General features: G+C 40.6%; 4 protein-coding genes and 1 long non-coding RNA gene across 9 annotated transcripts; 2 read left to right on the top strand and 3 right to left on the bottom strand.

Annotated features, from left to right (window-relative positions):
* Positions 1–11,901: 11,901 nt before the first annotated feature.
* CPM (carboxypeptidase M) lies at positions 11,902–42,234 on the top strand. The gene is made up of 9 exons (XM_020786058.3): positions 11,902–12,027; positions 12,142–12,298; positions 24,326–24,423; positions 31,202–31,374; positions 32,579–32,763; positions 34,492–34,662; positions 38,239–38,391; positions 40,800–40,948; positions 41,245–42,234. Exons 2-9 carry the CDS (start codon positions 12,145–12,147, stop codon positions 41,485–41,487), a joined length of 1,326 nt encoding a protein of 441 aa, XP_020641717.3. The 5' UTR covers positions 11,902–12,027; positions 12,142–12,144; the 3' UTR covers positions 41,488–42,234.
* A 3,726-nt stretch (positions 42,235–45,960) lies between these two features.
* Positions 45,961–60,090, bottom strand: MDM2 (MDM2 proto-oncogene). The gene is made up of 11 exons (XM_020786020.3): positions 59,951–60,090; positions 59,604–59,688; positions 58,609–58,683; positions 57,344–57,477; positions 55,591–55,640; positions 54,421–54,488; positions 54,251–54,311; positions 51,724–51,887; positions 50,087–50,230; positions 49,070–49,147; positions 45,961–47,751 (listed from the first exon to the last, which is right to left on the bottom strand). Exons 2-11 carry the CDS (start codon positions 59,682–59,684, stop codon positions 47,179–47,181), a joined length of 1,428 nt encoding a protein of 475 aa, XP_020641679.3. The 5' UTR covers positions 59,685–59,688; positions 59,951–60,090; the 3' UTR covers positions 45,961–47,178.
* A 9,091-nt stretch (positions 60,091–69,181) lies between these two features.
* SLC35E3 (solute carrier family 35 member E3) lies at positions 69,182–80,530 on the bottom strand. Its single transcript, XM_020786055.3, has 5 exons — positions 79,979–80,530; positions 77,488–77,598; positions 74,426–74,584; positions 73,688–73,770; positions 69,182–72,290 (listed from the first exon to the last, which is right to left on the bottom strand). Exons 1-5 carry the CDS (start codon positions 80,366–80,368, stop codon positions 72,104–72,106), a joined length of 930 nt encoding a protein of 309 aa, XP_020641714.2. The 5' UTR covers positions 80,369–80,530; the 3' UTR covers positions 69,182–72,103.
* A 354-nt stretch (positions 80,531–80,884) lies between these two features.
* On the top strand, positions 80,885–86,978 carry LOC110075125 (uncharacterized). Its single transcript, XR_013537074.1, has 3 exons — positions 80,885–81,020; positions 83,296–83,377; positions 86,783–86,978. It is a non-coding gene; the product is annotated as an uncharacterized LOC110075125 (long non-coding RNA).
* Positions 83,959–117,506, bottom strand: NUP107 (nucleoporin 107). Of its 5 annotated transcripts, none has more exons than XM_020786039.3 (28): positions 117,389–117,506; positions 113,497–113,576; positions 112,981–113,067; positions 112,585–112,700; positions 109,919–110,051; positions 109,227–109,330; positions 108,800–108,927; positions 107,228–107,276; positions 106,253–106,324; positions 104,844–104,932; positions 103,737–103,815; positions 101,848–101,961; positions 101,476–101,566; positions 99,087–99,163; positions 97,979–98,038; positions 96,020–96,165; positions 95,869–95,917; positions 94,673–94,742; positions 91,309–91,427; positions 90,283–90,321; positions 89,334–89,484; positions 88,899–89,005; positions 87,785–87,887; positions 87,493–87,653; positions 86,987–87,112; positions 85,937–86,050; positions 85,342–85,509; positions 83,959–84,307 (listed from the first exon to the last, which is right to left on the bottom strand). In XM_020786039.3, exons 2-28 carry the CDS (start codon positions 113,558–113,560, stop codon positions 84,200–84,202), a joined length of 2,724 nt encoding a protein of 907 aa, XP_020641698.3. In that variant the 5' UTR covers positions 113,561–113,576; positions 117,389–117,506; the 3' UTR covers positions 83,959–84,199. The 5 variants fall into 5 exon arrangements, with proteins under 5 accessions (XP_020641698.3, XP_078233042.1, XP_020641699.3 ...); XM_078376916.1 differs by having other exon boundaries at positions 109,919–110,047; positions 117,389–117,490; XM_020786040.3 differs by lacking the exon at positions 117,389–117,506 and adding an exon at positions 117,048–117,386.
* Between the last annotated feature and the right edge of the window lie 5,194 nt (positions 117,507–122,700).

Raw genomic sequence — 122,700 nt, 5'->3', positions numbered from 1 at the left:
CAGTGCTCCATCTACAGAAAGGTAGATGTGAATGGAATTTTGGCTAAAACTGAAATTCTTATTTTAAAAAAAGGCTATAAGAACACAAGAGCACCCAGTGTGGTGTAGTGGACAGTGTGACAGACTGGGACACAGGAATCCTGGGTCTGAATCCTTGTTCAGATATAGAAACCCATTGAAGGGCATAAAGCATTGGTAAAACCACTCCTTAAATATCTTCCTTACTTTGAAAGCCCTATTAGCATCACTAAGAGTTAGTTGCAGCTTAATAGGACATGACATATATCTGCACACGCACAAAATGCCACAAAAGCATGCCCCCCACCTGAAAGAACACACCGACATATCCCAGATCCTTCCATATGTTCAGATATTGTTCAATATCTACTGGCAGTAATAACAGTATTTATTGTCATTGGTGTATTTACTGCCATTTGATACACCTTACGGAGTGCAGCAGAGGAAGTTGGCTACAAGCAAAGAGGAAAGAAGAGAACAGGAGGGTAAACATGGAAATAAAAGACAATTGCTTTCAAGAAAAGTAAATACATCTGGTGGAGCCTTGATACTAACTTTTAAGAAGCCCTTTGTTGCAGAGTGGTATAAGGTTCCATAGGTAGCAACTTACTTTGTTAATTATTACTGACCCTTGAAAAACTTCAAAATGTTTCACTTCACTCTATTCTTAACTGTTTTTAAGGCTTTAGCTGAACTGTGTTTACTGGATCCTGAATGTGTGGTAATTCCTACTCTGCTATTTTGCATTTCAGGTTTCCTGTAAGAGTTGTCAGCCTAACCATAAACTTTGATGGTAGAGCACTGTAATTGTACATGTCCTAACAACAAAATACTGTAGACAACATGAACATTGACTTTTCCACTTTGCTGTTGCTAATAACACCTCAGCCTCTGGTGAAATACATTGCTACTTCTGAAGGTCCCATCAATTTATTTATCTTTATTATTAAAAAAAACTTTTCCAGCTTTCATATTATGTAAAAATAGATTGTCCACATTATGTATCACTCTGTATTGGAGGCCTCCATAGCCCAGGGTAAAAGAAAGCAGTAATGGACCATTACAACCACAGGTTCTCTAGATCCCTCTTCAGAAAGCAAATAGAATTTTTTGGAAACTATAGTGCAGCAAAAAAAAATTTTTTTGTGGATAATAAAATTACAGTTTGAGACCTTCTGGGGAACAGGGACATTCCATGTGGCTGGGTGTACAACTTGTCCTGTAGGTGTTTTTGGAGCTACAGTCCAACAACACCTGGAGGGTCATATATTGCTTACCTTTGCTATATGCCAGCTGCACCAGAATTACAAAGATACACTACCACTAGACAGAAAGTATCCTCTATATATGGTCAGTCCAAGAAGGGAGGTGAAAACTTGTAAAATCAAAAATACAAAAAACGGGCATTAGAACTGTAGAACTGTGCCCTCTCCATTCTGATGATGGGGATACATTGTCAGGACATCTGTACCATAACACACCAAACAATATGCTGCTTCTTAGTCCTTCATCCTATGTATCTTTCCAGATAAGGGTTCAAATTCCCATATGCATCTTCCCATGCCTCTGGCTGCTGTTGTTTCATATCTTGTCTCTTGGGATGATCTAGTATTTCTACAAGCAGAGTGTAGTGGCCTTGTCCAGGAACTGAACATGTGACTATTAACCAAGAACAATTAATTTGGAGGTTGAATGTAGGCAAAAGAGGAATATCATGCTTTTTATTGTTTAAGGCAATCAGTGACTAGAGAGTGAAAATGGCAAGGAATCCCTACACTTGTTTATGGAAGATCCTAGGCTAGTTCTTATGTATGGAAGGTCTATAACAAGTTACGTATTATGGTAAGCTGGGTACTCTTGCCTGTCTCTAGCTAGGAGCATATAGAAACAGGAAGTGAACTCAGAGGAGGAAGGAATTTTGCTGAATAGTACCAATCTATATAGAGAGCTGGAAAAGACAAGATTCTTAATTCCTTCTAAAGTTCCATCTGTCCATTCCCCAACTACATACCCATTGGTTCAGATTATTTGTGACACCCATTGATAGTGTGTTTCAACCCTATTCGCTCCCTTTGCTGCATGGCAAAAACTGTCAACTGTTTGCCACCAGAGGGCTGCGATTACCTTCTGTAGAGAGTCTGCCCAGGGAACTACACAAACGCTGTTTCATGCAGCTTGTTTTCTCCTTTCCACCATGTGTTGTGACCAGAAGTGAGCAGTGTGTGGTGATAGGGAAACTGAACCTTTGCAGGAAGAGATGCCTGGTGGATGGGTGGTTCTTAGCTGGGTGGTGTCTCTTGCCTATATTAGACATAGGCAAAGATGATATGGAGTCATTGTGTCTGGAAGATTGTGGGAGGATACAATATGGGCAGTTCCCATGAGAGGACTGGCTTCTCCTGCGTTTTTTCTGATATGGGTTGATATTTCATTTCCATTGTTTTCACCAACATGACCACATTGGGGTTTGGCAGGCACTAGTAAAGGTATAGTGGATGCTGGCCCTTTCTCTCTGTTGTGGCAGACATTGCCATAATGTAGGTTTAGACAGACTCGAGTCTTGTGAGATGTAGCTTTTACCAGGACCTTGAGATTACCAACCACAGGCACATAGCAAGAAATATAGATAGCTAGGGTCAGGCAAAGAATTCCTCTCTCTGTTCTGCCTAATTTGTCTTTTCCCTAATTATAAGCAAAATATTCTGAAGGTCACTCTACTTGCCATCCTTCTCCGAGGCATGTAGCTAGTGTACTATCTCATCCTTATCTTTCTATCTCCAGATGCAGTTCCATATTCCCCCTTTTGCATATAATGGCATTTGCTGCTTATTATTGACTTCAAAGTGCTGGTGCTTACGTATAAAGCCCTATACGGTTTAGGGCCTTGATATTTGATGGAACACCTTCTCCCACCAAGAACTACCTGGGTCACTCGATTGAGTCAGGAGGTGAAGCTGAGGAGCCTTACACCGAGGGAGGCCCGAAAGGAAAAAACAAGAAATTGGGCCTTCTCGGCGGTGGCTCCTCGCCTCTGAAACAACTTGCCTCCAGAGATTCATGAGGCCCCGTCGCTGGGTATTTTCAAGACCAATCTAAAAACATGGATGTATAAACAGGCCTTCCCTCCAGATAACAATTAAATTTTTTCCCCTTCTTTACCTATTATGTGCTATTTTTCGCCATCTTCAAGAATTTGCTTATTGTTTTTCTTTATTGTTTATTGTTTAATTGTTTACTTTTGTATATTTTTATTTTTGTTATATGTATTTAAGTCAGCATTTTTATTTGTCTGGAAGCCGCCTAGAGTGGTCGTTTCGACCAGATAGGCGGGGTATGTATAAATAAATAAATAAATAAATAAATAAATAAATAAATAAATAAATAAATAAATAAATAAATAAATAAATAAATAAATACACACACACTCTAGCTTTCATGCATATCTAACAAATGGAAAAGAGATAAAAGTCAGGATTAAACAATTCTCAGCCCAGGAATTTGTTTTGAGTACCAGAATTAAATGGAGCTGAAGGTTCCCCCACATGGAATTTCATTCCAAACTCTCTTCATTTCAGCAGCATAATTCAACAGTTTGAGGTAAGCACTGAGTGGTTTTTATCACTGCTGTTGCTTGACAATTGTGAGTCAGAAATCCATGGTCATCTGCAGCAAATCATCCACCGATATCTCAATAGACTTAAGTCTCTCTCTTGCCCATCCCACTCTAATGTTATAGTTCTGTTCCTCTCTGCTGGGACAAAAGGCTGCAGAATTTACCTGGCATAGTTTGTGTTAGGTTGGCACTGCAGTACAAAATTAAAAAGGATTAAGTGGGCTTACATCTAGACAACTTAATCGGAGCGTGGTTGTGCAAAACCTATGTTTGTCTCAAAATACAAAGCAACGGAGCAAAACGCAGACCTCAGGCTGCAACACTATTCATATACATTTACCTAGAAATAACTCCCATAGATGTCTAAGTAAATGTCTGTAGAATTTGACTGTGCAAGACACACAACAAAATCTAGCTAAAGTAAAGCATTTTTTAAATCCTTTGTTTTATCTGTTCTGCAGAGGACACAGAAGGAGTGTCTCTGGAAAAGCATTTCAAGTACACTCAGGTGTCCCCTGGGGAATAGCATGCAGCCAAGCCAATCCTTCACTTCCAGAAGTGTTGCATTGTAAACTTACTAATGAGCAAAGGAACCAGTTGTCCTTTTTAGGAACACAAAGAACAATAATTTCTATTATAGAGGGCATATCTTCATCTTTGTTGAATTTCAAGGGAGTCATAGTCACTAGAGAAATCAAAGGAATGGGCTCTCACAGGGTAGTGTCCTGGCACCTTTACTAATCTAACATGATCAACCAACATTCACGTATTACAGGAGTTTCATCTCTGCTCATGATCCTCCTTTGACAATCCAGGGGAAAACCTTTGTGGCTACTGAGCAGCAGCTAACCTCTGAATTAGAAGATCTTTCCTTATATTATAAAAACAACCAGCCGAAACCAAACCCTTCAGAAACAGATCTGTGCCTCCCACTTAAAGAACAGAGAAGTAGAGGGGAAGCTCCAAGTTAGCTGGAAAGTTAGCAAGATTTTGAACACCGCCCTACCCAAAGTATTGGGGCATCACTCTGGATTGAATCCTGACCTACAAAACTCATTGTCTATATGCCAGACAGAAAGTTGTTGCCATAAATAACATACTTGGGAAACTGACTGGGTCAGACTGGGGTGCACACCCACAAACAATAAGAACAATAGCTTTGTCCCTGTGCTGCTCCACAGCAGAAAATGCTAGTGGTATAAATCAGTACATGCCAAAGAAGGGCAGGTAGCTCTTAATGAATCATGCAGGATTATTACTGGATTCCTGAAATCTACCCTCATTGAAAAAGTTTATTATTTGACTGGCATTGCCTCTCCAGAAGAACATTGAGAGGTGCAAGGAAATAATGAATTAAATAAGCTAATATAGCACCAAATCCATCCACTTAATGGACTCCAACTCCCTAGATGATGGGAGCGGGGGGGGGGGAGTTTTCTGCACACCTCTCAAACTCTAAATATCTAAACCAGAAGCGGCTAGGCTAAACCTATTCAGAACAAACACGCCTTGCTAAATGGATGAACATTGAAGGGTGTCTCTCACCAAGGCACAACTCTAGCTGGACCTTTTGGAAGTCACGTAATAGACTTCAAAGCAAGTTGGAAGATCTACTGGGACTACTTGGATACAGAACAAATTTTCTGTGACTGCAGAGAAAATCAATGCAGCACTTATGTAAATGCAAATTATACCCCACCGCATATACTAAATTGTTGTTGTTTAGTCATTGTGTCCATCTCTTTGTGACCCCATGACAAGAGCACGCCAGGCCCTCTTGTTTTCCTCTGCTTCCCAGAGTTTGGTCAAATTCACGTTGGTAGCTTCGGTAACACTGTCCATCCATCCCATCCTCTGTCGTCCCCTTCTCCTCTTCCCTTCACACTTTCCCAACATCAGGGTCTTTTCCAGGGAGTCTTCTCTTCTCATGAGATGGCCAAGGTATTGGAAGATTTAGCAAATGGTCATGATAACGAAGTAGCTCACTTCTGGCAAAAGACAGTCTAATGATCCTAACATTTTAATTTGTTTTTAAGTTTACTTATGTGTGTGTAGGCATCCTTCAGTCTCGAGAGACTATGGTATCGTGCTCTGTATGGAGGTCTTGGAACAGTGTCTCGTGTGGCTGAGAAGGCCAATTCAAGAGTGACAATCTCTTTCACATTGAAGACAAATACAATCTGTCCCCTGTCCAGCTCCCTGGTTTTGTTTGTTTCGGGACTGCCTCTTTGCCTCGGTCTGCTGTACAAGTGTCTCTTCAAATTGGGAGAGGCCATGATGCACCGCCTGCCTCCAGGCTGAACACTCAGACGTCAAGGTTTCCCATCTGTTCAGGTCCATTCCTAAGGCCTTCAGATCCCGTTTGCAGATGTCCTTGTAACGCAGCTGTGGTCTCCCTCGGGGTTGGCTTCCCTGCACTAATTCTCCATACAGGAGATCTTTTGGAATTCGACCATCAGCCATTCTCACGACGTGCCCAAGCCAACGTAGACAGCGCTGTTTCAATATTGAATACATGCTGAAAATTCCAGCTCGTTCTAGGACTACTCTATTTGGAACTTTGTCCTGCCAGGTGGTACCAAAAATGCGTCAGAGACAACGCATATGGAAGGTGTTCAGCTTCCTCTCCTGCCGTGCACAAAGGGTCCAGGACTCGCTGCAGTATAGGAGTGTGCTCAGGAAACAGGCTCTATAGACCTGGATTTTGGTGTATGCTGTCAACTTCTTATTAAGCCATACTCTCTTTGTGAGTCTAGAGAACATGGTAGCTGCTTTCCCAATGCGTTTATCCAGCTCGACATCTAGGGAGAGTGTGTCAGAGATCGTTGAGCCAAGGTACACAAATTCATGAACAACCTCCAGCTCTTGCATGGAGATAGTAATAGAGGGAGGTGAGTCTACGCCCTGGCACATGACTTGTGTTTTCTTCAGGCTGATAGTTAGTCCAAAGTCTTGGCAGGCCTTGCTAAAGAGATTTATGAGTTGTTGGAGGTCTTCAGCAGAGTGGGCAACAATGGCTGCATCATCAGCAAAGAGGAAGTCCCGCATGCATTTCAGTTGGACTCAATCCAGTGAGATTAAAGAGCTTTCCATCTGATCTAGTCCGGAGATAGACACCTTCTGTTGCAGTTACAAAGGCCTGCTTTAGCATGACAGCAAAGAAGATCCCAAACAGGGTCGGCGCAAGGACACAGCCTTGTTTTACTCCGCTTCGGATGTCAAAGGGATCTGATGTTGAGCCATCAAAAACTACAGTGCCCTTCATATCCTCATGAAAGGACCTGATGATATTAAGGAGTTGAGGTGGACATCCAATCTTGGGAAGTATTTTAAAGAGTCCGTCCCTGCTACCCAAGTCAAAGGCCTTTGTGAGATCTATGAAGGCCACAAAGAGTGGCTATTGTTGTTCCCTGCATTTCTCCTGCAACTGTCTGAGGGAAAATACCATGTCGGTGGTGGATCTATTAGCTCGGAATCCGCACTGTGATTCTGGATAGACTCTGTCTGCAAGCACCTGGAGTCTCTTCAGCACAAGTTTACTTATACGTACTTATACGTACTTCATATACATCCATAATTTTAAACTGTACATTGCTCTGACACGAATAAAGAAAGATCTGTTCTGTGAAAATCAGCAGAGCTTTTTCCCTGGATCATCAACTTTTTTTTATCAATTTACAGAGTACAAACATTAAATAATATATAAAAGAAAAATAATTGTGTGAATTTTTATTTAATTCATACATTAAAACATTTTCTGTCTTAATGTATGAATTACAAAAATCAGTACAAGAAAGTTGGCATTAGAAATATTTCTAAGGAACAGGAAACTCAGAAATGAATTGTACAACTATACAGCGGAGCCAATATAATCCCTTTCAATCCATTCATAATGTGTTTTAAAAATATATAGTGAAATAATGCTATTTTACTAGTTTAAAAAAAGCAAACCAATCAACTGCAAAAAACCCCGCCCACACACAAAAAAAGCAAGCCAATAATTAACAGAAACTGATAACGGGAATTAGAAATATGGGGCAATAAAAGCTGTTTCTGGAGCAGTTAGCAAGCTGTTCATTGCTAATCCCCCAGCAACTTTCAAAAGAAAAGGCTGAACCCATAAGCAGAAAATACTTTCCTATAAGTATAAAAAGGTAAAGGTTCCCCTTGACAATTTTTTGTCCAGTCGCGTTCGACTCTAGGGGGCAGTGCTCATCCCCGTTTCCAAGCCACAGAGCCAGCGTTTTGTCCGAAAACAATCTTCCGTGGTCACATGGCCAGTGCGACTTAGACATGGAACGCCGTTACCTTCCCACCGAGGTGGTCCCTATTTATCTACTTGCATTTGCATGCTTTCGAACCGCTAGGTTGGCGGGAGCTGGGACAAGCGACGGGAGCTCACTCCGTCGCGTGGATTCGATCTTGTGACTGCTGGTCTTCTGACCCTGCAGCACAGGCTTCTGCGGTTTAGCCCGCAGCGCCACCACGTCCCTATAAATACAGAAGCCCCCAAAAGCCTCAGCAACAATTATATTTGTATAATGGACATCCAGACATTATAATTGTGTTTTAAATGTTCAAAGTCACCATCTGAAAAATGTTCCAAGCCATCAGAAAATGCTGGGATACGGTCCTATAGTATATTGAAGGTATCACTGGATTATTTATACAAAGTGAACAAAGGGTGGCAAGGAAAAAAAGAACTTGGAATTATCCAAATGCATTTTTATATTACACAGCACCATCCCTCAGCTGTTCTGCATTACATTTTAACTGCAAATAGCCAGAATGTACAAACTGTGATCTATGACCATGTAATACCTTTTAAATTGGGAGAGTTGGCTTCTAAGGGCACAAGGCAGGCAGCTTCAGATAGAGATGGTAATAGTGTACAGAACATAGATCCACACCAGAATTAAAAGATATGGCAATTTCATACCCTTTTATCAGAATGTCATGCTGCTTTGCTAAGTGAGAGGGCCCTTTGTCCATTTACTCCACCTTTATCTCTTTCTTAAGCAGTTCTGAACTCTTCCTGCTCATAGCCTTGCACAACTGTCAATCCTTTCTGATCCCCCTCCTCTTTTTTATCAAAGACAACCCAATTTTAAAGGACAATAGGATGGCTTTCCTGAGAGGTGTTCTAGACACATTTTGTTTAAGAAGGGTTGAACACTCTGGGCTAATTGGGCTCCTTGACCTCCAGGAGACCTTGTGAGTAAAACAAAAGCAGGTGATTCGGTATATTATTGTCTGTATCATGCAAGATATTTGCAGCCAATACAGTAACTTGCATGGTTATTAAGGCCTATTGCCTGTATCTGGGGAGCAAATTCCTTGAATGGGATTATTTGGGGTTATATTCCCATATCATCTACACTCATTCAGTCATTTGATTGGCAGACCCTTAGTTTTCTCTTTTGCTGTTTTCTCCTTCCCATTCTGGGACTGTAGTGGTGTCCATAACAACCTTCCAGCTTAACCACTTTCTCTGTGCAATCTTTGCATGTAAGCACATATGGAAACACCTTCACTAGATATAAATTATTTGGTCTGTTGTACAAATCTAGTTCCTTTTGCTTAAGGGTTTCAGGAAAGACTTTTACCCCACCCCTAGCTACAGATGCTGTAGTTTGAACCTGGAACCACCTGCATGCAAAGCATGTGTTTTGCATCTCATTTATAGCCTTTTTCTTGGTGGTCTGCATCCAGTCATTAATCAGGACTAGCCCGGCTTGGTTTCCAAGATCAGACCAGATCAAACATGTATAGGGTGGAATGGCAGACCCCCAAAACGGCAGGCCTCTTCAAATAGTAACTACATCTCCAAATGTTAGAGGAGGTATGGACAGTGCCATTGGAGTAAGCAGCGGTAGCTATTCTTCACAGTTGTTGAAAGTGGAAGAGTGAGTCATGGCCAGGAGGCAGCAGACACCCCTTAACCAGCTAAATACATGTAACAGATTTCACTCATTCCTTATTCCCCACCCATTGTTGAATTAATTAGAGTATTAGCTTTATCTCTAGGAGATCATGCAGTTCTTCAGCTTCTGTCTACATTTAGCAATATTACATTATTTTCTTGGAATGAAATGACGCCATGCATGTGTTCTAGTGCTCTGCACATTCATGACCTTTTTGTCAGAGAATGATTTATCAAGCTATCATGAGTGTAACTCCAAGCATCTTTGCCTGCCTTAACTTGTCACTGTGTGGCATGATAGTGATCCATCCTTCTGAATGGTTTAAAAAATGTTAGTAGCAGACATTATTCAGTAACAAGTCATTTTTCCTTGCTATCTCAGTTGTAACAGCAGGTTTACACAATACCAAGGCTATTTTTTTTTTGCTGGGTTGAAATGTAAAGGTTCTCCTGCCTACAGTGTTCTTGGTATCATCTTCTCTGGTTTGCAGAGTATCGGTGAGAGAATAAGCTTTGTCACAGTTGTTTACTTTTCATTGTCCTGCATTAATCCAGTGTGTTTCTTATACATAGGTGCTGTGAAGGGATTTATGACAGTCTTTTCTGTCTTAGAAGGTCAGATTAATAAGTAGACAAGAATGAAGTAAGTTCTCCCGCACCTCACCCCACTCCAACTATGTCAAGTATGTTTCTTGGGTCAATCACCATAAAACTGAATCTACGTGCCTTGTTTTACATCATCTTCAGCCATTTTGCTGGTGTATTGGGAAGCCCAGTATATGCAAACTGTGAATTTGGCCTGGCCAAGCTGTTCCAAAAGCATGTTTGCTGGCAGAAGCATCAGTTCATTGCAAATAAATATTAATAACAGACAAACCTTGGAAATACTGGCAACAGTCAAAACTGGAAAGTTTGGGGAAAATACTTTCTTGAACTATATTTGCCCTGAGGCATTCTGGGAGTTGTAGTCTAAAAAGGCAACTCCTCCTAGCTCTGACCATAGTTAGTACTCCTTTGCAGTTAACTACTGGGTAGCTCTGCTTCCTTATCGTTATCCATGTGTGATTCTTATATGGGCTAATGCTTCTTCCCTCAGTGAAACATCATGAAACATATTTTATTCATTTTATTTGATTTATAGCCCTCCCACTAGCTGTGGGAGAATGGAATCTTAAGCACAACCTATTTAAGAAACAAACTGAAAAATCTGTACGACAATATAACAATGCACCCCAAAAATATATCCAACGGACTTGCTAAATTCCTGCATATTAAAGAAGGGCTGCAGAGCTAAATTGGATGTGTGTTTGTCTACCTGCAGCAATGTCGAGAAATCAAGTAGATCTTTACTGCAACTCTGGAATGTTCCTTTCTTCCAGTACCACCAAATCCTAGTGGTGTGGTCCATCAATACCTGTTGCAGCACTTTTTCTGGTGGAATGTTTCTTTTGTGGCTTTGAGGCATGCCTGTCTAGTCTCCACCATGGTGCCCACAGAGAAGAGATTGGGGAAGGTGCTACAGAGAATAGCATGAACAGAGGAGGGTTGAAATCAGAACAGATTTGGTTGTTATTTAGTCATTAGGTTGTGTCCGACTCTTTGTGACCCCATGAACCAGAGCACGCCAGGCCCTCCTGTCTTCCACTACCTCCCAGAGTTTGGTCAAATTTATGTTGGTCGCTTCGGTGACATCAGAACAGATAACATATAGAATTTTCTGACAACTCTGCCAAGGAGCATTGTCCCCACAGCTGACCTCAATCTTTTCTCTGTGGACTTTTCATCTCTCTGCATGTCTCCTACCAAATGGGGTAGTTGTCCTGATGATAATGGAATAGCAGTGTGACATCACAAGGGAATTCTGTAGTTGCCAGTTGTTGGTTGCTGAGCTTGCTTCACCGCAAAACATGGGCTCATTCAATATAGTGCCCTGATTTGTGAGTTATAATTAAGTTGTCATGTATATTGTGGGAATTTTTTTTTCTGGAATTGCTCTTTTTCTATGGGCGCGTTATCATGACACTGAAATACCTTATAAGGCTGGTCCAAGTGTGGTCGCCATTGGCACTGCAGGAGTAGAGGATTCCTCTGCCCCTTCTTCATGTTTCCTCGTTCTTAGCCTTTTGTTGAGCTTCCACGCGACCAGGTGTCGGGGCTCCAGGTGACCAGCCTCGGCTCCTTCCTCTCACGCCTTGGCTTTCCGAGAGGCGCGCGCTGGCGCGGGCGGGGGTGGGGTGGGGTGGGCAACGGGTCCCTTCTCACTCGACTGGATGCCTCTCGCGTCAATCACCGAGCCAGGGCACGGCTTGCGCCGAGGGGCTGGCCCAGGCTCCGGCTCTTGGCACTTCTCGCTCCGAGCCGGGCTGGTCGGCAAAAGGGGTGGCGGAGCAGGAGCGCCCAGAGGCAGCTGTGCGCGCCGCCAGAACGCTGCCCGCCCCAGCGCTCCCAGGGAGGTTTCTTGGCTACTCCTGAGGTAAAAGCCGGGCGCGTCTCCGGGCTTCCCTGCGCCCCGCTATCTCCCCGCCTTGCGCCTCTCGGCTCCTGTTCTCGTCTCCCCTCACCGGCTGCCTCTGCCGTCTCTCCCTAGGAGATGGGCAGACCGTGCCTCGTCCTCCTGCTCCCGTTGGTGGTCGGGCTGGACTTCGGTTACCATCACACGAAAGAGATGGAAGCTTTCCTGAAAGAGGTGCACAAGAACTACCCGTCCACCACTCACCTGTACAGCATTGGCAAGTCGGTGGAAGGTACGTCGTCTCCGTTCACACGAACTCCCGCGCGCTCGTTTTCCCGGCGAAACGTTTCTGGACCAAAGAGAGAGCTTTCCCTCCGCATAACCTTTGGGGGGCGGCGGAGGGAGGAGGTTGTGGGTTCAGTGTGGCCGGGTAGTAACATCGGCTCTAACCGTACCTTGCGGTTGCGCGGTATCCCACTGAAACCGCTAGCTAAGACTTCGGCCCCCTATTAATACGAAGCGAGCCATGCCTTCCTTCAAAAATCCAAAGGAAAACTAGCCGTGCTGTATTCAACGGGATCTATGTGAAGCCCGCTTTTTTTTTTGTGGATCAGCTAGTTATTTTCAGGACTGAGGTAATGCAGTGCAATCTCACCTATCCGAACAAGTCAGATGACATTTAAAAAAAAAAAAAGTTTGGAGTAGAAAGGTGATATTTTTATCACTTGCAAGTTTCTTGCTGTTCCTTTGGGTCAACAGCTGAGCTCACTTTAGCAGCATAAATTACTGACTTCAGTATGCATGTTTGTAAGTATAGAAGTCTCTTGTGAGGAAGGAATCTTCCAAAATAATGTTTGTATTACAATCAATATTCAAATTGCTACTTAGCTGTTTAGATTCAGATTGCTGTGTTGATCCAACAAAGCAATTCTACAGGTTTTCGTCCCTGTCACATGTCAGTCTTCCAGAAAAGGTAATGATGCTTAATTGCCCATTTAAGCCCAAGCCTGCACTGCAGCAAGAGTTACTGTTAGGTGCCATAAAAATGCTTCCAGCATGATCCAATGAATTAGTGACCTCCCAATGGCCCTCTTATCAAGAGCTCTGCTCGGGTCTTAAAAATTCAAGGCCATATTGATTCACCCCATCTCATATTTGGTTTTCTTCTTTTCTTGCTGCCTTCAACATTTCCCAGTATTACTGCCTTTTCCAGTGATCCTTGCCTTCTTATGATGTGTCCAGAATAGGAGAGCCTCTGTTCAATTATTTTTCCTTCTAAAGAGAGTTCAGGCTTTTTTTTTATTCAAGTCCCACTTATTTATTTATTTTATTTTATTTAACTTATATGCCGCCCACTCTACCCAAAGGTCTCTAGGCAGCTTACAACAAATAAAATACAATAAAAAAATAAAAACGATTAAAATTCAATTGAAATATATGCAGTACTCTAAAAGTTGCCATCAGGACTCACAGTAGATATTATTATAGATATTTTTGGTGGTCCAACAACATACTTTCAGATACATATTTTTTCATGTCAGTTTTCATAATTGTCTAGCTTTCACATCAATATATAGTAACCAGGAATGCAATAAAATGGATGATCATGGACTTGGCCTGCATTGCCAATTCCTTACATTTTGGGATCTTTTCTAGTTATTTCATAGTTGCCTGTACAACCCTGAGCCTTCTTATTTCTTGACTGCAGTCCCCTATCTGAATTGATGATTGAATCAAGATGTAACAGATCCTCAGTACCAGTACATGGCTCTCATGTACTGGTACTGGGAAAATCAATTTTTCTTCTTGTGAATTAAGCTCATGGGGAACAAGGGACCCTGAGAAGGGGTGGCAGATGATGGCATTATCCATGCTCATCAAAAAGTCTCAGCTCTGACTAGACCGCTCAGGTGAAAAAGACCACCTGTATGTTTAATTGTATATGCAAAGACAGAGTTTGTCTTAAAAGTTACAGCTGCTGAAACCCCCTCTTCTACACAACTATGAAAGGTAAAGCAGTCCTATTCTGTATCTCTTTTTTTAATGTGATTCCCCATCCCCACCCTGTGGTCCAAGCACAACTGACTTTACCTGCATCTGGTCAATGCTGGATAAAGATAATCACTGAATGGTGTTAACCTTTAGTTTGTATGTTAGTGTCTATAGCTAGCATATGGAAAAAGGACCACTTAAAACAGTTTTTATGTATACTCCATTCTAAGTGTGCAGTTGCATCTATATAAAAGGTGCATTCTGGTAGAGCAATCTCTCTTTGTACTGCTATAACTTAAACCTAATTTAGGATCACTTTCTTGATTTCTGCTGAAACTTATGTTGCAGTCTCTGAAGCAGGCTGGCAGAACTTCCAGACGTCTTCACATGCCCGTCTTCTGGCTTTTGGAATGCCACTCCTGTCCCCCACCTCCAAATACTCTTACAATCCTTGCCTTTTTTTTAACCAAAAAGGCATCATTCTGCCCTCTAGTGGCCCAATTCCAAAAAATGAAAGGAGAACTAGGGTGGGTCTCAAACATCACAAAATTTCCCCCATGCTGCTGAAGGTCACAAAATAATTTTTGAACCAATTTCGCCCCCTGAAAAATATTTGTTTTTAAATTAGATGCCCACCCCTGCTCTAAAGAGTCTTACTGATGCAAAGAGACATTTAAAAAAGCTTTTACTTAATTTCTTGCTTATTTACTGTTGTATTTATTTTAACAAGTATGGTATAAAGTTATCTCAAACACAAAGGCAACCATGTTAACAAATAAACAAACCCAAATCTAAAAGCCTGCGAACAGGTTTGCCTCTTGCAGGAGGCAAACCCTGAGTTTGCACGGGAAGAAGAGGCGGAGGCGGCTCTGAACGTTTAACATGAGTCTTTTTATAATCCAACAAACTTAGTTCAACAGCTTCAAATGGATCTAATAAACTTAACTCTGGTGAGATCCGGTAACTACACACTTTTACATCTGTAGTCCTCAAATCACTTCTTATCGAGGGGCCGGTCCAAACCGTTCCTGATCGGTCATAGGTCTCCGGGGGGTGAGGAGAAACAAAAAGTATTTTGGCAAGTTAAAGGCTAACAACTTGCATTCAGGGACTGCAGCCTGTTTCGTCAGATGTAGATATTATGCTGAATAACAGTTATGTCTTTAGGTTACTGCAAGGCCCTTTGTTGCAACTGACTGACAGGCTACAGAGAGAGAGAGAGAGGCAGGGAGGGAGGGAGGGAGGGAGGGGGAGAGATTTCCACTACAGTGGAGAAAACACACGAGAGGGGAAGAGAGTACTGGAAAAGGGCAAGGTCAGCAGGAAATCTGAATAGGAGCATTCCACACTACAACGTGCAGCATTTTCTCACAGGACACACTTGCTGTTAATTTAATGGAAATGAATAAATGAATTACTTTCTTCAATCATGTAGTAAAGAATAGGAAGAGGAAATGAAGTGGTAGACTTTTGTATTCATTAATAATGGCTACTGTCAACTGTAGTAAACTGTATGTGTGTGTGTGGGGGGGGGGAGCTGTCCAGCCAGCACCAAATAGGTAAGCCTTACCTAAACAGCTTGCAGAGTAGCCTTGATATAGAAGACAAATTATGTTGTTAGGTGTGATTGTGAAGAGGCTAAATTAGTTGTGCTTGAGCGTTCCAAAAGACTCAACTTGGAGAGGTATTGAACAGGTGCAGCTTCTATTTTGGATAACATCTACTTGTCTCTGTCACACCAATGTTAATTGAACTTAAAAAAATAAAACTGCTAGTGCAACTGGATGTTCAAATAAGAAGCTCAAAAGTATAAAATGGCAGTAAAGATAGGGTTGACTATATTTAAAGAGCTGACTGGCACATTACTCTGCATAATAGTAGGTCCGCTCCTACTAGCAGATCTTTGTTTGTGAGCAATGTCAAACCTCTAGTTATTCTTTGCGACTGTATTATGGAACATGATCCAGTTTATCAGTGAGCAGCCCTCTTTTCCAGCCTCCCAGATCTGATGCCTTTTGAGATGTGCCTGAGGGTAATAAGAGTTGTAGCCCGGCATATCTGGGGGGGCGGGCTCCAGAGTGAAGAAATATATGGAAATAAAAACCCTGGAAAGAGGATTTGATAGGCAAAAATAATTAACTGATCCTTGTCTAATCTAGACATGTGTTTATAAATGTTAGATAATCTTAGAACTGCAGATCAGAAATGAACCCTGCGAATCATCAATTCTAGCCCCTGTCAATGAGACACATTCGAGAACTGAACTCCCAACCTCTGGCTCCGCAGCAAGAGATATATTTCTCATATTAATTTAGAACTTTTGAGGATTAATTCTATAGCTCTCAGGTGTATAAATATTAGTTACATCTTCTTACATCAATTTATTCAAGCAACAAATATAATCAGACAAAGACAACTATATCTCATTCTCTCTGAGGGTGTTGCCTGGCTGGTAACTGTTCTTACCCTAGGATGTCTTTGAAGCATTTCATTGTTATCACCACATGTGCATGCATGATTCACGAATACTGGGCTGTATTTTATCACTTCTGTATGCTTGGCATAGCGGAAACAACATGCTTGAAAACATCACAGAAGTTCCTAATGTATCCTACCCAGATCACCTACCTACCTACCTACCTACCCACCTACCTACCCTCCTACCTACCTACCTACCTACCTACCTACCTACCTTCCTACCTACCTACCTACCTACCTACCTTCCTACCTACCTTCCTTCCTTCCATCCATCCATCCATCCATCCATCCATCCATCCATCCATCCATCCATCCATCCATCCATCCATCCATCCATCCATAAAATTGAAGTAAGCTAGATCTTAGTACAGTATATTCTCCTCTGTAATTCTGAGAGACAAAAGTTGTGATCCTGGAATTTGTTCTAATATGTTGGAGTCAAACTTACTGAGTCATGCTTTAAGTTTAAACTCCCTAAAGTCAAAAGGCCTTAAATTAATAATGACTAACTTATTTCTCATTCATATTCAAGTAGTTGAAGTAGTCAAATTTGACTTCACATAGTCCAAATCTTCTACCCTTTGGGTGTCACAGGAGTTGGAGTTGCCAACTCCTGCGACATTGCTGGAACCAGTTGTATTGGCACTTGCCTTTTCATTGGACCATTTCAGCAATGTGGAGAGGGGGGATCTGCTGCTTGGGTAACAGCCTATCCTCCATATTACCTTACCCGGGCTTCATGCTCTGGAGAGGACACTCCTCGATTCAGAGCATGTTACCATAGTCTCTCGAGACTGAAGGATGCCTATGTGGGTGTCACCAAGAGGAGCACAGGTTTTCCGGTTCTTCAGAGTTCTTTGTCAGGCCAGAGTTTTTGAAAAATGGCAGGAATTCACAGCAGGGTCTTGGGAAGTGTACTGAAGATGTCAAATTAGCTTCTGTTAATTAGGCAAAACTTTTCAGAGGCACTCTAGATTGTTATTTATTTGTAGACTTCATTTTTTAGCATGCACAGATTGGTGGATCTTAGCTAACAAATATTAAATATTGCCAGCACGTCTAAGGTGCATCTGGAAATGGAAAATCCTTCAGGTGGAGGATTTTCTCAGTGAAAAAACCTTCCCCAAGTACTTATGAATGATTTAGCAAGGAAGTAACAACTGGATGCAGCCAGAAGCACAGGGAGCTCTGGTGAGTAGTCTGCAATCTTGTGTGATGCCATCTCCTCTCTTGTAAGAAGGGGCAGGGATGCACCACTTCTGGAAGACTGGCAGTTCTACTGCCATCTCTGTTCCTTGCTGGTAGAAGCAGAAAGCTTTTCTTATTTATTTCCAGTAGGCATCAATTCAGCAAGCATGGTAATTAAATTTAGCAGCTCGGGAGATAAGGAGGGGAAAGTGGCACTCTGGGATTTGGTCAGAAAACCCACTTCAAACCTTTAATTTAAAGTAAGAAAATATGTTTATTCAAAGAACAAATCATGTTGTATTATGAATTGTGATGTGGAGCCAGTATGCTGGAAGGCTATATTTCTTGACTTCTGGGGTCAGGAAGTGAAGTCGGGAAGGTAATAATTACACAAAACATGCATTTACTGTATAAGATAATGATGTAGTTTACAGTATATAAAGTTAGCTTTGAAATGCTTTCTTTTTAGGAATTTGCCCATCTATAAATATTTGGATCGTGTACTATAAACCTCTTAAACCTCTTATGACAACCCCCTGCCCCCCGACAAATGAAATAATATGCCTGGCATCATACTGAATATAACCTTTCCAGCCTAAAACCAACACATGAAGACCTAGAAAAACATAAATAATTTTCAACTCATGAAACTTGAAGTAATTGTTAGGGTTAAGTTTGGCATTAGGGACAACAGGGTTCTTGTGAATTCAGCAGCTGTGTGGCAGGCAATAATTCAACTTGTTAACCCATTTCTAGGGTTTATGGGGAAATCTGCACCAGTTAACATTTTCTGTGTAACCTCAATTTATTTCCTCTATATGTCATTGGCATAGAAAGAAATGCCATCCCCCCCCCCAATAATATTTACCAAAGTAAAGGATGCAAATGGAATGAAAGATTGCTTGGCCTGTTATTGTGAGATATACTTCTGTTTAAATTATAGTAATACCCCCATATCAAACACAGAAGCCACAGTAATGTTGAATGCTCCCCAGCTGCAGTGTTGTGATCACTGGCACCATTGCCTCTGGTGAGGGTGACCAGGAGGGTCTCCTCAGCCATAGACTCTATGAACTTCAGACTCTTCTTATTGCTGGAACTTGTTTTTCTTAGGGTAGAGGAACAGGGTAGCACCATGTCCTCCCACCCTGACAATCCACAAGGGGGCTTAGTTATCTTCACTAGCCCCCTGCTGCTTCTTGTCCTCAGATGGGCCTCAGTTCTACTCAGTGGGCCCCCAGCATCTCCAGTCAAGGCCTTGGGTCTAGTTCACAGCACTGCTCCTAGCCAGCTAGTGCTATTTAGGGAGGACTATTAATGCTGGGCTAACGAAGGTCCCTGAGCCGCAGTAGTTTGTCCCCCTCCCAGTGGATCTGCTACAGTTGCTTGTTGTGCTGCTTATTCCACCAGTACTTCTCCTGAACTGGGCTTGGCCCAGTGGGTTAGGGCTTAGCTGGTCACCTGTGTTGTTGTTGATGGGGCCCAGATTGAGCAACAACCAGTAATCCTTCCTCATGTGCTGTACCCAAGGTGAAGTGGACTCATTCATCAATCCTTGGGTCCTGTAAACAGCAGCAGCTGATCATCATCAGGGCCACAGAACATGGAAGGGGGTCCTCAGAGGCCTCTGCCCAGTCCTCCAACTCCATTGAGGAGGAGGATTCATTTCTCTCCTCCTCTTCCTTTCCCTTCAGTCCTGGCTTCCACCATCCCGTCCTGGCTCCAGCCTCACCCTCTAGGTATGGCTTAGCTACCATTGGACTCCAACCTGCTCTGGGAAGCTGTACAGTGGTGCCTCGACTTACGAACTTAATCTGTCCCAGAAGTGGACATATTCTAAGTCGAATCAGCATTTCCCATTGAAATGCATTGAAACCCGATTAATTTGTTCTGGCTGGTTTTTTTTTGTTTGTATGTAGAGGCTCGGGTTGTAAGTAGAAGCACTCGTTCCCATAGGAACTAATACAAAACCAGTTAATCTGGCCTCTACCACTAGAGGGAGAGCTTTTTAACCTAAGATGACTTAGGTTAAAAAAGGGGCAGGAAAGGAGGGAGGGAACAATAGGGAAAAGAGGAAAGAAAGAAGGTCATCACTGGGGCACACAGACCCCTCAGACAAAGGTTTGTGCTGTTAAACACAAAAAGAGAGAAGATAGAGAGAGAGAAGACAATGGGGGGGGGGAAGAGAGTTTGGAGTCTAAAACACATTTAAAACCCATACATGCTAAACCCACACATTTTAAACCCACACATTTTACACCAACACATTTAAAACCAATCTAAGCAACCAAACTCCATTTTAGAGCACACCAGCCAGCACAGACCCTTGCAAAAAAATTCCTGATTTTAAAATAAAAAAAATTACATCCATTTTAGCACAAACCAGCCAGCACAGACCCTTGCAGAAAGGGTCTGCAAGACCCATCAGAGCACAGAAATATAACCCTCCCCTCCCACCTAGCCCAAATAAAAAATCAATTTTTTAAAAAAAGCCAAAAAATACAGTACATACAGTACAGTATCAGGCAGTACCAGGCAGTACCAGGCAGTCTGAAGTCTATTTCCCTATCCACACTCTCTAACCACTGGGGTGAGCAAGGTAGCAGACAAGTAGTCTCTTCACTGGCTAACGGTTAACTGAAAGTTCAAATTTCCTGCTTTCCCCACCTTCCCCCCATTTTTTTCTGTTCATAAGTCAAAGCTCTGCTCACAAGTTGGAGCAAAATTTTGCGACCAGAGCTGTTCATAAGTCGGAGTGTTCATAGGTATGACATTTGCACCTTTGTGGCCCCTGTTTGTCTCCCCAAACCAGAGGGCACAAGAAGGCAAACCAAACAAAACACCTTTTTACACGCTACCACCAGTTGATCACTAAATCAACATACTTTACTTAAGAAAGATGAAGGTCCATTCATCAATGTCTTTTGAATAAAACAGGTTTATTGATTACAACTGTTTCTACAATACTTCATAAGTATCTTCTTCAGTGTATTCGCAAAGGTTCATCAAGCATCAATAACAATCTTCTATATTCTCTTACAGGTTACTGTTCACTCCTCAGACTAACCACTACTCAGATCTCCCACTTATCTCTCTCTCCCTCTTCAAACACAGATCCAGACTATAAACTAACTCCTCCTCTCTGGCTCTGCCTTTTAACATCTCTAGTGGCCCCACCTCTCAACCACATCAGCATAAAACATGAATAATGCATGACTTACTTCACATAATAAGGATGAATGCCACAGTAGGTAGGGATGTTCGTAAGTCGAGGCACCATTGTACCTCTTTAAATAAATAAACATTGTCTAAAATCCTGTTGCATAGTTACACAAATGGTGTAACACTTGGAAGTGAATTGCTGTAAATTAAGATGCCTCTGTGAACATTAGGTGTTACATACCAAGTTACATGACTTGGCATGCAACACATGATGTCTATGGAGATTTCTCAACTTGTGGCTCTTCATGTCTAAAAGTTATGCTAGTTACATCACTGTGCAACAGGATTTCAGCCATTGGGTCATAGACATTTTGCAAATGTCAAAATTCTTTCCCATTCCAAAAATAGGGCTACCATAAATACTCAAAACTCAGAAGCGGTTTACCATTCCATTCTTCTTGGGGCATCTTGGGGCTGTGCAGCTTGCCCAAGACTACACAGGCTGGCTCTTCTCCTAGGAGGCACAGTGGGGAATCAAACCCCTAACCTCTAGCTCCACAGTCAGATACCTAAACCACTGAGTTATCCAGCCAGTAAGAGATGCTACTGACATCCTATGTACATCACTAATTCAGTGTACATTTACTAAACAGTATGCCCTACTGACCCCTTCATGGATTGCTGCCTTGTCATGGTGAAGGGGCTTGAGTAATTCAGAGAAGCTATGGGCTATGCTGTGCAGGGACACCCAAGATGGACAGGTCATAGTGGAGAGTTCTGACTAAATGCAATCCACCTGGAGCAGGAAATGGCAAGCTACTCCAGTATCTTTGCCAAGAAAACTCCATGGACAGAAACAAAAGACTAAAAGATATGACACTGGAAGATAAGCCCTTCAGGTTGGAAGGCGTCTAACACGCTACTGAGGAAGAGTGGAGGACAAGTACAAGTAGCTTCAGAGCTAACAAAGTGGTTGGGCCAAAGCTGAAAGGATGCTCAGCTGCAGACGCACCTGGAAGACAAAGAAAAGTCCGATGCTGCAAAGAAAAATAGTGCATAGGAACCTGGAATATAAGATCTATGAACCTTGGTCAGCTGGATGTGGTCAAACAGGAGATGGCAAGAATCAACATTGACATCCTAAGTGTCAGTGAACTAAAATGGACGGAAATTGGCGAATTCAATTCAGACAATTAGCATATCTACTATTGTGGGCAAGAATCCCTTAGAAGAAATGGAGTAGCCCTCATAGTCAACAAAAGAGTGGGAAAAGCTGTACTGGGATACAATCTCAAAAATGATAGAATGATTTCAATACGAATCCAAGGCAGACCTTTCAACATCACAGTAATCCAGGTTTATGCACCAACCACCAATTCTGAAGAGGCTGAAATTGACCAATTCTGTGAAGACTTACAACACCTTCTAGAACTGACAAGAAAGAAAGATGTTCTTCTCATTCTAGGGGATTGGAATGCTAAAGTAGGGAGTCAAGAGATAAAAGGAACAACAGGTAAATAGCGGTCTTATTACTGCCTCCTTTAAGCAAGCAGGGATCCTACGCTGCTGCAAGGAGGCATTTACTGCTCCCTGTACCCAAATGGCCATTCCTCCTCTGGCTGCTTTTATGAGCCAGGATGGGCAAGGGTCCAGCACATATGTGATGGCATTCACCTCTCCAAGTATCCTGTCCACATCATCAGGCTGCACCAACTGAAAAGTAACCAGGCTGCACCAACTGAAAAGTAACAGGACAAGCCGGGGCCAAAGTTACATCCACTGGGTTTGTATCAATTAGAGCATCAAATAGTTTTGGGTCTCAAATAGTTTTGCCAGAGAAAATTGATATGGAGACATCTGAAGGTTAATGTTTGCAGTAAACAATATCTTCAAGAGTAAATAGCAATTAGGGGTCAGAAGCAAAGGTCTTCAACAGCAAACTTTAAGTTTTTCTAATCTATATATATATAATTGTTTTAAAAATATGATATTTACATAGTGTTTTTAAATCTGTTGTATCTGTTGTGAGTTGCCTTGTTTTTCCTCTATGGGGAGAAAGGTGGCAAGCAAGCAAGCAAACAAACAAATTCTAATTCATTTATGGAATTCACTGCCATAAGATGTGTTGAATGCCATTTAGGGATTTTGAGATAGAGAAATTATTACTTATTTGTGCCCCATTGTTAAATTAGTGGGCAGAATGCTACCAGGCACCAAAATGCTTTGAACCATTACTGAATTAAAGTAGACAAATCAAAGACAATTAAAAATATGTTTTGGCAGTCTTTTAGGTAAATTTAGTTTTGTGTTCTCCAGTTATCTGATTTGGAATTCATTCCATGTTTTGCTTGTTAAGAAGGCAGTTGTTTCTGCCATAATAATAATCATGTTCCATCAAGTCAGTTCTGACTTCTGGTGACCCTTTTCAGGGTTTTCAAGGTAGAAAATACTCAGAAGTAGTTTACCATTCTCTTCTTCTGGGGGCGCCCTGGGACTGTGCAGCTTGCCCATGGTGACACAGGCTGGTTCTACTCACAGAAGACATGGTGGCTCTGCAGCCAGATACCTAACTGGCTGAGCTGTATCTTACATGGTACTAATCTCCATTCCCCTTCAATGAACTCCTGTTCACTTTTCTGTGTGTTTTAATTTGTTTATTTTGCAGCACATTTCCTGTTTCTTTGTTTTTCATTCTTGTCAATAAAAGTCTTTAGCCAATAGACACAGATATATGTTTAAGGTTCGGTAAGCATTTCTATGCCCCCCCCATTGTTTAAATGTTATTTTTGTTGAGATTTAAAGAAGAACGTTTAGGCTATGGTCCTGTGCATAATTGTACAGGTTTATAACCCAGTAGTTTATCTGGGATGTCATGTGTGTATGTGTATGATAGATTGAGGCCCAGCTGCTTAACTATAAAGCAGGGTTTACCCTGCTGTTCTTACCCTGTTTCCCCGAAAATAAGACCTAACTTGAAAATATGCCCGAGTATGATTTTTCAGGATGTTCATAATATAAGCCCTATCCCAAAAATAGGTCCTAGTTAAGTGAAAGCCTGCCCTCCACCACTGTGCAGCAACCAGAAGATGACATGACTGTATTTGAATAAATGTAGATGGTTGTACATGAAAAAATAAAACACCCCCTGAAAATAACCCCTAATGCTTTTTTTTTTTGAGCAAAAATTAATATAAGACCCTGTCTTATTTTCGGGGAAACACGGTAACAACAGAGCTTGAAAACATCAGCTTTTTAAAAGCTGAACTTCTACAAGTCCCAAGATAGCAGGGTCAATAGAAATTCTGCTCGGGGCATTCTGGGAGATGTAGTCCAAAAAAAGGGGTAATGTTTCCAATGCTCTGTTCAAAAGGGGGGGGGGCAAAATGTTGTGGGGAATCAATTAAGCCACATAAGACATCAAGTTTATTCCAACCCTCCATTGTTTTATTTTGTATTATATCATCACTGTATACATAAAAAATTTCTTTTCCACTTAAAGGTAGAGACCTGTGGGTTCTTGCTCTGGGAAGGTTTCCAACCCAACATAAGATTGGCATACCAGAGTTCAAGTATGTTGCTAATATGCATGGGGATGAGGTACGTCTACAACTTCAATTGTTGCAGTTTTCCTTTACAATCTTATTTGCTGAGTGTCTTGGAAGTAGCCCTGGTCTTTCCCTCAGGGGTTCTTTTTTTAAAAAGAAAAAAGAAAGAAAAAAAGAAAAAGAGGGTTGGATGTGGAGATTATGATCTTACTTAAGTCCTGCCCAGTTCTTAGAAATTAATATGTCCTAAAGGTCGTTAGAGGGAAGTCATTAGATTTGTGCTAAATACACTGAAATTATGCTCAAAGTTATTTTTACCCATAAATGTTTAGAGCAGGTGTTTTCTAGTACCATTTTCCAGTACTGAATAGTAGATCTTTTCTGACCTTATTTCATTAATGACGTGCTACTTAACTGACAAAGAAATATGTACATAAACAATAATGGACAAAATAATACATACCCCTTCTTAGTGAATTAAATTCCCTAAGGTGTCTGTCTTTAAACAAACCACAGGAGATGGCTCATTCTGGCACACTTCTCTCCCTTTCCGGCAGCCAGAAATAGTTATTCCACAGGCATTTACTGACTTACTCCAAGACCCATTATTCTTGTGACCAAAAGTGGATGTCAGTCATAGCTATGGCTGAGATAGCATTCATACTTACTTTCATTTTACTTTAGTTTGAAACTTCCTTTAAATGGTTATATCTTATAAAAATAATTAGATTCTAATTGTATTTACACACACAGAGAAGTGATATAGACAGGTGTTCAGACTGGCTGACATTACCCAAAACAAAATGAAGTGAAGAGAAATCCTATGAGCTTTAGTCACACATTATGTGTCACTGTGCTCAATGCATCTTACTCCCTCGTAAGTATGTATACCCAATTACCTGGGAGTAAATTTAATTAAAATCTGTGGGACATTATCTGTGAGTAAACATGCATAGGGGCATGCTGTAAGTGTCTGGGGAAATACTTCATTCCATGTATTATAATGGGATCCCTTTCTGATGGAAATAAACACACACAAAAATTTGTGAGCAAAACATGTTCTTGGGCAAGTACATAAATCTTTGTAAAGTGTTTTGACCAGTACTTAGTCATACCAATAAGGGCACATGTTACAGCACATAGATATAAAGCAATTACAGCAAAATTCACACATTCCACTAAAATAGTTTCTAAATATGTATGTGTGACCGACAGCAATTCAGTTTTTAAATATATTTAAAATCAGATGCAAAGGGGCCAGGAAACTCTCTTGAGCAGGGTTTTTTGCACCATGCAGGGCTGCAGCAGAAAGGGGAGGTGAAAGAAGTCCTTATTCTGTTGCCATTGTATATATCAAAATACACTATTTGATCTTGGCCTTTTGTGTTTAACTGTTTCATTGAAATAAGTGCAATGGCACAGATTCCATGCTAGAGCCTTCTTTTACTTAGAAACAGAAGGAAAAGTTCGGTACATAATATGCTAATACTGTAATTAACTAGCAATACCCTGTGGCCAAGATGCATCTATATGTCTAATGTCCATTCAGTGTCACACATTCTTTACCCCTACAATGAATAAAGATATTGAAAGCATTTTGGAATACCAGCAATATCAGAAAACGAATGTCAGGTTTACAGACGTGTGGTAGATGAGAGCTGTTTGGCTGCAGCTTCAGGAGTATCCCATCTCCCTGTTTACTAGTGTGCATGATATAACTGACGCTTAGCTGCACAGAATCCTCCCATCACTATTCCTGGGTAAACCATCTTATTAAAGGGACAGCATACTGGTTTCAATCTGTGGACTCCCTTCTAACACTGGAATTCTATCTTTGTGCTGCTTGTTGTGCCTTGCAAGGGATAGAATGTCTTGCAGTCCATTCCTACATAAAGGGATACATAAAGGGATACATAAAGGGATACATAAAGGGAGACAAAGTGATTCTCTGATTTCTATTTCCACCTCACAGGGTAGCAGGGAGAGAGTTACTAGCAAAGGCATCTGAGATGGGTGTGAACTTGTTAAATAGTATATCGATTTCTCCTCACCTCACTTTGTTCCAGTCTTTCCTCAAAAGTATCCTTAAATGTGATTGTGAATTGTCTTGAGATTTTGAAGAGGCAACACTAATTGGCTCCATATTGCACATTGACTTTGGCAGCAACAATAATTGTACAGAAACATTTAGTTATTATTGTTATTAATTTTATTTATAGTTGGATGAATACTCTTTCTTTCTCTCTAAGCCGTGGATTTCTTTTGCATTGATTGGTTTGCATAATTTTGTTTACAATATAAATTTAATATGCAAATGAATGCTTGCTGATGAAACCTCCACTATTCTTCCAGTGGAAAGCCCTCACTAATAATTAAGAATATGAGTAAAACTTATCATTTAGGCATTTTTCACATACTTTGTCTGATCCTCTGGGCTTTTGTTACATACTTTGTCTGAACTGCAATGTGTATATTTGGCTGGAATATTGTATATGTTTGGAGAAGGGTAAATACCCAGAAAAAAAGATATAACTTCAAAGTTAAGCAGAGGCATGTCTGCCTCTGTTCTAGATTCACTCTCAAGTTTCAGCCTAAATTCAAATTACCTGGCTGAAGTGATGTTTGCCTTTTCTTAGGCAGAAAAAGCATAATGATCACTCAGAGGCAGTGCTGGGAAAGAAGTCACCATGTTCGACACGTGTATCCAATGGACAGAAGCATAGCACCTGGAGTGGGCTCTTCTAGTGTTGTCAGCGGGGAGCGTAGCTGAAAGGGGACCAGGGTGAAATGGCCATTGAGAACTAGCCACTAGTATAATAAGAACTGAGCAGGCACTAATGGAAGCATCCATACAATCCTATACCTGCCTGCTCAGAAGTACGACAAGTGATTTCAGTGGATCCTGTTCTCAGATAAGTGTAAGTAGAATTTTAGCCTCAAATGATTATCAGGAGCCCTTTGCACCATTGTGTCTATGATTCAGCAAATAATGACAATTAGTGTTTTTCAGTGCGTCCCTAATATCACATGGAACAACCTTGCAGTTATAGTTTGTTATAGGCAGTGGTTAGCTTGCCGTTCCAACAGGGGATAGCACCATCCCATAGCATTTCAGGGTGGAGTGCTGCACCTGTTCCAGTCTTAAGCTGCCTTTGATTATAAGGGTGTTTTCAGATGAGGCTTTTATTGTGCAATTGTGCTGGTATTTTGCAAGAGGCCCAGACTGTGTTGCCTTCCACTTGTATCTCTCCTGCATTTTCCTATTGCTCTTTGTCTTTTTTATTTCTTATTAGAAAAAAATTGAGAAGAAAGGTTGAAAAGCTGCAGCTCCTTTTGATTTTCAGGGCTGGAAGACGGGGAGGATTCAAGTGGGTTGTGAGCTGTACCCCTGCTTTTCTCCCAGGAAAACCCTGAAGAGCTTTTCTCTTTCATTCAGTCCTGAAAAAGGAAGACCCAATATGTAAATGTGGGTACTTGGTTGTATACTCCAACCAGCAAACTGTAATCTGATTAAAAATGTTCCTTTAGTGCTCTGTGTCTCTTTCTCTCTACACCAGCAAAGCAATAGCTTTGTGTCACTTTGTTGAAAGGGAGGCCCCTACTTTGCTGACAAAGAAGCATTCTTTACACATAGCTATAACTGATAGTGCCAATGGGAGCAAAGTTCTTTAAAACTATGCATGACCCTTTCCAGAAGAAAACAACAACAACAAACCAATTGGGAAGCATTCTGCTGCTTCCCAGTGAAACTGTAATGGTAGTAGTTGTTACTACTGCTGCTACTACGACGACTAATTGTAACTCATATTTCTTTTCTGAATCCCAATTTTATCCCTAGTGATTAGGGATTTAAAAAAGCATTTTGCTACCTGAAGCAAAGCAATGCATGATGCTTCTTTCCATTAGGGTGCATAGTACCCAAAGCCACAGAAACTTTTCCTCCTCTCCAGCAGTAAAAATACAATGATATAGATTTAAAATAATGAATAACTTGCTGCCTTTTCACTATATGCAGAATCTGCTGCTTTAGGAAACTGTCTTACTCTGCTTAATGGTAAGGATGGTCCTGCTTATGAAATATTTGCCTTTACTTCTACTTTGCTTGGTGTGGTATTGTTGAAAACTATAATTTATTTCTAACCGAACTGAATAACACCCATGAGATGAGTCAATGGCAAAGCAGGAATAAAATGCTGGGTATTCCTAGTTCACAAGCACAAGCTAGCCTTCTTTTTCTGCATATTTGAAGTATGGAAAATGAAGAGGAAGAGAGCCTTGAGCTTTAGATTCTCAACCAAGGAAAATTAAACAGGCCCCTTTCCAAACACAGTAGTTTAGAAAATTTGGATTTCCTTGCTTAGAAACAGAGTTTTGGAAAGTCCAGGCTCCCCCTCTCAAAAGAAACAGCACCCCACACGGGGTACCTTTCCCCAACTGAGTGCCAGATACAATTCATGCTTGTAATGCAGAGTTAATAACTTCAGGTGGCTAAACAGTCTTTTTCATCACTTCTGTCAGACGGCATGCTCTACCTCCTCTTCAGATGTCATGTGAAATGTTAACAGGGACAATACTGTCTTCTGTCTCCACCCTTTTCGTAATATTCCTTGCGTTTCTTTCTGCATCAGATCTTTATGTCAAGGGTTAAGAATCATTATGGCAGACGTGCTGAAGATAGAACACATTGCTGCTGCCACCCTGTTATGCCAAACATACACTTTCACATTCTTTTCCAGCTGATTATAGCATTAGATTTTTCAAATCCTGAGTTAACTTTGATCCACTTTCCTAATACTTTTTTCTTCCCTATATTCATGTTAATATAAAAGTTTGGTAGCTGCTCTTTCTATGTCTTGAACAATATTGGGTTGGATCAGAAATTTCCCTTTCTTTGATGGTAGAAGCTTCCTCCACCAGAAAAACTTCTTCTCCTTGGATCCCATTACCATGATTCACAACTTTTCTGCTCATTTTTCTTTATGTGGTACAGTGGGGTCTCGACTTAAGAACTTAATCCGTATTGGAAGGCAGTTCTCAGGTCGAAAAGTTCTTAAGTCGAATCTGCATTTCCCATAGGAATGCATTGAAAACCATTTAATCCGTATCTGCTCTTTTCGTCCATAGAAACTAATGGGAAGCTGCTATTCCGCCTTCTGCCACTAGAGGGGGATATTTTTCTTTTTTCCTTTTAACCTAAGATGATTTAGCTTTTTAAAAAAGGAAAAAAAAAGAGTTCGTAACTCGAATCTAAGTTCGTAAGTCGAGTCCATATATTCCTATGAGAGTGGTTCGTAAGTCGAAACGTTCGTATGTCAAGCCGTTCGTAAGTCGAGACCCCACTGTATGTGTTTCTCTTAATCTGCTATTTTCTTGATATTTTTGTTTTTTCCTCCATTCATGAAGCACTAGTCTTCTTAGTTAAACCTCCACTCTGTTCTGCAGTTCCTCATTTCTGTTTGTTTGTTTTACTTTTATGGCCTCTTGTGACAAATTAGATTTATCCCTTGGTGCCTGTGTAGGCATTTCAGCATGCTAAATAGTTATTCTAATTGCTGTTTAATATTACAGCCTGGCTTAATTCTTTGTGCCTGCTATTCCTGCTATAGGTTGCTTCTGCTATACAGTTTTACTCTTTCAACTGTATTGTGCTCTGGCAGCTGATGCTCAAGGATGACGATTTCTAAAGAAATAGAAGCACACACACACACACACGCACACACACACCTTCATTCTCTAGGGCAGGATTAAATTAGTTACAATTAGAGATGAGGGTATTTGTATTCCTATACTAATATGAATATCCCAGCGCAGCTGGAGTTAATGAGGGTCTGGCCCCTGGGGCCAAACTGTCCACTCACACACCTGCCACCACTGTTGGCCCCACTCATCCTTTCAGCTGCTCCTGAGCGCCGTTCTCTTCCTGGTCATCTAGCCACTCCTGGCAGAGGGAGGGAGGACGAGTCTCCCTGCAAGGCTGCCAAGTGGCTAGCCGAGCAGTGCTCCAGAGCAATTGGAAGGAAGACAGGGGCCGTCGCGACCGGACGTGTGAGTGGACGGTCCAGTCCCAGGGGCTGGCCCCTCATTAACTTCAGCTGTGCAGGGATATTTGTATTTGTATACCACCATCTCTAGTTACAATTATCTTGTCCCATAATTTTCAATGTGTCTACACTAAGTACAAATAAAGTTGGATTGAACACAGTTCCTGGAATCCTGTTGCTTAGCATAGCATAGCAAATCACAACCAGAATAGAGGGGTAGTTGTGAAGATTTTGTTAGTGACCTCCTCCATAAGTTCTATTGATTCAGTGGGCTTATTCTAGCTGCTGCTGTTGGGAGTGGTAGTCCAACAACATCTGGAGGGCCACAAATTGTATGTGTCCATGGTGGTGTAAAAAAATATATCATGTGTGTGAAATATCACTGCTGTGGTTCTGGCAATCAGTAGTGCTTTCCTCCTGGTCCCTGCCAAAAAGATGTGCCTGTAAAATGGTTTACTTCCACATGAATGGAATTACTGGGAAAGTGGACCTCATGGGTGGACTCGTGTTTCAGTGTGAACAAGTTCCAGCAATGCTCATAAACAATGAATGGTATAGCTGTGTTGAAACTGGCAGAAACGTGCGCTCATCTTTCAGGACTGTTTGGATTGGGGTGAGGGGGAGATTATAAAACAAGCAATGTTGACTACCATATTTTGTTCACATGTTTTAGGTGCTTTGTCTTACATCTGTATCATGCATTACCTTTCCATCTGATGCCAGCTAATATCTGTGTTTCTGCTTATTGGCAGTTGCCTTTAAAAACAACCACTCTGCTTTTTAACACAGTCAGTTGGGCGAGAGTTGATGCTCCATTTGATAGAATTTTTGGTGACCAACGATCAACACGATCCAGTGATTACCAGGCTTATCGACAACACCCGAATACACATTCTGCCCTCCATGAACCCTGATGGATTCGAAGCAACCACACAGTTTGATTGTTTCCCACCATATGGCAGGTAAAAAAAAAAGATATAGCTGAGGATGGACTGGAACATTTGTGGGATGAAAAATCTTAGGATAAGTTTGCAGTGTGGTCCTGAAGCTCACATTTCACTTATCCTAATAAATTTTGTTAAGCATTTGTTTCTGCCTACTATGAATTTAAAACATAGCCTGCCTTGAATTAGGATCCCTTCAGATCCTAATCTGTAAGAGGCTTCTCCTTGGCAATTTGTGTTTTCTTTGCTCCAGTCAGTCTCATGTACCCTTGTCTTATCTCATCACCACCTTTCCATGGTTAGTCATGTCCCACCTTCTGTAACCATTCCCAAGGCACCAAAAATTCTTTCTAGGTGTTCTTCTGGCATTGCAGTTATCTCTTACCCCTTGAGCTTATGCTGATTGTTGCTTACTAGATTTCCTGGCCTGACACAGCCTTGCCACGTATGCAGCACCTACCTACCTATCTGTATGAATTTGCTTGGAACTTACGTCTGGTCATCTTCTTGACCACAAAGTATCTTAGTTGTTTATTGATCATGTTGTCTGGTGAAATCTATGCTTTTGTTGGCTTTCTGCTATCAATACTCCTCCAAGGAGCTGGACTACAAGGGCATTTACTGTAAGTTGGCACTAGATCATCAAAATACATTACCTTGTCAACCAAGAACCACCAAGAACTGTGCTGCTTGCATGATAAACCCAGAATTTTGTACAAGTTTTCTCAGTTCTTACTTTGCACTTTCTCCACTTTGCAATACTGTTTTAAAGCAGTATCATGGAAAATCACTTATGGACTTGCGACACATTAAATTCATTTTAGGGGAGGCTATAGTCGGTGGACAAGAACATGCGTCACAGGATAGAGATCCCAGATTCAATTCTACAGTCTGCAGATAGGGCTGGGAAAGTCCACATCATAAATCTTGGATAGCAGCCAGCAGTCCTTGTACACAATACTGAATAAGGTGGACCAACGGGCAGACCTGTTGTAACAAAGCTTCCTATGTTCTTTCTAGAACTCCAAGCATAGAACTATTTGTGCTGGATGGCTGAATTCTTTTAAGCTTCAGGGCAATTTTTGAACTGAAATAAATATGATAAAGAAGATACTTCTTCCTGAACAGTTAGGTTGCAGTCCAAAATTTCCATCCTAAACCTGTTTGCTTGAAAGTATGTTTCAGACTAAAGACTAAATAATATTAATTTTATCCTGCTAAGGTACAATGCGAATATGCAAGATCTGAACAGGAACTTCCCTGATGTCTTCGACAGTAATAATGCCACAGTTCAGCCAGAGACTCAAGCAGTGATGGACTGGATAAAAAATGAAATGTTTGTCCTTTCTGCCAATCTACATGGAGGATCACTGGTTGCAAGCTACCCTTTTGATAATGGCAATTCAGGTAAACTAAAGCTTATGTTTTTTATTAGGAATAGAGATGGGCATCAACCACCTATTTGCCTGTTCGTGCCTGTTTGTTTTCTATCTGAACAGGTGTTCGATGTTTGCCAGCCCCGCCTCCTCCAGCAGGCGCCCACTCAGAGGCAGCTCCCTGGCTTCCCTACCCTGCCTCCTCTGGTCTCTGCCTCTGATTTGGCGCCTACCAGAGGATGTGGGGTTGGGAAGCACTGCACACCTGTCCGGCTGCTAAACGAACTGGCATGATCCACTGTGCCCATCTCTAGTTGGGCACTAAATATACTATTAGACCATAGGTGATGTTGCATGAAATATGGTACAAAATAGTTCCTATACAGTACGTGATATAAAACAGCTATCCCCAACTTGGTGTCTTCCAGTTGTGTTGAACTGCAATACACATCACTCCCAGTTGCCATGTCCAATAAAAGTGTTAAGGAAGGTTGTTGTCCATACCAACTGGAATGCCCTTAGCAAAGGTGGATATGAAGAACTGAAAGACTTGAGTTTCATTACACAGGCACACTAATCCATGTACCCCTGTCTATCAACTTATCCACATACTTAGACTTCTGCTAATTCATTGTATCACTTATCTCAGAAGTATAAAATCAAAGAGGTGCTTCTGCATTCAGTAGAAAATTGGATGTTATGCAAACATATACATACATAAAGACATTGTTCTGAATATTAAAGAAATGTGGAAATGGGACATTCTGTGAGTCATCTAAAATTCACAACTTGATATCTAGCTTATGATAGCAGCCAACACTGCTGTGGACAACAAACCAAGCTATATGTCCAACATTTTAAAAAAATGATTTGAAATATTTTTACCCTGCCTTTCCCATAAAAAAGGACCCAACGTGGCTTACATTGTTAAAAAAAGCTAAAAATAGTCAATTATTAAAGAAGAATTAATAACATTATATTAAAAATGTTACATTTAGAATTCTAGTACTTTCCCTCTTATACTGTATGTCTCAACACTGTATATCCCAAAGTGGACCAGTAGATTAGTTCTAAGGAAAGCCTGGGGAAAAAATCAGGCTATCCATGAAGTTTTAATAGTCGATGTGGCTTGTGGAGAGATCTGAAGGCAGAGGAACCATGTTATTTAAAGCCATCCCCTTAGACATGTGTCAGCAGGGATGAAATGACAGTGTCTTCCATTCTGTGTACTGTCCCCCTGCCTTCCAATTCACAGGTCTTCCTCTCATTGATTACAATGGGTGCAAAAAGAACTGTGTCACGGTTGGCATCCAACTTTCCCATTCTTTGGGCATGTTGAGGGCATGGAAGGGATTGAGTTCCTCCAAACCCACAGTTTTTCGTGATACAGTTAAGGAATATTCTCAGAACATCTGCTTTTTATGCTTTTTTCAGAAGAACACTGGCTGTGGATCTTCTAGCAGCTTCCGTAGAGATAAATGTGTAATGTTTTATCTCCCACTGTAAGGCTGGATCTGTTTCTCTGCTTTTGTAGTGGAAGATCCTAAAAGCTTCTATGGTCTGCCCTTCCTGGGTTGTCTTCACAGGGACCATAGGACTGCAGCATTAAGAAGTCTTTCTAGTGGTATCTACAATCATCCCCAATAGTTGTATGGGCAAAAGTACTGGCATTAGATGCAATACTACATACACATTTGCACACAAATATATCCCTAAACATTGATCAATTTAGGATTGGGACTATCAATTTTTCTTATAGTTACCATTACTTCAGATGATATTAGCAGAACTCTGGATAACGACATCTTCATGCATCTTGCAAGGACGTACGCTAGCAATCATGCCATCATGTATGAAGGAACTCCGTGTCACAATGGAGATGACTTTCCAGAGGGCATCACAAATGGGTATGCTTGGTACAGGCTGAAAGGTAAGAATTTCGTGTCTATTTGTCTGCAGTGCCTATTTTTTCTGCTTACTTTGTATATTCTGAGGCCGAAGTTCCCACACTTGGATTCCTAAGTGTTTTTGGACTACAATGTCTAGAAGCCTAGACCATTTGCTTCATTGGCCTTTTAGTTGGCTAGAGTTGTAGGACAGCAATATTTAGGGAATGATTTTTTGTGTGAGGAAGGACTGTGGGCAGAACTCTGTTCTCATATTGGAAATAAGCCCCTGTGCTCAGGGAGTAGCTGCTCAGAGGCTCAATTCTATGTTTATTGGGTTTTTTGCTTTTGTTTTTGCACATGGCTCCAACTGATTAATGTCAGGGGTCTAGTAGAAGGCAAAATAGATCCTGCAAACAACAAGGTTGCATCCAGATGGATGTAGCTGACACTACTGTTCAAAAGTCAAATTATTCTGACTCTCATCACCCAGGGCCTTACCATTAGCCACACTGAGGCCAATGCCCCAGTTGCTATGCTGCTGTGGATATCAGATGTGCGCCTTTCTGTCACCACCATTGCCTGTACCTCAAGGATACACTGTTTGTAAAAGCTGCCCCATTGCATTATCCAAGTCTGGAGAGGGAGGCATCCAACCGCCCTCCATTGCAGGTGATAGCAACTTTATATATTTGCCTGCACACATGGAAGTGTTGCCACCTGTAGCAGGTGACGGCCCTTTCCTCTCCAGGGCCACGCAGGGTGATGGTGATGGAAGGCAGCATTTTCCTTCCATCCTAAAGCAATGAGAGAGGGAAGGCTGCCCCAGATAATTGCCCTAAGAAAAAGAAAACAGTAAGACATAGTGGGAAATCATCGTTACAACCGACAGATGAGGATGTATGGAGCCCTCCCATCCTCCCAGTTTGTATGATCAAGAAAGGGCAGTTGCATGATAAGAACCTTATTTAGAGGGCATCTCAGAATCTATTTGTCATTTTTCAAAGGATTTTTTAAAACAGATTTTTGTACTTTGAAGACCTTCTGGATTACAACTGTGTTTTGACTCCTCATAACTGTGGGCATAGGGGCCAATAGGGGATCCTTTTCTGGATCATATCCCAGTAAAAATGCGGAAATCAATGAACAAGGTTTTGATTGTGTCTGAGTTTAGCCTAAGAGAGATTGTGCAGGTGTAGTTACGAGGAAGTGAGATATGCAGTGATGCGTGACAAATTAATTTGCTTTCCAAAGCTTCAGTGAGCACATTACCACTGAACAAAAAGGTCTGTGACTTTGAAAAGATGATGTGTACAGCCTTTGAAATTTGGCAGACCACCGGTATTACTGACGTGCAGAGAGATAAAATAGAGCGCTTCATGGAATTTGATTATGGGTGTTTTCAAACATTGGCATTAATCAGCTTCTCTTGTTTCGGCCGGTCATAAGTCAGGAAAATAAGACTTGCATTGGGTAGAATGCACTTTCAATTTCTGCACTGTGTCCAACATGAACATTTTGTGCTTTTCATTATCACGTGAGGAGGCTGAAGTGTGCTTATTTTAGCATTGGTTATAAAAGAATAGAGAGAAGCAGTAGTTTTTTATATGCATAGTCTGCTATGATGGATGCTGGACAAGAAAAAGAATTGTACAGTATGGATGGAGGAGAAAAGTCAGCTTCTGTGGGTGCAGCCTGTCCTAGATAGCCTTGTTGTGCAGTAACAAATAGCGCAGATGTTGGCATCATTGATGTCATGGCCACTCATGAAGACAATACTTTGTAATGAGGGCGAGGCCATCATTCTTTTAAATAGTTAGTCCTAGTTTTAGCATGTTTAATAAAAATAATAAAAAAGAAGGCTTGTGGCAACTTAAATGCAAATGTGTGACCTTTCATGGATTGCAGTCCACTTCATCAGATGCATGAAGTACAAAGACTGTTTGTTTTTAAATGCACAGCTAGAATTCTCTCTTTTTGTTATTATTATTTATATATGCTGAAACATGCTAGAACCGCTCTCTGTATTATGTGCTCTAATTTACAATGTACAACAATTAATTTACAATAATCCTGGTAGAACTTTCAAGATAAATGAGATATTTAAGGAAATGTTTTAGCAATTCCACGTATCCCCATGAGTTTCTATGGTCAAGCAGGGAAATGAACTCAGGTGTCCTGAGTCATAGCTTATCATTCTGTCCACAACACCACACTAAAGCAAAAAGCAAAGCGTGCTGCTTATATACCGCCCCATAGTGCTTCAAGCACTCTCTGGGCGGTTTACAAGTTAATTATGCAGGCTACATACTGCCCCCCCAGCAAGCTGGGTACTCATTTTACCGACTTCAGAAGGATAGAAGGCTGGGTCAACCTTGAGTCGGCCCCCTGGGATTGAACCCCAGGTCGTGAGCACAGTTTTGGCTGCAGTACAGCGGTTTAACCACTGCGTCACAAGGCTCTAGATACCCACAACTACTTCTTGTGAAAATGCTTAGTGTGGTAGGTGACTTCACCTGTCTTATGAAGTGTGCATTAGTACACATTTCAACACCTTGTTTACATGTCTAAAAAGGAACAGGTTTGTGTCACCAATAAAATGGCAAATGTGGTGGTGAGGGCCTTGGCAGAAGCACCAAGAATAGCCAGCTGATAATTATTTCAATAGTGATACAGTATAAGTAGGTGATTTGGTGTCAGAATTGTTGCTCGGTAATGTGGTGCTGAATGAACAGCTGATCATAGGATCTAGCCATGATCTCCATTTGTGTGACCAAATTTTAAAAAGATGCTCCTCAAAGTGAATCTATTTAACACAATTTATCATTGTGTTTGGTACAGCCCCTCTATAAAGCCTCATCATGTGCACTTGAAAAGTTCCTGTTTATAATGATGGGAGATGGAGAGTGGGCAGTATTAATTATTTGCTGATTATATGTATTCAGGTCACTGTGGAAAATAATAATTAACTGTAGTCTGAAATGAGTCACTAAAAAGGTGAGGTGAAAAGCATCCCCTGCCTCATCCATGTATATGTGACTCTTCAGTGTTTAAAAAATGCAGTCTGAGTAATTTATGTTTAGGACTGCAAGTAGTTTCTGTGAGCCACATTTGTAATCAGATTGTGGCTCTCTCCCCCAAACTAACTCCAAGGCACAGCTTGGAAAAGTTATCTTTTTGTGCTATAACTACCAAAATCTAGGAACTGTAGTTCAAAAAGTAGCTTTTCTAAGCTCAAAAAACATGTGTGTATATCCACTGAAAAGTGGGATCAGTGTAGTAATAACACTGCCTTTATTTTAATTTATGCAACAGTGGAATATAGTGGAGAGCACATCCAGGGAGTAATGGCAAAACATGGTGATGCCAGCTGCAGATCTGGTCCAGTGATGACTTTTCAGCTGGTAGGCTGCTCGGGCATTATTTTTTTGTAACAGAAGTACAGTTTCTCCTTAGAGGCAGCCTAGGACAGAGAGGGACCTGGGGGCAAACGACTAAGGATGCTGGAGATGGAGTTCTGGAGAGCCCTTGATCCAGTCTCCCTCCCTCTCTCTTTCCCTCCACACCTACTCTTTTCTTAGTGGCATTACAGTAACATGTTTATACATTTACTTTTTAAGGTGGCATGCAGGATTATAACTACATCTGGGGACAGTGCTTTGAAATTACACTAGAACTATCATGTTGTCAATATCCACCAAAAGAAGAGCTTCCATCCTTCTGGAATGACAATAAAATTGCTCTGATCGAATACATTAAACAAGTTCATCTTGGTAAGTTGTACTGGCTGAATGCAATGTATCACACATCATACTCTGTCATAAATCTTGTAGAATATGACAATAGCAATAGGACTGAAAAACCAGTCCGGTGAGCAGCTAGAAGCAGCAGCAACTGCTACTATAGTCTTGCCATAGGCAGCTTGCCCATACAATGTGAAAAAACAATTAAATCATCTTTACTGTAGTGAACCGAAGCTTCTAGGAGCTCCTTGGAGATGTGGTGATTAATTAAAAAGGTTTGAAATGCAATAAGGTGAAAATAAGTATGTGAAAAATGGTACATCTCTGTTATACCTAACATCCACATTCAGTTTTGGTTGCAAGACATACGGGTGTTGTGGCAGGATAGCGCTTGCCCTGTTCTCTCTGTGAAATTGCTGTTGATGGCTAGTGATGAGAGAGGGCACTTTGCCAGAGCACGAGGCATGCATTATGGTTCATTTCCAGGACAGCAGAGGTCTTGGAGGCCACGATTATCATTGTTCAGATTGCAAGCGCAATGGACAATAGCGTGAGTGATCTGATGTTTCTGCCCTTCTTGCAAAAGGGCAAAAATAGCTAGTATCGCCATAGCAGAAATCCCGTATGCTCAGATAGTGATCCTGATACGTGCAGCAGGAAGCAGGAAGATGCTGTGGCTTAACCCAGACAGAGCATCCCAGGCAGTTTGATTCTTCTGGAAGGCGACATGTGTTTCTCCATTGTTGTGTTACATATATTTGCATGAGTTAGGTGTCAGCTAGAAAAGGTCTAGTATCCAGTCCTGAAAAACGATGGCTTCTCTAAATATTATGTGTGAAAAATCCTTCAAGCACAATGCATTTTACATACCTTTCTCTCTCTTTCATTGTTCCATATTTAGGGCTTAGATGTTGTGTTTGTTTGTAAATAAAAATCCCCAAATCTTCCAATTGGCATGGAATTTGACTACAGTTGCAGTTTAAGTGCCAGCATTGGAAGGTTTATATGGTTGTAACTATGTAACTATTACTTTAGTTTTTAAACTAGTTGAGCTCCTTTTACCAATAATGCACAAATGCAGAACTAAATGACATGTTAAGAACTTTATTGCAACTTTTCCTTGAATTAAAAAAAATTCATTAAAAAATCAAACATTTTAATAATTTTTTCAAAATTTTAATCAGTAAAAAAGGTGCAGTCCAGAGTAGAAGGCGGCACCGGGAAGTGGGATACATAGTATTTTATACTGGTTTTCATCTCTTAAAAAAAAAACACTATCCCTCACCCTCAATTTTTGAAATTTTGCTCTTGATTGGGTTCTCTAAACATTATATGTGAAAAATCCTTGAGATATTTTTATTTTATGAAATCAACAGCCCTCCAAGTCTACTGTTGTTCTGTGATGCTCAGTGTTACATACAGCACTGATGTTACCTGTCTGTCATGGGTTGGAGGGAAAGTTCCATCCTATGGGGAGTGGAAGGCGGGACATCAGGAGGAGGGGCTGTACTGTATATATATGTGGAGCTTGAGTGGAGAAGTTTAGAAGAAGCTGGGAGGAGAAGCTGGGAAGAAGAAGCTGGTGTGGGAGTCTGTGTGTCAGACAGGGTACTACTGTGTGTCAGTCAGTACCAACCTGATAGGTTCAGGTGTCGGTATGGGAAGCCAGAACTGATAGGTTCAGGGTCTGTGCTTTATTTAAAGGTGTTCTGTGTGAACCAAACTGGTGTATGTAGGATTGAGACTAAGCCACGTTACTGTATCTTATTCACTTGATCATTTTATTTTCCCTGTGTGTTATTTAAATAAACCTTATTCCTTTATTTGTTAAAAATCCATCCCTGGTCTGTGTGACTTCTTACAGGGAATGGTTGGTGGCAGCTTAGTGAAAGTGTGGCATCCTCCAGTAGGTCTGGGTTTGTCACACTCAGTTCCTATCAGAATAGCCCCATTTCCTTAGTGTAAGGTTACTGCAACTTATGCTGTGTATTGTCTGCTGAGAACAGTTTCCCTAAAGATCCCCCTACAGTGAGCAAAACTGGCCAAAGTTCCTGTGGCATGAAGCAGCACTGCCCTCCTGTGGTTTGCAAGGGGCAGGACTTTAAACCCAGGGACACGCTGATTTCACGAGCTAGCATAAACACTGGTAGACCAGTTATTCAGAATAAGTCTCCTTTCTGCCAGAAGAAAAACAAGGTTCCTCATTTAATTTAAAACTAGGCACTGTTTTATGGGATGGTTTTTTTGGCTCTACATATTTCCTGTTCCAGGTTCTTCTCAGATTACAAAGCAAACAGTCATTAATAAATTGTGATTTTTGAGAAGAGGTAGCCATGGAAGAAAGCAGCTGCATTCTAGTCATGAGCAAGCACTGAGAGCCACACAAAATATCCCTGCTTATCCTCCCTCACACACTTTTTTTTCCTTTTGCCTCATAGGTGTGAAAGGTCGTGTTTTGGATGCACATGGAAAACCTATTCCAGATGTGATTGTGGAAGCTACAGGAAGGCGGCACGTATGTCCTTATAAAACCCACAGAAATGGAGAATATTATCTTCTGCTGCTGCCTGGCTCCTATACACTTAATGTACGTTTTCTCGCCCAGCACGGTGAATGGTAGTGAGGGCCAAAATTGCTCATGTTTACAAAATACTTCTACACATAGACAGGGCTGGCCAGTTTTTCCTTCTTGTTCCAGACCATCAAGGTCCAGGGAGCTAGGGTGGAGGAGGAACTCTGTGGATATTATGGGGTTTGGTAGATGTTGTGATATAAAACTGGTGGAAGTCAGTATCAGGTAGCTTCTTAATTTCCACTGTGAAACTAAAAGGATTGTATCAGTATACTGACAAACTTTATGTTCCCCACTCTGTTTGTTTCTAGGCAACAATACCTGGATTTTTGTCACTGCTACATGATGTGTATATACCTAATGGGACAGCAAACTTCAGTGCCCTGCAGCATGACTTCATTTTTCCCAGTAAAAAACCTGCCAGAATAGAGCCTGCTTCATGTCCTACGAAGCCACTTTATTCTATGGCTTACCATAAAAGCACATCAGCCACACTGAAACCTCCAGTAAACACCTTGATTTTCATCTACATTTTATATGAAGTTTTCAGTTAAATTTTTTGTGTATATTTTTTGAAAGTAATTGAAAAACTGTTTCTGAACATGTAAGACTTAAAATTGGGCTACACAATCTGACAATAAATAGTGGACATTTCAATATAATATTACATACTCTAGGGGGATGTGAGTGCATTGTAGTTGTAGACTTCTAATTTTTTCCTAATTATGTTTATTTCTGAGGTTTTTCACTATGAACTAGGTGGCCTTCATATAAATCTTTCAAAATAAGATTACAGCTACCAGTAGAACCTGGACTAAGCAACACTTAGTTGTTTCTCCATCCATTATAGCATTCTAGCCTAGATTACAATAACAATAAGACTAACACTAGTTTTTACTGGTCAAAGTGAAACAACAGGACAGGTTAATGGAAACTATTTCAAAATACCCGTTTCATATTGTGTCTAAGTCATTTGTCACTGGTGAAAATTAAATACAGTACAAATAATCTTACAGGCTGTACCCAGGTTCAAAGCAATTGGACAGTTTCTGTTCACACTAGTTGTTTCAGCTTTCCATATTGCTTTCCATATTGATTTACATTTTGAAACACCTTTGCTATTTACCTTTGACAGCAAACTGAACGGAAGACACCACTTGCTCCTGTTAAAGTTACTAGCATTGCAAGAAACTAGTCTAGGGCAGTAATGGCAAACCTATGGCACGCGTGCCACAGCTGGCACACAGAGCCCTCTCTGCGAGCACATGAGCCATAAGTTGCCGGATCGCTACTCCCCCCCCCAAACCTGAGGAGGCAGCTGCAGCTGTGGCATTGGTGCTTCGACAGGTGGCGGGCCAGGATCCAAAGCAGCTGGTGACAGATCCGGAGTGGGGTCTTGGGTCACTTCCGTGGCCAGGATTTCCACTTCCGCCACCACTTCCAGTTCCGCCACCGCCGCAGCCCACTACCTGCTGGGTTTATATATATATATATATATATTCAGTTTGGGCACTTGGGTCCAAAGAGGTTTGCTGCCACTGGTCTAGGGTGACAAATTGTGACCCTCCAAATTCTGTTGGAGTAAAACTACCATTAGCCCTAGATTGCACAGCCACTGGTGAGGGAGGACGAAGGTTGCAGACACAAAAAAAGAGATAAAAAGCATGTTCCCTTTAAACCTAACGTAGTTAATACAAATGAGCACACATCAGGAAAGAACATTAAATACTCCTGACTACAGATAGATGGACCCACAGACTCTTTTTTTAAGTGATTCCCCATCTGCTCTACATTGTTATGCATTTTAACCTGGAATCTCTGTCTACATATGAAGATCATTACTTTTTAACTCTATAAATGGGTACCACTAAATCAGGGGAGGAAAGATTGTTGTTTCATTCCTGTCTGTATGGGAGAAAAGCCAATCCATGAAAATTGTAGCACTAAATCCAATTAAGTTCCAAAAAAATTTAAACCCACATAATCAATGACACTTAGTGTGTCCCATTCATATAATGTGTCTCCTCTAGTTAGGAGTACCACTTGGAATTGGCCCAGAGTTAGAGTATTGACTCATCAATAGATGACAAAGATGTTATCAGACAAATGACACTGATTTTTCACTTGGCATAAAGTATTAAATCTTGAGACATAGTAGTAGGCATTCTTCAGTCTCGAGAGACTATGGTAACGTGCTCTGTATGGAGGTCTTGGAACAGCGTCTAGTGTGGCTGAGAAGGCCAATTTGAGAGTGACAATCCCTTCCACACTGAAGACAAATACAATCTGTCCCCTGTCCAGCTCCTGATTTTGCTGGTTTCGGGACTGCCTCTTTGCCTCGGCCTGCTGTACAAGTGTCTCTTCAAATTGGGAGAGGCCATGATGCAACACCTGCCTCCAAGCTGAATGGTCAGACGTCAAGGTTTCCCATCTGTTGAGGTCCATTCCTAAGGCCTTCAGACCCCCTTGCAGATATCCTTGTATCACAGCTGTGGTCTCCCTCTGGGGGGATTTCCCTGCACTAATTCTGCATACAGGAGATCTTTTGGAATCCGACCATCAGCCATTCTCACGACATGCCCAAGCCAACGTAGACATCGCTGTTTCAGTAATGTATACATGCTATAACTTCCAGCTTGTTCTAGGACTACTGACAGAGGTGCTGCGTTACCAGACTACGCCAGGGGCGTAATGGTGAAGTGAACTGCCCAGAGATTAAACCAAACAGACACTGTTGTGGTGTTGAAAATATTATTTACATTAAAGTCCATATATACAGGGGTAAATACAGCTTCTCTTGGTCTTTATACAGTCCTGGTCATTCACAGTAGTTCTTCAGTTAGCAATGGTAAATTACAGTTTTCAGTAACCAAAGATTGTTACCAATGTAAATAGTCCAGCATCCACGAAGTCTTCTCCTCTCACCACGGAGATAGTCTTCTCCCAATGCAGCAAGTCTTCATCCAACGATGCAGAATATACAGCTCTCAGCAACACAATCACCAGCAACACAACAGTACAACCACCCAAACTATCCAACAGCCCAACTACCCAAACTACCCAAACTACCCAACAAGTTTGTCTCTGCAAGCTTGGCTAGTTTTATTCTTAGTTTCTCCAATCAAATTGGTTGTCCCACAGCTGCCTCAATTAACTCAGCTGTGCTCCTTTGTTATATGTTGCTTTACTAAATCCTGATCCTGTTACAACTTATACACTGAATTGCAATGAACAATTCCCTAGGTTGACTTTGAGACCTGTCAACTACTCTATTTGGAACTTTGTCCTGCCAGGTGATACCAAAAATGTGTCGGAGACAGCACATATGGAACATGTCCACCTTACTCTCCTGCCGTAAACAAAGGGTCCAGGGCTTACTGCAGAACAGGAGTGTGCTCAGGACACAGGCTCTATAGGCTCTATTGGATCTTGGTGTATGCCATCAGCTTCTTACTAAGCCACACTCTCTTTGTGAGTCTAGACTAGAGAACATGGTAGCTGCTTTGCCAATGCGTTTATCCAGCTCGACATCTAGGGAGAGAATGTCAGAGTTTGTTGAGCTAAGGTACACAAATTCATGAACAACCTCCAATTCTTGTGTGGAGATAGTAATAGAGGGAGGTGAGTCCACGCCCTGGCCCATGACTTGTGTTTTCTTCAGGCTAATTGTTAGTCCAAAGTCTTGGCAGGCCTTGTTAAAACGATTCATGTGTTGGAGGTCTTCAGCAGAGTGGGCAGCAATGGCTGCATCATCAGCCAAGAGGAAGTCCCACATGTATTTCAGTTGGACTTCACTCTCAATCTAGAGAGATTAAAGAGCTTTCCATCTGATCTAGTCCGGAGATAGACACCTTCTGTTGCAGTTCCAAAGGCGTGCTTCAGCATGACAGCAAAAAAGATCCCAAACAGGGTTGGCGCGAGGACACAGCCTTATTTTACTCCGCTTTGGATGTCAAAGGGATCTGATGTTGAGCCATCAAAAACTACAGTGCCTTTCATTTCCTCATGAAAGGACCTGATGATAAGGAGTCGAGGTGGACTTCCAATCTTGGGAAGTATTTTTAAAAAGCTATCCGTGCTAACCAAATCAAAGGCCTTTGTGAGATCTATGAAGGCCACAAAGAGTGGCTGTTGTTGTTCCCTACATTTCTCCTGCAACTGTCTGAAGGAAAATACCATGTCGGTGGTGGATCTATTAGCTCAAAATCCACACTGTGATTCTGGATAGACTCTGTTTGCAAGCACCTGGAGTCTCTTCAGCACAACACAGGCCAGTAGCTTCCGTACAATGCTGAGAAGAGATACCACGGTAGTTATTGGAGTCGTCTCTGTCTCCTTTGTACTTATACAATGTGACGATGTTTGCATCTTGAGACATACACTACAGGTATCTGTAGAGGTCCTGATGAATGTAAATGAAAAATTTAAATATATTCACGTGCCAGTTTTTTATAATAATAATTTAACCCATTTTTAGTCATTTCCCCACTATCTACTTCATGGCCCCAGAATTGTATGATGGCAAAGGGGTGGGTGTGCAAAGAGACAGAATATGGAAAACAAGCCTAAGGTTCTGGTCCAAGCTGGAGATTAAAAGCAAATGAAGATGCATGTATGTGAACCCCATCAGCACTTTCAACAGAAAAAAAGAAGAGATATTACAAGTTGCTAGTATCTGCTTTCAGAAGCATCTCCTTCCCCCTCAGTCTCCTTGGCTGCAGTCTGCACAGCAGTCTATTACATACATATTGGGAGAATACCTATTTTTAGCCCTGTCCCACCTTCTGAAATCAAGCAAAGCTTGCAGGAAGGTGATAAAAGAATTTACGACTTTTATATAAAGGATCTTTTGAGGCAGTGGTCCACCACTAGTCCTCTCCCTTTGCCTAGCATACAGTGGGGCAGGGAATTCTCCACGATCCAATACTTCTCCTCCTCCAAACAAGGAGCTGCTTTCCAGACTGCAAACTGAAACCTGGCTGCAGATTCTTGAGTAAAACACAAACTTTGAAGCTAGAGCCAGAAAATGAGAGCCATCAACTGATAAATTTATTGAAGAACTGATCATATATTTACTTATCAGTATATTTATAATTCAAATTTTGTACTGCTTTCATATAGGACAACACTGTTCATGTTTTCTCCACTCTGGATGTGCTAAATAAATACGTATTTTAATACTCCTTATTTGCTTGATGAATTGACTTATGAATCCTCCCTCATAGTGGAACTAAAAGTCCTTTTAAAAACAACTCTTAACAAAACAGCAAGTTCTTTAGATAAATTTTGAGGAAAAACCTAAACAAAAACTTAACATTTTATAGACCTTTAGAACTTAATCACAGAAATGCAGATAGAATATGATCCACAGCATCTTCAAGCAGAATTCAAGGGATTTTGATCATCACTCTGTCTCTCCCCTCAGTTTCACAGGCTATACTTAAACCATTCCTGGGTGCTATGGGCAGCAAATGCATATTTACCTCTACGAAGGGGGCAGTGCATATTTAACAAAGAGATTTCTTAAGAGACGATGGGCTGGTTGTTTACCCAGCCTCAAAGCACTATCTTCCCTAAACTGTGGTTAGAGGGTGCACTGAAACTGGTATTAAGAATATTCAATGACATGTTCATCAGCTTCCAACTCCGCTTCCGAGTATCCTGTTATCTCTTGTACAATGGCCAGGTGAAGTGCCATTCACCTGGCCATTGTACCCTGAGGAAAAAAATAATGGGAGGGAAGGAACACCCACAATCCCATAGCTAATGTCTATTTCCAAACCGTATGGTGGTCAAGAGAACCACCTGTACAAGTTTCCTGTTTAATAAAAATATGATGAACTCATTAACTGATGCAACCAAGATATACAAATACACACACAATTACAATACAGTCCCAATTCTTTTCTGATTAGACAATTTATAGAAGTAGAAGATCTGAAGTACAAATTCATTCTCATTTGAACCAAGGGAGAAGAACTGTTTAAAAAGATTGTCACCCATGAGCACTCTAATCACTACACACCACTCTTAAGTTAACATGGTCTTATGCATGAACATACTTGGCTGTTTAGGCTAATTGTATGTCTCTGGACAAGAAGGATTTTGAAAACATTATGATTAAACTAAAATTCCAGTGCAATGTTTAAGACTCATTTGAAAAATAAAAACACACGTCTGTAAACTTCCAAAATATTTTATCTTGTGTCACTCTATAATCCTTGAAAAGTCTGCTTGCATTCCAGCTAGGAAAAATAAGTTAGCACGATCATTTCAATTGGTTGTCGACAGACCGGACAGGGCTTGTTCCGTTTCTTTAGTTTTTTTGCACATGTGAAACATGACATGAGATGTCCTGTCCTTCCATGTACTATGCAACCATTTTTAGGTCTCGTTTGGCATATAACACAAGGTTCTATACTAGACAGAGGTAGACTGGATTCCGGGCTTTTTTCTTTGTCCTCAGTGTCTTCCTTCTCAGATTCTTTAGAGTCCCTCTGGCTGCTGCACAGCATACTGCTAGATGTAGATGGTTGAGAATATTCCTCACTTTCCTGAGACTCTGAGCTTTCTTTTGCATCTTCTGTTTCTTTACCTTCATCCATTTTCCCTTTTTTGCAGTCAGGCACATCAACACCTTCCTCCAGTTCCAGTGGTGTGGCTTTCTCAGGTTCCAGTGAAGTACCATTTTCAAGTTTGCTCTCTTTAGATTTCCCTGTCTTATCAGGGAGCCAGTCCTCCCGAAGAGCCCAGCACCTGGGGCAATGGCGTGGAAGAGGGGGGTTCATTTCATTGCAGTTTGAGCATTTCCAATAGTCCTTCAGTGAATTAGATACAAAACAGTTAATAGCAATGAAACCAAAATTTGAAGAAAAACCCAAGATAACTATTTTGCCTTAAACACCACACGGTACAGCAGACCTGAGTAAAGTGAGGCCTGCAGGCAGTTCTGAACATCAAAACCATTTATAGCTTTTTGTCTAAAATTGATCAGTTGCTTATCTTTAACATACCGCAAAAACCTCTTTAGTATTTGTGAAGATTAACAAGTTTAAAATAAAAACAATCATAACATCACTGTTTCATTTTATTTTTAAGTAAAGTTGGTTCGGCCCCTGAACACAGTTCAGTTCTTTTCATGTGGCCCCCCTATAGAAATTAATTGCCCACCCCTGCGGTACAGGGACATGACAAACACAGTACTATAAAGAATGTGTAATGACCCAAGCTATCTCCTTATCTATATATGTTCTGGCTATAGGGGCCTCATAAGCTAGCTCTCCAATTCTGTTCTCATTATCTTGTTACCCTCCAGGCAAAGCAGGAGTATTATACAGAAGCTTATGTCATGTTTTCTTCTTTGGTACTGAGACAACAGGATGTTATGGACTAATGTGGGAAGAGTTTGGAAGGCATGTGAAAAGGGGCGTATGTTTCAGGTATAAATGAATGTGACCGAATCAAGAGGGCAAAAACTATCTTTCAAATATTTCTCCTTCCATTCCTTTTCAGGAGAGATTTTCACCTTGTATACAACAACACATGCCAAGATGGAGGTTACTGGAGTTCCTGATAGATCCTCAGACCCTAGAATCAGTTAACAATTAGGCAAACGGATTTTGACAGGCAAGATACAGTATGGTGGCCTCAGCACAGTATGGAGTGTTTAAGGTGGCATTTCAGTGGAAGATAATGTTCTCGAATGCCCCTTTTGATCCACCCAGAATTGGATCCCAAAACTGAAAACAGGTCCCCTGACTAGTCTTGCAGCATTCTGGGACCGAGTCCTAACTTGCACCAAGGAAATCATTTACATGTGATGGCAAGCAAATGGTTTCATTGAAATTTCAGCAAGGGAAGATATCACAGACCCAGAGCTGAATTTATTCAGTATCAAGTACAAGAGGCTCTGTAGAGATATCTGACCTCTGGTAGCTGGGGTGTGTGTGGTCATCATGAGATCCCCAATATTCCAGAGTTTATGTAAGCAATACAATGGATGGTATTCTTAAGGGAATTAAGTATATTCCTAAGTTAATGGGCTAGCTTTGCTATGAACTTGAGGACTGGAAAGGGGACCTGTTCTTGGGACCTAAGAATATGATGTATTTCATACCAAGTCAGGATTTTACTTACAGCTAGGGAGATCTCAGGATCATCATCAAATGAATCCATATCGCTGTCTTCAGCTTGATATATAGTCACTTGGTAGATCTGATGGAAGAAAAATTTTAGCTTCCAGTTATTTTATTTATTTATTTATTTGATTTATATCCTGCCCATCTGGTCTGGTCGTTATAGTTAGTGTTTATATGCATGTGGTATGTGCTGTCAAGTCCAAATCAACTTATAGTGACTCTCATAGTGCTTTCAAGATAAATGTGATATTTAAGGATTTTACCAGTCCTCCCCACTCCAACCTCACCAGTAAGCTTTCAAGGCTAGCGGGGAATCAAACAGATCTCCTAAGTCCTAGTCCTTTGCTCTATCCACTATCCCATGAAGAACACGAATATGGATTTGCCTAATAAGATGGTATGTAGTATTGGTGTCTTGTGACTACTTTGTAACTAACAGAAACATATTTACCATCTGAAAAAACTATATATTCAAACTTGCAGAGGCATTTTTTTTTATTTAACTTGCTTCCAAACCATAGGATTTTTTTTTGCCCAAGGATACCAACAGTAATTTTCAGATAATAAACATCCAGAGTCAGAAAGCTAAAAGGGAATTCCAGTCAAAATACACTGTCCTCCAATGTCCCTCAGGTCCCCCTCAGGCTGAACCTAATCACATGGATTAGTCAATACTTAAAGAGGGGTCACAGGCCACATGTCCTATGGTAGAGACATACTGTACCTTGCACTAGGAAGTTCCAGATCAAGCCTAGGTTCCTCTAGTTAAATGGGTAGAAGGGAAAGACCTTTAAAGCTGTGAAGAGTTGCCACTAGTCAGACTGATTAATCACACAGACTGACTCAGCTACGGCAATCTAAATACTGGGAACTGGATCCAGATTTTAAACCCACTGAAATCAATGAGACTATTCTTGTTAATGTGTTGATTCCACTCTCTGCACAACTAAATCTGGATTCAACCCAGGAAGTACTTTCTACATGAATATTCTAACTTTATTTTAAATATACATACCTCATCATCCTCATCTGTAAGCTCAAGTCCTTCTTCATTAGGGCTGTAGTCCTCTGAATGGATAGATTCAACTTCAAATTCAACACTGAATTGATCCGAGACGGAATCATCATCAAACCAGTCACTCAAACTGGCATTATGATCCTAAAAGAGGGAGAATCAACGTCCTTTAAATATGTCTGTGACTAGAACAAGAGCAAGGCAATTAAGTGGTTTGAAATCCACAAAAAGAACACTACACATTTTAGAATACATTGATGTAATATACACATGAATGACAAGAGGATTGCTTGAAGCTACAGAAATAAGCCTGCTCCAATACTTGGACTAGGCTACTCTAGTAAAGATCTATGCAACTAATTTGCTTATTTTCATTTCCGAACCAAACGAGCAAAACTTCTCATAAGAAGTGATACACAATAATATCAAGAAGCTTAAATTCAACTCCTAGGTGTTTTTTTACGGCTATCCATACATTAACAAAAGGAAAAAAGCTTGTCCTTCTCCATTTATGAATAGCAATAAGAATAGGAAATCTTTTGAAACAGTTCCAGTATTGTGGGGACACTGAGTAGTCAGCAGACTAAGGAACATCACTGAAGCTCTGCAATGACATGAAAATATACTCTCAGCTATTAAGAGTAGTGCCAGCTTTGATTCTATATGGATGGTTACAACACTTAATAATTATCTCCTAAAGCACTACATAAACTTCTAAAAAGCTGCCTTCCAAACAATATCAATTGTATCTGAAAAATTATTTACTGTAACAGAAGAACCAACTTATACAAATAAGACACATAACATGATATATAATAGTATTTCTTTTGATATGAATAAAGGAGTGAGCAAAATAAAATGGTTTACAAAAATAAACAAAAATATAGTTTAAATATTTAAAAAAGAATCTAGGAAATCTAGCAGGAAGCACAAGTAGTAGATCACTAAGGGATGGGGATTCACACAGAATAGATGAACTGAGAACACATTGGCAATCAGAGTGGCAAGATTTCCTTCTGGTGATGGATCTTCCCGAGCAATACACATAAAAGAATAAACCTGAATGCATGGCCCACAATTAAAGTAATGCTTTTATTAGGCAACCAACCTGGTATCAATAAAGAAAGAAAAAGAGAGTGAGAGCAAGAGAGAGACCGAGAGTGACATTAAGAGTCCATAAAAAACAAATTTTAAGCGTTTCAACAAGCTCAAAAGCTTGCCTCTTTCTTCCCCCTCTCCAATATTTTGCTAGCCCTAATAAAGGTATTCTTCAACTCTACCTTTTGATTTTGTTTGTGGACTATGCCACTAAGTTTCTTTTTGACATATAATTTTTCTGTTTTCAGCTACCATTTACATTACCTTGGGAACAAGTGTGAGAGAAAGATTGATATGCAAAGTGCAAGCATGTCATGGAGAAGACAAGCGCAGATCCCACTTGCCAAACTTTACAAGCAGTGAAGTATAACTTGCAACAGCAGAGTCTGATCACACAATAACCTCTTTGTTCATAAAGCCTCTAAAATGTTAGAACAATTTACAGAATTTCCTCTCTCTCTCTCTCTCTCTCTCTCTCTCTCTCTCTCTCTCTCACACACACACACACACACACACACACACACACACCCTCTACTTACTGGACTTGAGGGAGAGCTTGTGGAACTGCTGCCATTGCTTTGACCACAATACAGGTCGCTTGCTAAACACCATGAAAGGCTATCATCAAATGTAAGGGAAATGCTGTCTGACTTGTGCCGCTTTCTCTGTCTTTCATCATTTGTATCTTCTGAAACACTTTCTTCTGCAGGATAAAAGAGTGTAGCAAATCTATAGTACTGTACAGTTTTATAAATCCAGATTTTGTCCTAGGGTTTCTTGGTTCTGTCTCTTTCTGCCATATGTGATCCCCAACATCAGAAACACATGGGGGCTGCAGTTTTCCATCACAGCGGTAAACATTCACATTCTCTTGTGAATGTTTACTGCTCCACACTGCAATGATGGAAATATGTAAGATGTTATACTAGGTGTAACATTACCAAAGGTCCCACTGGCAGCCTAAGGAAAAAAGAAAAATTTACAACAAAATCCTGTACCTTTTACTCCAAGGTTCATATTACTGAACTTAACTGAGCTTACACCTAGATGCTTTGGTGTATTGCTGAAATCATAGTATAGTATTTTCTTTTTAAGACTCAGAACAGATATTTTAAAATAATTCAAAACCATAAGAAAACAAACTCGCCAATGAAGCCACCAAAAGGCAATAGGTAGTACAGCACTGACATCCTTAGGGAGGTGTTGTACTTTGCAATTTATGTCTATTCATTTTTATGAGTGAAACAAATAAAACAAATTTGTTTCATATGAAACAAATAAAAATGGCAATATCCAACTGAGTTCCCACTAAAGGTAAAGCCTAGCCATGTATGGGCTCATGCTAGTCACACAAGCACTGCTCTTGTGCAAGTAGTAACCTTTATGAAAAAAAAAACTCTGCTTCTGCTTGTGACACCTGTGTAAGTGGCACAAGCCTGAAATACCACACTGGCAGAATTTTCCACACAGTGGGAACTCATAAGAATACCAGTGAATGTAGTTGAATCTGATCTTCAATGTCAAGAACACAAATCAACTGGCTCCCTTGACAACAAAAGGTGCAGAACCTTGGATATGGTGTATGTGGAGCAGAGCAAAAACACTGCATGTGAAAGCTCCCTGTGTCCCACTTTGTTGACACTTCTACTACAAGTCACACAAATGTTATGTTTTCTAGTCTGAATAGGCAGTACAGCACAGAAAGCCTTAGGCAGGTGTTGTACTTTGTAATTTATAGTTGTGCTAACCTAGCAGAACAGGATGTGTTGATCATAACTCCAGTGTGGCACTACAGCTGTTGGAAGGGCTGAGCTCAGTTCCCATCTGAGAAATACAAATAATCCCTTCTAAGATGATGCTGTGACAAGTGAGTTGCCTATACAGCTCCAAAAGATTGTGATAACAGCATTTCAAATAGATGAAAAGAAGCTAACACATTTCTACAACCTAGTAAATCTCACTTTTCAAAAGTCTCGGTGAAAACATATCGTTTGAAATAATGCTTGGCTCTGGTATTGGCATGGAGGGTTTTGAATCGCTTGTATTACTCGTTTGTTTTTATGTCTAAGTTTGATGTTTTTACATATTGCAGAGACTGTGTAGATCTGGGTTGCCCACTCCTCTGTATGATGGGTCTGAGGACTGTAGGCAAATAACTGTCTGATTATGAGGTAGCTTGTAAGGAGATCATCACCCCAGTGATCAAAGAAAAAGTAGATTTGAGTTTCTTGATACAGACTCCGAGATCACTTATCAAATAGCCAGATTTTGTATGGCAATATTCAGGCTTTGGAAATTCCATAGTAACTAGATACTAGATTTTAAATTGTGTTTTAAATGCCAAATTTTTTTTATGAAGTAACTGAAATTTTGAAATGTAATAGTAGCTAGATACTAGATTTTAAATAGTCTTTTAATGTCAAATATTTTTATGAGGTATTTGGAATTTTGGAAACTGGAAATGTCTATGCCCCCCCCGTGTGATTGGTCTAAGGGCCATAACAATAAACTGTATTCTGTATCATTTGAAAGAAGAATTCTTCTCATACAAGTTAAGTACACAAAGGAATCTAAAAGGCATATTTGCTGACATCAATATCTATTTACAAGCAGGTAAAACAGGACCTTCCTTTTCAGATAAAAGCAGCATAGCCAAGAGCAATAAGAGTGCTCATGGAAGGTGGCAAGTAAAGAGCTAGGCCATGGAAGGAGCTCAAGCCAATCAGAAAAGGCAAGACACACGTCATGGCTGAAAATGCTGCCTTATATTTTCATGTGCTTTGCACATTTGGAGAACAAAGGATAAAAGGAGGCTTACAAAAAGCTTTAAGAAAAACAGCCACATAAGTTCTGTGGCCAGAAAGCTGCAAGTTGTAGAGACAGGCAATGCTCTACCTCCACTGAAGCTTCAAAGAAGTCAACACTCACACCTCAGGAGCCACATTTTCTCCTCCCTCCCTCTCCAATTTGTAACTTTTTGTGTTATCTGGCAGTACTATATAGCTAATAGCTCTGAATATGCAGGCTATTGGAAGTCTTGAAACATACAAAAAAGGCCTCACCTACCCGTTTCACTGTGTGCCCTCCTCCTAGATGCAGTTGTGTCACTTGATTCTTGCACTAATTCCTGCTCAAAAGAAAAGATTAAATAAATAAGACACCATACAGAGATCAATTTCACTGATCCAGAGTTGAAAGACGAGAAGGATAGGAATGTACCATGTAATTAAAATTACCTTCAGAGTATTTCCATTTTCTAGTTGGCACCTTGATTGATTCACAGAGGTGTTAACAATATTAGAGTCTTCAAAAGAAATACACATCGGAAGTCACCAAAGGGGGCAACAGATGGTTCAAATATACATTTTTTAAAAATACAAGGATTAATAAGCTGCAATGCTAAACACATGAACTGCTCAAAATCCTAACAGATGCTGATTTGCTCAAAACATTTCTACAACTAAAAAAAACCCTATACAATAAATTAAACTCCCTTTCTTTAAAACCATACAAAGAATAATTCTGAACGTCAAGGTCTATTCTAGTGTTATCATTTTAAAATCCACATTTACACAGCTACCAATACTGCCACCAAAAACTTTGGGAATGGAAAGGATTACAGCTGCAAGGCTAGGTCATGCATTCATACACAAGAGCCATATGGTGACAACTGTAGAGTGGCAGACATATTCTGTAAGCTTGAGGGTGTCTAAGTTTTAACATTTGAACAAATGAATTCTAATTTTCTTGCGCTCACCTATGGGTAAGTCTGGTTTTTAGTAATAGCTTCACACTGCAGTTTATATGAGCTTACGCTGGTGACGGATAAATAGGTTTTTAAAAAATGTATGAACTGTAGAAATAAGCTAAATCTGTACACTGGTTAGCACAACTATGCCAATATTGGAAAGAGCTTGACAAGCCTTAGAACTTACCCACTCTTTCTCAGAAATAAGTCTTTACTTTTAACTCACCATAGTCTCACATATCATTCAAATGGACAAACTCTAGTTAACATTAACTATGGTCAATGTAAGACATATTAATTTCATGTTTTCTCAACTTGGTTTGTTTAAACAAACCAAGCAAACACTTACAAATATGTCTTCAGGAATTGGTGGGTCGGTGAGTGGGAAGAAGGACATAAGGCTTTGCATTGCTCAGACACACTAAAACAAGATTTTGGATTATGTCCAAGCCATCATTGAAAATACCAACTCTTGTCTATTGATCATTCAAGAGTCTTGCTTGCATTTCAGTGTGTTCCATTTCAGTGTGTTCCTGCATGCCATAAAACATTTCATGCCAATACTGAAATAATTACTGTAAAATTTAGTTAAATATATCTAACAAATCTTTCCCCAAGTAACAATAAATAACATGATTGTAACAGTAAACTAGCTTACCTTGCTGTCCAACTGTTACCAGGTTTTTGTAAATCATCAAATATAATTGCCTTAAAAAATAAAATTAAATAACAGGATTAAATAATATAAATTAAGTGCTCATGTTTATTTTGAAGATACTCTAAACAAACAATTCTGCAAGATAAAAGGCTGACTATAGAGGTGAAAGAGAGTACTGCTACCTTTAAAAACACTTGGTCCCAACATTTCCTCTAATTTTCTACCAGCACTGGGCCCTGCTCCACATACGCAGCTGCAACTGGAACCAAATGGTCGGCAACACTGGCTGTGGATGCGTGGCACTGATGCAGTACTGCATGGCTGCACAGCTAAGACAGAATGTTGCTTGGCCCAGTTCTTAGAAGTTCATAGGTACAAATGCAAGTTGTGCTTTCTGTTCTTACTTCTTATTTCAATGCCAAAAAAACCCCATCATTTGACATGTCTGATTTATGTGCACCGAGATGTTTTTATTTGCACCATATGTTTTAAAGCTGTATTTGAATGTGCTTCTTTTGCTCTGAGTTAATATTATCCTTTTTTTCCAGAATGCTTTAAAAAAGCTCAATCAATTTCATTGAGAGACTGAAAACCATTAAGTCATAAAGCCAGGTAAAATTCAAAACCAAAGTAACTGTTTGTAAAATTACTATGCGTCTCAAGATCCATTTGATCCCAGAAACAAAACTGTAGTAAGTGGAAAGTTTTCCAGAGGAACGGTACCAAAAACACTCTGCACAGAATTTCAGGAACGTCACAGCTGTTCCCTTCATTACATTCATTCTGTGGGCTCTATAACACCTGCAACGGACAGTCTTGAGTAGAGATGTTTGCTTTTCACATTTTTGGACTGCAATTCCTGGAATTTTCCAAGATTTCAGGATTTACAGACCACAAACTCAAATCTGCACATCCGTAGGTTCTACCCCACCAAGAGGGGCTTCTAAATTATTGATGTCCATTTTCAGCTTTTCAGGCCTTTCTTTGCTTTATTTTAAATTGTTAAAAAAAGGGGGGGAACCTGCCAGTGCTTTCTAGAAGGCACAGTCAGTATAGAGGGTGCCTCCCAATGATCCACAACTCCCAGGACACACTGCAGCAGATTCCTTTTTTTGAAATTAACAATAGAAAGCAAAGGACTAAGAATCCAATAGTGTCCATAAATAACTCAAAAGCCCATCTCCTGGGGGCAGGGGAGGGCAAGAGCTACAGGTGTGCAGATATAAGTGGTTGAACTGAAATATCCAGAATTTTCCAATAATTCAGGGAACTGGAACCCACAAACCCAAATCTGCACACCTGTAGCTCTTGCCCTCCCCTGTCTCCAGTGAGCAGCTTTTATTTATGGACACTATTCTCTTCTGAGGCCCTTGCTTTCTATTGTTGATTTTTTTAAAGGATGCTACTGCAGTGTACCATCTTGATAATTACATCAGAACCATGTACATGGTAAAACTTTTGCATGTACTAATGGGAAATTTTTAGAAAATGCATAGCTATATTGTCTATTACACAAATATTCCTAAATTTCACTATTTGCATTATTTTTCCAGTATCTATATCATATAACATGGAACGACTGAAGACAGACAGCTACAAAAACAAAAGGCTATTATCTGATTTCAACAAAAATAATTTAATTCTTTTTAAAAATGTCCATTTTTTCACCCCTACCCCACTGGCAGGTAAAAATATGCCAGCCAACCAGCCAACGCTCTCAGCACTTAATACCAAGTTACCACAAATATTTTACCTGTGTTCTTTCACAGAAAAACTCTGTACACCAAAAAGATCACCCAGAAGATCATTTTCACAATGGACAATATGCTGCTGCCTTTCATCATACAGATGTTTGGACATGATATATTGACCAATATAAAATAGTATCTGTAATAGCAAACATTTAAATGTTTTATTTTATAAAGAGAGATCAATGTAGTATAATTTCTAGTGTATTTACTGAACATCAATTTTCAATGTTCCATCACACTCTATGACAAAAAAAGGTACACAGGATTAGATCATATAGATCAGTGGTTCTTAACGTGGGCGATAATGCCCCCCAGTGGGCAATTTCATTTTTCAGGGGGGCGGTAGAACGAAAAGGGGCGTCGTGAGGGCGCTGGAGCAGAAGGGGGCGGTAGGGGGGCGCTGGAGCAAGCCAAACCTGTGAAGATGGCTGCAGCCTTTTTACAGTGTGCATGAATATATATTTTCCTCCAATTTTAATTTAGTTTCAGACTTTTTGTCTTGAAATTTTTAGTTCCTGCATTTGTTTTTATGCCCTTTTTATATTTCTTTTTGCGTCTTAAAATTCACTTGCAACTAAATCATTAAATGTTACTTTTTGGGGGGGCATTTCATTTTCTTGGAATTTAATTTTGTTTTCAGGGGTCGTTGGATTTAACTGTCTTAAATAAATAAATAAATAAATAAATAAATAAATAAAGAAAGAAAGAAAGAAAGAAAGATATCATCACCGCGGGGAGGGGGGCGATGATAACTTCCGTAATGGCTCAAGGGGGCGTTTCTTTCAAAAAGGTTAAGAACCACTGATATAGATGAAGAATACTTGTAGACATCAAGCAGGTTTGATTTCAGCTCACCCTTTCTGTTACAATGTTTCCATGATGCCCCTTCCCCTCCACACTCTCATAAGCATACTAATTCTGCATGCCTGTCATATCCATGGACACAATTATTTATATTTACACAGTACTTCACATGTCTTCAGCTATCATTTTACAGCTATGCCCATTCTGAAATTATAGAACCTAACTTAAGTCTGAAATGAACTGCTAAAGATCAAGAAGCTGGGATAACAGGTTTTGATACCATTTTACCCATGTCCAAATATGTAAGGGCAAAGATGAAAAAAAATCACAAACTCATTGTCCCAGCATCAAAAGAGGATTCATTCTTGACTAGTGTTATAGCCATCTAGAATTCTGATTGACTGCATTAAAAACATATTAAAAACATAAGTAGTACATATTTTTTGCAATTACTATGACTTACTTCCTTCATAGTGAAAGTATCCTTTTGTGCACCAGCAAACTTTAACAGTTTCAACAGCAAAGGCTTGGGTTTAACCTGAAAATAAAGATACAACATTAAAAAAAAAAACATTACAGTGGTGCCTCGCTAGACAATGATAATCCGTTCCACTGAAATCGCTGTTTAGCGAAATCATTGTCTAGCGAAAAGCATTCCCCCACTGGAATGCATTGAAACCTGTTTAATGCATTCCGATGGGGAAGAATCGTCGTTGTCTAGCGACGATCGGCCATAGGAAAGCCGATCAGCCATGATCAGCCATAGGAAAGCGGCTTTGTGAACCACTGATCAGCTGTTTAAATCGCTGTGTTGCAAAGCTTAGGTCCCGAAAACACCTGTTTTGCAAGCGTGGAGGAAGCTGTCAACATCGTCATCTAGCGTAGTGGTTCTTAACCTTGGGTTACTCAGGTGTTTTTGGACTGCAACTCCCAGAAGCCTTCACCACCAGCTGTGCTGGCTGGGGTTTCTGGGAGTTGCAGTTCAAAAACATCTGAGTAACCCAAGGTTAAGAACCACTGATCTAGCAAAAATCGGTTTACGAAGCAGGGACCAAACATTGTCCAGCGAAATTCCCCCATAGGAATCACTGTTTTGCGAATCGCTATAGCGATCGCAAAAAGTCAATATGTCTAGCGAAAAACTGTCATGCGGGGTAACTGTCTAGTGAGGCACCACTGTACTCAGAAAGCAAGTTCACTTTCACGAAAATAGATGTAGGCTGCAGCCTAAATTTTCTTCAGACTTCGACAGTTTCACATTTTCCTCCTTAACTTTTTGGAGAAGAGTCGCTCTCTCATTCGAAGCAAACACCAACAAGACCCAAAAAGCAAACTAAGGTACTGTACTGTAGTTGTTCTAGTGCTCGTAGCCTGTGTAGGCCAAATCTTATTTCTACAAAGCTAAAAAATAGGAACAATTTCGAGGAAAGCTCCCCGGCGGTTCCTCACCATACTCACCAACGCTTCTTGGCCGGGACGACTGGTGCCAGACGTGCCCGCAGCCGGCTGCTCAGGAGAAGCCATTTTAGTATTGCACATTTGCCTGTTAAGTAGCCCAAAGACAGACACACGGAGAGAGAAATTAAGCGACCTCGCATTTTAGCGGGCTGCCCGCCCCTGCTTACGAGGCGACTAGCGCGCCTCTGGCAGGAAGCGGGCCTCCAGAAATCCCCCTCCCGCTCTCGCGTGGCGCCCTCTCCGTTTCCTCACCCAACGGAACCCGGGCACTCCACAAGGCTCGACTCGAAACCCAGCGAGGCCCGGGTATAAATACCGCCTCCCGCTCAGGGCAAGTCCGGACTTACCTCCTTCCCTAAACGCTGCCCGACATGTCCGAGCATGACTCGCAGAAACTAGCGCTGAGTCAACGGCGGCGATGGGAGGGACGAGAAGGACGGAGAGAAGCCACCACCCCAACCCCGGCGCGGACGCCGGCCCGGCATAGCAACCTGTGTAGTCCCTTCCCCTGCCAACGCCTCTCCGCCTTGCTTGGCCGCCCCTTCCCGAAGAGCCCAAAAGGCAAGCAGCCCCTTGGGTCGGTTCTCCAAAAGTGGGGTTCCCCCAAGGCGAGATTCTTCTCAGTCTCCTTCGCCCATCCTCGATTCCTCCCCTCAGAGAACAGGACGGCCCCTCTTAGTGAGCGAGGGCCGCTTTTGGGCCTGGCGCCGCCATTTCGGGCCCTCAGCGCCGAAGCGGCCAGGCCTCTCTCGCTCGAGCAATGGCGGAACCGTTTCGTGACCGTTGCTGCGCAGGGGCGCCCCCGCTCCCCGCCTGCCTGGCTCGACGCTTCTTGGCTGGGCGGGGTCCCTGAGAGTCTTCCTCAGATTTTCTGCTGGGGTGGCCGTGTTCAGAGATTGAAGAGTCTCTCTTCCCCTATTTCTTTTTTGCCTCGACTCGAGAAATGTGTTCCCACGTAGACTTCAATACAGATTTATAAACTGTCTGCAAATCTACTATGTGTCTTCTCTGCACTGAGCGCCGTTGGGTTCAGTGGGGATTCCTTCTAAGTAGGATAAGACCTGTAGGTTGCATGCCCTGAGAATATGTTAAAAGAAATGCTGTTATTATGTATTGTATTGTATTGTATTTTAAACACTCATGTAAGCCGCCCCGAGTAGACCTTGGGTATAAATCCAAATAAAGTTATATGATCTCAAGTCTTTTCTAATAGGGTTTCCATAGTACAGTATGTGAGGTATTTAAAGAATCGTTTTACCCTTACTATCTGCAGTGAGTTTTCATGGCCAAGTGGACTCCGCTGTCATGACTTCTGATCTGGATATATCCGCTACACTGCTCTGGCTCTTTGAAAGTAAGGCACCTTGAATTTAGGGGACTTACTCTGAGAAAAAGTGCATAGAATTGCATGAACAGTGGGTTGTGCCCACACTTGGACTGCAAAATTCTGGTAATCTTATCTTAAAAGGTCATTATAGAGTTGGAGAAGATACAGGAAATGATCAACAGACCAATTCCCCCGGAGGAAAGATTGGGCTCTTTAGGCTTGGAAAATTGAGTGAGATCACTACAGATGCATAGTACAACATGTAATTGAAGTGTGGAATTTGCAACTAAGGGAGATAGGATTGCCAGTCTTGGTTTGTTTAAAAGGGAATTGGAGTAAAATATATGGAGGAAGCGGCTGTCAATGGCTAGTAATCATGATCACAGTATATTATCTCATCTATCAGAGGCATTATGGCCTTTGTATTGCTGGGAAACACAAGCATCAAGGTCTACTTGTACTCACATGCTGGTTGTAGGCTTTCTGTCTGATCCAGCAGGGCTTTTCTCATGTTCCTTTTTAATTGTGCTTAGGTAAAGGTTCCCCTTGACATTTAGTCCAGTCATGTCTGACTCTAGGGCACGATGCTCATCCCTGTCTCCAAGGCGTAGAGCTTGTTTATGACTAGTCCTTGAGATAGACCCCTCACCATGCAATGGTGGACTTATAGTCTGTGTCGTCCTCTGCCGTGTCTGCATCTGTATGTTCTACAAACTTTGGGTTTCTGCTGGCTGGCAATCTTCGCTTAAACCCCATAATTCTTTCAAGTATTTCGATTTTGACAGCTGACCACCGCCCTGTATTGGTGAATTAACTTTTCTGCCCAGCATCCTTACAAACGTACGTCAGGTCTAGTAGTGGTTGTTAAATACAAAATATTTCCTATAGTTTATGCTTCTTATGGTTTTGCCAGAGGTTCACTTTCTTCTTTGCCTTTCAGAAGGTCTATTGTCATGGATGTTGTAACAGTGTGGGCATCTTGGAGGCTTTATGTCTCTGCAACTTCAATAACCTTTTTTATTTTTGGTTCAGCCAATATGATCCATCTATGTCCCTTTCAATTTGAATGCCCCAATATTGTTGCATCATTTAACTGATTTCCACCTCTTTGTTAAGATGGTGTACAATCTTTTTGCACTTCTGTTCCCTTTGAGTAGTTTTACCAAACTGCTCAGGTTTTTTGCAGAATACCCTTGCAGAGCCTAATTTTTGCCTAGACATGTATGTGCATGCCACAGACTGTTTTAACTGGAAAACCTCTCTGGCCAAGGACAAGTACAGTGGTGCCTTGCTTTACGATTGCCCCACATTACGACGAATCCGCTTGACAATCTTTTTGCGATCACAATTGCGATCAAAAAACGATGGTCTAAATGGAGGAATTTTGCTTTGCGATAATCGGTTCCCTGCTTCGGGAACCAACTCTTCGCAAAATGACGTTTTTCAAACAGCTGATTGGCGGTTTCAAAACAGCCGCTGGGTGATTAAATGGCTCCCCGCCATGTTTAGGGACGGATTCCTCACTATAAAGGCAGCAAAAATGGCCACCGTATGGAGGATCTTCTCTGGACTGTGAGTTTTTACCCCACTGGAACACATTGAACAGGTTTCAATGCGTTTCAATTGGGTTTTTTTCGCTTTATGATGTTTTCGCTTAACGGTGATTTTCCTGGAATGGATTATCATCATTAAGCGGGGCACCACTGTATAGGTTAAAAAAAGTGAGCCAAGCCTCCAAGAGGAAATTACAGGAATATACTGTACCTCCGATCTCTATTTACATTACATAGAAGACAGGAATATCTTAGCCAAGGATTCATCTCACAGGACAGCCCTCTTGTAAAGAGGCCGGAAAGATCAGATCAACTTATTAGAGGTCTGAGGGAAGAAACACCCCAGAATGGTCTGCATTTTCCTAAACAAATTTGCCTATCCTCTTCCTATGCAATGTCTCTGGACCATCAGATAGGATCAGCCAAATCACAAAGATTAAGATAAGGCCAACTGGACACATGACTAACAAGTAACCAGTTCACTTTAGTGAGCCTAGCCAAAACTAGATTTAAAAAAGACACATAGTAGCCATATTGATTATTCTGGAGAAATTTTGGAGGTGAATTGTCTTGCTGTATCTATTTCAGCATGAACCCTTCTGTTAATTCCCTTACATTATTCTAGCTAGGATTCCAAAACTCCCCAGATTCAAGGAAGTTTAATGAGACTTACGCAACATAATCTTTTATCTTTCATGAATATTTTCCCCACACATTGGTGGCTCCCTGATCTGCTCTCCCCCTTGTGCGTGCATGTATGTGTGTATATTATTATTCTGTACTATATTAATCATATATCATTAATATTTTATTGTGAATCTGTGCCGTATTTTATTTTGTTCTTTAAAAAAAAAATCCTCTTCTGAATCGCTTTGTGATATATTCAGCCCAGTCTGTGTCAAGACACATTGTTACTGTAGTTCAAAGATCTCTTATGAGTGTGTCTCCAGCCATGTGTGAGTTCATGCATGTGCTCTGAGAGCATACCTGGTAACAGATCTCAATCAGCCTGGTTGCTGGAAACTATAGAAGTTTCTGTTGAGCTGTTGCTCAGACACTCTCAAATATGGGATCACTGTGCAACATGTAAAGGTTGTACCTATCTAATTTTCATTATAGTAGAAAGGATAAACTTTGTAGAGCATTTAAGACAGTATGATCCTGCATTAAATAGTTGCCAAGGATGACAGCTGCCATCTGAGATAGCTTTAAAAGAAATTCAATAAATTCATGGAGGATTAAGGCTGACAAGAGAATCATCATCATCATTATCATGTGCTGTCAAGAGAATCATCATCATCATCATTATCATGTGCTGTCAAGACAGTTCTGATTTATGGCAACTCTTTTCAGGGTTTTCCAGGTACAGAATAGTATTTGATTCTGCCAGAGTCACTCGTTCCAGCCAGGCCAGGCGGCTGAGGGGCCTAATGCCGAGTGAGGTCTGGAAGGAAAGAACGAGGAACCAGGCCTTCTCGGCAGTGGCCCCTCGCCTCTGGAACAACTTGCCTGTGGAGCTCCGGCTGGCTCCCTCTCTGAGTGTCTTCAGAAGTAAACTTAAGACGTGGCTATTTGGGCAGGCTTTCCCTCTGCTGTATCTTAAATTCACATTTTAACATTTTGGATTTATTGCATGTTTATTGGTTTTACTGTTTTTAAATTTGTAACGGCGCCCAGAGTAGACCTTTGGTCTAGATGGGCGGGGTATAAATCGATCTAAATAAATAAACAAATAAATACATACATATACACACGCACGCACGCACGCGCACACACACACACACACACACACACATAGTGGTGCCCCGCATAGCAATGTTAATCCGTTCCAGGATTAATGCCGATATCCGGATTCGTCGCTATGCGCGGGGGGGAACCCATAGGAACGCTTTAAACTGCGTTTAATGCATTCCTATTGGGGGAAAACTCACCGCTATGCGGGGAATCCTCCATCCGGCTGCCATTTTCGCCGCCTGGTAAGCGAGGGCAGGGCGCGAAAACGCTGCGGGCAGCCATTTTCTGCACCCGTCGGCCATTTTGGAACCGCCGATCAGCTGTTCCCAAAACATCGCAATGCAAAGATCGGTAAGCGAAACACTTTTGCCTATTAAAACATTGCAATGCGATCGCATTAGCGATTGCAAAAAATGCATCGCTATGCAGATTCGTCATTAAACAGTGCGCTCGTTAAGCGAGGCACCACTGTACATACATACATACATACATACATACATACATACATACATACATACATACATACATACATACATACATACATACAAGTGGTTTACCATTTCTTTCTTATGGGGTGTCCTGGGACTGTGCAACTTGCCCATGGCCACACAGGCTATTACTCACAAGAGGCATAGTGGGGAATTAAACTCCAGGCCTTTGGCTTGACGGCTAGATACCTAAACTAACAGGAGATACTAAGGGTATATACCAGGGGTCTTCAGACTATGGTCCATGTGCCATATCTGCACCACCTTGCCTTTTTATCCGGCCTGGACATAGGAAGAAGAGGGAAGGGAGACCCAAATGATCCCCCACCCCTGCTGTCTTTACAAAGCAGGGGTGGGGGATCACTTGGGTGCCCCCTCCCTCCTACAGCCCTCAAAAATGTGTACAATATATAATATGCCCCTCACACTGAAATGTTTGGAGATGCCTGGTATATACCATAATGGATGTGAGGTAGCATGCAGGATACTGGACTAGGCAGGCTTTAATAATCCAGCAATACTCTGGATCAACAAGACTGATCTTTGCCCAGACTTGTCCTCTGCCAAAAAGCAGCAGCAGCAAAGAAACATGATGAGCATTTCACTGAGGAATTTATATAGTCACTCTTGAAAGCGCTATCCAGACAGCCCTGTATAAACCTAAAGCCCAAAGTCCAAGATCACACAAAGTACACGGCATTTAAATAACTATTGGAAGGTGTTTCCTTTTTTCAAAGTTTGGTTATTTATCTCCAAAACAAATTTTCGAGAGCTTCTGTCGGCTGGAATGCTCCTTGACCAATGACTGATAGAACAAGATCCTTCAAAACAACCTTTGCTCCACTCCTAGGAGAACTTTTGTAACTAACTACAGTACGTGTTAAAAATGGTCTTTTAGAAATTCAGTTTTTAAAAAATGTAATTAACAGGGCTCCTTTGTTCTAAAGAGAAGAAGAAACATGGCAACATATTCTTTATTTTGCACTTAGCTTTTGGTTAAAAATAGCTTATTTTATGAATACATGAAATAGGCTACTGACCACTACATTATTCACCAATTCAATTTTATTTGTTTAAACATATTTAAATAAATATGCATATTATCAACAGTCCACTGCTGATATTGAAAGAATGAGAGTAATAAACTATTACTTAATTCCTTATTTCTGGAAAGTAATATTTAATACAGTGGTGCCTCACATGACGACGTTAATTCGTTCCAGCAAAATCGCTGTAGAATGAAAACGTCGTAATGCGAAAATAAAAAGCCCATTGAAACGCACTGAAACCCCTTCAATGCATTCCAGTGGGCTGGAAACTCACCGTCCAGCGAAGATCCTCCGTAGGGTGGCCATTTTCGGTGCCTGTGCAGCGAGGAATCCATCCCAGAAAACAGCGGGGAGCCATTTTATTTACCCGGCGGCCATTTTGAAACCGCTGATCAGCTAGAGGAAAATTGTCGTTTTGCGAAGAATCGGTTCCTGAAGCAGGGAACCGATCATCGTAAAGTGAAAAAACCCCATTCAGAACATCGTTTTGCGATCGCAAAAAGATTGTCGTAATGTGGTTTCGTCGTAATGTGGGGCAATTGTAAAGCAAGGCACCACTGTAATGTAATCCTGAATTCAGTTGCACATAGTTATGAGTAGACATTTGTACAATTATAATGAACAGTAAAGACTGCTAATGGATTATATAGCAGCCTAGCTAGGTGGTCTTTAAATTTATGTACATGTAGATAATCAGAATAAGAAATAATAGACTATAATTAAAGCTGTTTGACACATTCTGTTAAAGCCTCTTTATGATTAATTCCTTGTGAACTTTTGAAATCAGGTGATGATTACATGCATCTTAAGCAATCCATTGCCTAAGAATCAACTTTTTACAGCTGTCACCAATACATTGTACAATTTACTTGGGGGATTAAGAACACATTCTTGAAAGACTAAATAATTTGGTCAAGTAATCCACCTGTAAGCAAAACAAGTCTCTAATTTGTATAGCTACTATCTGTAGAGTGCAAATGGCTAGTCCATCTCAGAATACATTTTTTCTCACTTTTAAATAAGTATATATATATTTCTCCTCCTTTACCCCCAACATTTTCTCTCCGTTCTTCTTGCTGTTTTCATGGATAAATCATGAAATCTACTTTACTGGCCCAGTTACACTCTTTAACAAGAAGAGGGGGGAAATGAAAGATGCCTGGGCGACGAGGGATTCTTACAAGCAAATGCAGTTAAATACAAATTGCCTTTGATTACCTACTTATTCTAAGGCATTTCCCCTCCTCTTCAGACTCCTCCACTATCATGCTTGTACTGTAGAACATTCTCTCATCTCTTCGTTCGTCTCCCTCCTTCTCCTGGTCTTCTTTTCCTGCCTCCAGAGCCCACTTTATATCCTGTAGCATTCAGGGGCCAGTTGCCTCCTCCTCCTCTAGGGGGTGCTCCCATTCACCTGGGTCTTTCTCCCTCCCAATGTCTAGATTTCTGAACCTCGGGTTCTTTATTTCTGGATTTCTCAGGTACTTACTCAGCCCAGAGCACATTGCCCTGGTCCATTGGGAAGCTGGTGGTCTCAATCTCCCTGCTCAAGAGAAAGGGGAGATGGCCCGTCCACTGGGCCTTGGCGGTGGTGTCATCTTCCTTCTCACCATAACCCATATAAGCAGGCCCACCTCAAATCTTTCCCATATCTCATTGACATTTTCATGATGTTTGGGTCCAATGAAAGGTTAGAGAATGTATTCTAAGGAATATTGCAAGGCCTTGTAAGCATATTTTTTCCTTCCTGTTTGGAGAAATTTGCAGTGGGCACTGAGATGCTGAAGAAATGTCAAGGTTGCCTCGTTTTTTATAAAAGGAGTCTTGTATACTTTGAATAACAGAGGCCTGATTCAAGAGGAATCAGTAGTGCCTCTGTACTATTTATGGTACCTGTACAACTAATGCCAAAAGCAGAACAGACTTGAAGAGCTGTATGACAGTTTTCATACAGCTTTGGATGACAGATGTTAATGTTGTCCTTTTCAAGTTTATTAAAATTGTAATTAAAAATGCTACTGATAATATTAGCAAAGAATCATGGCCGTTCATTCATATACGTTTTTAAGTATTCTGGTATTATTAATATCAATCCCTCTCCTGAATTCTTTTAGGCCTTCCATTTCATTGGGTGCTCTTGATTTTTTTAAAAAATTACATTCATGTGAACAGTATTAGCCCAACCTTCATGTATTACTTAGAAAGAGGACATTGGTATTGGCACTGAGCTGGCACTAATATAATGGTTATATCCATTGCCTAAGAATCAATCAAATAAACAGATCAATAAAATCTGTTTATTTAACAAGAGATCTTCTTTATCTCCCAAACTGATCATATCACCTCCTGTGACTGAAAATTTATGGGGGAGAAATCAGTCTGAAGTAAAATACGCAAATATATAAGAGATCAGACATACAATTAATTAAGCATGTGTGGCATTGGTACTGTACTTCACATGTTCCCAAACTTAGCACTATGATGATGATGATGATGATGATGATGATGATGTCACATTTCTCCCAACAAGAGACTCAAAGTGGCTCAGGACACATGCCCAGGAACTTCTTAAACAAATACAATATCGATGCCAAGATGAGGAAGATAAGTTATATTACTTTAGGCAAACTCCATACGTAAGATGAATACAGTATTAAGAACTATTTTATTAGTAAGTAAAAACAAAAGGCTTCATTTAAGAAACACACCAAACTTCATTCTGTATATTTGGACGAAATGCTCTTTAATAAACTTGATATTTCATTTGCATTTTTTGTTGCTGAGCAAGCCCACTCAGTGTAGACTGCAACTTACACCATCCTGTCTGTATCCTGTACATTCTTATCATACACAGTATTTAAAATAATATCTTACAATTGTAAACCATGTTATATTTCAATCAGATGCAGAAAGTCAGCAATAGACATGGGGATGAATAAAAAACCGGATTGCAATATTTGTCACCAATCGCTGATTCGTTAAATATTTAATGTATTCACAAATGCTTTCATGGCCAGGATCTAATGGTTGTTGTGGGTTTTTCGGGCTCTTTGGCCGTGTTCTGAATGTTGTTCTTCCTAACGTTTCGCCAGTCTCTGTGGCTGGCATCTTCAGAGGAAGATGCCAGCCACAGAGACTGGCAAAACGTTAGGAAGAACAACCTTCAGAACATGGCCAAAGAGCTCGAAAAACCCACAACAACCGTTAAATATTTGTTCATATTTGACACCATAGTCTCCAGCTGGTCTCCGCAGCAATGGCCTGTAGAAAGGGACACTGGCTGCCCTTTGCAAAGATGGTGGCTGTGGCTTCGTTTAGAGTAGGGAAGCTGCAGCTGTCATCTTTTCAAAGGGCAGCCTGGATTCCCTTAGCCTGCTTTTATGGTGGGTGGGTGTCAGCAGCACAGCAGGGGGCAGTGGCACGGCAGGGGGGGTCAGGTTTCTTTAAAGTAACCCGCCCATGAATCGATGAAGTTCGATGAAGTTCGTCAGTTCATGGGGGGAAGCTTCATGAGTCAACAACCTTGACGAATCACAAAGCAGGACAACTCGCCAAAATGGTGGGTCATCCCCATTTCTAGTCAGCATTCTTTCCTGGGTCAGGATACATTGTACTTAGACTGAAGGAAGACGTTGTTACCTTTTCCAATACATGACTGAATTGTAAAATGTTATGGTTCTTTAATCTACACCCTGGTTAGAGGCCATTTTGTGCAAAAATCCAAATTAGTCAATTTTTAACTCAACGGATCTCTGTGATGTATTTATATTTCAGGAAAGCTTGTGCACAGCACAAAATTAGTGCAAATTGCTTTTTAGTGCACACCAGAATACAATGCACTTATTCTGAACATATATCTTTGTAGCTTGTTCTTAATGCTAGCTATAGATATCTAACAATGTATTTTTACTATTCTTCTATCTGTATAATGCTTAAGATATAGCTGGTCATGAGATGAAATAGTCTACTGCTACAATAATATTGACAAAAATAATTAAAGTAATATTAAAATAGGTTATAAAAAAGATTTGGTTTTGACAACAGCGAACCAAATAATCAGAAAAGTGAACACAGGCCACATTACACAAGTCAGTTTTGTGAGATTGCTTTTTCCATATTGTGCTGCTGAAATCACTGAAAACATCTGGTAACAACACTTTTCAGTTTTCAGCCAGGTTTGCACAACAACCCTGCAGAATCTTGATTTTGTCTATACATGTATATGCCCACCACAGATTATTTTAATTGGAAAACTTGTCAGGCCAAGTATAGGTTAAAAACAGTAGCTGAAAATAAATAGCCTTGGGCCTCTAAAGGACCCACATCAAAACTACATAGAAGACAGGAATATCCCAGCCAAACAGTCAACTCACAGGCTAGCCCTTCTATAAAAAGGCCAGATATATCAACTTTTGTGTTTATACTAAAAGGACTATCTGGAGGTCTGAGAAGAAGGAACATCCAAGAATGGTCTGTCCATCTTCTTCCTGTTTAGTCAAATGGACTATTCGATTATGACTGTCCCAGAAGAAGACGCATGACTAACAGGAGGCCAGACCACATTAGTCAACTTGGCCAAAACCAGATAAAACAAGACACAACAGTAGCCATATTGATTTTTCTGGGGGAGGGTTCTGAGGTGAATCGTCGGGGTGAATCTTTGTGCTGTGTCTACCTGAACTCTGCTCCAGCTGATCCTTGCCATCCAGAATCTCAATGCTCCCTAGCTTAAAGACAGTCTAATGAGATCAAGGAGAGGTTATCTTTGTCATCCCTAATCTATCTACTGGGAGTAATTTCCTCACACATTAGTGGCTCCTATTTTCTCACTCTATGTGTGATTTAGGAAAAAAATCCTTCTGTTTTTACTTTTTTCATCCATATAGCATTTCTGCAAATACTCTGCTCTGGCAATGAAGAACTTCACAGTGAATCCCAAATCTCAGAACCCTATTAGCCATATGAGTTTGCTTCTTCTGACCCTATATTGCCCCATATTTATTATACATTCTATTGCTTAATATTTGCTATTTCCTGATATAATAATTGTGTGTGTTTTAATTTTAGTTGCTCCTCTTGGGAATAGCTCAGTGTGAATGTGATCTACTCAGCCCAATATGTGTCAAGATGCACCACTATCACAGTTCAAAGATCTATAAACCAACAAGACAGTAGTCATTTACTGATATAAAATAAATCAAATTTAGTATACAAGGCAACTACTTATTATACATGTTTATTTCTCCACCCAGAAAATGGTATTTACCTCTTCCAGAAGAGACTCACTCCACTATGCTTTCAAACATTTACAAAAAGTTGACATCTTGATTGTTTTTCAATCCAGTTATAATATGTACTACTCATAAAGGGCCCGTATCTTACTATTCAAGCCTGGGCTTCCCCATTGTAAGGGGCTAGTGCAAAGTCTATGGATCTTTTAGTCATGTTAAGGGATCAGTCTGTGGAAAACCACATTTGCCTTACCCAGTCTTTCTCCACTTACTGTCTCTAACTCTTAATTATCTTTAAAGCTCAGGGAAAATTTGCACATAAGCTGAAGTAAAACACCAATGAACAACATGAACCACTACATTTGCACTGGCCCAAGAAGACAGCTAAGAAATTGCTCTCTTAAAACAGCTTTTACTGAGCCCAGAAGTAGAGCAGGAAGAGAAATATTTCAAATTACAGGGACCAGCCCTGTACTGAACTATAAAACAGGCTGTAAAGTTAGAAATCTGATCAAGCTGCAAAGCCTTAACAGCAGTAGGATATCCAAATTTTGCTTAATCAAGAGCAAAGAAACTTCATCTCTCTGAAATCAATGCATATCATGTCATCAAAAACATAAAAAAGATATCTATGCACAAATATTTTAGAATCAGGATTTCATTGATTAAGTCCTTGTCAAAAACAAAACAAAAAATGAAGAGATGAGAAAAAAAGTCTAATATGTACCAAATAAAGAAGCTTTGATTTGACTTCATAATTATTAACACAACGTCTAGACAATGGTAACACTGATATGCTGAGAAGGACAGAGAAAATCCCTTTGGCAATAAATGCCACCTCTGCTTTGATGAGTTCATTTGGTATAAATAGGAGTTCTCATAGAACTACCATTGTAATTGCAAACAGTCCTGTAAATAAAGTTATCTGTGTAACAGAAAACAACACAGACCAAGATGGTAAAAATTGAGTTGCGCATAGTGTCTGATTTCTTTTCAAAACAGAGCTAATTTACAGTACCTTATTAACAAAAGGATGCATCTGCTTCCCAGTCAAGCTGTTAGGTTTAAAGTCAGTGCATATCAGAAAGACACATTTGCCATCTACATCAACACTTGGCTTATGGGCGCTGAACCAGCTTGCTCTTGTTCCCATCTTGTTCACTGAGCTTGAAATGGGTGTAAGCTAGAATGCCAAACAACGTGCATGTAATTCCAAGGCCTTGATTAATTGACAAAGGATCTTTAAATAAAATATACCCTCCCATCAGGGTGATACAGAATTTGAAGTGTCCAAACATATTGTAGCTACACAGTTCTGTTAAGGAACATACATACACTGAAAGATGATGATACGTAAAACATGCTGAAGATTTTTTATTTATACTGCTAGGGATTGTAATCCTCTACCAAGTTTGACTTAAATCTCTTGTAGTCAATGAGGTATAAATGCCTAATTTTGTGCCTAATTTTGCACAGGGACATGCTTTCTGGTCACCTCCATCTTGTTAACCCAGGATTTTGGTTCTCACATAGTTCTCTGCCACTATAAAACAATATCAGCTCTACATGGTTTCTAGAATGATATTAATTTTGTATACTTTGGGAATTTGTGCTATTTTGGAGAGATCTGTATCCAAAGGCAGAAAAATCATTCTAGCAGAATCAAATCCAATTGCTTAACATTCTTAAGGTATACATAAGAACTTAAGAAGAGCCCTGCTGGATCAGGCAAAGGGCCCATCTAGTCCAGCTTCCTGTATCTCACAGTAGCCCCACCAGATGACTCTGAGACCATACCAGACAACTAGATACCTGTCTCCTGATACCACTCCCCTGCATCTGGAGGTACGTCCCTTCTAAGCCTGGAGGTTTTACATCCCCATCATGGCATGTAACCTGTGACAGACTTTTCCTCCAGAAATGTATCCAATCCCCTTTTAAAGGCGTCTATGCCAGATACCATCACCACATCCTGTGCCAAGGCGATCCACAGACTAACAACACGCTGGGGAAAGAAATATTTTCCTTTGTCTGTTCTCATTCTCCCAACGCTCAATTTGAGTGGATGTCCCCTGGTTCTGGTATTGTGTGAGAAGGAAAAAAGCTTCCCTCTATCCACTTTATCCATCCTCTGCATCATTGTATACATCTCAATCATGTCCCCCCCTCAGGTGCCTTTTCTGTAGACTAAAGAGCCCCAAACGTTGTAGCCTTTCCTCATAAGGGAGGTGCCCCAGCCCTGTCATCATTTTAGTTGCTCTTTTCTGCACTTTTTCCAGTTCCACTATTTTTTTTTTTAAGGTAAGGTAACCAGAACTGTACTCAATACTCCAGGTGCAGCCTTACCAGTGTTTTGTACAATGAAATTTTAATGTCTGCTCTTTTATTTTCAATCCCCTTTTTAATGATACCTAGCATGGAATTGGCCTTCTTCACCGCCGCTGCTACACACTGGGTTGACACTCTGCGGTGATGAACGAAGGAGTACAAACAAGTAAGGGGAGAGAACTGGAGAGCCCCATACCCAATAGGATACAGCACAGTTTTTGGAATGTGCCCTTCCAGACTTGCATTCATGATGAAGGTATAATTTTTAGTTACATCACATTTTTAAAACTTTATTAAAGATGCCATCCTAAAAACTACAGAGTATTTTTTTAGCTGAAAGTAAGAGAAATGATGAAGAAAATGGAAAAGGATACGTTACTGGTGAAGTATTTCCAATGATCCAGTAAATAGACAAGTTCACCATAAAAGCTATTATTCCAGAGAGCAGCACCATAAACTGTAGATTAATAAAACAAAATTAATGTAATACTCCAACATGTTTCAAGGTGTCACTGTATTAAAAAAAATTCTGGACAGCTATGGCAGAGTTATTTCTCTCCTACATTGGTATTTATTTTTCAGATACAAATTAAGGAGAATTGCCAGATCATTATTAAATCTAATCATATTTATATCCTGCCTGTGTCTGATGAATCTTATGGCAGTGCACAGGGGGATCCTATCAAGACAGTGACCAGACCAAGCAAGAGTTCTCCACCATGTGACTTCAACCCAATCCTCAGGGAAGTATAGTAAGCAACACACTCTGTAACTATCATCTGTTGAATTGTTAAGTGTAAGTTTTATAATCCATTTAATAGTTTAGACCCCCTCTACATAATTCCTATTACCTGCCCTTGCAAAAATCAGGAGATTATAAATTAGTGCCTAAATCCAATGCTTTAGTTTAGAACACTCCTGTGTTTTCAAGGCTGGATGATTTTCCCATATCTGAAATGGGCGATCAAGAAGTTGAAGATCTTCCACCTGGAGTGCCACAATTACTGCACATTTCATGCTGACTGTGCTACTTAATAGACTCAAGCACATGTGCTTAAATGGCGAGAGGCTAAGAACTCCCACTCCCAGCCCCCAAAATAAAGAAGCCTTACCACAGCAGGAAGTGTCCAGGGACCAAAAATTCCTCCTTCCCCAAAAACAGGTTCAAAGAAGGGCACAATGCATAACAGCATGCCACAAGACATTGGAGCTTGATAGTAGAGCAACTGCATAGAGTTTACTTGTAGCTCATGTTGCTTTGCTCCTACCCACTGAAACCAAGAAAAATACAAGAATAAGTTGCAAGTAACATCCAGCTTTAGTACAAAAGAAAACCATGAGTCACCTCACCAAATCATTGTGTTGATACAATTTTCCCCCAGAAATTCGTACAGACCAACACAGCCTCATTTACCCATATTAATTGGCAGAACATCTAAAGCTGCTAGAAGTTTAGAATTTTCGATCAATGGAGCTTCTGTTATGTAGACTTGCAGTGACAGAAAAAAAAATACTTATTTCATATATTTTTACACTACCCTTTTCTGGGCAGTTAACAATAAAATCAAAGAGAAATAACAACAAATCAAACAATAACACCTATAAAATAGAAGAACAGATCAAATCAACCTGAGGGTCTGGAAAAGCTAGATCTTTGCTGGGATCTAGCAAAAAAGGGCTAAGTTTAGATCTAAAAGTTGTTACAATGCAGTACCTGACTGCTAGTCTAACTAAATTATACCAAATGAAACCAAATGTAGGATGTTAAATCAACACTCAGGTAAATTCCACTCAGTGTACTGTTGTACTCTAGTGGTGCACTAGCAAAAGGAGACCTTTGTTCCAATTGCTACTATTTGACCTTTGTTCTTTCAAATCAGGGGTCTCCAAAGTTTTCACCATGTGGGCCACATAATATATTTTCCAAATTTTTGAGGGCCAAAGGAACATATGCGAGCGTGTGTATCTGACTGGCCCACCTGCAAGGGGTGGATAAAAAGGCACAGTGGCCGCAAGTGGCCCACGGGCCGTACTTTGCAAACCCCTCTTTCAAATTATTAGGTGATATTAGGGACTAGAAATAATGACTACTGCAAGCCAGCACATCAGTTACCTAAGCAACCATGCGTATGAAATGGTTGAAGAAGCAGTTAGCACACAGTGGCTACCCACGTAGAAGAGTTTTTATGCCACCTAGGTATTCAAGAGGGTTGTATACATCGTTCTTCTTGAACAGGGGTCTCCAAATTACAGCCCACGGGCCATAACCACCTCACTTGCCCTTTTTATCCAGCTCAGGCATAGGAAGAGGTGGGAAGGGGGACTCAAGCGATCCCCCATCCCTGGGGTGGAGGGTCGCTTGTTCCTCTTCCCACCTCTTCCTATGCCCGAGCGGGGATAGGAACAGGAGTGAAGTCTGATGTAAGTGTTCCCCCACCCCCTCTGTCTTTGCAAAGATAGCAAGGGTGGGGCATTGCTTGGGTCCCCCTTTCCTCCTTAGGCCCTCAAAAATGTGTAAAATATATGATGTGGCCCTCCTCCTGAAAAGTTTAAAGACCCCTGTTCTTGAACATCAGAAATCTGTTTCCTTTTGGAGCTTTCAGTTTTTTGGATTGTAAAGCTGAGAATAATTTTGAAAAATATTTTTCTGTATATGGTGCTGTGAAAATAATGTCAGCTGTTTCAGCTAAAAATGACTAGTATGTTTGTATTATAAACAATTCCTTTCTGAACCTTATTCTTGTAAAGAAGGAGGCACCTCTTATATTTGTATTTTAAAATCTTACATAAAACATGATTTTTATGTTTCAAAAGCAATGGATTTTTATCTACACTGGAGAAGCCTGAATTAGAATTCTGCTCAGTCACAAAATGGTGGTCTTTTAAAAGTATTTTGTGCTTTATCTCTCATTTTGTTGCAGTGGGAATAACATCTATCTTCCTCACATAAATTATTGCGAAGTTAACTAACTAGGATAAAGAAGGCCCAATACAGGGAGGACAAATAGCAACTTTGGACAAATAGGTTAAATAAAGGCCATTTCAAAGTACAGCAGTGCAAGACTTTACTACAGGAGTCATCAACTCCTTTCATGTTCATGCACAGCTACAAATTCTGAATGGAGTACAAACAAAAAGGAAGTGTAGCTGCAGTTTCATAATTCTGTAGGCTATTGCATAGGAAGCTTAGAGTACTTCCTAATTTTTTTTAAAAAAGCAAATGGTGCACATTTCACTTTAAAATGAAGAATGCAGCACATAAAATACACATACAGATTTTTACCTGTGGCTTGCAGATAAATGGTTTTGGTTATCTTGTATCATTTCCTAGTTTACTATAGTTAAGGCTACTGCAAAATTATGTTAGTGTTAAGAGTCTTGCCAAATAAAAGAGCAATAAGAGATGTGCATGTCAACACTAGTGAGAGAATGGAACTGATCAGCATTGCATCAACATGCCTGCCCCCCTCCCTGTAAAAATTAGGAAAAGGCTCTGTGGTCCAGAAATGCAAGAGCAGGTGATACCTTTATCAGACCAGTAAAAAAAATCAAACAGTAAACTTTTGTGGATAAAATCCCACTTCTTCAGGCTTATGCACCAATATTTATGGACAGTGGAGAAAAATTGTCAATAAAAGTCCCCAAAATTCATGGCAGGTGGCTGTGCTAGGTCTGAGGGGAGTTAAAACCAAGACCGCAGACCAACCCTGGGGCACAATCTCAGGCCTCACCTCAGGCAACATGTTTGAAATGTTGAAACTTTATGTTTCAAAACCTGGCAATGTGTGGCTATGGAGGAGGGGCGATCACAGAGGGATTGGCAAACCTTTGTCTAAAAAATTGGGTGGAAAACTGCACCCACGATGACAGAGGTGGGGCTTGAGACCACATCCTAGGGATGGCTTTTTGGTTTGAACTCACTAAAAGCAGACCTGGCTTAGACACCTGCCTTGATTTTTTGGGACATTTATTTACCATTTTTCTGCACTATCCATAAATATTGGTACAGTATATAACCTTGAAGAAGTGTGATTTTATCCATAAAATCTTGCTGTTTGATTTTTTTTTTTTTTTTTAGTGTTCTAAATAATTGCCTACTATCGCAATTATATCAACCTGGTTATTATTCTAAATCCAAATCAGCATACTGCTTAAGGCTATTGTTATTACTCACCACTTGATAAAGAGATGTAACTAGAACACCAAGAGAGGCAAATACCATCCCAAGAAGATTAAATTTCACATCATAATAGGAATTTAGAAAAACACCTAATGTGATAGGAATCTGTAGGAGAGGGAGAGAGATAAATTAGTGTTATATTTTCTATGCATTTGCTGTCACTACAACTCACGAAGAAACAGCTTCCTTATTCATATTGTCACAACCCAAATGTTTACTTTTCACTCCATGGATGCTTGTACACTTTTTTAATTTATAATATGAGAGAGCCAGAGCACTTTCATGGATAAAATCCACATACAAGTTGTGCTACCCCTTAAGAGAGATGGAAGTAGCAGCACAACACTTCTGTCCAGAATTTTGGAAAAGATTTGTATCACTTTTAATGGAGCACAATACTTTGTTCAAAGAAAAGTAGCAGTTGGGCACTAAACTGGCACAAAAGATGACAGTTCACAGAAAAGGGTACTAACAGAACCACTTCCTTCCACAAAACTGATCTGGAAATTCCACTGCATGGGACTCACAAAGATGCTCAAGATGGCTTGCTAAGATTCTGACAGATGACTGTCAGGAAAGGCAAGCATGAAAGCACTCCAGTGCGAAGAACACTGGAACCTTAGAGCTAACAAGCGGACATGTACTGTATAACTATTTAAGCGGATTGGATTGATGTACGGAGGACATGAGTTCCAAGCCCATTTAGCTGTGAAGCTTGGGAAGGGGCTTTCGTCAAGTAATATAAACCTCACAAGATTCCCAAGATGATAAAGATTGTAAAACACTTTGGTCAGTCAAGAAATGCATTTAAACCCCCATTGTTTAACATCAACAAAAGCAAAACAACCATGTGCACATTGTCGCCTTTTTATCACCTGTACTTCACAATCTAAGCTCTCCGCATTTTCCAGTAGTTTCAAACTCCAATGTAGTGTTGAAAAGGAGGGAATTAAAAATAGGGATGCTTACACTTGCTCTTATTTAACAGGGCTTAGTGTTGTTCTCTGCATGTTAAATAGAGAGTCTTAGGGTGTATCCAGACTGGCTGTTTCGGTGTGGGCTGGATCAGGCTGCAAAGGATTGGCTGAAGTCATGGGAGAATAGCGATGTGTCATTTAGCACATTCTTCACATCCACAACATATCAACCTGTGTGTCAATTAAATGCTTCCCCTGATTGTCTGTAGAGGGTCAGGGGAAGCTAAATTGTTTTGTTACCTCTACTAGATTGTTGCTGGTTCAATGAATCACTTTGATTAAATTTTCAAATATATTTTTCTTTGACTATTGCATTGCAGGTCAGGAAACTACCCACAGCTCCAGTTTTGATCAGCAATACACAAAGAAACGTAAGTTTCAAATTTAATTGACACAAGTTGTATCAGTGATGGACACAATAAAAATTTCACTTCCCCAGACCCTTTGCAGATGATCAGGGAAAGCATTCAATTTCTGATATCATTCAGGAAACTGACATCAGAATGAGCTATATAAGACTCTAGTTTACTCCATTCCAAGAGGCCACACTTGCTGGAAATGGATTACATTGGAGCCCCCCAACCTGCACAAATAGTAGAATCCCTGACAAGGGTTGAAAAAGGTGTGGGTTGGGACAAACTGGTCTGCTCAAGCGGATGCTGGGAAAAAAGGTGGACCAACCCATCAATGGACCAAACAGAAGGACAAATGCCCAAGTGAACCGGTTCTTGCTCTCCTAAGCAGAAGGTGGTGTATGTGGACAGGGGGCATCTACGGTACTTCCTCCTCCTAAGAAGAAAAAGGCATACAGTACTGTAGTTTGCTTTGTTCTAGGCAAGACTGGCCTTCCACCTGGCAAAGAAAGGAAGTGGATACTAGAGTTAGTACTATCATCTCCTTTCTGTTTCCTCAAGTTAGTCTGCTTTGCACATCCCACCCACCTCCAAGCTACTGATGTCCTCAGATATAACAGTCAATTGTGTCACATTACCATATTGAAGTAATATTCCATTACCAGTCCAGTTAAATCCTGTACATGGAATGGTGGTGATGGCCACATCCTGTCTTTCACCTCAGACAGCTTCAGCCGGCCCTGCTCTCCAGGTTTAAGCCAGGCCGGCTTGGGCACCTGCTCTCATCCCTGACCAGTGGCAGAAAAGTGTCCTTCTGAGTCGCCTGGGCAGAGTGACACTGCTTGGGCCGGACCTCCCCTATCCCCAGTCCTGCCCGACGTGGTGACCCTCCAGGACTACAACACCCACCACCCCCAGTTAATTCTTCTAGAAAGCACCAGACCCGCTACCTTCCTTTCAGAAGTTCAAGCGCCCGCCATTTGGGGGTAACGGTCAATAAAGGGGAAGCAGCGGAGGTGGCTGAGGGAAACACCGAAGGGCAGACTCTCCTCCTGAGGGGAAGAGGCTGCTGCTGCTGGTGGTGATGATTGGGGGGGGGGCTTTTCCGTCCCTGCACCGCCCGCCTTGCCCGTTCTTTTCTTTCTTTCTCCTCACCAGGGTGAGCTTGATGCGGGTGGGGAAGGTCTTGCCGTACGCCGCGGTCTGGATGAGCACGATGACCGGCGTGGTCATGGCCTTGGCCAGCTGGTAGGTGCCGATGGTGTTGTTCTGCAGCGAGAGGTTGGTGAAGACCACGAAGCCGCAGAAGCTGAGCGCCAGCGGCAGCACCTGCCGGGCCCGCAGGCTCTTCGGGGCGAAGACGCCCAGCGCCTGGCACGCGTAGAGCCCCAGCCAGGTGACGGCGAAGTGCACCAGCGTCAGGCTCAGGTTGGGGAAGCCCATCCGCACGTACAGCCACTTGTTCAGGAAGACGATGCAGATGGACGCCGCCAAGTTCACCAGCAGCCCCGCCGCCAGGCGGCCCCGCTCGGGAAGCCACCCCATGATGGGGACCGAGCCCGTCTTCCTCCTCGCCCCCGTCGTCGTCGTCGCCGCCTCCTCGTCCCAAAGCGGCGGCGGCGGCGGCGGCGGCAGCGGCAGCGGCAGCGGCGCGGCTCCTTCGGTGGCGGGAGCAGCAGCCACCGCGCCCCCGAGGTAGGCGCCGGCGGGGCCAGACGCCCCGCTCCTCCTCCTCCTCCTCCTCCTCCTCCTTGTCAGCCGCCCATAGGCGAGCCACGTGGCTCCGGCTCCCAGGATCTCTTCCGGCGCCACCGGCTCTGCAGAGGCAGGGAAGCAGCGCCGACTTCCCTTGCTGGGAATCGGGGGGGGGGGGCGACGAGAGGAAAGGCTTCGATGCACAGTATTCCCCACCCGACACACGTACACACCGTTCCCGAGCTCTGAAAGCCTTGGCCACGGGCTTTTCGGGGCCCGGCTCGGGCGCGCAAGTCGAGCCCCGCTCGCTTCCCCCTTTTCCGCTCAGCGAGGAGGCGGGTCTCCCGAGGCGGGCTGCCGCGGACGGACCGGGAGCGAAGGAGCTTCGGGGCCCCGCGGGAGGCGCCCAAGGTGTCTGGCGGTCGCTTTCCTCCTCCCCGAGGGCGGCGACCTCTCGCGGCGGTCCGCAGGAAACGTCCGGGTCCCGCGCGCTGTCCTTCGGGTCTCTAAGTTAATCCCCTTTTTTAACCAGCGCCTGCTCTCAGGGCGGTTTATAGAGCTGAGGGGGGGGGGGGGACATACAGTGTAATATGTGCAGTGAGGAACGCCAGCCTTCCCTCCGCTCGGAGGGCCCTGCTAGTGAGGTGGCCGGGCTCCCCAGCTCGTGGTCTCCCGCTGCCTCGCTCGCTCATTTCGGACGACTCGAGGGGAGAACACACACACCCCCCCCCCCCCGGCATTCAGAAGGGATGCAGAAACGCTAGCAACTGGGTGGGAGTCGAGACTAACATTTCCGGAAATGTTGAGGCCTTGAAAAACGAGGGGCGGGACTGTTCCCCCCTCCAATTTTCCGGGTTTTTACCAGACCGTCCCACTCTCCTGCTCAAAACTGGGAAAGATAGGGATAAGAAACTCCTTTTGGGACCAGTTATTAAAGAAAGGTGGTCTCTCACATTGGAACACAGTAAGAGTAGGTATACAAATGACTAATTGGGGGGGGGGGAGGCGCCTAATATTCCCTGTCTCTGCCAACTAGCAAGCAAGTACAGTAAGTAGATGGCTCTTGGAAAGAAGTTGAAGGGCTCACCGGTGCATATGCTGCCCTCCTCAGCCTACTATGCAGCCATCTTAAAAGGCATGCATTTGTAGCTGTGGCACCTAGTGAGGAAATGCAAAACCAAGAACAAGCAGAGAACTTCTGCAGTGCCACATCCTCAAGATATGGCTCCTCTCATAAAAATACTGTACACTAGACTGCTTTGAAACTGTATTTCAGCTACTTGGGTGAACTGATGCATGGGGAATATCTTAAGTTGAAGTGAGGTGAAAGCAATTAAAAAGTTCTAGCTCTCATATTAGATGGCAGCCCATTCACATTTGCAGTGCAGCCAAGAAGGGGTGACCAGACATGTATGAATCAGCCTTTACATATCATGTCCGCTATTAGTTTTGTCTAGAATGAGTAATAACATGGTTATTCCAGGGTGCCTACATTACAGAATTGGTCAGAAAACTGCCAGAACGCTTATGTAGATCCCATGCAATCATCACTCATTCCTCTTAGGCAGAAGCTGGGAACCCTCAGACTTCCAGGTGTTAATGAACCATTGTGTGTATTACATTTCACCACCAGTTAGGCTTTGCTAGAACTGGTGCAAACTGGAATTCAACCACAGCTAGAGGGCCACAGGCTATCCAGCTCCGTCTCAGAATGATGCTTGCTGTATTATTTGCAAAAAATATAGGAAACAAATGGGTCCACCTGGCATAACAGTGGAAATTCACAACTGCTTATTTTAGAATAGGTAGCCATATTAGTCTGTGCTAACATATCATCCTTGATAGACTTCGTTTTTTAAACTTTGCTTGTGTGATATATGTACACATTTGATATGAATTGAAATTGATTTCTTTTGTGGTGTAAAAAAATTCTTCAGAGCCCTAACATATTGAGGCATATGTAAACTAGCTCTCTTGTTCCTTGATCTGCAGAACTTGAACACTGCAAACAAGGAAACATTACTCTCTTCCTGAAAATAGTAAGCAATTTGGTGAAAGCAAACATGTAGCAAATAGTACTGGAAGTACAAGTATTTCTTTAAAACATTTGCAAACAAAAAGGAATGATTTTCTTTTAAATCCAAATCTTCAAGTTTCCACTGTAAAATAAAATGGTTTTATGTCAGTTCCTGAAGATAATGATAGTCCTACTTTACTGCAAGGCTGCTGCGTTATTCTATAGGATGTAAAGCCAGGAGAAGATGAGGTGGACAAAAGATATTGCTGTCACTTTCATTTGTACACATTGTTCCCTCATCTGTTGGTCGGCATGGAGAGAGAGAGAAAACAGCTGGCTCCAGCAGATGGATGAGAAAAAGTCCTTTGGAATTTTTTAGAAGCAGTCTGATGATGTCCAAAGATGTAGCTACATTTTTTATATACTCTACAAGTCTATATGTTTTGTGTATATTTATATATTTATGGTAGACAAACCTGTAGTGACTGATGGGGGGGCACTACTTCCTTATGGAACCGGGAGTATAGTAAAATGAAGGCAGGGCCCATAAATGAGTTGTACTTTGTGGGTTTTTAAAAAATCTGTTACTATATTAGCAGTTTGTGCGCTTTAATTTCCTTGTCTCCAGTAAGCATTAAGTAAGAGAAAGCTTTGTTGTGGGGTACATCTCTTTCTTCCACCACATTGTGTTTTTTGGGATTTGATGGTTCTTGTTTGGGGCTTGCTGCTAGTGCCCTCTGCCTCTCTGTATCACACATAGGAATTTCTGAAGAAGGGGAGATTGAAAAGGCTTTTGGCAAAATCCCCCGGTGCCAACAGAAGTGAAGCATGACAGAAAGAAGGTAGACAGAGAAAAGGTTCTTCCTCTTCCACAATACTAAAATTAGGGTTATTCAATAATGTTGAAATGTAACAAATAAAAGGAATTGCTTCTTCCAAAAAAACCACCACCCTATGAAACGTATTCATACTTAATCACCACCAAATTGGACAACTTCAAAAAGGATTGCACACATTAATGGAACATAAGACTCAACAGCTACTACTCATAACAGCTATTCAGTGTGGTGCACACCAGCCAGGGAGTGTTATTATGCACATGTACTGTTATGTCTCCTTTCCTTAAGCAGCTCTTTGGGCATTATGGGAAGCTGAATATTGGGCAAGATAGGCCTTTCGTGTGTTCTAGAACACCTCTTTTTGTGTTCTTCAATCCAAAAGTTTGCCAAATGGCACATTAAAATGTTGTTTAGAAGTCAACATTTTTGCCAAAATTTATCTTCCCCTATCATAGTTCTCTATTGAGCCATATTAGTTCAGGCAGTTTGTATGTTCAAAACTCACAGTTCAGCATCTTCTTGAACTGAATCTACTTCAAGTGACTCATTTTGTAGATTTAAGTGCTAAAGATATTTGCTTGTACTAATCCACCAACCATATGCAATTTTATTGAAAAAAAATACAAAATTATATCTGAACAGCTGTCATTCACATATACAAAAGTTCAATTTACTAGCATCACTACACTGTAATATCTTTAATATAATTCCAGACCAAACATTGTGGGCTGAATTGAATGGCTGCCTTCCTTCCATTTGCTGGAAGAAGAAAAGCTATTGGATCCAACTTTATTATTTCACGTGAGTGAAACAACATAGCTAAGATTAAGACTGAATTTCATATCCAAGAGGATCAAGACCCTGATCCAAAAGCATAAGAGAAGACTCTCTCAACTTCTGTAGCAATTTCCGGAGTTCTTCCTTAGAAAATACCTAAAGAAAAAGGGATAAGTATGACTTAAGTTAGCAATACCTCTGTAAGGATTTATCACAGAACAGACAGGTTAACAGGAACACTATGGGAAAGAGTGATAGTATTCATATATAATAACCCCCAAACAAGTTAGTATTCACACATCTATCCTTCACTATCACCCTAATTACTGTACAGTGGTGCCTCGCTTAATGGGCGCCCCATTTAACAACGAATCTGCATAGTAAAAAAACGGCCGGCCGCTGTGTTTCCGCGCCGATTCCTCGCTTACCGGGCAGCGAAAATGGCCGCCGTATGGAGGATTTTCGCTTAAAGGTGAGTTTTAAGCCTATAGGAACGCATTAAACGGGTTTTAATGCATTCCTATGGGTTTTTTATATTTGCATAGCGACGAAATCGCTTTGCAGCAATTTTTGCTGTACGGATTATCGTCGCTATGCGGGGCACCACTGTATCTGCTTTGAAATCTGGCATCCACAGAGAAAAACATTCAATGACACAGTCATGAGTATTCTTAATTCTCAGAAATGTTATACTGAAGAGGAAAACAATTGTTCATGCTGTCAGCCTACCAGCACCAAATGCCATTACAGTCCCTCTTCATAACATTCTCTATTGTGCCCTTCCTCCTTAAAAATAGCAGCGCAACTTTTCTATCCAATCATTTTGCAATGTGGCTTAAATACACTTCCATTGGCTGAATTCCACTAGTGCAACACAGCTATCCGCCTCCCCGCATTTGTCTTTGCAGTGCCCCAAACTCTTACAGCCTTCTGAAATTGATTTTCAGGGTGTCTGAATTAAAGGGGAATCCCACAGTTCTGCTGATAGGATCTATATCAGTGAAATGACTGAACTGGAGCCCAATACATAATAGTTGATATTCCTACAATTGCCTTGTGCTCTTTGAAATTTTGGACAAAATATACATATAAAGAGACATAAGTGCTTCTTACAGGGTAGATTCTCACAACTAAGTAGACAAACAGAGTGCTCAGAAATAAAACAAAAAAGTCCAAGGCTGTTAGTTTACCGTGTAGAGTTTATGCCGGTCTGATGCGATCAAGTCAGCAAGCCTCAGGTCTTCCTGGTACTGTCCTGTGCTGTGCAATACTGTATGAAGGAGGAAGCACATCACTGGCAAACAGAGTTTTCTCAGCATGAACATCTGATGAGTACGTTCAGGGTCCTCTTCAGCATCCTTGTTTAAAAAGTGTGGATAAATTTTTAGCAAATATGTCTTGTATAACTTTAGCTTGCTTTGTTCCAGTAAATCCAAAGTTAACCCCCATGACCACAAGCTAGCCTACTTAATGATCTTGGAAACACTCAAATCAGATATTTTGATATTGTGTGAGGTACATGTTGCTGAATATTAAAAGCAAAACTCTCACAGCTTATAGCTATCTGTCTTTCTGTTTCTCCATTTATGACGACACAATAGTCACATAAGTATTCTGAGATTTTTCATGGAACAGTTATTACAAAGCTAGCAGTCAGTCAACAGTATGTCAAGCAACAGAAAGTGAATACTTGAGCATCCACATATCAGCACACTAAGCTTGTGGACCACTGCTGTTTTCCTATTACAGCTAGGCACCCATCTCCTTGAAATATGTAGACATTACCTCTCTGACATCAACCATCCATCCTCCGTCAACAAACAGCAAGACATTGTACATTTTTTCTTTCACATCAGCTGTGAGGGCATCCAAAAGACCCTTCCAAATACCGTAGTCTACCTGAAAAACAAAAGCAAAAATGAATCCCAAAATGCTACAAAATGTGAAATTAAATGCTTTAAAAAAATCATACTGTGCCCACATCTGTTCCCTTTAATACATGAACAAACTATAAGGAGAGTTCTGGTGCAAATTGTTCAGACTGATCTGAACAATTGACACTCTTTGACACTCTAGACCAGATGTGAAAAATGTCTCCTTTCCTACCCTCCCCACCCAATTCTCATCAGTCCTAATCAGAACAGCAAGGGTGAGGATTACAGGAGTTGCACTTCAAAAACGTTCGGCAGCCCACTGCTGCACACCCTTCCCCTATGCTAAATACACACTACACAACTGTCTAAACAGCTCTGGGGCCCTAAAGAAAGTCTTAACAGAAAATAGTGCAAAAGAACTATTTGACCACAGTTGGGAAACTGACTATGTGCCAGTTAAACATCACTACTTCACTGCTCTCCAGTGGAATAAAGAAGCCAAATAACATTTCCAACTTAATCTGAATTGCAATTATTGAACTCCAGGTGTATGAATGGAACAGTGGTACAAAATGCTGTTCACAATAGTCACAAAAAGCCAACAATTTACAGTTACATGCTTAACTGTAAAGTTTGCTAGTAACATTTTTTTATGCAAGAGTTCTCTCTGTGAATCTGTGAGTCTGTAAAAATGAGACTCTCAATCATGCTTGTAAATAATTTCATGATGTGGATCTATTTGGCATTTAGCTTGCAGCAGCCCCCCTCGATGATTTTGACAGCAACTCTCAACAAGTCCAGCCAATACAGCTGTTTGGAAATCACCAGACTGTGGAAGGCTGCTGGCAAGGTGTGGGACAATTCACATGGATGAGCACAGATGATATTTCTGGCTAAGGGTTTATATTTCAATAGAGGTCATGCAACAGTAATAAACAAATCAAATAACTCTTTATCTTACCTCATATTTCTTTTCTTTAAGTTCATGGGCTACCTTTTCAGTGAAACTTCCTTGTCCAGGCTGACCAGGCTTCTGTGGCATTGAGTTCATGTGCCGAAACCACTCATTGAAAGCTTCATGGGCTTCCTAAATTGAGACAGAAGTGTTTACTCCTATTTAAGTAAACAGTTGAGCAGCTTTTTTGGTCACATTATCTTTTAATGATGCAAGTTGCCTTTGTATACGCATTGTTTTTAGCTTTAAATATTGTCTTTTAATGATGTAAGCTGCCTAGGATCCTTTTAAAGGAGAAAGGCAGAGTGAAGATATTAAGAACAAAGGATCAGCCTCCAAATGAGTCTGGCTGATAGTACCAGTGCTCAGCTATTAAAACATGAGGCAGTTTTCCAAAGGATGCTCTATGCATAAGCTGAGTCCATTTTTCTCACATTTGGGTCATATTAGCTCACCCCCATATATCTGGAACAAGGAAGCATGCCTTCTTGGTACCTTAATCATAGTCTTACCAGGTATGCTCTAATACACAAATGTTCTCTAATGGCATTGTCATCTTCAGCTGGAAGTGGACTATCCATGCCTTGCTCTTCCCACTGATTGTATATTTCTGCAATAGAGTCTTGCGGGATCTTTATAAAAACATCTTTGGCTGCTTCGTATTTTTTAGAAGCTGAAAGATAAATTAACTGCATATCAGTAAACCATCACTTTTGCTGATTAAATGATTAAAGAGTGACAGATTTCAGATTCATTAATCATTTCCCCCCTGTAGTTTTACACTGATATTTGACAGTGCCGTACCCAAGAATTTCCTCATGATAGCGTTGCTCTGCTTAAGTGCTTCAGCTCTTTGCGCAGGATCAAATACCAGCCAGTCAATCACATCTATCTTCAAGCGATCATCCTAGGGGGGGAAAAATCCTGTACTCAGTACACATACTCGGGTTTACCCAGTCAATTTTAAAGATACAAGGAAAATTAAAAACAATGGCATTATTTTTAAAAACTTAGTGATTTGACCCATATAGCCAGAGAGATACCAGACTTCATTACTCTAACCTGCTATGACAAAATGTGTTTGATTCACCAGAATTTTAAGAACAGTTTGTAAACAGACAGGAGGTATCTTCAGGCTAAATGTATGAAATAAATGGAAAATTTACTTTTTAAAATCAAAGGACAAGCAGATGAATTTTCACTGTTCCCTAAACAAGGAAAGAAGCCTGCAACACATGCTGTTTCCTTATGCAAGGATGCCAGAAGCCTACTGATACTGACAGGTTCAGTTTTCACCTAACTGCAAAAGCTTCCTCCACAGACAGCTGGGTGACTTGAAAGAATTCAAAATAGTTATTAACAAAATTTCCCTGGAAGGAATCAATTTTCTTTCTTCACAGGACAGATTGAGTTCTCTGAGAAATCCAATTCCTTCCTTGGATCTCAGGATACTAAACAGGAATCTGCACTCAAGTTACTGATTAAGCATTTCTGCAATAAAAATTCTCTCGAAGACAATTGTGGAGGTTTACTGTTGGAGAACTCTAACTTCTGCAGATCTTCAGAAGCACAGTCACATTTCCCTTCTCTAGAAGCTCTACAGATATCTCAGATTGGGTAGTATTTTGCATACATCTGTAGGGAACGTGAGTCCTCACATATTTTTGCTGCTGCTCTGGTCTGAATTAATGCCTATTTCATAACACAACTGCAAGCAGTACGTAGCCAATACTGCTGTTGACAACATGAAAAGACCAGTTTTATTTTAAAATTATGAGTCTGTATCTCTTCTGGAACTGCTTAAAATGTACTGATTGTAAAAATGTTGTAAAACTACAAGCAAGCAAACTTGGTGCTTGAACTTTGTACTCAGCAATATCTGTGTTACTGACAAGATAACATTAGCACCCCTGCTCACCTCTGTTGTCCCTGTATCTATTGCAAGATCATGGTGAGTGAACTCGCCAGAATCTTTTTTGCGAATATTTTCAACAACAGTTTTTGTTATTGTTGCAACATCCAGACCTGTACCAAAAAAATGGAAAATGTGTAATAGTTAGCATAAGGAAACAGGAGGTTTTTATAAGAAGGACACCTGGTTCAAATAGAAGTCACAGAAGAAAATACATGAAAGGAGTTATGAAACCACTAAAAAACTCTTGTTTAGTTAAAATGCATTTTTCAAAGCAGGATGCTGATCAAATTTTACACTGTACCTGACTGCACAGCAAAGACTATGTTCAGAAATAATGTAACTAATATGCAACTGCTTGAATAGATTTGTCAACTTGGAAGACTTAAACATTCCTTGGACAATGTCATTCCCCTTGAAATTAGCTGCAATATTCCTTACCTGCCTCCTTTGCTAGCTCCAGGCAATGGTGCCGTTGCTCAGTCTCAGTGACATCTTCCAAGAACATTGCATATTGTGCAATCGCTACTTCTTGAGGCAAATGGCTGACATAAAATGCTAGAAGATCAGTGTGCTTCTCACATATCAGATGCTGCAGAATAAAACTTAGTGTAACATGCGGTATGAGCCATTTGACATTAAAGACAACATTCTCGATTTCATCCAGGTCCCTCTGCACTTACAGGTGAGGGGAGCAGGGGAAACATTAAAATGAATCGTCCTGCACTTGCCTTTAAAAATCTGGTAATGTTATTTACAGTGGGGTCTTGACTTGAGAACTTAATCCGTATTGGAAGGCGGTTCTCAAGTCAAAAAGTCTGTAGGTCAAGTCTCCATTGACCTACAGTGCACTGAAAACCGATTAATCCCGTAACAGGCCATTTTTGTTCCATTTTGGTTTTTTTCTGGTCTGTAAGTCAATTCTCAGGCTGCAAGTCAAACCTAAATTTTGCGGCCAGAGAAGTCTGTAACTCAAAAAGTCTGTAAGTCAAGCCATCTGTAAGTCAAGGGTCCACTGTATTTTGCTGAAACACTGCACTTAACAGCACCAGTCGCTGGTTGGAATCCACTTTGTTGTAAAGTTACACAGGTGTAATTTTGCTGGTGTTATGCCCAGGTAATGTACATTGCACAATTTAATTACACAGTCAGTCATGTGGTTCCCACTGTGACCAATGGAGCCATGCACTGGCAGAAGGGTTTAAAATGGATAGCACTTCTGCTGTGGGTATAACACTGAGTTATGCCTGCATGGCTATGCAAAAGGAACTCAAGCACTGAGTAGCTAGCTATACAGACGTTGGTCTACCTTTCTGGCAGAGGAAGAACAGTCCTAGTCCTAGTTCACTTAAACTGACTCATGGGCACTACAGTGAATCTAAAGGCTTACCTGAATATAGGTTTTCAAAACATCAATGGACACTTTGTCCTTAATGAGGAAAGAAACAAGATTTAATGTAGTAATCTAAACAAGTAAAAGTAAAATTATCTGTCATTTATTTAATGGAGCCTTCCTATATTTTTCCATAAAAACTGCTAGCTGGAAGCACTTCTCATGGTCTTTTTAAAACAAAAGATAAAACCCAAATGAAGACCAAAAGGATTAGAACGGAGTATTATTCATGTCACTGTTGCAAGGGACAAAAATACCAGCCATTCCTTAATACAATATTTTTATAATGCGATCATCCCATAGCTTCCTTCAGTTTTGAAGAAAATAATTTTGCACTGTCAGCAAAAGCAGGAAGTAAATATTAGCTACTATGATTTCAGATACAGGTGTGCAACAGAATTATTGTTGTACTGAAGTTACACAAATTTACACAAGTTAGATTTGTAAAGAATAAAAACACATGGCTAATTGATAAATAAAGGAACAGCTTATTTTTCAGGTTTGTTCTTTTATGCACGACTTGTCCTTAATTAATCCAACTTGTCCTTAATGGAGAACTTACAGATGTGCATATAACACATAACCAAAAATATATCAAGATTTACCACCATTTCCCATGACTGTATTTATATTTTTGTCACCTCTATTTTTATTAAACTATTACAGGGGACTCCCTATTTACAATGGCTCATTTTGTTACATGCTTCCCCCCCCCCCCTTTGTACAATCAGGAACTTAACAGAGCATGAAGAAGCAAAGGAAGAGAAGCCAAACAGTAGAGGGAGACATACAGAAGGCGTAATCAAGACAGCATAAGATGGAGGAAATGGGAAAGGCGGAGTGGAACCGCATGTAAAATGTGACCCACCTCTTTTTACTTTTTTATTAGCAAAGTGAAGAAAGGAAGAAATAACTAGAAAAATTCTCAGGACATATGTCTGGTCAGCTTTCTCCATCCCAACTCCTCTAACTCCTACAGCAGTACTCAGGACAGCTGAACTGGTCTTCATATAAAGTACTTACTTTGGTTTGTAGCCCCAAAGTACGGAAAAACAGAATGAGATGAGTCATGAACCGAAGCAGGTGACCTGGGAGTGTATTTCTCGCTTTGGAAAGCCATTTGTTAAATTCCTCCATCAAACCTAAGAAAATATAAGTCACAATTTGCTTTAGCAGTAAGAAATACATATTTAAAGGGTCCAGCATGCATAATATATTATCTTAAACGAACAGAGTACACTAAGTACAGCTGCACCATCATGCTATAAATTTAAGGAAACATAATTTCATTTTTCACATTACAGACAATAATGAGAACCAGTGTGGTATAACAGTTATATTATAATATACTGGCTCTGAATGCTGGGCAACAACTCAGCAGATCTGGTTGTAAATCTGCACCTAGTCATGAAACTCACTAGGTGACCTTGGGCCAGTTACCACCTCTCAGTCTGATCTGCCTTACAGGGCTCTGATGGCAGAGAGCAGGGAGGAGAGCCACGCATATCACCTTGAGCACAGGGAAGGAGAGGCAGGATATAATTACAACTAATGAGTAAATAATAAATATATACTTAACTAAAGTTAAGAGATAAAAGGAACAACAGGTAAGTTTGGCCTTGGAGTTCAGAACAAAGCAGGGCAAAGGCTAATACAGTGGGGTCTACTTAAGAACGTCCCTACTTAAGAACAATCCAACTTAAGAACAGCTCCATTTGCTAAATTTTGCTTCTACTTGAGAACAGAAATCCAAGATAAGAACAGGAAAAAAACCTTTCCTGCTCTTTTTTTAACCTTAGGTCATCTTAGGTTAAAAAAAATTCTCCCCCTAGTGGTAGAGTACGTATTAACCAGCTTTGCATTAGTTCCTATGGGAACTAATGCTTCAATATATGAATGCACCTCTACATAACAAAAAAACAGCCAGAACGGATTAATTGGTTTTCAGTCCATTCCTATGGGAAATTTTGCTTCAACTTAAGAACGTTTCAACTTAAGAACACCATTCCAAAACCGATTAAGTTCTTAAGTAGAGGTTCCACTGTAGTTTCTATGGACGGAAAAGAGCAGATACGGATTAAATGGTTTTCAATGCATTCCTACGGGAAATGCAGATTCAACATAAGAACTTTTCAACTTGAGAACCACCTTCCAATACGGATTAAGTTCTTAAGTAGAGACCCCACTGTAGAGTTTTGTCAAGAGAACAAGTTTTGTCATCACAAACACTCCAGCAACACAAGAGGCAACTCTACACGTGGACATCACCAGATGGGCAATATCAAAATCAGACTGATTATATTCTCTGCAGCCAAAGATGGAGAAGCTCTATACAGTCAGCAAAAATGAGACCTGGAGCTGATTATGGCTCTAACCATCAGCTTCTTATAGCAAAACTCAAGCTTAAACTGAAGAAAGTAGGAAAAACCACTGGGCTAGTCAGGTATAATCTAAACCAAATCCCTTATGAATACACAGTGGAAGTGAAGAATAGATTTAAGGAACTCGATTTGGTGGACAGAGTGCCTGAAGAATTATGGGTGGAGGCTCGTAACATTGTACAGGAGGCAGCAACAAAAACCATCCCAAAGAAAAGGAAATGCAAGAAAGCACAGTGGCTGTCCAATGAAGCCTTACAAACAGCAGAGAAGAGAAGGGAGACAAAATGCAAGGGAGATAGGGAAAGTTTCAGAAAATTGAATGCTGACTTCCAAAGAATAACAAAGAGAGACAAGACAGCCTTCTTAAATGAACAGTGCAAAGATATAGAGGAAAACAATGGAAAGGGAAACACCAGAGATCTGATCAAGAAAATTGGAACTATTAAAGGAACATTTTGTGCAAAGATGGATATGATAAAGGACAAAAATGGTAGGGACCTTACAGAAGCAGAAGACATCAAGAAGAGATGGCAAGAATACACAGAGGAATTATATCAGAAAGATCTGCATCTCCCGGACAACCCAGATAGTGTGATTGCTGAACTTGAGCCAGACATCCTGGGGAGTGAAGTCAAGTGGGCCTTAGAAAGCATGGCTAACAACAAGGCCAGTGGAGGTGATAGGATTCCAGTTGAACTATTTAAAATCTTAAAAAGATGACACTGTTAAGGTGCTACACTCAATATGCCAGCAAGTTTGGAAAACTCAGCAGTGGCCAGAGGATTGGAAAAGATCAGTCTACATCCCAATCCCAAAGAAGGGCAGTGCCCTGTTGTCCCCCTGCTTATTTAACTTATATGCAGAATACATCATGTGAAAGTCAGGACTGGATGAATCCCAAACCGGAATTAAGATTGCCGGAAGAAATATCAACGACCTCAGATATGTAGACGATACAACTCTGATGGCAGAAAGTGAGGAGGAATTAAAGAACCTCTTAATGAGGGTGAAAGAGGAGAGCACCAAAAATGGTCTGAAGCTCAACATCAAAAAAACTAAGATCATAGCCACTGGCCCCGTCAACTCCTGGCAAATAGAACGGGAAGATATGGAGACAGCGACAGATTTTACTTTCTTGGGCTCCATAATCACTGCAGATGGTGACGGCAGCTACAAAATTAAAAGATGCCTGCTTCTTGGGAGGAAGGTGAGGACAAACCTAGACAACATCTTAAAAAGCAGAGACATCACCTTGCCAACAAAGGTCCACATAGTCAAAGCCGTAGTTTTTCCAGTAGTGATGTATGGAAGTGAGAGCTGGACCATAAGGAAGGCTGACCGCCGAAGAATTGATGCTTTTGAATTGTGCTGCTGGAGGAGACTAGTTCTAGAGAGTACCCCGGAATGCAAGAAGAACGAACCTATCCATTTTGAAGGAAATCAACCCTGAGTTTTCACTGGAAGGACAGATCCAGAAGCTGAGGCTTCAATACTTTGGCCATCTGATGAGAAGAGAAGACTCCCTGGAAAAGACCCTGATGTTGGGAAAACATGAAGGCAAGAGGAGAAGGGGACGATAGAGGATGAAATGGTTGGACAGTGTAATTGAAGCTACCAATATGAATTTGACCCAACTCCAGGAGGCAGTGGAAGACAGGAGGGCCTGGCGTGCTATGGGGTCACGAAGAGGCAGACATGACTAAACGACTTGACTAAAACCTTGGCAGATACAGCAACATACCAAATCCTATGCTGATCCAGAAACACATAGACAGTCCCATGCTCCTCCTAGACATCTGCTGAACACCTGTTCTTTGGTAATAACAGAATAACTTTTCGACCAAATACAATTCTTCTAAAGAGTATAAGCAAGTAATTTTCCTTAAAATTCTCTTAGAGTGATCTTCTGCTGAAGACAGAAAGCTATCATAAATCCAAGTATCACAAAAATGATACAGAAATGCAATTAAATTAAAGCATGAAAAAGTACTAAAAAGTTAATTTACCATCCACATCTCCCAAGATAACAAATTTTTGGATCACATGATAATGTTCTTGGTTCTCTTCCAAAACTCTCTGAAAAACAGTTAATATGTTTGAGAAGACATATCATACAATATTAGTTACATTGAAGGCACACAATTTATCTCTGAAAAAGATTATGTTACACCAGAGCTATCCTGTCAATATTGCTGTGCAGTAAATAAGCACATTGAGTCTCTTTTAAACCACATGTGGAAGAGTATTAAAAGAAACCGGAGTGTCTCTTTTTCCCAGGACTTAGAGAGGAAGACTATGTGTACAAGTATTAAAGAGAGAGCATTTTAGCAGAACCATAAACATTTGTGCTCCCTTTAATCCCTCCCCCTCTCCTTTTCCCCAGGATGCAGAAAAAATCACAAGAATTTCTGAATAAAAAGAGGTAAGCACAGCCAAACAATCTCCATCAGGCTCACCATTCTGCTCAGATAAACATCAATCACCCTATCTAAGCTGCCACTTACTGTGGTATCTAAGGACTACACCAGTGAATCTTAACTTCTGAATCTCTAGATCTGTGTTTTCCAACCTTGGGCAATGCAGGTGTTCTTGGACTGAAATTCCCAGAAGCCTTCACCACCAGCTGTCCTGGCCAGGATTTCTGGGAGCTTCAGTCCAAAAATCCCAAGGTTACTCAGGTTTGGGAACCGTTGCTCTAGATCTCTCTAGATATCTGAGGCTTCACCTAGAATTACTGGTTGTTGTTTAAGCCTAGCTGGGGATTCTGGGAATTAATGTCCTAAAATCCAGAGGGCCAAATGTTCAACTTTGAGAAAGTAAAAGTACAATATTATTGGGTGGGTGGGTGGGTGGGAGGGAATGCATACAGTGCACTACAGACAGAAAGGTAAAAATATTAATTTGCTGCTACAGAGAGCAACGCTAAGTAATGCAAATAATATATAAATTTCTATGAGTTAAGATGTATTGTACATTTAAACATTTTTAACAGATTAAAACTTTACTGTTAAGGGTAATTCTAATCATATCTCTTCAACATTTCTATTTAATTGCACAGGTAAATGTTTACAGAAAGTGAAGACGAAGACTTAAGCAACTGTAAGCCCCAATGAAGTCAATGCAGTGTACTTCTACACAGACCTATAGATTTACTGCCAGATATATTTTAAGGTCCCCCCCCCCAGTTCGGACCGAAATTTACCTTTTTGTCTGTTGCTTGAAGGTCGTCAAATACCTTTTCCAAAGTCCAGCTTCAAAAGGTAGACAAAAATGCAGACAGAAGAAACAAGGCAGTTAACAGGCATCATCTCAACATCACATAATGACTGCTTATTAAATAACTAACAACTCACTTTGTTTCTAAATACTCTCTAGGGAGTTCTTCTGTCTCTTCTGTGGTCATCACTGAGGAATGGATTTCCTGTTCAACAAGGGTGTCCACCATGACCCTGAAATAAGCCCAAACTGCATCCTCCCAGGTGTCGCAAACTGGAAGAAGCTTTAGATTTGTAAAGAATATTAAAAAGAGTAAGTAAAGAAAAAGTGGCATTGACAAAGGGCACATTAGCCATACTGTAGTTAAGATCACAGCTTTGTGCAGGTGCCATCCCTTATATTGACCAAAATGCAAAGAAGATAAAGTCCCATGATGTGCTCTCTCTCTCTCTCTCTCCCTCTCCCTTCCCTGAGGCTTCATTTCTCTTTTGAATTAAGTTCTACTGAATGTTGCAGTTCCTGGTTTTCATTCCACTGTGACTAAAACAAGCAGCAATACGCCCCAGGCTTGTGATTAATCAGAATGATGAGTAGTTCCAAAGAAGCCAGCTTCAAAATGGATACCCAAATTGGCTTATTTAAATTAACCACTGCTACTAACATCAACCACAGTTTGCTGAATTTAAATGGTGCGGCAAAGTGGATGCTTTTGAACTCCTCCTATCAGGGAAAGAGAGTTGTGGGAGAAGCAGGTGGGCACACAGCAAGGAAGGCTAGGCCAGCTTTTTGTCACACTAGATCATAATTTCATCTATTGTCTAGATCACTGGTTCTTAACCTTGAGTTACTCAGGAGTTTTGGACTGCAACTCCCAGAAGCCTTCACCACCAGCTGTGCTGACTGGGGTTTCTGGGAGTTGCAGTTCAAAAGCATTCGAGTAACAAAGGTTAAGAACCACTGGTCTAGATCAGTGGTCCGCAGCCTTTTCTGAACCGCGGGCCGTGCGCAGGGGGGGGCAGAGCACCCCCCACGCTTGCTGGTGGGCGGGGTGTGCTTGCACGCTTGCGCACATAGGTGAGGCGTGCTCATGGGTGGGCAGGGTGCTCGTTCGCTTGCTCATGGATGGGGCACCTATTTGTTTGGGTGTGGGGGGAGTGCATGGGGGGCAGGAGATCTGTCTCTGTAGCCTGGTCCTGCCGAGGCCATGGACTGGCACTGGGTCGTGGACCAGGGGTGGGGACCCCTGGTCTAGATCAAGTCAATGTAACTCATTAAATGCTTCGCTCATAAGAATTCTTACCAAGAACACATATGCACAGTGGTACAAGAAGCCACTCTGAGAACAACTGCATGGAGGAACTTCATATGAAAACCATTTGTGACTGGAGATCCCCATATTGTTCATGCCTTTTTAAGAATGCCAGTGCAGTGCCTGGATTTTCAAGGTTTACTGGGCTAATAAAAAGATGCTTGACCTGTACAGTGAACTACTACACACAAATTACTTGCCTCCTAGGAGCAGTCTGCATGCTACTTTGTGTCAGGAGGCTTACCATGCCACTAGGCATGTTTAGAAAGCAGGCCTCAAAAAGCTCCATAATTCTTGCTACACAGGCAATCTGAATGTTGAGAACACAACTACATTTATATTCTAAAACATTTCTCCAGCTGAAACCAATTCAATTTTTAATTATATCTTTATTAAACCACTGTTATTCTCAGTGTTGAAAATTAAGAGGAAATCCAAAAGAAATGTGTTTAGAAGTCTCATTAAAACTTAAGATTCTTAGCATTTATAAAGCCTATCCTAACTTATTTGTGAAGCTGCACAGCTGTCAATGCAAGTTAGTACTTGCTTAGCTCCAACAAGACCTGACTAAAAGAAGGGAATAGCGGGAGGGAACGATAAAAAGAAATCCACTTGCAGAGGTAGGACCCTCCTCAACAAGGGCATTATCATTTTACATGACTTAAATTAGAATAGTCAGAGCTGCTACTTATATACGGTTTCCTTGTCCTAGCAGAACTATACAGCAGTCCCAGATAAAAGTGTTAAGCAAGCTAAACAGGAAGTTATTTTATGTAACCTTTCATACCTGTTTTAGATTTCCACACAGTGCTGCATAGATTGCTCTCTCATACTTGTCAAACTGCTCCTAAAAATATGCAGTTCAAAAAAGTTTGTATTTTTTGTTATACTTGATTATTTAGATATTTACGACACATGCTCCTTATTGTTTCTAAAGCATGACTCTTGAAAGCATTAGAAAACAACTAAAAATGCAACAAATTATGGGAATCCTTGGGGTATCCTGGCATGCAAGAACCTCCTTCCAAGAACCATAATCCTTGGATTCCGAGCTTTCATTTTAAAAATCAAGACCATGGGCCTTGGAGAACTTAAGATACAAGGCAAAATGAGCAGGCACTGTTCCACCCACTTGTTTTATGAGAAATTAGACTGCTCCTCCCCATTAGCATTTTCAGCCAATAAATGAAATTGCACCAGTTACTGACATTGCTAGCTAATTCAACAAAATTAGTTTAGAGCACTGGTTCTTAACTTTGGGTTACTCAGGAGTTTTGGACTGCAACTCCCAGAAGCCTTCACCACCAACTGTGCTGGTTGGGGTTTCTGGGGATTGCAGTTCAAAAACATCTGAGTAACAAAGGTTAAGAACCACTGGTTTAGAGTGACACACCTATAGTCTGGAAAATGAATGTTCTGCTTAAGTCATTTTAGATCTTCTTGGTGGTGATATCATTCCTGACCCACAGAAAACAATTTAGAAAAATCAGGATTTTACTGTACCTATATTGGGCAATAGTTGTGTGTATCCAAGACTAAAACGACAGCAAGAGAGACAGGAATTAATGTTCCCTCTAACTCACATCTTACTGTGAGCACTTCCACAGTATGGAACAAGACTAGATAGATAGCATACACAAGCACATGGTCTTGCAACTACAGATCAAGAGTCTTTTGTTATTTCTTGTCCTCTGCAGTTATATTAGTTGCTTGTAATCATTTGTCTCAATATCAGGGTGGCCGTGCCCTAACATAGCTTGTTATGGAAATACCACTTACATTCAAATTCACTTAAAATGATGGAAACAATATGGTTAAAAGGTTAGTGACCATATTTATTAAAATGCCAGAGAACTTTTCTTACACAGAATCTATTGCAATGACAAATTTCTTACCTTTTCTGCCAGTCGCCAACAACTTATTTTCCAAATACATCTGTATGGATTTCCTTCCACTGGCTCCAGTTCAGTCCCTACAGAGAAAAAAAATATTTCATAAAGCAGATAATATGGAATTTCAGAACTGAGTAAGTGAGGTGGTCTGTGCTGTCTTTCAAACTTCTGTCAAAGATAAATCACATAAGTCTTTCTGGAATGTTTGCTAAATGTCAAATTTTAAATTATATTTAGAAGTTTAGTCCTACTTTAGAAATCCTTCCAGAGTACGTTAACTCTTTTGCAGTTGCCCTTTTCTAATGAAAACTCATTCAATAGCTAATACAGTTTGCCTGCAAGGTTTAGATGTCTAGTCTCAATGTCTTATTTTGGAGTACAAAGAGTTAGAAAATGGAAGAATAAAGAAAGGAGATGCATATAAAAAGCCCTTTCAATTCATCTGCATTAGCTGAACAGAAAGCGAAATATGGATTAAAGACCAAAGGGAAATAAAGAATGATAAATATCAATAGGAAATGGAAGAAGATCTTCAACAGTCAAAACTGGCTGATTGTAAATTATTGAGACTCGGAAGCTAGAAAGGCAGAACAGATCCAAGAGCCCCATGGCACAGTAGTCAAACTGCAATCAAGCTTCTGATCATGACTTAAGTTCAGTCCCAATGGGTTCAAGAAGCTGGCTCAAGTCTGACTCAGACTTCCATCCTTCCAAGATCGGTAAAATGAGTACTCAACTCATCAGGGGGTGGGATAAAGTGTTGTTTGCACAATTATGTTGTAAACTACCCGGAGAGTGCTTTAGCAGTATATAAGTTGAAACTACAACAAAATCAGATCAAGCTGTTCACACGAGCATTCAATTCTTTAAAAAACCTCTGGATTATGAATGTGCTTCTGTATTCACAATTCAAAACACCAGAGAAATGGCCCAGTATTGCTGTACAGTATAATGCCTGCACTGTCCACAGGAAAACAGATACCAAGCTTTACATAGCAAAGGGCAGTCTGAATGGCAGCAGTCAATATGCTCTACAGGATACCCTCTTGTGCTCACTACCATTCTCAAAGTGACACCAGAAGCTGAATCCCTTTTTCATCAGTTAACCCAAACACAAAGCAATTGTCAGGGTTGTTTTTTGACAAAAGTGAATGGTAGGACAGAAGCATGATATTCCATATTGTACATGGTAGGATAGCCTTAGTTGACTCTAGGTGGGTCTTGACTGACAAGGTCAAAAGTTCAGTTTTCCCCAGACCTGGAGCTGATTTCCCCCTTTGAAGACTTGTAGGAGCTTGGTCTCAGAAATCCTGAAAGCACTCAGGGCTACAGCAAATACAATCGCTCTGCACTTTTATAATGCAGGAATACTTTGAATATTTCTCACAAAATTGTATGCCAACTCCCTAGAGATACATGGTAAAATGTCCCTTTCTGGAGGACTATCACTCTGTTACTTTCTTTAAAGCAAGCCTGTTTTTATTTTTTATTTTAACTTTTAAAAAGAAAACACCCCAGTCTTTTGATTATTTCTGTGATCTTTCATTGACCTCCAAACATTTCTCTTCCCAGCCCATGAAGCTGCAATAATGTATCTACTACGGTTCTTGTTGGTAAGCCTGCCCCACACGGGCTCAGTCATAATAAAGTACAGTAATTGTTTTCCCCATCTGAAAGGTAACAACCAAGCTCCTGCTACTGTTAAGACTAGTAGTTTCACAATAAGGAAAGTATGGGAGCAACCAAATTGTTACCTTTGTCTTAAACCATTTCTGTACTTCTGTGATCCCTGTACCACTGAACAATCAGCTTAATTATTAACTTCCTAGTTTCACTAAATCAAATTATATCCAAATCAGCATGTAAGTGTTTGATCTGCGCAGTTGTTTGGTGAGCTCACTCAAACTGCTCTGCTACTTCAGCTTTAACAGCAAACTATTTGATCAAATCAGGTATCCCTTTGATTGCACGAGGAAGGAAGAGGCACATGAACACAGGACTCACTATGGATCCTCGGAACCATGATTTTGAGGATTTAAAAATTCTAAGTCTGAATGCAGCCAGTCTCTACAGAACACAACCTGTTGTAACTGGTATTAGGCACATCAAATCTCAGATTATGAAATATTATTCCATAGAAAATTCCCAGAAAAGAATAGATTGTTGTGACTCATACTCTGCTGCTAGATGTACACTATCCTCTTCATTTTATATTTGTTAATTAGTTTGATGAAATATGCATTTTGAATTCTCCCCAAGATAAGCAATGTCTTTCCTTCCCAAACACATATCGTTCTGGAACATAACTTCAGGTAACTTGGTAAGATGAGTAAAAATATGAACAGGACTCTTCATTTTATCTCTGCCCTTAAATCACATTTCTTTCCAGTACCTCCATTCACATTAGGATCATGGTACAGCTTCCACCCTTCAAGAGTTGCAGCTCTCCAAGCTTGTCCACATCTTTTACACAGTCGCTGAGCCTGTAAAATGAATAAGGAGAGTAGGCCTGACCTGAGAGAGCAGCAGTTACACCACACTAGTTTTTAAGTAACATGACAACAAAATGGGGTAGTGCATCTAAGAAGAATGTTCTTCTTCAAGGTTCTAGTCAGCTTTGGAACAGGAGCTGATGGGCTTATAGCATATGAGGATCAAAGCTTCATTTTAGATTCAGTTTCTTAGTTAAACTAAACATCATTAAAATCATAAACATACACCTTTTTTTAAAAGGGGAGAAACATTTAGGATTTATATAGTTTACCTCATCAGTCATTCCAGCTCTAATAAGAGTGAAAAGGAACTTAAGCAACCGTGCATCATCTTCCTGATCCAAATCATCAAGTGGCAATTTCTGCCTTATTGGAGCATCTGGGTCCTAAATATAAGAACAGTGCTGATTCCTTTGAGTTACAAAAGCAGTTTCTCACTAGATACTGATTTTAGGCGAAAGTAACTGAAAACAACCTCTGTCCTTAATAATATTCCTTTTAAAATGTTACAAACTGTTTCTTAAATGGTTTCAAGCTGGTTTTGATAATTTCAATCTGCTACAATTTGCTTCTAGAGCTACAGAGCGCAGAAGGGTTATAAACAATGATTTTAAAAAATCAGTCACTGGAGAAGCCATATAACATTTTTTTTATAAATTCTGGACTCTGTGGGCAATCAATGCACAGGCACTATCTGGAACCCACATATTTAATTCCCCCGCTATGTCTTTGCTCAAATCCTTTACATCCTAAAAATGCCTCTCTTTCACTTACATAGTGTCTGGCCCCTGTGGCCTCTCTCACTCTACAGTGCCTTGCCTTTGCTGAGGTTTTGTAGCATGTGTGCAGAAGCCACTGTAATTTATTTAGAAGTCTCCTACAAGGCCTTGGGCCCCTTTATGGGCAACTGAGCTGGTCCACTCAACCCAGATATTGCCAATATCATCCCAGATAACCTACTGCCATCACCCAGTGATCTAAATATAGCAGTAAATGTCTTTTATATATGCAACTGTGTCTATCAAAGCTATCAGGTGGGGAGTCACATCTTAACCCTTTTCTTTCTCCCCTTTACTTTTTCTAATATGTCATCTTTAAAATCCATCCACACTTAGCACAGAATTTTAGAATATAAAATCCAGAATAAACAGTCATCTGATACAGTACAGATTCTATTAAATAATCAAACCTACCTTCACTTACTTTCCTCTCAAAAAAACAAAACATTTCACTAGTTCCTACTAGTTTCCTATGCTAACCAGTCTACCCTCCATAATCAATTCCAGCTACAGTAATTGCTGTTAAGTTTCTCCCTTTCTCTTCTTTGTCCATCTTGTTCTAACAAGGAGATTGAAAGTATGGTGGCCACACCATTTGTTAGGCCAACTGACCACCTACAATTTGACCCTGGTCAAATATTATAAATATTCTATGAAGCCAGGATGCTTTTAAAAACGGACTTATTTTTTTACAAATACCTATCACTTTGCTCTATTCTTATTTTTTAAAATTTTGTAACTGTAAGGTGACTTTGGACTGTAAGGTCCAAAGTGAAATTTAGTGAATTACTTTGAAAATGAATACTTTATTACAGTCAAAGACCAGTAAATTACTATGAAAATCTTTCCCAATGTTGTAAAAAAACCCCATAAGTTATCACACTTTGAAAAGGTAAATAATACTATTATTTAATAATGGTATAATTCTCTGTGTATCATATCTATTGACTGAAATAATTTTTGATGTTGTTATAAGAAATCACCCAGAGCAGACATGTTCTAGATGGGTATTATATAAATCTAAATAAATAAAATAAAATAAAATAAAATAAAATAAAATAAATAAATAAATAAAATCATATGTTCTAAAAACATTTTACCAATGCATGAAAATTATGGCCTATATCTGATCAACAAGTTACTCAGTGTTACATAAAATGTTTGCATATTTGCAAATGCCAGCTAAGCAGAACATACAGTGGTTATGGTAGACTAAATTAATTAGGAGTGGACTACAGCCTGCTAAAGTAATGTAGCACTTCTCTTATTAAAAGAAAATCTTGTCTGCATATTGCAAAAGTTCCATCAATCATAGGAAACCATTAATTGCTTCCTGGTTTGGAGCCTAGCATTAAAGCTGAGCATTAGTAAATTGCACTTACTAATTCAGTCACCAGTGGCCGTGAGCTCCCAGCAAATGTGTTTAATTGTCGTTGCTTCAGGATGTGCAGAGTGTTCTCCCTAAAAACATAAAGCATGCCATTATTTCAACAGCACTGGCCATTAAATATTCTATGATATGTATATATGGAGATATGGACAAACATTCTATTATGCATTGATGTTGTTTAATATCAATATATTCCACTTCTGGTGAAGTGATTTGCTAGGAAGCATCCACCTCTTTGAGGAACACTTAAAAAAAAAAGAACAATATCCAGAACTCTTGGTTCTGTAGCAGGTGTCAGAAGTTAGTATCCTCTACCTCATTTTTCCACCTCAACCAATGCCTGAAACAGAGGTAGAAACAGGCTTCCTCAAGCTGCTCATTCTGTGGCCCACAGCTAAAGCCAGGCTCATCTTTATGTCACGAGAGACTTCTGGGAAGGAAAGGATGTAACCTCCCAGTTTTCCTCTGACCAAGAGGTGAAGCCAGAATGCTCTCCTCCCAAGCCTCTGCAGTCCCACAGCAACTACAATATATTGAAATTACTCAAAGCAGGCCAGAATCTGAGGACTGAGTTGTAATTTGATACACTTCTACTGATAAGCCCCAATGGGTGTAACTGGATTTACTTTAACGTGTGCAGGACTGTAGCCTGATGGCAGAACAGCAGAACTCTCTACACAGCCTCTGCTCTGATTCAGATGCAGCTGAGAAGCATCAGGAAACTCAGCAGACCTGGAAGCACTGCACTCCCTTTAAGTCCAGACCACTAGCTAAAGATACCTAATACTGTTTAAAACTGGGGAAAGGGGAAGATAAGTAGAGGGAACAAGCGGTACTGGTTCTTATGAATCATAAGAACCCTGATTTTAATGGTGTATGAAAAACCAATGCCACATCTGTTTCTTCCTTCTCAATCTACAAATTTTAATTTTCCTTTTTCTACCCCTTATGCAGTAACTTTCCATTTTTCTACATTATTTACATTTTCATATTGGAGAGGGCTATTCAGCAAAAATGTAAAATAACCTTTAAATGTTTAAGGATATGATACAAAGTACCAGTTGCAATAGAGATCACAAGCAGGTAGTTATTGACTTACCAATACACAGACTTTGCATAAAATTCAATATTATCAGAGAAGTCTCCAATTTCATCCTTGGCAATACTCTCTAGCCAGTCTACCACTAACTGAAAGTTAAATTGAATTATATTAAAGTGAGAAATAAACACAATTTCAGTTCCACTCCAAATATAGACAGTCCACAATGCTCCAGCCCAATCCAGCATTTATTTACTCATATAACTGCTTTCTCTACCAGGCCAAACAGCATTTGCTCCCACAGATTTATTTACAAGATGCTACCTAAATCAGATCCCTCATGCAATCAGTCATCCACTGCAATCTGGACTCAGGAGTTAGTTTGGCACCATATCAGCCTTGACTGACCACACAGGTGATCTTTATTTGACCACAGAGTAAGACTCTGCTGTTTCTTCTTAAGACAGTTCCAGTACCATCAGCAATGGTACATTGCTGGGATAGCTCTGCAGCTTCAGGATAAAGTGACTCCGCTACTCATAGCTGCTGGATGCTTCTAGGGGTGGGGTGAGGTCTTTCTCATTCTCAGAGTATTTGCATGGTGAGGTTTTGCAAGTTTCCATTTCTCCGCTCCATGTGCTTTTTAATATTTATATTAGGGTGGATAACTTCTGGGGGTTGGGGGTTCACATTGTTCTTCCATAGCACCCTTCAGGGCTGTACCCTTTGCCACTTGAGTTGTCATCAAAATTCAGCATCTCTGTGATGCAGCAGAATGACAGAGCATCCTCCTACAACACAGAGAAAAAACTGCTGGACAGTTTTCAGGAGCAGTACATAAACTAGCTAAGGGAGGTGCTTCCTGGCAGTGTTGCAGGAGGGGCTGGAAAGAGAATGAATAAACAGTGTTTAAGGATCTCTGGGATAGAAATGAGAGCATCAAGTTCAGAGATTCTGCTATTGGCTCTGGCACATCTGATGGCAGGAGGGCCAAAGGGCTATTAAAAAGAGTTCAAAGGCTACATTCAATGTGTACTGCCTCCCAGATATGACCACTGGAGCATGGAGTGAAGTGTTATCAGTATGCTCATAACCCAGGTTATTTCTTTGCCTCCTCTGGGGTTTGAGGGGTGCTGTACTAGTGCTTCAGTTTGGTTCAGTGTTGAAGAAGGACCAATACACTTAAGCTGAATCCTGACAAAACAGAAGCATCATATGTAAGTAGATTTCATGTTCAGGAAATGGACCTGCAATCTGTTTTAGATGTGGCTCGACCTCCTTGGAAAAAAGTACACGGCTTAAAGGTACTTTACTACATTTGACTAGATTCCAAGCTAAAACCTCTTCTGGTTTTCAAGAAGTAATGTATAATTAGAAACAGATCCCACTAGATTTAATGGACTTAATCCTATGTAAGTATGCTTAGAACTTCAGCCTCGCTCTTTAGAAAGCATTCTTTTAAGTCATACCTGACTTTGTCGAACCAATGAATCTCTCTGGAACAAGTTGTTTACAACAGTCTTTTCACTAGCATTTATAACCTATGGAAGAAGACATTCATCTTCAATTGAGAGACAAATGATTAACACCTTTTAATCCAAATTGCATCCAATGGAACAGATTCTCTCAGCAGAATAGATTCTCACTCCCATATAAAGCTCCACATGCAAACCTGATCCAGAACATTAAGAGGACCCTATCAGCCCTGCTGTACTGCCTGAGATGGGGAGCAAGGAGCTGGTGCCAACATCACCAACCCCACTCTTCCTGGCATGATGTCACACTTATGATAGTGAGAAGAGCGATGGAGACAGTAACAACTTCTTCCACCTAAATGCTGCCGACAACAACTCTTCACCTTCACAGAGTGGGCTGCTTCCCAACTGGCTAAGTGAACAATGCCTGGCCCCAAAAGTCCTTGGGACCAATGCAATATGGGGAAGAGTGTCTCCCCCCCCAAAACATCAGCAACAAATCATTTCTTTGGCATCTATTCCCCACAATAACTTGGTCCCTAAGACTCTGGGGTCAGGGATTAATCACACAGCTATTCAAGAGGCAGCTGTGCAATGGTGGTGGGAAAGCAGCTACAGTGATGGAGACCAGCAGAAAGGGAAAGGAATAGCTCTTGATGGCAAACTGTGGGTAGCAGGAGCAGGTCAGCTGCCCTCCCCAGCACTCCAGATAACCACTTCATCCTAGCTAATGGTTAGGCCAGCCCTGGACCCTGGGGAGGGAAAATTCCATCGTGCAACTGGGAGCTGGTTTGTCCAGTGCTGAATAAAACATTTTAGATATATGTACTTTTTAAAAACTATTTTAATATTTTAGTTCCAGAGTTGGGTTTCTTATCACTATCAGAATTTTGAATAGCACAGAATTTGAGTTAAAATAATGATTTTGAGTCATATCTCTTTACAGAAAATGACAGTCCGAAAACTTACCACAATATCAAACATGGCTTCATCTTCCAGAGCAGATTGTATCCTATCCCTGGATTTGAAAAGGAGAGAGAAAAAATTAATGTTATTGTGATGATCGCCCCATGTCACTCATGCCATTCATAGTCATGAGCCTATGAGATGATTGGAGAGGTGGAGTCAGCAGCTATATGAGGCTTGGCAGGAGCAGGAGGAGTCAGATAGAGATAGAGATGAGATCCAGATAGAGTTAGGGCTGGCTAGTCAGAGAGAGAGGGAACAGATACTGAGTGATAAGGCTGGTTAAGAAAATAGGTAGAGAAGGTGGTAATAATATTGCAAGAGAAAAGTATGTACTGATAGAACTTAGTGATCTGCTTATTTATCTGAAGAATTTCTGTTATTATTAAATCTGATTCAATTCAATAAATAAGTTCTGTTTGTATTCACAAAACAAGTGTTCTGACAAACGTTATTCATATTATGGATTGAGGTAATCCACTGGTGGCAGCGAGAGAAAAACGCGACATGAGCCTTTGTGGGGGCAAAACACGTAGGTGTCACAAAAGTGAACACCACAGTTGTTGATTAGCAATAACAATAATTTTTTAATTCCTTTACTTGCATAAGTGTACATAACACAAATCAAAACATTCTGGGCATTATTTATCTTCACTGTGGCGGCAATGCTCTCACACAGAAGATCGTTCCGAGTATGTTTCCCCCTGTTCCTGCTTACATACCCAGCATTACAGAAACTAAAACTTTGTACTTTTCATATTCTAATACAGAACTAATTTACCTTGCTATTTTTGTGCAAGTCTGCTTAGGGCTTTACAAGGTTCTACTGGGATTCTCCACACCGGGTGCTACTCTAGTACAGGTGAATTGTATTTGAATATTGTCTGTAATATCTTCCCAAATAAGTGATGTAGCATCATTTATTGATCCATTATATCCTATATTTGTATATTAATGTCTTCCAAGCACAGCCAGATAGGTCTAAGTAACTTCAGTAACTAAGCAACACACTAGATTGGTTCCCTGGTTTTCCATTTGTTTCTGTATGGAGCATCACAGTATCTTTGCACCCATAAACAAAGCTGTATATGGGATTGGTTAGGAAATGAGTTCTGAGAACTGCCAAGTCCTACCAGACCCCATGTACTCAAGGATTATGGGAGTTGGAGTTCAACAGATATCTGGAGACTGAGATTATCAACTCCCACTTTAATGATTCAAAGTCAGATCCTGGGTATCTTTAAAACAGGGGCAGATAATGTGTTGTCCTCCAGATGTTCTTGGACCGTAATTCCCCTCACCTCAGACTATCATAAGTAGACCTTATGGGTTGCTGTCCAACATTCAAGAGTGAAATGCTTCTTATTACTGCACTCATACTACTACTGCAAGCTGTGCAAAAGTTATGCAAACTGGAAAAGTTGTATCTTGTTTTATTACTAGGGGATATTACTCAGCTCCTCAAAATGAAGGATGACAAAAAGCAAATACAAAATGCTGCAACCTGCAAACTAACTAACCACAGTACTGTACAATTGATGAGCTTAACAAATCAGGTATATTTGTACAAATTACCTGTAAACTGAGGACAACAGTCTCCATGTTACCATCTCTTGCTTAAGAAGCCACAACACACTAGCAGTTTTTGAAAATTTCTGCTGTCCAGGAGTTGCTCGGTACACTATTTTTTGAAGAATGTTTACCTGATGTTTAAAAACAAGAACATTTAGTTTAATTCTACTATTTTTCTAGTATATAATAGTATTAAATATTTCAATTATCCATACAATAACATATGATTGAGCATGTTGTTTAACAATCCTCTTCAGCCACAAGCCCCAAACAACCATATCCAAGCAAGTGTGGGCCATAACTTCCTGGATGAACGACCAACAACCCCAAGGAAGAGTAAGCCCCCTTTCAAATGCTACTACATTTCATCAATGTCATTGATTAGTATTTCAACTGAGTAACACATGAAAAAATAAGCAACTAAATATACCTGGCTACTGCAAATGTCTTCATATTCATCTATAAGTTCAAACACAGTATTTGAACTGTGCTTTAACAAAGAATGCAGAAAATCAGAGTACATGCCTCGAGTAGCTAGAAAAACAGAAGGAAAAAGTGCTGATTAGAAAGGTTTAATTTTGTAGAATTCTTGTTTTCTACAGGTCTAAACCTGATTTTGGTTATCACAGCACACACTAATTACTGTTTTGAAGTACATTCGTTAACAAGATGTCCTTTTCAGCTTTTTTTTAAATAAAACAAATGTATCTGTAGAATAACACTACTATAACTTAAGTATGTCTCAAAACGAAATACAAGAAAAAATCGACATGAATTTAGAAGCACTGTAGCCAAACAGGAAGTAAATTCTAGATAATTTTTCAGATTTGCAATTCTGGAACCCTCAATTGAAAATACACTCAAACATACAGTCTGCCTAATTTCCTAGTGTAAATTCACCCGACATGTAAGACATTTAGCATTATGCTTCTTTATGGCTATTTTTCCAAGGAATTGTTTTCCTATGGAATAAGTTAGACGGGATGATCTAGTACCGCTTCATGCTCCACAGCTGGATCCACTATACATTACACTGTTTTATAGACTACTTGGCTCTCTGAAAATGCACCAATGTTATTTCAAACAAATATGCAAAACATAAAGGAAAAATGAATCTCTCACCTGCTTCCCCAGGATCATCCTCATTCAGCAGAACGGCACTCTTTGTGACATCTTCTGTTGCACTGTAATCTAAGTTTGTGAACATGACTGAACGTGGAGGGGTGAGTGCAGTTGTCCAGTCACTTTCATCTAACTTAAGCAATATGAGAAAATGAATAAAAATTTGTACTGCAAAGGAACAGTATTGCACATACGCAGAGAAACAAACACATCCCAATTAACTTCATTCAGATATAGCAATCCCTTCTGCATATTCTCTCTTGCTAGTATAGCACAAACAATCATTCTATGCACACTTTGGGTATTCAACAACAATGACAGGGGGCAGGGAGAGAAAGCGTTCCTCCCATGCCTAAAGATGACACATTTATTAACCATTTGCCACATTTACATGGGTGCCCATTCAATATATGGTCTCTTGCTGGCTCACTGCAATGTAGGATAAAGGCACTATATAAAATTTAGGCTAAAAAAATTATATACCAAACTTTTTAGAAGCATGAAACCTTTAGAAGGTTTTTAAAAAACCCACATTGCTAATTAACTTTGAGGGCCTACAACTGTCCAGACATGTGATGACATACAAAATGAAAGCAAATCTATAAAGAGAGGAAGAAGCCATCTTTAGCAGCAGTAGAGAGAAATAGTATCCCCAGTGTCCATTCATCTGATGACTGAAACCTTAACTTAAAGGCCTGACAAATTTTAATCACCCTCAAGGTGAAAGCAGGGGAGACAGTATCAGTCTCTGTCACAGTGGTTGTAGTGTTTCTAGTAACAGCTACAGCAAGTCAACGATGTCACAATCACACAACAGGGGAATATTTTCAGACTTGCCAACATATTTTTATGAGCACTATACCAGTCATCATAGTTTTTATTTCTTAGGCTATTAATCAAATAACATATTTATAAACACTGTAAATACAGTGGTGCCTCACACAACGATGTTAATTGGTTCCAAAAAAATCAACGTTGTGTGAAACATCGTTCTGTGAAACACCATTTCCCATAGGAATGCATTGAAAACCGGTTAATCCGTTCCAATTGGAACGGACTGCCATCGCTGAGTGAAAATCCCCATAGGAAACATCGCTGTGTGAAACAATGTTTCCTCCATTGGAATGTATTGAAGCCGACTCAATACATTTCAATGGCTTTGCGAAGTCCTTTTTCGCTCCTGTAAAAAGTATCTTACAATGTTTGGAAGCCGTTTTAAATGGTTGCAATGGTTAGCCCACCTCCTGAAACCTATGCAAACTGATTTTGGTGTTGTTCTGACACTTCGTTAATTTATGGTAATTTTTTGTTTTCCCCCCTCATTGAACTCCATGCATTTCAATGAGGGGGAAAAACAAAAAATTACCATAAATTAACGAAGTGTCAGAACAACACCAAAATCAGTTTGCATAGGTTTCAGGAGGTGGGCTAACCATTGCAACCATTTAAAACGGCTTCCAAACATTGTAAGACACTTTTACAGGAGCGAAAAGGGAGATCGGGAAAGGGCTCTTTGATCTCCGTTTGCCTTTTAAAGCTCTTCCCGATCTCCCTTTTCGCTCCTGTAAAAGTGTCTTACAATGTTTGGAAGCCATTTTAAATGGTTGCAATGGTTAGCCCACCTCCTGAAACCTATGCAAACTGATTTTGGTGTTGTTCTGACACTTCGTTAATTTATGGTAATTTTTTGTTTTCCCCCCTCATTGAACTCCATGCATTTCAATGAGGGGGGAAAACAAAAAATTACCATAAATTAACGAAGTGTCAGAACAACACCAAAATCAGTTTGCATAGGTTTCAGGAGGTGGGCTAACCATTGCAACCATTTAAAACGGCTTCCAAACATTGTAAGACACTTTTACAGGAACGAAAAAGAGACATCGTTGTGTGAAAATCCCCCATAGGAAACATCGCTGTGTGAGGCGGCAAATTTAACAGAAAAAGGCATCGTTGTGTGAATTCATCGTTGTGTGAGGCACCCGTTGTGCGAGGCACCACTGTATTTATTCTGTTATCATAAAGCAGGAAAACATTAAGATCAAGACAGTTGTTGCATTTTTGTTTCAGAAGAAGAAATATTAACTAACTTTAGTTATATTTTACAACACCCTTTCTAACAGAAAAATCAAGAGGTTAATGGGGATGACTGCATAGCAAAAATATGGTTAGCAAGGAACAAGGAGATATCAGCATGCTTGGAAACACTGTTACATTAACTGTCTTTTTATTAAAGACATCTAAGTTTGGGGAACTCAAAATAGTCCAGTAAGAACCAACGATGCTCAGGAGCCATAATACTGTGCATCATTTGGAAAATGAAAATTAGGAATGGGGAGTGGAATTTCTAGTTTGAGAGAATGGCTGGATGAAACCGCAACTTGTTAAGATAAAATATATATTGCTATACTTTTCTACAGGTTCTTTCTATGCAAAAATTTTATCTTTTCGAATTGACCAGTTATATCTTCATATGTGTCCCCACAGACTAAAGGTGACTTTTGGAAAGGAAAAAAATTAGAAAAATAACCCTAAAACTACACTGCTGAATACAACTACCTAGAAATTTGGACCACTAAATACAGTGGGTCTTACTTCTGAATGAGCATGCATAGGTTGTGCTACCTACTGAAGAGTACGCTGCTCATTCTTACTTGATTTATTCTTACCATAGACACATTTCCAAGGTGCCCAGGAGTATGCACAAAGTACGGAGATTTTCCTCCTGTGCCCAGGATGGCAGATGTGTTTGGCTGTTTTGTGGAACTCAGAGTCTGTGGGGTATCTTTAAAACAAAAACAAAATATTTTTCTCAGCCATGAGCCATGATGCACTTGTTAGTCCCTATTTCAGACGAATGCATTTATTGAGTACATCATGGAAAGAACAGTAACTATTTTCATGAGTTCAAAATACTACTTTTAATAGATGTTATCTTATTTATATTCTGACTGAACTGGGCAGGAAAAAATGCTGGAAGTAACATTCTTTTTACTAGTAAAATTTCAGTGATAAAACAAACATGTAAACTGCATACACAAAGCAATAAATACAAGGAAGCTTACAAGAGTGAGGAAATAGTCCTGGAGTTCTAGGAACCGTTAGTCCTCTTGTTGACATGTCACTTAAGCTGTCATCGAGGGAAGCAAGGACTAAGAAAAGGAAAGCAAGTGAAGGAAATAACTTACAAAGTTCTGGCTCAGTTTGCAAAGGCTTCTAGCCACCTAAATGGAAAAGTCTAACAAAAAGGCAAATATGGTGCCACCTCTTTTTTGTTCTTCTCTTTGACTTTTAACACAAATAGCTAAAGGAAATGATAAATGATAAATCATGTTAGCTTTTAAAATTTTTTTAGTAGATTATAAATTAGCAGCCTTACCTACTGATACTGGACCAATTGTCTTTTTTTTAACTGACAGCAGTTTACTGCTAACATTTACAGTGTTGGAGTTACACTGGCAAGTATACACATATGACAGGCTTTCATCTACTATTTTTTAAAGCACAAAGCTAACTGTTACCTTAAAAACCACTCAAATATGCTTCTACATAAGGCACTCAATCAATACAGAAAAGGATACTAGAAACTTTCTTCTGAGAACTCTGCTTCCGAACTGGTCGACTCACTTCTTGTATAGAAGACATATTCTAAAAATCATTCCTGAAAAGAAAGAGAACTAATGTGGCATTCACCCTTATTATGTTAAACAGTCATGCATTATTCATGTTGTAGGCTAATGTTTTTGAGAGGTGGAGATGAGAGAGAGAGAGAGAGAGAGAGAGAGAGAGAGAGAGAGAGAGAGAGAGAGAGAGGGGTGGTGGTGGTAAAAAGGCGGAACCTGAGAGTGAACAGTCAGTCAGAGTGAGAGAGAGTGTGGAGTCAGGAGAGAGAGTGAGAGAGAGATATTTGGGAGATCTGAGGTGTGATTAGTCAGAAGAGTGAATAGTAACTGTAAGATCAAATAGAAGATTGTTATTGATGATTAAGAAACCTGAAGAAACTTATGAATGACCATCAAAACATCTGTAATCAATAAACCTGTTTTATTTAAAAGACAGTCCTGCACTGTTTGTAACAATTATTAGTATGCAAGGCAAAAGGCAGCACAATGTATACTTTGAGCCACATGCTTAAGTTGTACAAACAAGTTCATGTGCAGGCAAGATTGCACACAGGCACACACACACAGGCCCAGTCAAAGGTGCTTCAAAGGGTGTTTGTAACAGTGGCTACCAAATGCCTCTGTGAAATTCTAAGCACAGAACAATGATAAAAGACAATTCCCAGTTTATCTTAAACATCTAATACAGTACTCACATGTGTACTGTAGTCTATAATGCAAGGTCTGACCAAATAATATCAATCAGATTCCTTGAAAAACCTGTCAACCCTAATTCAACTATAGATGTCAAAGAAGATGAAATTGAAAGCTTTTATGCAAGTATCTAGGAGAAAATTGATCACACACCAAAATGAAACATGCTTATAATCATAGGTAACTGGAATGCTAAACAAAGCAGACATTTCCAAGTGATGTTGGAAAATTTGGTCTAGGGGAAAAACATGAAGCAGGAGAATAATTCATGGACCTGCAAAGTCAATCATCTGTTCACTGCAAAAACATGCTTCAATCAACTGAACAGACTGCTGTACACGTGGATATCACCAGATGATCAATACAGAAATCAAATAGACTACATAACTGGAAGCAGGAGATAAAGAAGCTATAGTCTCTCTGACAAAACAAGCCCAGGAGCCAAATGTAGTATTATTGATCATTAATTGTTAACATCCAACATAAAAGTAAAGTTGAAAAACAACACTAAAAGAATTGTAGTACCAAAATATAATTTAAACAACATTCCTGATGAATTTAGACTCTACAGAAAAAACAGATTTGCATGGCTAAACTCAGTTGACTGTGAAACAGAAGGCCTATGGAGTGAAAACCATGATATCATTATGAGCACAAAAAGGCAATACCTATACAGTACTAAAAAGAAAAGAAAAACCTAGACGGATAACAGAACAAATAATTTAAATTGTAAGAAAGGGAAGAAGCAAAATAAAAGGTGACAGAAATAGGGTCAAACCCTGAATGCAGCTTTTGAGGGACTGTCACATATAGACAAAGAAAATTATTACAATAACCAATACAAAGAAATCAAGAACAAAGGGGGAAAATCAAGAGATTTCTTCCAGAAGACCCAAAAAATCAAATGGAAATGTAATTTCCATTCATTCAATCTTGAATGCTAAAAGACTAAAAGGGAAGCAAACTATTTTACCAGAAGAAAATAAAAGAGAAGGTAGAAACAGTATACTGAAGATCTTTACATAAGAGATTAGATGATGACAGACTACTTTGAAGATGAATCTTATGATGAAGCACCTGCGCTTCTAGAAAGTGAAACGAAAGCTGCTCTGAAAGCACTGGGGAAAAATAAATCACTAGGGGTACATGAAATACCAATGGAACTGTTTAAAGCCATGGAGACTGAATCTGTCAAAATTCTAACAAGAATATGCCAGCAAATATGGAAAACAAAACAATGCCCCATAGACTGGAAACAATATACATTCCAATAACCAACAAAGGAGATGCCAAGGAGTGCAGTAACTATAGGATCATTACTGCAATTTCCCATGCAAGCAAAGTAATGCTCAAGGTATTGCAATGAAGGCCTTTACCTTACATGCAGTGAGACATGTTTGATGTTCAAGCTGGATTCCGAAAAGGAAGAGGCACTCAAGATCATGCAGCAGTACCTCAGTTTACGTATGCCTCGGTTTACATAATTTTCGGTTTATGAGCCAAAATGCGTAAGAAATAATGCCTCAGTTTATGTTTTTTACAGGGGTTTTTTCGCTGTATGAAAAGGGCGCATCATGTCTGGAGGTTTCTAGTGCCACCCCCATTGCTACGGCAATCGCGTTCGTGTTTACATAATTTCCACATTACTTAACATCCCAGATGATGGATTAATCTTGTAAATTTTGCAATACTACTATACTGCAAATTTCTGCTGATTATTGGAACAGATCAAACAACTTCAGAAGAAGATGAGTCTATCTATACTTAATAGATTACAGCAAAGTCTTTGGACTGTGCGGATCATGAGCAACTATAGGTTGTTCTGAAAGAAATGGTTGTGCCTCAATACTTGATTGTCCTGATGTGTGTTACACATCAATACATTGTACTGTGGACAAGAAACTATATTAGGACAGAGTATGGAGAGACAGAATGGTTTCTCCTATAGGCAAAGGTGTCAGACAAGGGTGCATTTTATCCCCTTATCTGTTCAATCTGTATGTAGAACATAGAATACAGAAAGCCAGGCTAGATTCAAATGAAGGAGGAGTTGGTGGAAGAAACATCAATAATTTAAGATATCCAGGTGACACCATTTCACTGGCCAAAAGCAACAATGACTTGAAATGACTTCTGAGGTAAGTGAAAGAAGAAAGTGCCAAAGCAGGACTGGAAGGAATATCAAGAAGATAAAAATCATTACTACCAAAAACTTATGCAACACAACTTTAATGTCAACAATGAAGAAACTGAAATTATTTCTGAAATATTTTGTATACCTTGGTTCAATCACCAATCCAAATCGCAACTGCAGCCAAGAAATCAGAATACGGAGACTTAGAAAGGCAGAAATGAGGGAATTAGAAAATATCAAGTGCGAGGATGTGTCACCCAAAGGTCACCCTTGGACTACCAAAACAACCCTCCAGACATCAAGATGACAAAACTGGTTGGATGCAGGAGAATAAACTTCCAATAAACTTTGAGGGATAAAGGAGAATTAAATCCAGCATCTTTTGGACCTAAACCACAGAGGTTTCGTGAGACTGGTCTCACTCCCCCTAACCCTTTTACGCCTTTGGTGCCACACAACAGCCACTAAAAGAGAACAAGTAAATAAATGACAATGAAACGAGACACTGTTGCCTCTGTCACTCATACTACATTCAGTGCGGTTTTATGAAGTGAGAAGAAAATACAGTATCAGGCAGCCGATATCCTCCTGCGGGAGACATTCATTTTAGTTCATTAAAAAAAAACACTAACTAATAACTCTAGTAAACATTCAGGGAGAGGGAAGCGCCCTTGGGAGATACCTGGCCTGACCCGCGAAATGACGCGACTGACTTCAGAGACTTTGCTCGTCGATCTGGGGATGAGGTGCCCCGTTGCCACTCTGCCTCAGGTCGAAAAATGCACTACGAAGAACTAGAGAGCCTGTGCTAAAAGCCTTTAAAGTAACGCGCCCAGTAACGTGAGGAACGGGTGAAACTACTGCCCCTGTATCTCCTGCCCGCCGTCGTAGGCAAATTCTGTGGCACTGAGTTCCCCGGCCTGTCCACGGCCATGAGGTGGCACGACCCGCTTCCCTCCTGGTCTATCGGAACGGAGGCCTTTTCCAGCCTCGCCCCTCCCGCAACCTTTCGGGGGCGCCCACCTGTCCGTCAGCGGCGCGGCTGGAAAATCCGATCCACGCCCCGTCTATTGGTTGAGAATTCCCGCTTTCCGGAAACTCGCAACATGAACCGGATGTACAACTAAAAAGCCGGGGATGAAAGGTCAGAGATTGTTGATAGTGCCAATAACAGGGACAGCGGACTGAACACCACGTGGACTTTTTTTAAAAAGACATTTGCAGAAGGAAGAACACACAGGATGAATTTGTATCGGAAACTTCGCCTCATAATATTTCTACACGCCTGTCATGCGCAGAAAGGTAACTTTGCGAAACGGCACATGTGGTGGCTCCCAAGTGGCGGCAGCGCCACCTATCTTGCAGGAGGACCAAACTTCAGTTTCTGGGCTGCTTGTCTAACGGGGGAAAGACAAGTTTCCCACCGCCAAAACAGGAGGCGAGGAAGGTAGTACAACTGACGCCTTTGTTTTATCGTGGATCAGGAGGATCCCAACAAAACTCGCGAAACGGGGAAGTCTGATTTTGAAATGTAGATTGTACACATAAAAGATTCTGCCTTCAAAGGCTGAAATATATCAAAGGAAAGGTGGACTTTTGTGGTAGCAGACCGGGCTCTTTTGTGCACTACTACTACTACTACTACTACTACTACTACTACTACTACTACTACTAATAATAATAATAATAATAATAATAATAATAATAATAATAATAATAATAATAATAATAATAACAACCACCTTTATTGTCAATGCACATGTGTGCAGTGAAATAGAATGAGCCTCCATTGGTACAACCACACAAAACACAGAATACATTCAGACACAGAATACATCTCCAACTTTATAAACAAATCCCCAAGCCCAGGAATACCGCAGCTAGGTACATGTTTCCACATACATATACAGTATATATATGTATATGTATGTGGAAACGTGTACAGTCATTTCAGTCATGGCACCGACATATATATGTACACATTATTCCACCGGTATGTACATATTGCCTTCTTCATGGATTGCTGCCTTGTCGTGGCGAAGGGGCTTGAGTAACTCAGAGAAACTATGGGCTATGCCGTGCAGGGACACCCAAGACGGACAGGACATAGTGGAGAGTTCCGACTAAACGCAATCCACCTGGAGTAGGAAATGGCAAGCCACTCCAGTATCTTTGCCAAGAACGCCCCATGATCAGAAACAAAAGGCTAAAAGATATGACGCTGGAAAATGGGCCCCTCAGGTCGGAAGGCGTCCAACATGCTACTGAGGAAGAGCGGAGGACAAGTACAAGTAGCTCCAGAGCTAATGAAGTGGTTGAGCCAAAGCCGAAAGGACACTCAGCTGTGGACGTGCCTGGAAGTGAAAGGAAAATCCAATGCTGCAAAGAAAAATACTGCATAGGAACCTGGAATGTAAGATCTATGAACCTTGGGAAGCTGGAGGTGGTCAAACAGGAGATGGCAAGAATAAACATCGACATCCTGGGCATCAGTGAACTAAAATGGACAGGAATGGGCGAATTCAGCTCAGATGATTATCATATCTACTATTGTGGGCAAGAATCCCGTAGAAGGAATGGAGTAGCCCTCATAGTCAACAAAAGAGTGGGAAAAGCTGTAATGGGATACAATCTCAAAAATGATAGAATGATGTCAATACGAATCCAAGGCAGACCATTCAACATCACAATAATCCAAGTTTATGCACCAACCAGCATTGCTGAGGAGACTGAAATTGAACAATTCTATGAAGATTTACAACACCTTCTAGAACTGACACCAAAGAAAGATGTTCTTCTCATTCTAGGGGACTGGAATGCTAAAGTAGGGAGCCAAGAGATAAAAGGAACAACAGGGAAGTTTGGCCTTGGAGTTCAGAACGAAGCAGGACAAAGGCTAATAGAGTTTTGTCAAGAGAATAAGCTGGTCATCACAAACACTCTTTTCCAACAACACAAGAGGCGACTCTATACATGGAAATCACCAGATGGGCAATATCGAAATCAGATTGATTATATTCTCTGCAGCCAAAGATGGAGAAGCTCTATACAGTCAGCAAAAACAAGACCTGGAGCTGACTGCGGTTCTGATCATCAGCTTCTCATAGCAAAATTCAAGCTTAGACTGAAGAGATTAGGAAAAACCACTGGGCCACTCAGGTATAATCTAAACCAAATCCCTTATGAATACACAGTGGAAGTAAAGAACAGATTTAAGGAACTAGATTTGGTGGACAGAGTGCCTGAAGAACTTTGGATAGAGGCTCGTAACATTGTCCAGGAGGCAGCAACGAAAACCATCCCAAAGAAAAGGAAATGCAAGAAAGCAAAGTGGCTGTCCAACGAGGCCTTAGAAATAGCAGAGAGGAGAAGGGAAGCAAAATGCAAGGGAGATAGGGAAAGTTACAGAAACTTGAATTCAGACTTCCAAAGAATAGCAAGGAGAGACAAGAGGGCCTTCTTAAATGAACAATGCAAAGAAATAGAGGAAGATAACAGAAAAGGAAAGACCAGAGATCTGCTCAGGAAAATTGGACATATTAGAGGAACATTTTGCGCAAAGATGAACATGATAAAAGACAAAAATGGGAGGGACCTAACAGAAGCAGAAGACGTCAAGAAGAGGTGGCAAGAATACACAGAGGAATTATATCAGAAAGATGTGGATATCCCGGACAACCCAGACAATGTAGTTGCTGACCTTGAGCCAGACATCCTGGAGAGCGAAGTCAAGTGGGCCTTAGAAAGCCTGGCTAACAACAAGGCCAGTGGAGGTGATGGCATTCCAGTTGAACTATTTAAAATCTTGAAAGTTGATGCTGTTAAGGTGCTACATTCAATATGCCAGCAAGTTTGGAAAACTCAACAGTGGCCAGAGGATTGGAAAAGATCAGTCTACATCCCAATCCCAAAGAAAGGCAGTGCCAAAGAATGCTCCAACTACCGTACAATTGCACTCATTTCGCACGCTAGCAAGGTTATGCTCAAAATCCTACAAGGTAGGCTTCAGCAGTATGTGGACCGAGAACTCCCAGAAGTACAAGCTGGATTCCGAAGAGGCAGAGGAACTCGAGACCAAATTGCTAACTTGAGCTGGATTATGGAGAAAGCCAGAGAGTTCCAAAAAAATATCTACTTCTGCTTCATTGACTATGCGAAAGCCTTTGACTGTGTGGACCACAGCAAACTATGGCAAGTTCTTAAAGAAATGGGAGTGCCTGACCACTTTATCTGTCTCCTGAGAAACCTATATGTGGGACAGGAAGCAACAGTTAGAACTGGTCATGGAACAACTGAGTGGTTCAAAATTGGGAAAGGAGTACGGCAAGGCTGTATATTGTCCCCCAGCTTATTTAACTTATATGCAGAATACATCATGCGGAAGGCTGGACTGGAAGAAACCCAAGCCAGAATTAAGATTGCCGGAAGAAATATCAACAACCTCCGATATGCAGATGATACCACTCTGATGGCAGAAAGTGAGGAGGAATTAAAGAACCTTGTAATGAGAGTGAAAGAGGAGAGTGCAAAAAACGGTCTGAAACTCAACATCAAAAAAACTAAGATCATGGCCACTGGTCCCATCACCTCCTGGGAAATAGAAGGGGAAGATATGGAGGCAGTGTCAAATTTTATCTTCCTGGGCTCCATGATCACTGCAGATGGAGACAGCAGCCCTGAAATTAAAAGGCGCCTTCTTCTTGGGAGGAAAGCGATGACAAATCTGGACAGCATCTTAAAAAGCAGAGACATCACCTTGCCAACAAAAGTCCGAATAGTCAAAGCTATGGTTTTTCCTGTCGTGATGTATGGAAGTGAGAGCTGGACCATAAAGAAGGCTGACCACCGAAGAATTGATGCCTTTGAATTGTGGTGCTGGAGGAGGCTCTTGAGAATCCCCTGGACTGCAAGGAGAACAAACCTATCAGTTCTAAAGGAAATCAACCCTGAGTGCTCACTGGAAGGACAGATCCTGAAGCTGAGGCTCCAGTACTTTGGCCATCTAATGAGAAGAAAAGACTCCCTGGAAAAGACCCTGATGTTGGGAAAGTGTGATGGCAAGAGGAGAAGGGGACGACCGAGGATGAGATGGCTGGACAGTGTCTGCGAAGCAACCAACATGAACCCGACACAACTCCGGGAGGCAGTAGAAGACAGGAGGGCCTGGCGTGCTCTGGTCCATGGGGTCACGAAGAGTCGGACACGACTAAACGACTAAACACATGTACATATTGCATGTTATAAATCTAGTCATGGTGTTATGTGGCATTTGGAAGTCTGACGGGCCATGGATAGAAGCTATTTTTTAGCCTATTTGGCTGGCTGGCTATGCTTCTGTATCTCTTGCCCAATGGTACAAGTATGAAGAAGTGCTGTCCTGCGTGAGAGTCCTCCATAAGGATTTTACTCATTCTGTTGAGACAGTGAGACCTGGCGATTTACTCCAGTGGGTTTATGGGGTAACCCATGATTTTTTGTGCTGTACTCATCATCCTCTGTAGTGCCTTGTCTGCGGTTGTTAAGCCAGCGTACAATACCATGACACAGTATGCAAGGATACTTTCTATTGTTGACCGGTAGAGAGATGTTCATCTGACACTGTGCCACCTGGCGTAACATGTTCCATCCAGAGTTGTGCCCGGTATCTATTTATAAGTAAGTCTTTAAAGTGAGTCTTGTGGCGCAGTGGTTAAAACGCTGTACTGCAGCTAAAACTGTGCTCACGACCTGGGGTTCAAATCCCAGGTAGCCGGCTCAAGGTTGACTCAGCCTTCCATCCTTTCGAGGTCGGTAAAATGAGTACCCAGCTTGCTGGGGGGGGGCAATGTGTAGCCTGTATAATTAAATTGTAAACCGCCCGGAGAGTGCTTGTAGCGCTATGGGGTGGTATATAAGTCCAATAAATAAATAAATAAATAAATAAATAAATAAATAAATAAATAAATAAATAAAGCCGCCCCGAGTAGACATGGTCTAGAGGGGCGGGGTATAAATCTAATAAATAAATAAATACATAAATAAATAATTCTTTTGTCACTGTCCATATTGTTGTTGATGTCAGTATTTTTGAGCACATCTTCCTCATCCCACTTTTCAGTTATTCCCTCCAGGTTCCACTCCATTCAATCCACTCCAGATAACTTTGCTCCACTCCATTCAATCCTTTGTTCCTACATATTTAATACTTCTCCCTAAATTGTTTCTTTTCGGCATCTTTTTAAGGGTAAAACTTTGATTCCTCCAGAATTTCATGATATGCAGGTGGCCATGGATATTTGCAAATGAAGTGAATAACCATCAGACAGCAGTGCCCATATCCATTTTACAATCTTTTT

The sequence above is a fragment of the Pogona vitticeps genome, chromosome 5, assembly GCF_051106095.1.
Source record: "Pogona vitticeps strain Pit_001003342236 chromosome 5, PviZW2.1, whole genome shotgun sequence".
Lineage (NCBI taxonomy): Eukaryota > Metazoa > Chordata > Lepidosauria > Squamata > Agamidae > Pogona > Pogona vitticeps.
This window is presented reverse-complemented; position numbering and strand designations above follow the sequence as displayed.

Bases quoted from the DNA above. Each gene is read 5' to 3' on its own strand.
- SLC35E3 (XM_020786055.3), bottom strand. From the start codon at position 80,368: ATGGGGTGGCTTCCCGAGCGGGGCCGCCTGGCGGCGGGGCTGCTGGTG. The intron at 77,599-79,978 runs GTGAGGAGAAAG...CCTCTCCTACAG, and splicing joins CCCGCATCAAGCTCACCCTG to ATTCCTATCACATTAGGTGT. The intron at 73,771-74,425 runs GTAAGGCTTCTT...ATTAATCTACAG, and splicing joins CCTGGACACTTCCTGCTGTG to TTTATGGTGCTGCTCTCTGG.
- CPM (XM_020786058.3), top strand. From the start codon at position 12,145: ATGGGCAGACCGTGCCTCGTCCTCCTGCTCCCGTTGGTGGTCGGGCTG. The intron at 24,424-31,201 runs GTACGTCTACAA...TTTTTAACACAG, and splicing joins CTAATATGCATGGGGATGAG to TCAGTTGGGCGAGAGTTGAT. The intron at 32,764-34,491 runs GTAAACTAAAGC...TTTTTCTTATAG, and splicing joins TTTTGATAATGGCAATTCAG to TTACCATTACTTCAGATGAT.
- NUP107 (XM_020786039.3), bottom strand. From the start codon at position 113,560: ATGTCTTCTATACAAGAAGTGAGTCGACCAGTTCGGAAGCAGAGTTCT. The intron at 98,039-99,086 runs GTAAGAAATTTG...GCATATTTTTAG, and splicing joins GTTGGCGACTGGCAGAAAAG to GAGCAGTTTGACAAGTATGA. The intron at 87,113-87,492 runs GTAAGACTATGA...GTCTCAATTTAG, and splicing joins TGTGTATTAGAGCATACCTG to GAAGCCCATGAAGCTTTCAA.
- MDM2 (XM_020786020.3), bottom strand. From the start codon at position 59,684: ATGTGCAATACTAAAATGGCTTCTCCTGAGCAGCCGGCTGCGGGCACG. The intron at 55,641-57,343 runs GTAAAATATTTG...TTATTTTTTAAG, and splicing joins TTTTCTGTGAAAGAACACAG to GCAATTATATTTGATGATTT. The intron at 54,489-55,590 runs GTAAGCTAGTTT...TTTCTTTTGAAG, and splicing joins GGTAACAGTTGGACAGCAAG to ACTCTAATATTGTTAACACC.